The sequence below is a fragment of the Ochlerotatus camptorhynchus genome, unplaced genomic scaffold, assembly GCF_037179485.1.
Source record: "Ochlerotatus camptorhynchus isolate MF236.1 unplaced genomic scaffold, CSIRO-AGI_Acam_v1.1 ptg000554l, whole genome shotgun sequence".
NCBI lineage: Eukaryota > Metazoa > Arthropoda > Insecta > Diptera > Culicidae > Ochlerotatus > Ochlerotatus camptorhynchus.
Genome location: NW_027041037.1, coordinates 34343 through 153474, shown reverse-complemented (window position 1 = coordinate 153474; position 119132 = coordinate 34343). Strand labels below are relative to the sequence as shown.

General features: G+C 39.2%; 3 protein-coding genes and 1 long non-coding RNA gene across 11 annotated transcripts in view; 3 read left to right on the top strand and 1 right to left on the bottom strand.

Annotated features, from left to right (window-relative positions):
* Nucleotides 1-9999: 9999 nt before the first annotated feature.
* LOC135713413 (replication factor C subunit 4) lies at nt 10000-11902 on the bottom strand. Its single transcript, XM_065236525.1, has 3 exons — nt 11627-11902; nt 10696-11563; nt 10000-10130 (listed from the first exon to the last, which is right to left on the bottom strand). The coding sequence occupies exons 1-3, from the start codon at nt 11743-11745 to the stop codon at nt 10038-10040; spliced, it is 1080 nt and encodes a 359-aa protein (XP_065092597.1). The 5' UTR covers nt 11746-11902; the 3' UTR covers nt 10000-10037.
* Nucleotides 11903-16216: 4314 nt separating this feature from the next.
* Nucleotides 16217-17264, top strand: Taf9 (TBP-associated factor 9). The gene is made up of 3 exons (XM_065236528.1): nt 16217-16282; nt 16346-16514; nt 16582-17264. Exons 1-3 carry the CDS (start codon nt 16274-16276, stop codon nt 17196-17198), a joined length of 795 nt encoding a protein of 264 aa, XP_065092600.1. The 5' UTR covers nt 16217-16273; the 3' UTR covers nt 17199-17264.
* A 32333-nt stretch (nt 17265-49597) lies between these two features.
* Nucleotides 49598-109242, top strand: Esyt2 (extended synaptotagmin-like protein 2). 8 transcript variants are annotated; one of them, XM_065236514.1, is made up of 12 exons: nt 49598-50085; nt 81255-81385; nt 81605-82022; nt 92765-92806; nt 92894-93034; nt 93129-93539; nt 93644-93814; nt 99931-100028; nt 101745-101793; nt 101851-102027; nt 107203-108186; nt 108248-109242. In XM_065236514.1, exons 2-12 carry the CDS (start codon nt 81381-81383, stop codon nt 108335-108337), a joined length of 2586 nt encoding a protein of 861 aa, XP_065092586.1. In that variant the 5' UTR covers nt 49598-50085; nt 81255-81380; the 3' UTR covers nt 108338-109242. The 8 variants fall into 8 exon arrangements, with proteins under 8 accessions (XP_065092586.1, XP_065092591.1, XP_065092585.1 ...); XM_065236513.1 differs by lacking the exon at nt 49598-50085 and adding an exon at nt 68327-68451; XM_065236517.1 differs by lacking the exons at nt 49598-50085; nt 99931-100028 and adding exons at nt 81074-81161; nt 101139-101224.
* A 6317-nt stretch (nt 109243-115559) lies between these two features.
* Nucleotides 115560-119132, top strand: part of LOC135713410 (uncharacterized) — a 6403-nt gene continuing 2830 nt past the window's right edge. Inside the window, exons 1-2 of the long non-coding RNA XR_010518732.1 lie at nt 115560-117167; nt 118031-119132. The exon at nt 118031-119132 is cut by the window's right edge and continues 2830 nt beyond it. This is a non-coding gene — a long non-coding RNA (uncharacterized LOC135713410). The remainder of the gene's footprint in view (nt 117168-118030) is intronic.

Genomic DNA, 119132 nt, shown 5'->3' with positions numbered 1-119132 from the left:
CGAATCAATAATTGGGTGTGGGAATCAATAGCAACAAACTTACCCCTCACAGGAACTCGTCGAACGCATGTCTCGTCAGCCTCGGATATGGCCTGTTGGAGTCCTTCCAACGCCCGGTCGATGTCATCTACGGTGTCGAGCAGTGGATTTTCATCGATATTGCTGTCCACCATTCGACCGTACTGCACCCAGTTGACATGGTGGTAGTCTTTACGCAGGCAGCTTCTAGCAGGAACCACGTTGACACCGCCTTCAGTCACCACCGGTTGGTGGTCGGAGCTGAGATCGTTGTGCGTCTCCGGCTTGGATAGTCCGATGTTCGACAGGAAGAAGTCTAGCGTGGAGGGATTTCCCGTCGGAGAGATGAAAGTTGGTTCGTCCGGAAATTGCACAGTGTACAGTCCATGTTGTGCGTGGTCGAACAATAGACATCCGTTCCGGTTCCGCTGGTAGTTCCGCCAAGCTTCATGGCGGGCGTTCAGGTCGCCCCCAACGATGAATCGGGAGCTAGTACGAGTGATGGCGGTCAGGTCGTTCTTGAATTGGATGTCTAGGCCGTTGCTTGTGGTACACTGACTGTAGTGGGCAGTAAACTGCTATAAATCGGACGTTTCCAGTTGGTGTTTCCACCTCCACACTAATGGCTTCGATGATAGAAGCATAGAGGTAACTCTAAGACAAGTAGGTCCCGAAGAAACGTGCTCAACTTTTTGGCTCAGCTCTGGTACTATCTTCGGTCCCAAGCTAGTCGAATCACCCCTCGAAACATAGGAAAAACCAATAACCCCTCATTTTATCTGTCAAACTTTCATAGCAAATCAAAACAAACATTGAGGAGTACTAGAATTTTGACAAGAATGGGGTACGTTAATCGATTTGCTTGGGACCAATAGGCTAGTCAAGTAGTGAGCCAATTTAAAATCGTTAGTTTCGTATTGATTGTTGATAGAAGTGCGGATGTGGGGCAGAGTGCAAAACTTGATTCCCTTTCTGACGATGACCGCTACACCACCCCCCCTGGAGCTGGTGCGATCAAGCCGGATAATGTTGTGGTCAGGCAACCAGAAGCTGTCACCGGACTTTAGGTGGGTTTCCGTTAGAAGACCCACGTCGATGCTATGCTTGCGGAGGAAGTCGGCAAGCTCAATCTGTTTAGCTCTTACAGAGCAAGCGTTCCAGGTAGCGATGGTTAGCGCACAGACAAACAGACATAACACATTGAATATTTCTCACTGTAAAACATCGTCGCTAAAACATTACCGCCATCTATTGAGTACACTGTGGTGGGTAGTACGCTGAACAGATGGCGGTTGTGTGTAAACGTCAAACGCAAGGGAATTAACTATGCGCGCCACAGGTGGCGGTACTACCAACTACGATACTTTTGAATTGACCGTTAAATGCTTGTTCGATGAACAACTTGCGAGTGTTATGTCTGTTTGTCTGTGGTTAGCGGTTTAGACACCATATTGGATGATGAACTTACCGAGCACTTGGATCTGTTCGGGCTTATTGCGGCACTTACGTAGAGCACCGGTCATGTTGATAAACATCTCCATAAGTTCATCTGCTGAGAACAGATCGGGATTATTTGTTTGAGCTGTTGGTTGCCTCCAGAATCCAGGGGGGGATGGAGAGCTTTGTCCAGCAAAAGATCCAGACGTTTCTTGAGGGGGCGCGGATCGCACCCTGGGATTCGCTTGTCCATGAAGAGGCGGAAAGTCCTCCGTTCTGAAAGCCGGGGCCTTATCCTTCCTTCGTGCTGGTTGATTGTTGGTGGACGCTTGATTTCGGATGCGCTTGAAATCCTCGCGTTTAGGGCACTGCTTGTTGGATCCTTGGTGAGCACCACCACAGTTGGCGCATTTGGACGCCACAGCTTCATCCGCAGCACATTCGGAGGTGGCATGGTCTTGAGCGCAATTTTCGCAGCGTGGCTTAATGTTGCAGTTGCGGGTACCGTGTCCGAAGTTCAGACACCGCTGGCACTGAGTCACATCGCGATGGCCGCGACGGTATGGCTCCTAGCGAACGATGATGGAATTGATGTACCGGATAGCTTTCAGTGCATTGAGCGTCACCGTTCCCTTCTGGAAGTGTACCAGGAAAAGGCTATCCGGGTACGCCTTCACATTCTCGTCTCTTCTTGTCATTCGGTACACGGCACTTGGGGCCAGCTTGTACCTGTCCCTGATTTCATGTTCGATAAACTTCGGGTCGAGATTTGGTAGGCCCCTGATGACGACCTTGAACGGTTTTTCACCGGGGATGTCGTGGGTGAAGAATTCCACCTTGGAAGTCCTCAGGTGGGCGATGACCAAGTCATACTCCGCTTTGGTACGGAGCACCACCTTGGTGCCGACTCTGCCCAATTTGAATTCGGCTTTGACGGCCAGCGACGCCAGATCCGCGATGAGTTCGTTGAGATGGGCATTTTTCACCACCAGTGGAGGTAGCTTCCTTGCCGCGCTCATGTCAGCAGCATTTTCTTTATCGGCAGCGTCTCCGAAATCTCCGTTCGTCGCAGAGGCATCGTCTCGACCAATCGTGCCATCAGACTGGCCTTGGTTCTTCTTCCTTTTCTTGCTGCGTTTTTCCCGAGGTTTTTCCAACACAGCCGGCTGGATATTCCCATCCATGGGGAGAACAGCAAACCTGTTCGAGGTAGGCACACCGGAGCTTCCTTCACCGGAGTTCTGGACCTTCGCCGGGCCTCGCGACCGATGCACAGTGGCTTATTTCGAGCAAAAAAAATAAACGCAATTCAGAAACGGGTTTTCAGCTTACGAAAGATAGTGAATCTTATGTAAAAAATTCCGGGAAATCTCATGGTGCCAACCCCTTTCCGGAAAAATGCCAGGAAACGCCCGATTTCTCCCTTTTTCCCCTATAAATGAGAAATATTTGAAAATATCGATCTATAACAATCTGCAACTTCGATAAAGACATTCAAAAACCATTGTACCTTACGTAAAAAAGTCTAAGGAATCGAATGCCAGTATCCTCTTTGATGTCAAAAATCTTAAAGTGGCCCAATTCACCCGTTTTCCCCTATAAGTTGAAATTTTTGAAAATATTGATCTATAACAATCCGCAACTTCAATAAAGATATTCAAAAACCATGCTGCCTCACGTAAAAAAGTCCAAGGAATCGAATAGCGTTATCCCCTTTCATGTCAAAGATCGAAAAGTGGCCTAATTCACCCGTTTTCCCCTAAATATTGAAAATTTTCAAAATATCGATCAATAACAATCCAAAACTTCGATTAAGACATTCAAAAACCAAGCTGCCTTACGTAAAAAAGTCTAAGGAATCGAATGCTGGTATCCTCTTTAATGCCAAAAATCTAAAAGTGACCCAATTCAACCGTTTTCCCCTATAAGTTGATTTTTTTTTAAATATCGATCTATAACAATCCACAACTTTGATAAAGATATTCTAAAACCATGCTACCTTACGTAAAAAAGTCCAAGAAATTGAATACCGTTATCCCCTTTCATGTCAAAGATCGAAAAGTGGTCTAATTCACCCGTTTTCCCCTATAAGTTGAAATTTTTGAAAATATTGATCAATAACAATCCGCAACTTCGATAAAGACATTCCAAAGCCATGCTACCATATGTAACAATAAGTTGAAGGGATCAAATACTGGCATCCTTTATACTGTCAAAGATCAGAAATCAAATCAAATGTTGCCCGCTCAAGACATTTTCATTAGAAATAATAAGAAGCGTTTTGACTTTGACTTTGCACCTGTGCAAAAATGTTATCAATTTTAATTCTTTTTTATCATGTAGTATCATCCTCATCGCTTTCCTCTTCGCTCTCATTTGATTCATCATCGCCCATCTCCTCATCATCACTTTGTACATTGCTATCGTCTTCATCGGCCTTATCCCTATCATCTTGATCGGAATAGTAAAATGTCATCTGTCGCTCAAACAGCTCGGCTTTTATTCTTTTCCGTGAGCGTTCTGCTGGAACATCTTGATCAGCGTGTTTCGGGTCTGACCAGGTACTGGTTCTCGATTCCTTGGACTTTCTTACATAAGGTAGCATGGTTTTGAATGTCTTTATCGAAGTTGTGGATTGTTATAGATCGAAATTTAAAAATATTTCATCTTATAGGGGAAAACGGTTGATTTGGGTCACTTCTTGATCTTTGACGTTGAAGGGCTTACCAGCATTCAATTCCTTGGACTTTTTTACGTAAGGTATCATGGGTTTTGACTGCCTTTATCGAAGTTTTGGATTGTTATTGATCGATATTTTGAAAAATTTCAATATTTAGGGGAAAACGGGTGAATTAGGCCACTTTTCGATCTTTAACATGAAAGGGGATAACGGCATTCGATTCTTTGGACTTTTTTACGTATAGCAACTTGGTTTTTGAATGTCTTTATAGAAGTTTTGGATTGTTATTGATCGAAATTAAAAAAAAATCAACTTATAGGAGAAAACGGGCAATTTGTGCCACTTCTCGATCTTTGACGTTGAAGGGGTTACCAGCATTCAATTCCTTGGACTTTTTTACGTAAGGTAGCATGGTTTTTGATCGCCTTCATCGAAGTTTTGGATTGTTATTGATCGATATTTTGAAAAATTTCAATTTTTAGGGGAAAACGGGTGAATTAGGCCACTTTTCGATCTTTGACATGAAAGGGGATAACGCTATTCGATTCCTTGGACTTTTTTACGTGAGGCAGCATGGTTTTTGAATATCTTTATTGAAGTCGCGGATTGTTATAGATCAATATTTTCAAAAATTTCAACTTATAGGGGAAAACGGGTGAATTGGGCCACTTTAAGATTTTTGACATCAAAGAGGTTACTGGCATTCGATTCCTTAGACTTTTTTACGTAAGGTACAATGGTTTTTGAATGTCTTTATCGAGGTTGCAGATTGTTATAGATCGATATTTTCAAATATTTCTCATTTATAGGGGAAAAAGGGAGAAATCGGACGTTTCCTGCCATTTTTTCGGAAAGGGGTTGACACCATGAGATTCCTCGGAATTTTTTACATAAGATTCACTATCTTCCGTAAGCTGAAAACCCGTTTCTGAATTGCGTCTGTTTTTTTGCTCGAAATAAGCCACTGTGCGATGCTTCCCCATTACGGGGCACACACACACGCACGACAAACCGCGAAAGAGAGAGCGCGAACAATATCGCCACGAACTTTTCAAACAACTCGAGAGAGCGAGCTAACCGAGGGGGACGACTCTATCTATGATGTAGAAAAAATTGTGTTATGCTGTAGCTAGCTGCGCGCATGCTGAGTAGATAGAAAGAAAATTGATGACGATTCTGAAGATTTCCTGCAAAAAGATGATACGCGATGCAAGTAGATGTGACAAATGAAAGAAGATTTTTCGAAGATTGATTCGCTAGTGTGAGATTTGTTGAGCATCTAAACTTGAGATTTAGATGTGTCGCCCCCCTCGGAGCTAACTGAACTGCCTGACGATCAAGCAGAGAATGTTGAGTTGATGAGTTGAGGCTAGACAGCAGCGTTGTTTTATAACTTTTCAGGTTAAAGCAGAATGATGTGCAATCAAGTGGTACTCAGATATAACGACTGCGTTTGAGAACAACATTTATTTCATGAACAGAATTATCACTTTTTATAGGTACTTTGGATAATGCTTGACATAACGGCGCCGGTGGTGTAGTGATAAGCGTGATTACCTCTCACCCCAGCAGGCCTGGGTTCAATACCAGTCGGCGCCGCCGGGATGTTCTGAGGCATAACATCTCTGATCACGCCTTCCTTCGGATGGGAACTCTGAATACACCACCATAACAATTAGCCGACCAAATGCACCAAACCAGGAACATCTACTAACTACGACAGCACCTCGACAGCCAACTCTGATAAACAAATACTCTGTTACTAGCAGAGATAGAAATTCTCACTCAGCTGCACGATAAGCATTTCCTCACTCAAGCTACTTTTCGGTGAGTTGTGAACCGTTCACATTTTCATCTCTCCTTTTTCACCGATAATTTATTATCCTCTCTCATACATAATCCGAAAATATCTCTCTTCAAAAACCAACGAAAACACTTTTTCATCACCCATTTGGCTTTGAAAACTATCAAGAGCGAAAAAAATACCACCCCAAATTGTTCGGTTCCAACCCAATGTTATGTAAACAGTTGAGGCTTGGAAATTCGCCGTCTCTTTTGTTCTTCCGCTGATTAAATGGTTGACGGAGTGTGACGTCATACTGTGTTATCCATTTAAACAGCGGCAGAACGAAAGGGACAACGATTTCACATAGCCCACCCCCCGAGCATCTAGACAGAAAACCTTAGTTTCACGTACCCACTTGCAAATTGTAGATGTCTCCACCGTACGTAAACAATGGGGTCAGCCATCGCTGGTGGCACAACTTTTTTCACATCAGAAAACATGTTTTTGTTTCACTTCATGTGGACGTCGAAAGCAAACCAAGAATAAATTTTGAGTGAGACGTATGACTGGTGTTGCACATTTTAGATCACGATGCTGTCAACAACCATCGAAATATGTTGATCAAATTATGCATTGATTTCTATCTTAAATATCGACTGGAGCAGTACGCCAAAAACTTCGGTGGGATCAAGATTTCACTACGTAAAAAACTTACTAAACTGATACTGTTCCGTGGAGAATGAAGGAGAATTGATTACTGTATAGTTCAATAAGCGTCACAATAAAAAAACTTTATTAATCCACCAGTGGTGTGATCTGGCACTTCTTATTTCTGTAAATTCTGATATTCTTTTTAAAAATTACCCCGACACATAGTTCGGAACCTGCACAGGTTTTTAAGCACTTTTTATGGTTATTTCCTATGTGGGCACTGGGCAGTAACCCGATTAAAGGGTTTCGTTTATTTCGGTTATGTGGTTGCCGACAAACATCACTTCAAGAGCAAATTTTCATTATGTCGTAAGTAACATTCGCACCAATCCGAGAAAAATAAAGTTTTGTTTTGATGACCGAAAATTTATTCCTATTTCAAAGTAAACACATATAATCTCATAGTGATAGCAATGTTTAACATATTTAGCAGGGTTTTAATCATACAAATGCAAATCGCTAGCTTTCATGCTAAAAAATACTGGTTTTTGAGTCAAAAGTTATTATACGTCGTTTGGTGGCCCCTATTGTTACTTAAGTCAAAGTGTATTTACCAGGATATTCGGGAGAATTATCAATTATGTCTCCTTGCGTGCAGCCCATTCATCATTTTAGGACCACTGAAATCATCTTAGCAACAAACAGTTCGATTTATTCACTTTAATAATGAGAAAGCGAAACGACGAACGTACACTTTTCACGGGTTTCTCAGCGCTGTTACTTAAGTCAAACGGCATCTCCATAGAAATTGGGTGACTTAAGTAACATCGAAAACTATTTTGATCGGAAGGTGATTACGTCAAAAAGCAATTTGACTGGCAAATAAATTTAAAAATGTGATTTGATCCTATATTCGGACAGTATATAGTGTAATAGCAGGAGAATCGATTGACACTGATAGCTCGACTTTGTTTACCTTTGTTACATTCGACGTAATGCAAATTTGCTCTTGACTTAGTTCCCGGATTTTAGGGTCTTGTTCCGTCCATATATCCGGAACCAGTTAATCGATTGAAAGTCTATTAATTAACATTCTATAGAATCATGGTTCTTTCATTTGGTTGTTGTTGCGTTCAATTCGGTAGAGTGGTTACCGAGAAATACATATAAGAAAATTGTCTTACGCGCTCTCTCACACACATAAATAGACAGAAATTTTCCGATCCCGTCATGCTGAGTCGATTGGAAGACTATTAGAAAAAAAATATCAATGTTTTTATAGAAAGTTAAAAAAAAAACAAAAAACTTAAAAACGGGAAAAAAAAAGTTGATAAAAAAATAAGACCAATTGTAAATTTACTCCACCATTATTCGATTTGACAGAACCAGAGTACCAGAATTTTCGGGGTACATTAGCATTACACTGGAGCTGTTTAGTTGCTCCCGGGGTGACATAGCCTCACCTGTTTGCATTTCATTGGTTTCAACCAGTCCGGCAGATTTTTTTATTATTTCCTTTTATACCTTCTGTCAAATCATAAGGGTCATCCATAAATGACGATTCAATTTTCTTTACATTTTAGACCTTCTCCACCCCCTTGGTGGCGTTTTTTCTATACCTTATGCATGGTCCGTTAAAAATGTAGAACCCCCCTCTCCATTACTCCTCAGATTCTACGTAATTTATGGATGTGCCCTAACTGCTGTTTTGGTTCTTAATTTCGGATCATCGTTTGCGTGCGAAAAGTGAATTTTCAGGTTATGAAAGAAGTGAAAAATCATTATCGGCATCAAGAATTCACTGAAAAAGAAACGATTTATCTGCCGCTCATGCTCTCCGAAAAAAATAAATCGCTGTTGCTTTTCTCGCGAAAACTGCTGTGAGCGTATAATATTCTCTCGCTTCTAACATTCTCATCTATTTCTCCTAGCAGGTGAAAAATGACGTTTCTCTTCTCAAGTAGGCGAAAATTTCGAACTCTGGTTACTAGGGAGGTCTCGTCTGCTTGTCCACTCCTCTTAATTAGCGGGTCCCTTCTGGATACCCCACCTCATTAACTCTATAACTAGGGGGTCCCTTCTGGCTCCCCACCGTTATTTCAAACTCTGTCACTAGGGGGGACCTCTTCTGGATTCCCCAATATTCATCAAGAGATGAACCAGCCTCTGGCTGAAAGTAACCTAAAAATAACCTAACCTAACCTAACTTTCCTGCGTATTCAATTCTGTTGGAATTTTCCTCAGAATTCTCCTCTCAGCAATGAAATTATCTTCTTTTCCGAATTCCTTTTGGACTCATCGTCGTCCCTTGTAATTCTTTTCACAAATACCTTGATAGTCTCTTTGGATTTCACTTGTAGTTCCAAATAAATAATGTGTGCTCATTAAAGGCTGAATAAGCAATTTATTAGCGGAATAAGCCTATTTTTGCCTGAATAAACATTCAATGTTTTTTGGGTGCTCCTCACAAATTCCTTAAAATTTGCCTCATATTAGTTTGGAATTCTAATCACAACTTTTATACGGGTTTTCGCCGCATTCCTATGAAGTACCCCTGGAATTCTTCTCACAATTGTTAACTTTATTAACATACCCTTAGTATTTTATGAAAACACAAATGGAACAAATTCATTTTCTATGCTCTCCGAAATTTCTTGAAATTCTCCTGCAAATTCCATAAAAACTGTTATTTGAATTATCCTTAGTATTTTCATAAAATTTTCTTCAGAATTTTCTCGGAAATTTCCTCAGAAAACCTAAGAAATTAAACTGTTTTCATTAAAATTTCCTTTCAATCCTATTAATTCCCTTAGAATCGCTTTGGAATACACCTAAGGTTTCCTAGAATCTGGAGTTCATCAGAACTACCTTGATAGCAATGCTCTGAATAAATGCAGAGACGCAGATTAGGTATCGGGTTAATTTTTTTTTACAATAAACAGATTAGCCCCATGAACACCTAAACCCAACTATTTGGCAAATATTTGAAACCATAGAAATGAACTGTTAAAGGGAGAACAAATTTAAAATTTCAACATTTCCTCAATGGATCAATCAAAATGCTGTGGTTTTGACAGAACTATGCTGTCACTTCCACAGTATTTTACATATGATCGTCCATATACAGTAGCGCCAAAAGCATGCCGTGGATTTTTTTTTATTGGAAATTATGATTTTCTGTATACTGAATATGAATTCAACGATATTCTTTTTGTCGGAGTCATTTTATTGGAAAAAATCCTGCGCTTGCTGTAACATTTACCAAACCTGACAAAAGTGAAATAAAGCTGAGGAAATTCTTGATCCAATGCCATTCTCATTTTTTTTATTTTGCTACTTGGTTCTCTCTGACTTAACGCCGACCATATGATGTGAATGTATAGAGTTTTAGGATTATGACATAAGTAGTGCTTTTATTTACGCTACAAGTGTAATGCATGTAAATGTAGAACAAATATCTGATCTTCAATTGGCTTGCAACGCTTGTATAGTAACACAGCCCAGATCCATTATTTGAATATACTCAGAACCGCCACCTTGCAAACGGAAACAACATTCCTGCAAATAAAAAATAAAAAGAACATTAACTCAGTGCTAACATTTGAAAACGGCACAAAAGCCATTTGTAAACAAATGGTTTGTGGGCCCTTTACTCACTACATGAAGTACACCCACGCGACACAACAGCAACATCGGGTAGGGGAAATTTTCCCCTTCCTGACGATGCTGTTGGTTTGCGTGGGCGTTCTTCGGGTAGCGAGTAAAGGGCCCACAAACCATTTGTTTACAAATGGCTTTTGTGCCGTTTTCAAATGTTAGCACTGAACTTTCATACCTTAAGCACAGACAAACAGACATAACACATTGAATATTTCTCATTGTAAAACATCATCGCTAAAACATTACCGCCATCTGTTGAAAACACTGTGGTGGGTAGTACGCTGAACAGATGGCGGTAGTGTGTAAACGTCAAACGCAAGGGAATTGACTATGCGCGCCACAGGTGGCAGTACTACCAACTGAGATACTTTTAAATTGACCGTTAAATGCTTGTGCGATTAACAATTTGTGAGTGTTATGTCTGTTTGTCTGTGCCTTAAGCGTTGACCACCATGAAACTTACTCCCAATTTGTCGCAAAGAATGCTCTTCTGCTTATCGTTCAGTCCATCATGCATTACAACAAAGTCTGTTAATTGTTCGAACAGCTGACCAACGCTGTATGCATCATAGGTGAGGTTTTTGACGTAGTCTTCCAATTTCCCGTAATTTGCCGTTTCACAAACCGAGATAAAATCTTCAAGGTACTTCTTTGGGACAACACCAGACATCTCCAGGATATCAGTGTGCTCAATCCTGGCGTCTTTGCCTTTCAATCTATGGCACGACTGAAGGGTTGTGATCGCTCGTCGCAAGTCCCCTCCGGAGATATCCACGATATCGTGATAAACTTGCTCTACAACGTCAACATTTTCCTGCTCACAAATGAAACGAAGTCGCTCAATGATCTTATCTTCCCCCAACGGTTTGAAGCGAAACTTCGTGCAACGAGAAGTGATAGGTTCGATTATTCTTGAAACGTAGTTACAAACCAAACAAAACCGGGTTGTTTTTGTTTCTTTCTCCATAGTTCTACGCAATGCAGCCTGAGCAGCGTGGGTCATCGCGTCTGCTTCGTCCAGAATAACGATCTTAAACGGTGGACATGGTTTACCATCAGTTCTAGTGCCACTGGCTGCAAGTTGTGCGAAAGTTTTGACTTTGTTTCGCACGACTGCAATACCGCGATCGTCGGAAGCATTAAGTTCGAGAATTCTTTCTTTGAACATATCTCCAAATAACTGACGAGCTGCTGCCAGAATGGTACTGGTCTTACCCGTTCCTGGTGGACCATATAGTAACAAGTTAGGAAGATCGGATGTCGACAAACTTTCTCTTAGTACGGCCACGACTTCACCTTGTTCCACGACATCGTCCACACATTTTGGGCGACTGGAATGCAGAGGGTAAAAGGTTGAACATCAAGAATGGAGAATATTAACAAGATTAACTTACTATTTTTCAACCCATGGGACGGAATGTGATTTGGTGCGCTTTTCTACAGGTCCTTCGCCGCTATGGCCCGCTTTCGATGGAGAATCGGAAATTTTTCCTGTTTTAAGGAACGCGTGCATGATCTACTACTTGATTGAGTCTTATATTACTTAACCGAATATGGATATGCTGGCACAATAATAATTAATGAAAATTGCATAGAAACTCACGATTAAAACGAAACTTTTGCAAACATTAAATTTTAATCTCGTTCAATGCTGGTAAATAAAATACTTTGACGTTATTTGGCGCGCGAGCCGACCACCAGTTACTAACACGCTCGTTCAAATTTACTCTAAAGTGAGTAAAATTCCACTCACTTTCGTTAAAAGTGAACTACTCTAAAGTGAGTAACCCCATGTTTACTCACTTTTGAGTATTGTATGAATTTGTCAAAATCTGAGTAGCACTTACTCAGTTTTGGTTTTCGCAAAATTAGCACATCTGAGTAAAGGTTACTCAGTTTTGTAAATATTATATTTTGACAGGAAATTATTAGTTCGAAACTTTTTTGCAGCATAATAAAAACGATTTATTTTGTCACAACAGAATTATTTAAAAAAATGAAATTTTATAAACTCTAATCAACAAATTGATAATAATTCTGCTTATTAAGCGATTCTACCGAAGGCCACTGCAGCTAGCATATTATCATTTCCAGGTACTATTTCCATTCCGGGAAGTAAGCAGGGATGTAACACATTGAACATCTCGAAATGGACTAATAGTACGTTCAGACTACAGAGTTATAACATGTTATAGAGCTATCTTGATGGTGGATTCTGTGTTGCAATTATTTGACAACCGTTATAACATGTTATAACTCTCCAGTCTGGACAGCGTTTAATAGTACGTTCAGACTACAGAGTTATAACATGTTATAGCGCTATCTTGATGGTGGTTTCTGTGTTGCAATTATTTGACAACCGTTATAACATGTTATAACTGCTCAGTCTGGACAGCGCTTAAGCGGCTTTCTGGCACAACTTACGAATCAGTTTCTCAGCATTTTTTTTTTCTGAAAATTAAATTCTTTTTGAATATATTTCTCATAAAGCTTACTTGCAATTCTCTCTCTCATAGTGAACTTTCCTTTGGATCGAGCTTGGGATTCTTCAGAACGCTGAAACTTTCACTCTTTGAACGCTTTGTGGGAATTTCTCGGGGAATTCGCTTTCAGCCCAGGACTTCATAATTTTCGGACGATTATAACATTTGATCTTACTCAAAACAGTAAAGATCCATGTTTATTTAATTAGAGTAAATGTTACTCACTTTGTTAAATTAATGTTACTCAGTTTTTGACATTTAGCATACATATACGAAACTGAGTCAAAGTTACTCACTTTAGAGTAAAATCAGACGAGCGTGAAAGCTCTACAGTAAAAGTATGGACGACTGTCACCACAAAACCGAAAAAAGCTGTTCCAATCTGGGGGGGGGGGCGTCCTGCCAAATCAGCCTACTGATCATTCTTGTATGAAACTGGTTCCAAACGTAAACAAACGCTATAGGTTTCTTATGGCTTGTTTACGTTTGGAACCAGTTATGCGAGGTAGGCGACGATTGTTCGTATTTGACAGCCACCTCCCCCCCTTGGTTCCAATCGAGCAAAGCGGTGCATTTTGACGGTTCGATTGGAACAACTTTTGACAGACGTCCATATTTTTACTGTAGGGCTTTAGTTACATGCCATTACATTTCTGATAATGCTGAAAATCCAGGGTTGCCAAATTTAGGGGAAATGTTTCTAATGTTGGCCTATGGATCTAAGATTGGGCCCATCGCTAAAAATCTGCTATTTATCAATTTTATCTAGATGAACGCGTTATTGGGACGTTACTAATGGATTTTTGGTTGCTATTGAAAATTTAGTCGATTGCTGAATTTATGTATGGGCCAGTATGGGCCCAAATTAGGAACACTTAGGTCGACATTACCTGCATTTCCCCTATGTTAATAAATTCAAAGATGGATTAAATTGCACTAAGGCATTTTACGAGACGTTTCGAGTCAGCTGTTTATTTCTGTTTACCTATTTTGACGTTTACCAGCGGGCCGATTTGTTGACATACCACGACCAAAATCAAAACAAAAACATCAGACGTAAACAATAACAATGCCTCGAGCGCGTTCGAGTGGCCTTGAAGCTTGCATAAATTATTGGTGCGAGCTTCAAGTGCAATTTTAATCAAAGTACTCGCTTTCCCTTTTATGCACGCTAACTTGAAAGTGCCCACTAAATGAGTATCTTGTACTCATTTTTTGAATTTATTCTGAAGTGTCAAAACATGGGTATTATCATAAAAGGGAAAGTGAGTACTTTTTATTCATTTTGGAAAGTATCTACATGCAATAAAAATGGGTAAAATTAATGAGCGAATGGAATGGATGTCATGTCATGATAGTGAAAATGCAAAATGTCTGATCATTTTTAGTAAGCGAGCGAATCGAACTTCCGTGGATTTTGCGTGTGAAGTGTTTTGTAAATCGGTCAAAATTATTTCAATTCACAATATTACGCGAGTGATTGAACCAAAAGATTCCATCCGGCTGATGTTGACTGTGACGGAATACAAAATTCAAGAAGTACAACAGTACAGTTTTCCCAGGCATGGTCCTATACCAATTTTTACGAGGTAAGAATCAAAAGTGCCATTATGATGAGGATTACAGTTGGCATTACAAAAATATAACCCGTTTCAGAACAGTGAAGGGAGAAGCAAAGTTTATATTTGTAAACATCTGGACCCACTCGATAAGCGACATCCCTCAAGGATCGATTCCAGCAGTGAACTGTGCTGTATGACGAAAACATCCTTCGAGGAATGCCTCGATTGCATCATACCCGAGGAGGTGACTCTATCTAAGATGCAGGACAAATTTTGTTTTGCTGTTGTGAGATGCACGCATGCTTCATAGATAGAGAGAAGATTGATTACGATTTTGAAGATTTCCTGCAGAAAGGTGGAGATTGATGTGAGTAGATGGATTTAGATGCTGGTGATGAAATTATATTTAAATGGATAATTTTTTTCCAATAATTATGTGGCAATAACAAAAATTTGACTTGCTTCAATGATTTCGGCTCGGATTTCGGTTTATAATTGCAAAGATTTCAAGAGGTTGTTTATTTTCTGACAGGCAGCCCCATGTAGCAAAAACAAATCAATAAAATTGGTACTTTTTACGCAAGTTCAGAAAAATTATACCGGGTAAAAAAAATACCCATTAAGTGACGTATCCATTGAATACTTAATAATGAGTAATGTTGGTTTTACTCATATAATGAGTTAAGCCACTTTTCTTCAAAATTGGTATTTTATTACTCATTAATGGATACTTTAAAGTTAGCGTGTTATAATACCCATGTTTTGACACTTCAGAATAAATTCAAAAAATGAGTACAAGAAACTCATTTAGTGGGCACTTTCAAGTTAGCGTGTACAGAACAAAAAAAAACTACACGGTGTTTCGTGAAAACCCATTTATGGGTAAAAAAATACCCATTTTCAAACCATGTATGCAGCTGTCAAAAAATGGGGGAATTTTGAAATCATAAAATGGGTGAAAAAATACCCATTTAGAGAATCAGTTCACGGTTGAATAATGGGTATATTTTTTACCCATTAATGGGTGAAAAAACACTTCGAAATTTTATCGTCTCATTTCCGTCACCGGCTCATTGGGAATGCAAACCTCGATGCAAACAGTTACTGTCCGCAGCAACGATCTCCGGAAAATGCTAGAATCCAAAACGTTGGAGAGGCTTACGGATAAGTCAATACAATGGATAATTTGTATTATAATGTTTTGTGAAAAATTTGAGCGGAACTCCTGCATTTATTTTCAATGTTTTAAAAACATTTTTACATCAACGAGCGCTTGCATCCTCCATTTGTAAAAATGGGTATTTTTTCACCCATTTTACGGTAAACACAATATAAGAAAATGGGTGAAAAAACACCCATTTATTGACAGACCACCCATTTACTCATTTATGAGGAAACCATAGTTTACCCATTAAATGAGGAGGGGCACTTTTAGCGGAAATGGGTATTTTTATACCCATTAATGGGTTTTCGCGAAACACCGTGTAATGAGTCACGCCAAGAGAAAAACAGTAACTGTTGAACTCGCATCACGGTTTTCGAAAGATTCCCTTTCTTTTAACTTGGCAACAGAGGACTTCTGCATCAACTTCAAATGACTTCTAGCGAGGAAAAAAATTAACGGCTGTAGTAAATCATTATATCAGTGATTTTGTCGAATTATCTTAAAGAAAAATAGTAGATATTGTCATTACTGATCATTACAAAACGTATCGCATGACAAATGTAATGCTCACTGCTTGTATATGATCATTTCTTCGATAAAATTTTATATTTAATTGCAATACCTTTCGTGGACCTTTCACAGCATCGTAATGCTTGTTTACTTTGCACGATAGGTAGCCGGTTTGACAGTTCAATAGGTAGACTTGGCTTCACTCTTGGCGTGACTCATTATACACCGACTCTAGTCTAGTTTTGTTTACGCTCGAAAGTTTCAGTTAGCGGCAGTGTTGAGTTAGTGCTAAACTGGGATGCTAAATATTTTTGTTTTAAAATGGATAATGTAAGATCAAGATATAATTAAATATGTATTTACTGTTATTATACAGCATGTTTTTCTTATTAGCTACCTCCGCAGCAACATGGAGATCGTGAGAAATCCGAAAAAATGAAAATTGCAAGCCAGGTAAAGCACATCCCGAAAGATGCACAAGTGATAATGTCCATTCTTAAGGAACTCGGAATCAGCGATTATGAACCTAGAGTGATCAATCAGTTGCTGGAATTTACTTATAGTGAGTATTAACTTGTAAGCGCCAGCTTTTGAACTCGTGTACTTAAACCTAGTATTTTTCTTTATAGGGTATGTGACCTGCATTTTGGACGATGCAAAAGTTTTCGCAAATCATGCACGAAAGAAAGTTATCGAACTGGATGATGTGAAGTTGGCCACACAGATGATTTTAGATAAGGCTTTCACAAGTCCTCCTCCTCGTGATGTCCTCCTGGAGATTGCCCGTAATCGCAATAATACTCCACTTCCGCTGATCAAAACACACTGTGGCCTCCGCTTGCCGCCAGATCGTTACTGCCTATCGGCATGTAATTACAAGCTTCGAGCTGTACAACAGGCTAAAAAGATGAACAAATCTGCCATTGAGCACCGATCCACCATAAAGACAAACTTGGGAAAGGGATCCTCTGGTTCGACTGCGGCGACTGGCGTGAAACGTCCCGCCGTTCAATCAACCCCGAAAACTCAGGTGGTGACAATTCCGAAACCAGTTTTCAAATTCACCTCGACAGCCAAGGCCACGACTACAAAGCCTGTAAAGTCGTCGACCGCAGGCGGAGATGGTCCGAATGGTATGGAAATCAAAACGGAGGTGGAAGATCCCCTTGCTTTTGGCACGAGTGAAACCGAAACCGGAAGTATGAAGCGGAAAAGGGAAGAGGATGATTTTGAAATAGTTCAGTAGAAGATTACAACTGATCACGTCATCATGTAATTTAATAATATTTTCAATTTGCTTCACTCTTATAACTATGAATACATGAACTCTTTGTCTTAATCCAATATAATATTCAGTGAGTATTATGTAGAGAATAATATCCTGTATGTTGTTTACTATTCGTAGCATACAAACAAACGAAGGCCGTGTACACGATTTGTATCGATCAGACTTGGTAAAAACACCGCTCGGTGCGGCTCGGTGGCAACCTACTCATGTATGCACAGCACTGGGTTTCTTCGATAAAGCACCCGGTGTCGGTGCAACATGTTGGCACGCCACCGAACCAAAAGAGAAACCCAAACGCGGTGCTACGGGCTTCGGCTCGCCACCGTGCGGCACGGAGCCAACGAACCGCTCATGATTTCGTATCGTTCGTTGTTGGTGATGCGCTATACTCGGTATCATTTGCTTTTTTGTCAAAACTGAGTTTTTCAATGGAAGTGGTAGCAAGTAGCTCAAAGTTTAATAATTAAACTCGATAAACTCAAGAAATTTGTTCTGAAATAGTTTAGAAAAATGGGCAAGTAGGTTTTCCCTTTACATAAGAATCCATGGTGCGAAGCAAACTTAAAACGCGTTCTTAATTGCGTCCGTCATTTCTCTCGCCAGGAACAGGGTCCGTTCGGATACGGATGTGTTGGCCATTTTCGAAATGTTGAAAATTATGAATAACCGGGTGAAGCAAAATGTCTAGATCAACCATAGAAAAGGGCCCATCAGCATTTGTAAACAAATCGTTCTAAAGCCCTTTCCTAACACAGCAAAGGCCGCCTACGCAAACCAACACCATCATCGGATAAGGGAAAGTTTCCCCTACATGATATGGCATTGGTTTGCGTGTGTGGCCTTCACTTAGTGAAGAAAGGTCTTTAGAACGGTTTGTTTACAAATGCTGAAGGGCCCTTTTCTATTGTTAATACAGAACTTCTTTGGTGCTCTGGTGCTAATTTTACCACTCATCATTCTCGTCTACGATTATGTTTGGTACATGTTGTGCCGCGCTGCGTAAACTAAAAAAAGTTTTCTAAATAAGAGGCTGTTCATAAACTACGTAGACAGTTTAGAGGGGAGGGGGGTTGGTAATTATCCATGATCCATACAAATTTTAAAATTTTTGTATGGACAATTACCTACGCAGGGGAAGGGGGGGGTCAAGAATCCAAAAAAGAACTGTCTACGTAGTTAATGAACAGCCCCAGTTATAGTGAAGCAAATTGTATTCGCCAGTGAAAATAAGAACAAAACAATTAACTTGTAAGTGACGGAAAAAAAAGTATGGTTTTAAAGCAATTATATTTGCCGCATTAATGCTACATGGTGAAAATCGCTGTTGCATTAATTCGCATTGACGGCATTGGCTCTTCACAGTGTGATAGTTCCTTAGGTGCTGTTCATAAACTACGTAGACATGGGGGGGGGGGGGGGTTTGGCAATTGTCCTCGGTCCATACAAATTTTAAAATTTCAGGGGGGTCAAGAATCCCAAAAAACTGTATACGTAGTTAATGAACAGCCCCTTTGAGATTTTTCATTTGAGCGACAGAGTACGGAACAGCCCGCCATGCTTCACGCACAGAATGACAGTTGTTTGTGGGGTTTTCCCATAGTAGTAAAGAGGTACAGTATCGCCGGAAAGGTCAATCAGAAAAGGAACGAAAAAAACAGGTAGACTACGATAATGGAAGCACGGTATTCTGTCTGGCACCGGACCCTGGCACGGAGCCGCACGGAGCGCACCGAATAACCATAGCACGGCACCAAGCCGAATAAAACGGCTCCGCGTTCAGGTTTCTTGTTCATATCGGTGGCGAGCCGACAAGAGGTACCGAAACCGAGTGCGTGTTAGCTTTGAACGGGGAGCAATATTCTTGCACGGCTCGCAGTGCCGGTGGGTGTTTTTCCAAGTCTGGTATCGATGAATGTCTTCTCGGAGGGTGGCGGGGATTGTTAGCGGGTTACTTTTTTTTTTTAGTAATTTTGCCACTTTTTTGTAGGTGGTCGCTTTCACCGACGAAAAGTTACTTTTTTCGCCATTCCTACTGAAATCGCAATAAAAAATTTGTTGAAAAAAATAGTAGTTGTATCGGTTATAATCACCCCCCGAGCATCTAGACAGAAAACCTTAGTTTCACGTACCCACTTGCAAATTGTAGATGTCTCCACCGTACGTAAACAATGGGATCAGCCATCGTTGGTGGCACAACTTTTTTCACATCAGAAAACATGTTTTTTTTCACTTCATGTGGACGTCGAAAGCAAACCAAGAATAAATTTTGAGTGAGACGTATTACTGGTGTTGTATTGTATCTTGGTATCTTGTAATTCAAGTATATACCATATGACACATAGTTCGGAACCTGCACAGGTTTTTAAGCACTTTTTATGGTTATTTTCTATGTGGGCACTGGGCAGTAACCCGATTAAAGGGTTTCGTTTATTTCGGTTATGTGGTTGCCGACAAACATCACTTAGTTCCCGGATTTTAGGGTCTTGTTCCGTCCATATATCCGGAACCAGTTAATCGATTGAAAGTCTATTAATTAACATTCTATAGAATCATGGTAGCTTTCATTTGGTTGTTGTTGCGTTCAATTCGGTAGAGTGGTTGCCGAGAAATACATATAAGAAAATTGTCTTACGCGCTCTCTCACACACATAAATAGACAGACATTTTCCGAAAAAAATATCAATGTTTTTATAAAAAGTTAAAAAAAAACAAAAAACTTAAAAACGGGAAAAAAAAGTTGATAAAAAAATAAGACCAATTGTAAATTTACTCCACCATTATTCGATTTGACAGAACCAGAGTACCAGAATTTTCGGGGTACATTAGCATTACACTGGAGCTGTTTAGTTGCTCCCGGGGTGGTTATAATGCATGCTTTGTTCCTATTTTCGAAGTTTATAAAATTAACTAAAGCATTGAACTAAAGCTCTGAACCATTTGGTGGATTATTTTAACTTTTGGTATCCGAGCGTGGTTACTTCTGACAGACAAAAAGTTAAATTTTGACAACCGTGGGTCGAAAACCGGTCGATTGACAGCACGGGGATTTTCGAGCCTAAGTACAAACAAGATTATTTTTCTAGGGTGATTTTCTGGTAGGTATGTAATGTTGAGATGAACTAGCGGGAGTGCTGTGAGGGCAGCCAAGCAGAGTGGTCATATGTTCTCAAGCGTTATGATTTGATTAAATTACAGGTTATCGGATTTTATTAGTTCCCCATGTTGAGCCCCCCCCCCCCCACAAGCGGCGACAACTTCATCAACTAGAGATAAACCATGATACTTATGTTTGTTATAGTCTGTATTAGAATTATTAGAAATACTACGTTCAGTACACACGTGTTTCATTACTTCCCGATTCGAGCTGTTTTTTCTTTGCGAATGCAGCCACTCCAACACCCCAGTGTGCTGTAATTTAATTGAAACTAACTGATTTAGTTTTAGTAAACGTTTTGTTCAGGATTTGCTGCTGCTCTCGTATCAAGCTGAACAATGCGTTAGGTCCTAAGTAACATTGATCGATTCTCTTCATCGACTTTCTCTTTCGTTGATAACTTAGGAATTGAACCGTTCCTTGTCATGCTTATTGTATGTTTAACTTTGTTCACTTAAGGGATTTCTTTCGATGCGGAGTAAGTAAAATAAAAACACTAGTCTCTTGTTCTGAGTTCTAGGAATAACTAAACAGATGTTTATTGAAAGGCCTTTTTATATGTAAACATTCGAACAGTTTATATTTCAACTACAAAGGATAACTGCATTCATTCTGTTCATCCAATTCATTCTCTTCAAACCATCCCACAGTGGGCAAAAAATGACAAAACCGCGACTAAATTGAATATCTCGGCTGCCAAACGGTTTCAGTCAACATGTTATACCTACATATTCTCAAAGGAAAAACTCTCCTAAATCGATTGGTGGTGGTCTCATTGGCCAGAGACTTTTGCGTACCGAGATAGAGGGCCGGAATCAACCCGAGTTCCCGGTAATGTAGGAAATGCCACTATCTATCGACATAATTTTAGACTTTACTGAACGTATATTACTGGAAATTGATAGTACTAAGTATATATGGTGTAAAGACACCATATACGCCCTCAGGAAAACTTTACTGGCGTAAAGGATGATCCGGAACGACCGATAAAGTGGCCACATTATAAAAAATGTCCTAGAACCTTGCGATTTTTTCTATGTTGTTCAGAATCAAGAGATCAAAGCGTATTTAACTTGGAATACATATTTTGGAATATGGTGGCCATATCCTGGTTCACCGGATAAACTGGATTGACCGATAAAGTGGCCACATTATGAAAATTGTGCTAGAACCTTGCGATTTTTTCTATGTTGTTCAGAATCATAATCTGGATTGACCGATAAAGTGGCCACATTATAAAAATTGTGCTACTGTCCAATTCGGTGAAGAAAATGATGGAATGATAGAATTGCGATATGAAATCATATCCGCCCAAGATATCAGATGTTTCATGCCGAATTCGTGTTTCATAAATTTGATGATACCTTGAATAAATTTATATAAATAGCTCTCTTAAAATTTACTGACAATTTGAGGTGCGACAGATACTAGAAACTATTTAATTAGAAAATTTGTTAAATTAAATTGAAAAAAACAAAAACTGATTTTAATACCTTGATACTTTGATTTGCTCAATCCAAGTCTGGTTTTCAGCATCAAAGACGATTCGGGAGATGGTTCAATCTTCTGGTACACCTCTGACGTATTCAACGTATTCTTCGCCCAGGCCTCACCACCATTTCTCAACAATTTCAAAATCTTCGTGTTTGCGTGGGCTTTCGAGTTTGCGTGCAGCAGTTTCTGCTGCTCTTAGCAGCTTATCTAAGGGATGATCACGGGCTAGCCGTTGACAACTTTTAGCTTTGGATTGTTCCGTAAGATCATTGAACTGGAGTCGTTTTCGTCCTACTTTTCGATATAGTGTGCTTTCAGAAACCGAAGAGTTGTAGTCGGACGTACTTGAACGGCTATCGCTTATGCAGGATGGTGATGTTGTTCCAGAATTATTGAAAGGAGAAGCTGGTGATTCTGATTGTTTCAGCTTTAAATCAAAATCACAACAAGTTAGGCAACATACCGTAAATACAGACTTAATCCATTTCGACTCCTTTTCGAAAAATCGTTTTTTGTATCCATGCTTCGACCAATAATATTTGAAGCAGCTAATCCATGCTTTCACCACAGACAAACAGACGTAACTCTTAATTCTGCATCTCCGTTCACGCTTTAACAGTTAATTTGAATATTATCAGTTTCGCGAACTACTCGCCGCAGCACTGGCATCGGGACGTTTATATACATTATATCGAACTTGTATGCAACATTGTTTTCAACTTAGCGAGCAAGTTTGTTTTCCGCGAGAAGCCCGGATCACTGATGTCCTATGTTTTGAGATACTATGTATTCTTGTACAACTTTTTCAAAGAGTTACGTCTGTTTGTCTGTGCTTTCACTGTTGGCTTGATATTCTCTTCTCGTTCCTTCCCTTTACGACATAAAAAAACGTAATAATTCATCTTCGGATTGGTGTTGAAGATAAAATTTCGCGATGTCACCGATAAAAATCATGTTGACAGTAGTTTCCCGATTGCGATGATATCCGCTGGGCTGTTAACAATTAATTGCAAACGATCGTGCTTAAGCTTCTGTGATAAACACATATCGCACTTAAAAGTAGGCCAAGATATATTCTTATATCTTACAGTACTGGACATAAAAACGAAAACATCGTGATTTGATGTGTCGCATGTCCATGATCTGTCCGATCGAAAATTGGTCCATGGTAAACCACCGGGATGTTCTGTGGCATAACATCTCTGATCACGCCTTCCTTCGGAAGGGAAGCAAAGCCGTTGGTCCCCGGTTCATGAGTTGATGGGTCGATAGGTAGGGTCCAGGTGTGGGAACTGCCTCCCTGGCGTCGGTAGCATTGGTGCTCAGCACGGAAAACAAGATCGACGGAAACAAAAATCAAGAAAAAAAAAGATTATATAAAAAAAAATTAAGAAACTCGTTTATTTTTCCAAACATAAAACACACAACCAGCAAATTTGTTAAATCTTGCGAGCTGTGTAAATGAACAAAAATTTTCCGTCTATGAATGAAATGCCTTAAAACAACGACACCCATCAAAACATTTGATATAGTTTCCTTAGACACTATTGGTCCATTTAGTTTAACACCTAATGGCAATAGATACGCTGTGACGATACAATGCGACCTCAGCAAATACACATTTTTAAATTCCTATTCCAGACAAATCAGCACCAACAATTTCCAAAGCGACAGTCGAAAATTGTATTCCAGTTTTTGATCCGCACTGACCAAGAAACTGAGAACAAAGCCATCTTTGATAACATATGCAACCAACCATACTTGTGCAATGACATGCCACCCATAAAAAAATTGGAGCATTAGAGAGAAATCATCGAATAGGGGAAATAGATGTACACCCCTATTCTGTATTTCGTTTCAAACGAAATTCTCATACAAAAAAATATTTTTTTGTGTGAGAATTTCGTTCGAAACGAAATACAGAATAGGGGTGGTAATGTCGGTCTAAATGCCCCTAAATTGGGCCTTAACATAAATTCAGCAATCGACTAAATTTTCAATAGTGACCAAAAATATCCATTAGTATCGTCCCAATGACACGTTCATCTAGTTAAAATGAATAAATAGCAGATTTTTAGCGATGGGCCAAATCTTTAATCCCTAGGCCCTACCCAACTAACATTTTCAGCTTTGTAAGCCAACTTTTCCAGCGTTGTGCAGTAAAGTAGCTGAAAAGAAGCTGCAGATACAGCTACAAGCAAAAGCTAGCAAAATAGTTTTGGAGTGCGTTTACTCAACTTTCTCACAACCATTATTCAATTTGTCAGTCGCACTGAATAACATCAGCCAATAAACGCTAATGTCACTTCTATACACACACTAATCAACTTTCCACTTGTAGCTGCAAAACAAAGCTAACAAAGTGAATATATTACTCATTTGATGACTTCTACACAACCAACCACTCTTGCTGAATAACATAAACATCAAAAGTGCTTTTTCAACAACTAAACAACCTGTACTCAGCTTATAAACTGTGTTAGAGCAACTTCGGAAGCATTTTCACAGTCAACTAGGTTTATTTTTAGACGTGTGCAGTTTAACAGCTTTTACTCTGCTCTTTTATAACTAGTCGAGAAAAGTGATTCATGTGCACTATTATAAAGCCTCTACTCAGCGATTTTGTTTTAGAAGGGAATGTTGATTTGTTTACATAAGTTCAAAGTGTTGGCGTAGCACAGTAGGTAGTGTTAAGGTTTTGCAATGAGGTCGTCTCGAGTTCGATTTCAGGTTCCGGTGCAGGTAAATAATTTGGTGATGATTTGTAACTAATTCCGATTAATTTGATTCACAGCAAATTAAACTCAATAAATTCCTTCATAAAAAAGCGTAAACAGTATTTAACCCGGCTTCAAGAGAAAGCTGTGTAGTGATTATTGTACAACCGGGAAGAGGTTGAATAAGCGCCTTTCAAGTTCACACACAACTAAACAGCAGGATTAACAGCTGTATAGAAGCGTTAATGGATATGCAGTAAGAGCTTCTCCCGACCGTTCCAACAGCCATAAGTAGCTGACTAAGTTCGCCAGATTTGCTTGTATAGAGGTTGAGTAAAGGTTTCCTCATATCGTACAACGTTTGAATACAGCTTGAGACTATACAAATGAAATGAGTAAAGCGTTTACATTGTGAAAACTGTTAGTTGGGTATTCCTTTACCTACGAACTTTCATTAATGTCCTGAAAAATTATTGGGACGATTGACTTCAATATTATAGTTGCTGTTATAATACAACTCCAATTTCAACACATGCTTATTCACCTTTTGAAATAGTCTTCGGTAAACCTGTAAGTAAATTTAGCAACATTGATCAAAATACTGCAGAACCAATTTTCCATAACAAATTACAATTGATACACGCATATATTTTAGATAAAATCGAAGAAATTAGAGCATTTAAACACAGAAAATGAACAAACATATTTTGATCCCCCTTCTGATGAAATTTATTTGTGCAATCAATTTTGTGGTAGATATAGTTGGTGTGAAATAATAATGCTTAAAAAAATGAAAATTAAGTCAAGTAATGAAACGCTTAATTTGAGTAAACCCAAATAAGCGTGAATGTGAATAAAATCTAACTATCATTGCTTTGTGAGGGCAAATCCCGAGACAGCTATCAGCGCTGCGTAAAAGGGGGAAGATTCTTTGGGTATAAATATGGGCAACCTAAGCTTGCAGAAGTCAAGCAGTACAGTTCGGTCTTTGCTCGCTCTGTCGAGTTGTTCTAAAGTTTCTAGTTTGTTCCAAACATTCGCAGTTTAATCGCGTCGTCAGTAGTGTCGGTTGCTTCGTGTGATGGAAAGACAGCGCTCCCGGAGCAGGCTCCGTGAGAAAACGGAGAAGAAGAACAGCGGCGAGGGTAGCTTGAGTGTACCTATTTCGAATAGGTACGCTACTCTTCCTACCGATGTAGGGAATACCACCTCAGCCACGGTGAAGCGGTCAAAGAAGAGGAAGAAAAATGAAGGCCAGTCCGATGGTGCGAGTGGACGGGACGATGCCATCGCGACGAACGTCAGCCAGCCCGAGTGCAGCAAAAATGAAGCTTCCTCCACTGGTGGTGAAGCAAGTCCCACTCAACACGCTGATTGGCAATCTTTCATCGCTGGGCGTTGCAGCTGAGTTTAAGCTCGGCAGGATCGGCAGCAAGGTGATGCTCCGAACAAAAGCGGAGTACGAAGTGGCCGTGAAATATCTGAAGGATACCAAGGCGGAATTCTTCACGCACGACATCCCCAGTGAGAAGCCCTTCAAGGTAGTCATCAGGGGTCTACCAAACTTCGACCCCAAGATGGTCGAAGCCGAAATCAACCGGTACAAGCTTGCCCCAATCGCTGTCTTCCGAATCCCAACAAACAATCGTCTATTGAAGAAACGACTTCTTGGCCATTTTATTCAACTGCATGCTTAATAGTACTTGTACTATTTTTAATAATAACTTCTGTTCAGGCTTTGTTCACACAAATCTGGAGAATTTATTCAACCTCAACATTGAACTGCTAGTGTTGTATAAGGTATCTCGAGAAGCTTTTATTCGACTTATATGAGTTGTAACAGAGTTTTATACGATAAAATTTTTGATTATTCAGTGTTTATATTTGACATCACTGCTTCTTTAAAACAGTGATGCTCTGTATACACTTGATTATCATGTGAAGTAACGTTTAATTAGACATTATTATACATTTATTAAACGATTATTCAACTATGGGAAAATTAACCCGAAAATAAGAGGACAGGGGACAGGGGACAGGGTGTTGTGTGTTTCTTAAGTGTATTGTAATTCAATATTTCTGACGTGGCTCGCACCAAACAGATATTAGAAAATTTATTAAATACTTATACATGCCATTGTATGGGATTCGAACCATGTACCTTCCCGATCACCAGCCGCTTGCCTTGTCATCTGAGCTATCCTAGAATTCATCATATGGGCAACTCAATAATCTATAAAAGCTTGCATGAAAGTAAATACCTATCAGCACTCCCGATCGCAACTCTAGCTCCTTCAAGGTCCTGTGGGAATAATTAATTCATTCGTCGTTGTTTTAAATGAAACCAATGTTGCCTCTTCACATCTCCAAGTCGAAAGAAAGGATGCTCGGTTATATTTTAAACTAGATCAATGCTTTCATTATCGTGAGTCATGTGATCGATATTACTATTTAAATTAATTATGTTCTACACAAATAAAAAAAAGGTTGAGCTTGGGATTGAACTCACGACCTTCTAATTGGAAAGCGGAAACGATAACCACTACTCTACTGATTTCGCCTTGTTGTAAGACTGAATCAGTGTTGTCGAATAATGAATCTTTACGTCGTTTATAAAGCATTTACAAATCATGTGATTACAACATGGACGCATAGTTGTATAAGAGCTATTATGCTGACTGTATTCACCTTTATTAAGCAATATTGTAAAGTAATGCAATGAAGTCTAATAAAGGAGCTGGACAACATTTATTAGACATCTAATAAAGCATGTTATTAAATCAATTGAAAACAGTCGAATTAAAGTGTCAATGTATGTACAAATTACACTTATTCAGTTTGTTATTAGATCGAACTTCTGGCGTTGAATTGGGAAGACATTTAACACTTTTACAGCTTTTAATAAGTAAATTAATCAGATCAGAGTGGAACAATGAGCTTTTTCAGCACATAATTCGACAACTCTTTTTATTCAGCATTGTACACTGTTATACAGCATTTATTCAATATATATGCTTATTTGTGACTTTGAATTGTTTGTTGGGTGGTATAAGAGCTATTTTGCTGAGTGTATTCACCTTTATACAGCAATATTGTAAAACAATGCAAAGAAATCTAATAATGGAGCTAGAAAACATTTATAAGACGTTTAAAAAAGCATTTTATTCAATCAATTGAAAACAATCGAATAAAAGCGACAATGTATGTGTAAATTACACTTATTCAGTTTGTTATTAGATCAACCTTCTGGTTCTGAATAAGGAAGACAGTCAACGTTTATAAAGCTTTTAATAAGGAAATTAATCATATCAGAGCAAACGGCGGAATAAAAGCGCCTCTATCGATCTCAATGAGCTTTTTTCAGCACATAATTCGACATCTTGTTTTATTCAGCATTGTACACTGTTATACAGCATTTATTCAATGTGTATGCTTATTTGTGACTTTGAATTGTTTGTTGGGATGACAAGGAGAGACGAAAACGTGAAGACGTACCCGGATTGTCTTCTCCTGGTGCACTTCCAGAAAGGGACGGTGACGCTCAATGCGCTACAAGCCATCCGATCGATCTACTCCATCATCGTACGGTGGAAGCCATACCGTGGCGGCCATCGTGACGTAACACAGTGTCAGAGGTGCCTCAATTTTGGACACGGTACCCGCAACTGCAACATCAAGCCACGCTGCAGCAACTGCGCTCAAGAACACGCCACTTCCAACTGCCCTGCGGATGGAGCCGTGGCGATAAAATGCGCTAACTGTGGTGGTGCACATCAAGGTTCCGACAGACAGTGCTCCAAACGCGAGGACTTCAAACGCATCCGAAAGCAGGCGTCAAGCAACAATCAACTAGGACGCAAGAAGGACAAAACCCCAGCATTCAACACGGAGGATTTTCCGCCTCTTTGTGCTCCCCAGCAAAGGCAAGCGAATTCGCGGGTGCAACCCATCCCCCCTCAAGAAGCTTCCGGTGATTCTGCTGGCCAAAGCTCTCCATCCCCCTGGATTCTGGAGACAACCAACAGCGCAAAACAATAACCCCGATCTGTTCTCAGCGGATGAACTGATGGAAATTTTCGTCAACATGTCCGGTGCTCTTCGTAAGTGCCGCAATAAGCCCGAACAGATTCAGGTGCTCAGTAAGTTCATCATCCAGTATGGCGTCTAAACCGCTAACTATCGTCACCTGGAATGCTTGCTCTGTAAGAGCAAAAGAGATTGAGCTTGCCGACTTCCTCCGCAAGCACAGCATCGACGTGGGCCTTCTAACCGAGACTTATCTAAAGTCCGGCGACAGCTTCTGGTTGCCTGACCACAACATTATCCGGCTTGATCGCACCAGCTCCAGGGGGGGTGGTGTTGCGGTCGTCGTCAAGAAAGGAATAAAATACCACACTCTGTCCCATATCCGCACCTCTATCATCGAGGCCCTTGGTGTGGAGGTGGAGTCGTCGACTGGATACGTCCAGTTCATCGCCGTCTACTGCCCTCGACAGTGTGCCGCCAGCAGTGGACTAGCGGCTAAATTCAAGAAGGACCTGTCCACCATCACCCGTACCGGTTCCCGCTTCGTAGTTGAAGGAGATCTGAATGCTCGCCATGAGGCCTGGCGGAACTACCAGCAGAACCAGAACGGTCGTCTCCTGTTCGACCACTCACAGCATGGGCTGTATTCCGTTTGGTTTTCGGATGAACCAACATTCATCTCACCGGCGGGCAACCCATCGACGCTAGACCTGTTCCTGACAAATATCGGCTTGTCCAAGCCGGTAGCCTTGAACGAACTCAGCTCCGACCACCAACCGGTGGTGGCTGAACTGGGCTGCAACGTGGCTCCTGCTTCAAGCCTACGCAAGGACTACCATTGCGTTAACTGGGCCCAGTTTGGACGCGTGGTAGACAGGCACATCATCGACAACCCGCCGCTTGACACCGTGGAGGACATCGACCGAGCGTTGGAGGGACTCCACCAAGCCATAACCGTGGCTGACGAGGCGTGCGTCCGACGAGTTCCTGTGATGGGTAAGTTTATTGTCATTGATTCCCACACCCAACTTTTGATTCGCCTGAGAAATGTTCGTAGACGTCAGTTTCAGAGGACTGGAGATCTGGGCAAAAAACGTGAAATGGCTGATCTGAACAGACAGATTGCTTCCAGCATGGACTCACTCCGAAATGAAAGTTTCGGGCGTGTTGTCCAGAATCAGGACGACCGCTCCAGACCATTCTGGAAGGTAGCCAAGGTCCTGAAAACTCATCCCAAACCCATTCCACCTCTCAGAGTCGAAAATGATGACGATTGGCTTTTAATCACCCCACAGGAGAAAGCAAATGCGCTCGGCGAGCATGTCGCTTCATCGCATTTGCTTGGCTCGAAGATCAGGTTGCGCAATGCGTCCAAAACCTAGATGCCTCCCCTTGTGTCGTGCCTCCGGCGTATATGATTACAGTACAACAGATTTGCTCAGCGCTGAAATGCACCAAGAACATGAAGGCTCCCGGGTTTGACGGTGTATTCAACTTGATCTTGAAGAGACTCAGCATGAAAGTGCAGTCTCTTCTAACCGTTATCTTCAACAGATGTTTGGAACTGCACTACTTTCCAAGCATCTGGAAAGTAGCAAAAATCATACCAATCCGCAAACCCGGTAAGGATCCAACGTTGCCTTCAAGCTACAGACCAATCAGCCTCCTTTCAGCGCTGAGCAAATTGTTCGAGAAACTCATTCTCAATCGTTTGCTCAAGTTTGTCGAGGAAAATAACATTCTCCTTCCGGAACAGTTTGGATTCAGAAAGGGGCACTCCACCAATCACCAGCTAGTACGGGTGATGAATAACATCCGAAGTAACAAAGCTGTATCCAAGTCCACAGCCATGGCCTTGTTAGACGTTGAGAAAACGTTTGATAATGTCTGGCACAATGGGCTTGTATACAAGCTTTATAACTTCAACTTCCCATTACATCTGGTTAAAATCACCCGTAACTACCTTCAGCAAAGGTCGTTTAAGGTATCGTTGAATGGTTGTCTTTCAGACACGTTTTCCATCCCAGCAGGAGTGCCGCAAGGCAGTTTACTGGGCCCCTTGCTTTACAGCATTTATACTTCCGACATTCCTCCCCTCGGAGACGGTTGCGTGTTTTTCCTGTTCGCAGATGATACCGCAATAGCCGTCAAAGGAAGGATGCCTCGCGAAATAACGAACAAACTTCAACGATGCCTTAACGCCTTTGCTGATTATGCCACCACGTGGAAAATCAAAATCAATGCCTCCAAAACACAAGCGATCATGTTCCTCCATCGGCAATCGCCCAAACTGAAACCGGCTCCATCTTGTACTGTAATCATGGATGGCACAAGGGTTGAGTGGTCCGCCGAAGTAACCTATCTCGGGATGTTGTTCGATGAAAAGCTCCTCTTCCGTTCGCATGTAGAGAAAACAGTAGTCAAGTGTTCTGTCTTGGTTAGGTGTCTGTATCCGCTGATTTGCTGCAGATCCCGCCTCTCAAGGGTGAACAAACTGGCCGTCTACAAACAAATCATAGCACCTGCGATCCTCTACGCAGCTCCGGTGTGGGAATCATGTGCACAGACTCACAGGAACAAAATTCAGGTCGCTCAGAATAGAGTGCTGAGGATGGTTCTTGATCGTCCTTTCGACACTAAAATAACAAATTTACATGAAGAGGCAGGCATTGCCAAAATAGATTCCAAAATTAACGAAATTAAGACTAAATTTGCCCAAAAATGTAATTTATCAGAACATGCTTTGATAAGCAATTTGTATATAGTAGGTTAGGTGTATATAGTAGTTGTAGGTTAGTTGTAGTTGTAAATAGTAGTTATAAGTAGACTCCTTTTTCCAATTCAAATCAAACCAATCCCACCAAAATGGTCATACTTTAAAATAGGCCTGATAGGACTAGAAACTGTAAATAATAATTAAAATCTCACTCTACTAAAGTTGAAAAGACGCATCTGTGTCACTTGAAAAATTCATACATGTAAACCACACAAACACAAGAAATAAAGATCATTTAAAGTCAAAAAAAAAAAGTCTTTCTTGTGACGAACGTTGAAGACGACGGACGAGCAGCAGCAGCAGCAGTAGCAGTAGTAGCAGCAGCAGCAGGAACAGCATCAGCTGCAGTGAAGCATAGCAGCCGAGATTCGTGTAGCCGTGACCGAGGCTGGAAACCTCGGTCCGGTCACGACAAATTTGATATGCTCACAGATATTGAAAATGATCCACCATCCTGGCGAAATTCAGTTAAACGGTCCTGGCTTAATGCCAGTAAAAAGTCCCCCTATTGTTATAACCACTTCCAATTTCCATGCTCTTCGCACGGATCTTTTGAACTTCGTTAAATTTAAGTTTTCAAGCTTGAAAAGATATTTTTAATAGAATGATGCTCACATCAATACGAACTCAATTGTTGCAGATGAGCAGTTTGGATTTCGCTATGGGCAATCAACTACTCATCAATTCTTAAGAGTTAACAATTTAATTCGTTCAAACAATTCTAAAGGTTGCTTAACTCGAGTTGCTCTTCTAGGCATAAAAAAGCATTCGGCACCGTTTGGCATAAAGGTTCGATTGCTAAATTGTAAAAGTTTAATTTTCCACTCTATATTATGAAAATTATTCTACTGACAGAACTCTGCCGGTAAATTATCAACATTTGTACCGCTCGTAGTGACGCTGTAGTGTGGAAACAGACCATCAACGTAGGCGTGCACCGAAAAACATCGCATTTCAAATAATCAACATGTTTTTTTTAAAGGTCGGTCAACGTCTACTAATCTTTTGGAATTTGTAAACTTTTCTAATGAAGCAATGCAGAATATGCCCACTATACCCCAAAATATAGTTCCCATACATAATACGCTTTGATCTCTTGATTCTGAACAACATAGAAAAAATCGAAAGGTTCTAGGACAGTTTTTATAATGTGGTCACTTTATCGGTCGTTCCGGATCCTCCTTAAGGCCAGTAGAGTTTCTCTGAGGGCGTATATGGTGTCTTTACACGATATATACTTAAAACTATCAATTTCCAGTAATTTACGTTAAGTAAAGTCTAAAATTATGTCGATAGATAATGGCATTTCTTACTTTACCGGAAACTCGAGTTGATCCCGGCCCTCTATCTCGGTACGCAAAAGTCTCCGACCAATGAGAACACCACCAATAGATTCAACGGGAGTTTTTCCTTTGAGGATATGTTTAACATGTTGACTGAAACCGTTTGGCAGCCGAGATATTCAATTTAGTCGCGGTTTCGTCAATTTTTGCCCACTGTGCAATGGATAGAGGTAATACCATTGAAACCTTATACACTGACTTTAGTAAGGCCTTTGACAGAGTAGACATTCCCTTACTTCTTTTTAAATTAAAACGATTTGACAAGTACACTTTTAAAATGGATTGAATCCCCAACAAACAATTCACAGTCACAAATAAGCATACACATTTAATAAATGCTGTATAACAGTGTACAATGCTGAATAAAACAGGATGTCGAATTATGTGCTGAAAAAAGTTCATTGAGATCGATAGATGCGCCTTTATTCCGCCGTTTGCTCTGATATGATTAATTTACTTATTAAAAGCTTTATAAACGTTGACTGTCTTCTTGATTCAGAACCAGAAGTTTGATCTAATAACAAACTGAATAAGTGTAATTTGCACATACATTGTCGCTTTAATTTGACTGTTTTCAATTGCTTTAATAAAATGCTTTATTAGACGTCTTATAAATGTTTTCTAGCTCCATTATTAGATTTTATTGCGTTGCTTTACAATATTGCTGTCTAAAGGTGAATACAGTCAGCAAAATAGCTCTTATACCACTATGCGTCCATGTTTTAGTTGAATGCTTTGTAAATGCTTTATAAACGACGTATTGGATTCATTATTCCACAACACTGCCCAAAAAACAATTCAGAGTAACAAATAAGCATATAGATTGAATAAATGCTTTATAACAGTGTACAATGCTGAATAAAACAGGTTGTCAAATTATGTGCTCAGAAAACCTCATTGAGAACGATGATGCGCCTTTATTCCGCTCATTGCTCTGATTTGATTAATATACTTATTAAAATCTTTACAAACGATGACTGTCTTCCTGATTCAACACCAGAAGTTTGATCTAATACCATACTGAATAAGTGTAATTTGCACATACATTGACGCTTTAATCCGACTGTTTCAATTGATTTAATTACATGCTTTATTAAACGTCCAATAATTGTTTTCTAGCTCCATTACTAGATTCCATTGCATTGCTTAACAATATTGCTGAATAAAGGTGAAAACAGTCAGCATAATAGCTCTTATACCACTATGCGTCCATGTTTTAATTGCATGCTTTGTAAATGCTTTACAAACGGCGTATTCATTCATTATTCCACAACACTGCTCCAGGCTAACAACAAAACGAAATTGGTAGCATAGTGGTTACCGTTTCCGCTTTCCAAGTAGAAGGTCGCGAGTTCAATCCCAGCCTCAACCCTTTTTTTATTTATTTTCTACGCCTAATTAATTTAAATCGTAATCATAAATCGTATCACTCAGGACAACCAATTCATAGATCTATCTAAAATAATAGCATCCTTTGCATCGAAATTAGAGAGATGGAGAGATAACGTTGGTCTAATGTTGAACAACTATGAATGAATTAATCATTCTCACATCTCCTTGAATTAGCTAGAGTTACGGCTGGAAGTGCTGATAGGTTTTCAGATGCAAGCTTTTATTGCTTATTTAGCTGCCCATATGATGTAATCTAGGATAGCTCAGATGGCAAGACAAGCGGCTGGTGATCGGAAGGTCATGGTTCGAATCTCATATAACGACATGTGTGTGTATGTATGTATGTAATAGATTTTCTAGATCTTGTATGGTGGGTGCGCGTGCTTCGACCGAAATAAATGACACAACAATCACTGACGAGAACACAACCCTGCTCTTCTGTGTCGTTCTTATTTTCGGATTAATTATTCCGTAGTTGAATAATCGTTTAATATTAAATGTATAATAGTGTCTTATTAAACATTATTTCACATGAGAATCAAGCGTCTATATACACCTTTACACCATCGCTGTTTAAGGAATTAAATGATGTCTATAAACGCTGAATAATCAAAAATTTGATCGAATAAGCTCTGTTACAACTCTTTTTAGTCGAATAAAAGCATCTCGACATACCTTATTCAACACCAAATATTTCGATGTTGTGGTTGAATAAATTCTCCAGATTTGTGTGAACAAAGCCTGAACAGAAGTTATTATTAAAAATAGTACAATTATTATTAAGCATGAAGTGGAATAAAATCGTCAAGAAGTCGTTTCTTCAATAGGCAATTGTTTGTTGGGTCGTACTTGACAGAAAGAATACAGATCGTCCGCTTTAAAGAAAAAATGTCCTCACCAGTTAATTTAACCTCGGGAGTTCCACAGGGATCTCATTTAGGTCCTTTATTATTTATTTTATACGTGGATGACGTGAAGTTTGTGTTAAATCGCTTATATACAATATAATATATGTGCTCATATATGCTGACGACATGAAACTGTACATGGAAATCTTTAACAATACTGATTTGCTACATTTTCAAAATGAAATTGATGTTTTCTAAAATTGGTGCTGGATATTAATGTTAAAAAATGCAATATTTGCGTACAGATCTAACGATGTCTAAAGATACAGCAAGGAGAACACTAACTGCTTGGCTTTCATCTCGTTGAGCTTAAAACAATTTTTATTTCTTAGATGTTTGTATATGTAGTCTACATTTATTGGTAATTTCAAATAAAACGTATGTTTTAAAATAGCATGTAAGACAACAGCACTATTGTAAAACGGTCAACACTGATTGACGACAAATAAACAAAACCAACGGTTGGCGTCCGCTTACAGTGAGACGGATTCAACACCTAACAGGCAATCCACGCGGCCGTATTAACCCGGCGAGATCCGGAAAATCGGCGGAGCCGCATTAACCCGATTGAAACTGGAAAGTCTGTTGAGAACGGGTCATTTAACTGCAGTTCCCGAACAACAGCAGAGATAAATTAACACAGATATTGTGATGTTGTGACCAAATTGTTGACAATTATTGCCCTTTATAAGCTACGTCGTCGTACCAACCCGATAGCAGACGACAATTTGGAACACCGCATGGGCGAGTTGGTAAAAAGGTAACCAAAAAAGGCAAGATAATACCCGCATAAACAATAACCATAAGAGGCGCCTAACCACCAATTCGGGATATCATCCCAATTTTATGTGGTATGGTCGCACCATCTAAGATATCGTCAGTATATGGTACACGTTTATTAGGGTAGGCTTTGATTGACCGATAAAACCTATTTCCAAAGCGAGGACTGACACGACATACACAAGGCCCTATCGGTTGGTTCCCAACGAACGTGGAGGGAAGGAAGGAAGCCCTCAACAAGAGGTATGGTCTTCCTGCTCATGGAGATAGAAAGCGTGACACTAACCACACTTTTATGTAGGGCTTCTTTTTCCCCATCTTGATAGCTGTCACGCCGAACGAGTCGAGCGACCAGCGCACGCCATACCGACGGTAGAGCTGGGACACAATTAAAGTCGGTACACGGATAGAAATCTCCTTATACCTTTTGGCAAATTTCTATTGCTGATTATTCATAAAATGTATAAGTCAACAAATAAGCAGACGCCTTGCAAAAAGTTTATGAAGATCATGTGTCAAATGAAATGTATAAGCGGTCACACATACCTTTTATGCATTCTTATAGGACCTATATGGTTTGTCTTATGGAATGTATAAGGCTGATGTTTGGCAAAAATGTATAAGTGAAACACATGAATAAAATAATTGATTTTCGTTTCGTGTAGGTTAAACGATAGGTCAAGGACAGGGACACGTGCTGTCTGCACAGCCGTCGTATGAAGAGGTCAACGACCAGCCGATATCAAACCAGTGCGTGAAGGAGTTCGCAGGAGGCCGCAAAGGTGTCAACAGTGTTGATCCATGGCTGCGATGGTAACCAACACTGCGTTGTTGACGACTGGATCCGGTGAGCCAATTTGATGCAGTTCTCTGGCCATACATAAATACACTTCACGTTATAAACTTTTGGCTCTTTATTTATTATTTTGGCAAGGAAAACGAAATAATCCTGTAGTCTATATTGTTATCCATATCCTTGTACTGGTGAATGCTGAAAAATTATATAAAGAAAAAAAAAATATGTTCACTAACAGTATGTGCTAACAGTATTAAACAGAAATGAAACTTTGTATTGTATCACTAAATCACTGTCCATCAAATTATTTCTTTTTTCTTCCCACTCAGACTCAGTAACTGATTGAAGATATATGTCTATGCAGCTCTTTAAGTATACATTTTTGTTCCTTAAACAAATATTTTCATCAAGCGGCTCGATATTAAAGTGGAATCAGATAGTACTTGGCATACTTAAGATAGGGCGCCTGATAAAAAAAAAAACTATAAACTGCAAGGTTTAAGGAAATTAAATAGGCTTCAAATGGGATAATTTACCAAATTATACGATAAGTAAATTTTAACCTACGAATATCTTGAAAATAACTAGGCAATATAAGCATTATCAGGTTTTTTGTTGCAAATTTAATGTTTTTTTTTAAATATTTATACTGTTTCAAGGATAATTAAGAACTTTAGGTACTATTTTCGAAAATGCTACTATTTTCAATAATTCATAACTTGTTTGTTTATGAGTTGTCCATCTAAAACACATTGTCAATAGGTCACACGTTACCTATATGTACTTTAAAAAATATTATAATTAAAAATGTGCTATTTTATTAGGCTTTTTCAACCAGCAGGTCAATTTCCGGCAAGCGCTTTCAATAATTTGATATTACGTCGTTTACGAAGTCGTTTTCGTTTTTGCGGTGTAGCTACACCGGTGCTACACTGCCGTACACCGAAATATTTTAGGGTGTAGATATAGGATGCACCTTTGTTTACAAACAAATGATGTTGAGCTGTCAAAGACTCGCGCATATTCCTGCTTACACTACACCAGTGCTACACCGCAAAAATGAAAACGACATTAATGTCAATGCCAGAGCTGCCAGGTGGTTTTATAAAAAAATCTGTATCCACTCTATTAAAAAATCTGTATTTTCTGTATTGACGATTTTTTTTCTTAATTAATCATGTTTTGTTGTTTTACAAATACAGTGCATACAAAATAACCATAAAAAGTGCTTAACCACCTATTCGGGCTACCGTACTAACCATACGGGATATAATTGCGCCATTTGTGATATCGTCCGTACTTATTTATAAGAGTGATATGAAGCCGTTTGAAAATGTATGGAGATTTAAATTTCTATTCATTATCTTCCTGATAAGCAGTTTTAAATGCAAAAAAGTGCACGAGTTCATTACTATTTGATATTTTTAATATAGATGAATACAATTAATTACTTCATTTGTGTGGTAGTTACACCGAAAAGTAGAGAGATGTCGCCCCGCCAGTGCTGGTAAAATCATTTTTGCAGTATGGAGAATATCAGAAAATCCGCAATTTCTTACGAAATACATTTTCAATGCAAGTAAAATGTTTACGAGTACTTGTATTTGTACCATTTTAATGTGCTCGGGCACTTTTCTTGTATTTAACATACATGCTTATATTGGAAATATTCAATTAATACTGTAAATCCCCATACAATCTCAAATCGTTTACTACCAGCTCCATATGCATCCGAAAGCGGTTGGTCCTCTGGTTTTGAATGCTGTCAAAAACACCATAACATGATTAATTGTCGATGGAAATTTGATAGGTTCCCGAGCAGAGGGTGAGACCAAAATGAAAACAAAAATTATGTTGTTTTCATTATTCCTGATAACTCAAATTGATTTCATTTTGATGGAGTTGATGGCTAACAGAACAAAAATGAGAGCTAAAAGATATGCGAAGAATATCAAAATTATAACATACATTGATATTAGTGAGAACTGCTTGATAACTTATTTTGATATAGATTTTTTTTTTCTCAAGCATTTTATAAAAATCTGTATAAATCTGTATTGTAATTTAAAAATCTGTGATAAATCTGTATTCTGTATCGGGTCTGTATTAAGATTAAAAAATCTGTATAATACAGATAAATCTGTATAAATGGCAGCGCTGGTCAATGCTCCGGTTAGACGGGTTAGACAGACACGCCAGAATAATCTTCCTCATTCATCATTCCTCAACATCGAACACTCTACGGGCAAAATAATCCGCTTGATGTTTGTTGTCAGCGATTTAACGAGTCTCGTGACAACTACGATTATTATTATTATTATTATTATTATTATTATAGTCCATCTGACTTGATGCACTCACATCTAAATGTAGTCACTCATTAAGAATTAAAAATTGGCCGACAGCAAACGATGACGAAATCTGGAGGCATTAGGTCGTATGAATAAAAGCGTTTACTTTACTTTTCCCGTAAGAAAAGCACGGGAAAGTAAAGTAAACTCAAATCGGTCAGATACTTCGTTGAATTGATGAATCATGTAAAGTCAAATAGGTCAGATACTTCGTTGAATTGATGAATCATGGCAACAAAGGAACATACATAGTTGGTTGCATGTGCTTCTTCATGTAGCAAGGCTCTCGGACGGAGTGTTCGGGCAGAAGCATATAGATTAATTTTGACCAGTAACTCAGGAGCATCAAATTTTGCGAGCAAGACTTTAGCAACGAAGACGACCTGCGATATGTTTCGTTGCTTAGCAAGAGTATCCAAACCCATAAAACGACAGCGGTCAGTATACGGTGGTAAATTTTAGCGGGTCACTCTATGGAAGATAGCGTAGTGCGTATCTGACGAATTTGCGTTGAACAGCTTCGAATCATCCACTCCATACTGCTTGGTAGGGATTCCAGACAACACACGCGAATTCCAGAAGTGAGCCTACCAATGAACAGTAAAGGGACACAGAGGATCACGAAATTCCTTACATATCTTGAACATGAATCCAAGCTGATGGTTAGCTTTGTCGATCGTGGTTGAGAAGTGGCGAGTGTATTTGAGATTTTCATCCAACATGACACCAAGGTCTTTAACGTGATCGACACGTTGAACTGCAGTCCCAGCAACGTTATAATCAAACGGGAATCCTAGTTCAACCGAAACTAATTACGCAGCTTTTTGATACGCACAGGACCATAAAATTACGTTCACACCAATCATTAAAGATTTCAAGAAGGTTTTCTAGTTCGACACAGTCGGCATAGCCTCGAACGACTAGGTAAATCTTCAAGTCATCGACAAAAAACAATTTACATCCACGTAGTAGAATAAACGTTACATCGTTCACAAATAAAGAGAAGAGCAGTGGTCCCTAAGTGCTACCCTGTGGAACTCCTGATCTGTTCGAGAAACAGTACGATGAGTAGTTTCCAATGCATACAGTAACTTCACGTTGCACGTGGTACGATCTAAGCCAGCTGCAGAAGGAAACAGAACATCCAATTTTTTCAAGCTTTGATAGCAGAACGTCGTGAACAACTCTATCAAATACAGCTTTAAGATCAGTGTAGATGGCATCCACTTGAAGTTTCTTGCATAAATTTTCCATACAGAACGACGTAAAGCTGACGACATTATTTTCCACAGAGCGGCCAGGAAAGAAACCATGTTGAGGTAATCCCACGGTAGTTTTCCACATTGCGTTTGTCTCCTTTCTTGAAAACAGGGAACATAGTTAAGCGTTTCCATAGTGCGGAAAATTTCTGTTGACGAAGTGACAGGTTGAAGAGCAAGGACAACGGAGCAGCTAAGATATCGGAGCATTTTTTAGGACAGCAGATGGAATAACACTTGGACCTGGTGAAAATGAGGATTTGGTTTTACTCATCACAGAGAGAACCATTTGTACATCTACGGCAAAAACATCCATGTTTACGACGTCGGTTGGCACATCACAGACGGCTCGCTCAATTTCTGCTTGCAATGTGTAGTCATTCGAGAAGACGCTTAAGAAGTGCCTAGCAAATAGGCTGCATTTGTCCTCAGTTATCAATGCTACGTCATTGCCGAAAAACATTTTTGACGGCAGCTCGGTTTCCTTTCTCTTCGTATTTAAAAACGACCAGAATCCTGTAGCCGACACTGGCCGATCTAGGTTAAGCCTGCGGCTTAAGCGCCACTCCGGTAAAGGAGACCGCAGACCACGTTGAGTTTGCCCGGATGAGACTGCCTCAGGGCGAGTCCAATTGAAAATCTTCATAGAAAGAAGAGATCGAGCCAGCTTGACTACTACCGAATTTGATCGAGTAGAAACCCCTATTGCGATACAGCATAATCTCTCACAACATCGAAATACTTCTAAAAAGCTCCCGGTAAGAGAATACACAAACCCTAAACGACGTTCCACGTCAAGTTCTCCTCATCGGTAGCTTCACTTAAATTCCGCCAGAGGCGCAGCCGCAGCAAAAGAGGTACGCAACATAACAGTCAAATTCCGACCACGCGGAAGACAACAACATAATTATACGGACCCGAAACAACGTAAAAATACTTTCTTCCTCTCATTCTAATATTTGATAGGACTGATCAACAACATAACATCGATTTCAAATCAAAACATTTATTTACAACGGAAAACGGTAAGTTGATTTTTATTGTATTTAAACTAAAGCATGCTTTTGCGGATTTGTTGTGATTGTTTGTATTTCTACTCCTCTTTATTCTACTTCTCTATACTTCTAGCCCTATACTTGTGTGCGTTCGGTACAACTACCTCCTATCTGTGCTGTGCTCTTTTCTGTCTTCTCAGTTAATCCCACGGCGATGCAGCAAGCGGGAAACGACGAAGCTTGGCACCCGGGTGTCTATTATTAATGGGTTGGGTGGGCGTCCATATCTGACGATACGTGCGCACGATTTATTTGCCTACACCCAACCATTAAATCATTGGACTTGTCCACATATTAGCAAAATATGCTCTTCGACCTTATGGTCGGCAAAAAAGGTCCTCCGTGGCGCCCTCGTCGGACGCCACACTCAACAAAGAAATTGGAACGGACTCACCAGTTGGTTTTCGCTGCTGTTGTTTGCTGCGCTGCTGTTATCGGCAGCGACGATGATGTTCGACCGTTGGACGGCCAACGTTTTCCACGTGGGTGGACGGTGATCTCAACAACAATGGCAGTTGGTATCCACCAAGCCCCGATACGCGATGAGAAATTTGATCGCTTTCCACCGGACAAGGTGACGGTTGCCGGGATCTTTCGCCCCGGGAAAGCAGGTGATGTCGTCGGAAGTTGGATGTAGTCGTCGGCTGTTGAAATTAATATTAAGCACAAAGCACAAATGTTGTTCGACGAGCACATTACCTGGCCTAGTTTGTTTTTCAATGCACACAAAGTCTAACCTATGCCGCACACTACATTTAGTTTGATTTGCTATAACTAAACAATCAACGATAAATTAGAATTTTAAGTACAAGTAAAACCACGTTGTTTTCACTCACTATACAAAACTATACATTAACGCGAACAAACGACACACTTCCACTGTAAACTGCGGTTCGGACGAAAGTGAAGCGAAACCGTGACCCTCAGATTAGGGAAGGTGACCTCGGCCGAACTTAACGGAAGTTCGATTTTCCCGCGAACTTCTTCGAATGAGATCGGTAGTGCGAGAGATTATTCTGATCGTTGGCCACTCGTTCAAAGTCGGGTGTAGCCACACTCTCTCTTTCCCCAACTTTCCCGAAGGTTTCCCTGGACTCGGCCTTGGGAGAAACTACACAAGGTCGAGTGGCGTTACTCGCGAGGCATTCCAATTTTAACGTAAATCATCTAGTGTCGTTTCGCTACTGGCATAGATTTTGGCGTATGGATTTGATATATTTCGTGCTAATTTTATTCATGTCTAATTAAATATTTACAGCATGGAGCAAAGGCTACAATCCCTTGGGGGTTGCATTGCAGATTATGGTGAGTACGAATTCTTGTAAAGAAGCTTGTTTTACATACATACATACCTCTTGTAAAGAAGTTTGAATTACACACCTCTTGTAAAGAAGCTGTGTGTTGTAGAAAATGATTGCTGGCTGTTGAAAAACATCGTCCAATTTAGTCATGAGCCCCCTGGTGTTCTGAAAGTAAACTCGTAAACCGCTAGCGGGTTCGGTGCGAGCCGTGTCAATGGTAACTTGACCAGGATCCGAACGAGAGAACGGTGAACTATCAGGCAGCGAAAGATCACCTGGCGTAGAAAGGCTCGAAGTGGTGGCCATAAGCGAAGATGAATTGAAACCCAGCGGCGGATCAACAGTTGAATTCACATCGACGAGCTCATACTTCCCGTAAACGAGTGGTTGGAACGAGGGCGCGACTCTATCTTTGATGCAGGAAAAATTGTGTTTTGCTGTGTTTAGCTGCGCGCACGCTGTGTAGATAGAAAGAAGGTTGATGTCGATTATGAAGATTTCCTGCAAAAAGATGATGCAAGTAGATGTGAGAAATGAAAGAATATTTTTCGAAGTTTGATTCGCTAGTGTGAGATTTGTTGAGCATCTAGAATTGAGATTTAGATGTGTCGCCCCCCTCGGGTTGGAAGATCCCTTCACCAGGCCCGCACACAGGGCCGGGACGGCTGCAGGTCGTTGGCGGGAATGGCTCGACTGTGGCGGAGCACTCGGGGACTTCCATGATGCCAACGGCAGTGCGTGCCAGTAAACAAACAGAAGTTGATTCATCATGATGGTGTACGTCGTCAATCTTCGGCAGGACTAGATCAGAGGATCTGGATGCTTCTTCCGGTGAATTTTCTGTGGAGCGTCTCGGCTTCTGGTATGGTAGGGCTGGTATACTGTTAATGTCATCTTTAGACCACAATTGTCGAGGAGCAGACATATACAATGGCACTCTGGAAACCAAGAATTTTTCAGACAGAGCAGTTGTTGCTTGCTGATTGTACTTGCCTACAGTTGGAGTTTGGAAGACCCCCTCTCCTAACTCAAACCCAGGGCTGGGACGAATGTTGAACGCTGGCAGCATAGGCTCGACTGCCCAGCTTGAATAATGCTATTTCTTTTGTCGAGTGGCACGATCTACTGGTGTTTCTCTGAATAGGGCAGTTGCTATGTTCTATGATAAACTTCATACCATACTGAGTGAGTTGGTTCTTCGTAGAAGAAGTCGACCGTTTGTCTCCGACAGGCAAACCTGGTGGACTGCAGAGCTGCGAAACCAGCGCAATATTTTACGTAAAGCTCGAAAGGGGTTTCTTTGATGCCGGTCAGAGGAGAAAAGGATTCATCTTCAATACGTTGAAAATATCTTCAATAAGAATCAAGTACTTTGTTGTCGTGAATATGCAAACCGTATTCAAACCGATCTCAAGCAGAATCTGGTCCTTCATCAAACGTTGAAAAAGCAGGGGAGGAATTCCGAGTGAGTGAGAATGTTCAGTCACAGAAATTACATTATAACTGCCTTCAAAAATCTCGACGTCGGCACTGATAATCTTCCACAAACTTTCCTCAGAGAATGCGCTGACTCTTTAATGAGACCAATCCTTGTCAGATAAAACATTTCCTGATGTGTGGCAGGCTGCTTCGGGGGCCACCGGCAGAGGTGTTATCAACGAACACATATTTAAATTGACCGGTAAATGCGTGTTCGATGTACAATATGCGAGTGTTATGTCTGTTTGTCTATGGTTCGATGAAGATTTGCAGGTTTTCAAAAGATATTGTTTTCGTTCTTAGTGACCTTCATGGCCTATAAAATGCTCAATTTATTTTTCAGAGTGCTAATTTTATACGTTTCTTGCTCATTTCTTATTTTTTGTTGAGCGTTTTTGAAATTTTCCCTGAGACATTCATTGTGCTTTTTGTGTCTTTTTTTACCTTTATATTGCTCAAATGGCATTTTCTAGTGCTCTTTTGTGACGTATATTTTGCTCAAACAGCTGTTTTTAGTGCTCTTTTGATTTTGTTTAATGGTACCTTTTTCAATGAGACCCACATTCGTTAATCTTCTTTATCGACATCGACTTTGTTAGCCAAGACACAGTATCACTACTTATCGCTGTCTTGAAAATACCATATGGAAATTGATCGGGGTTATTGGCTAATAAACTTTCAATTTAAAGGAATATTTCCTTGATATCATTGGAATTTTGTTTTATTTTATATTGCGCAGTGTTCGTTTTTAATTGCTCATTTTTACTTTCCTGCATGAATTATTTTCTTTTCTTTAAGAACGATTCATATTTTACGATGGCTCATCCTCATGTTCAAGCATACATTTATCTCCTGGTTCCTGGAACTTTTTCAGTTTTTAAAAGATATTTTAATTTTTTTCTTGGGGAAATAATCACGATTTTACAGCATAATTGGATTAAAACAGTGATAACGTGTGGGACATTTTAGATTTATTTATTGCGGTTATTCAATATGGCATTGCTCATTTTGCCACTTTTATGGGAAAATATGTTCAACTGCAGGTGATGAAAGTGAGTTATTTAGTGCTCAAATTTCCTAATTTAGTGGAGATTCATCCTTATTTAATTGAGCGTATTGTATTTACTATTGCCCTTTTTGCCATTTTTACCGCTCACATTCAAATTATTAAAAGAAGCTTTTTATTTGTTTATTGCCTTTTTCTTCATTTCTATTGCAACTTGTTTTTTGTTTATTGGTGCACCCCTGTAGTATTTAGTGGCCAATTTGAGATTTTTTATTGCTCATTTCGCTTTTTTTATTGATGATTAATTGTGCTGCCGATTGCTTCCAGAATGGACTCAATCCGAAGTGAAAGTTTCGGGCGTGTTGTCCAGAATATGGACGACTGCTCCAGACCATTCTGGAAGGTAGTCAAGGTCCTGAAAACTCATCCCAAACCCGTTCCACCTCTCAGAGTCAAAAATGATGACGATCGGCTTTTAATCACCCCACAGGAGAAAGCAAATGCGATCGGCAAGCATGTCGCTTCATCGCATTTGCTTGGCTCAACTATCCAAAGTCCGCTCGAAGATCAGGTTGCGCAATGCGTTCAAAACCTAGATGCCTCCCCTTGTGTCGTGCCTCCGGCGGATATGATTACAGTACAACAGATTTGCTCAGCGCTGAAAAGCTCCCGGGTTTGACGGTATATTCAACTTGATCTTGAAGAGACTCAGCATGAAAGTGCAGACTCTTCTAACCACACGCAAACCAAAAATCTATTACAATGAATGTTAGTTCCATTTCCTATCATCCTCTGTTCATGAACATCGCAGCGAATGTTAGAAGTTGACCTTGCAGGCGATGTAATGGTTTTTTGCCTTTTTTATTTCGTGTTATGTCTGTGCTTTCACCTACACAAGCAAGCATTTGCCTTGATTTTTATGTATGACATGGTAGAACAACGCACACCCTTGCCTCGAATCTCTCCAGCAGAAAAAGCATACGAAGTCGAGTGTGAGAGGAAATGAGCGCTTCTTGTTTGCTTTTAGGCTATCCTTATTCAGAAGCATGGAGAGAGCAGTGGAGAAAGCACAGGTCTGATAATCTCAACGTTCGTTGTTCGAGTCCAGTCGGCAACCTTTTTCCTATTTTTTTTTTCGACATAATTAATTTACCTCACCAATACACTCTACATTTTTTGGTCTCCAATTCTCTTGCATTGGACCGCAGCTAGGTATATCGCATCTTCGGTTCATGCGGTCTCCACTTACATCCTCTGATGATGAATCCCACATAATTGTAAGCGAATCTTACATCCACAGGTTGGGTGCACTATCTTCAACAGATGCTTGGAACTGCATTACTTTCCAAGCATCTGGAAAGTAGCAAAAATCATACCAATCCGCAAGCCCGGTAAGGATCCAACATTGCCTTCAAGCTACAGACCAATCAGCCTCCTGTCAGCGCTGAGCAAATTGTTCGAGAAACTCATTCTCAATCGTTTGCTCAAATTTGTCGAGGAAAATAACATTCTCCTTCCGGAACAGTTTGGGTTCAGAAAGGGGCACTCCAACAATCACCAGCTAGTGCTGGTGATGAATAACATCCGAAGTAACAAAGCTGTATCCAAGTCCACAGCCATGGCCTTGTTAGACGTTGAGAAAGCGTTTGATAATGTCTGGCACAATGGGCTTGTATACAAGCTTTGTAACTTCAACTTTCCATTACATCTGGTTAAAATCACCCGTAACTACCTCCAGCAAAGGTCGTTAAAGGTATCGTTGAATGGTTGTCTTTCCGACACGTTTTCCATCCCAGCAGGAGTCCCGCAAGGCAGTCTGGTGGGCCCCTTGCTTTACAGCATTTACACTTCCGACATTCCTCCCCTCGGAGACGGTTGCGTGTTTTTCCTGTTCGCAGATGATACCGCAATAGCCGTCAAAGGAAGGATGCCTCGCGAAATAACGAACAAACTTCAACGATGCCTTAACGCCTTTGCTGATTATGCCACCAAGTGGAAAAACAAAATCAATGGCTCCAAAACACAAGCGATCATGTTCCTCCATCGGCAAACGCCGAAACTGAAACCGGCTCCATCTTGTACTGTAATCATGGATGGCACAATGGTAGAGTGGTCTGCCGAAGTAACCTATCTCGGGATGTTGTTCGATGAAAAGCTCCTCTTCCGTTCGCATGTAGAGAAAACAGTAGTCAAGTGTTCTGTCTTGGTTAGGTGTCTGTATCCGCTGATTTGCCGCAGATCCCGCCTCTCAAGGGTGAACAAACTGGCTGTCTACAAACAAATCATAGCACCTGCGATCCTCTACGCAGCTCCGGTGTGGGAATCATGTGCACAGACTCACAGGAACATAATTCAGGTCGCTCAGAATAGAGTGCTGAGGATGGTTCTTGGACTTGGATTGGTTCTACAAAAAACAAATTTACACGAAGAGGCAGGCATTGCCAAAATAGATTCCAAAATTAACGAAATTAAGACTAAATTTACACAAAAATGTATTTTATCAGAACATGCTTTGATAAGCAATTTGTATATAGTAGATTAGGTGTATAGAGTAGTTGTAGGTTAGTTGTAGTTACAAATAGTAGTTATAAGTAGTCTCCTTTTTCAAATTTAAAACAAACCAATCCCACCAAGGTGGTCATTCTTAAAACAGGCCTGATAGGATTAGGAACTGTAACTAATAATAATTGAAATATCAAAAGAATTAAAGTTGAAAAGACGCATCTGTGTCACTTGATAAGTAATACACATGTACCACACAAATACAAGAAATAAAGATCATTTAAAGTATAAAGTCTAGCATCAACTCATTTTCGCTTCAGACGACGTGGTGGTCAGCAATAGCAGCAGTAGGAAGGTGTCAAGCTTATCTCCGGTCTGATCTACGAGAAAACACGAGGTGTGCTGAAGGTGTTCCTGGAAAATGTGATCCGTGATGCTATCACCTACTCTGAACACGCCAAGTGTAAGCGGCCATGGATGTCGTATACAATAAAACGGCCCTCTTCAGGGCCAACAAGCTTATAACAGTAATGAGTTGGAATAGAATTTATCTGATCTATCGGATCATAACGTCATCATTGGACTGCTGTGCACTTCAAGCCGTAATCAATGAGCTACAAAGATGGCGCATTGTAAATGCTATGTAAATGTAATGGGTAATATTAACAAGCCTAGACGCAACACGGTACGATTCAACGATATATACACACTAAAAGCACTACACTGCGCACTTCTTCGGAGTATTCTGGAATATACCTGTCCCATTTGGGCGCCGTACCATACCTGTACAGACTTGCGTATCGAAATGGTGCAGCGAAGCTTACGCTTTGCAACATCTGCCGTGGCGTTATCCACTTACCTTACCAGAGTACCCAGCGCGATGTAAACTAATTAGTTTGGAAACGGTCTCCAACAGAAGGGTCAGTATAAGGAGCTTGTTCATTAACGATCTGTTGATCTATTCCACATCGGACAAATGATGACAGACTTTTAAATCTAGGATAAGAAATAATCCCTGTTAATGTAAGTGTTAGTGTAATGTGATTTAAAATAAGTTTCTACGTAGTCTGTTTAAGAGGCAACTTAACCATCACTCGATTTGCTTTTGCTTCTTCTTCTTGTATTCCTAAGTCTGAACACTTTCTAAAAGTAATCGTAAAATTCGTTGGTAGCCTGCATGTCATGCTAAAACAGCCAATGCATCATGCATATCAAATGGTATGGTGAGCAAGATCTACCATCTCTTATTCTTTTACTTTTCAATACAACATCAAATGTGACATCACACATGCACGTGTATAAGAATGTCGTAGACAAAACATTCTCACTGCCAGACCATGCTGTATGACATATTGTTTACACTCCTGAGCGGGAAAGCCAATGTTCACCAAGAGAATTCATATTCATCCAGTTCATATTAATTTTGTGTATTCGATTACGCGAAATTGTGCAATGCTACGAAGAACACAAGTAAGTAAATTCAGTGGTGGTGTTTTATCCAGAAAATATACGTAGTAAAATCATGAAATACTTGCATTAAATTTTCGGATGGATGATGATTGAAGATAATTTTAAAAACAAGAAGAATCCAATTGAGTGACGGTGTCTTGAGTCATAAAGGTGAAGCAAATGAAATAAAAGTTACTAATTTTTTTTATTTTTTTTTCTTATTCCTCATGCAACCACCCCATATTGTTAATCATCATCATAAGAACAACCACGAGAATCTTATATCTTTTGTAGGTACTCCAGATATAGGTCACGGTCAGCCTGAGTATAGCCATGGAAGTAGGTAAGGTACTCATTCACGAAGTCTCATGCTCTCACCGTGAAGTCTCATTTTCTCTTCTGTGCGTGTGGTCGGTCACTGTTGCGCTACTATCTTTCCGAAAGCTCAGGGCTGTTGGGTGTTGGGGTGAGAGCAACTTTATGCTGTCTCGCAGGCCGTTTGTTTGGCGTAAGTCTACCATGTAGAATGTGTTTTGGGTTCATTCGTGAGTTTGATGTTGTTCGAGAAGGACGTTGCTTTATTCTACTGCTTCGTCGTCTAGGTTTTCTGGTCCTGGCAGATAGATTTTTCTTCTGCCTAGCCCACACTGATGTTGTGTGTGGCACATTTTTCACCTGCTGGAAATTTTGCTGTGAATATGAACTGTTGTGATCTTTTTCCTCGGGGGATTAGTGTTAGCTGAACGAGAAAGTGGAAATACATTTTCAAGCATAGCAGAATAGTGCTGTGATGGAATTTATAATGAGTGAAATTCATAATTAACAGTCTCTATATGAACCCATCAATTTGCTTCCGAACGAGTGTTTGCCGCAGGGGTAATTTTGTTAGTGAAATTAAAAATTTAAAGATAATGAAAAGTTCAGTTTGTTAGTTAAGAAAATCAACGCGTTGTGAGTGGAGTTCTACGTGCTCAAAATAAAAGAAAACATTTAATCGACTTTCAAGATCATTCATCGCTTCATACCTGCAGGGTGTAATCAATTACACTTATACCAGGTAATACGATTGGATAACCCGCTATATCAATAATTTTGCTTTGACAAGTGTTTACTATCAATTATTTTTATCAACTTGATAAGTCGGCTTCTTTCACCGAAACAAATGATAAGGGGCATTACGTACACATGTGATTGCGCTTACAATGTTTGAACACACGCAGCACGACACGCGAATGACAGGTTAAAAAATACTATTTTCTGCATTTTAAGTTTTCACAGTGGAATGGATACTGTACTATATAATATATACTAGCTATTCTTGTGGTTGGCTGCCAGGCAGTGACTGTAGCGGTGCGCGGTGTGGACGTACAAATTCCATTCAAGGCTTTCAACTTTTGGCTGATTCATCAGGCAGCGTGAGGTGTGTGAGAGGTACTATCGGCTAGATCCAATGATGCGGGCACGGACTTATGAAAACATTTGATGTGCTTATTTCCGGTGTGGGACATTTGGGCACTGTAATCAGACAATCTACTGTACGGAAGGAGCTTCCAGTAGCATAAATGGCATGGGAGAAACACATCTCTTGTGGCAAATTAGTAAGTTGTCAAGGATTATGTTTATTTGTGTGGACACCAGTGACACTAGTTGTTGACCGATGTTTATGTTCTCTCTTTCGAGCCCAAAGGCGGAGGTAGCGAATGTGAAATGACATGCTTTTAAAGCCTGAGCTGGCGCTAGTAGTTCTGCATCGCTTTAAGATTAAATTAGGAGAAATGGCTCTAATGATGGTCTATGGGATTTATTTTTTTTATCAAAACAATGCATCAGCCAAGCTCATCAATTTAGGACATCAATTTAAAAGTTGAACAAAAACTGATCAGATTTTTTCTCTCTCGAATATCTTTTAGATGTTACGTCCGCTCAGAGATAGTCACCAATGAAATTGCCTTCTATTTTTATTTTTATATCTTTCCACAGAGACAGAGTTTGTTAATGATATAAGCCGTATTGATAAGGAGGAGCTTCGACAAGCTAATGCAAACAGAAAATCATAGACGAAAACGCATGTTGCATAGTTGCAACGTGTTATACACATAAACAAGAAATTTTTCATCAAAATAGCCTTATAACATGTTGTAATTGCTTAGGGAGCACGCTAAATTAAGAGATAATCAACCTCTCTCCCTCTATTTCTTACATTTTTTTTCCATCATACCAATCACAACCTGAAATTTACTTCTCCTTTTACAAGGGGTTTGAACAAGAAATGCAATGTTTTGACGTTGGATAACGTCTTTCGGCAACATACGGGGGTACAAAATTGAAAACAGTCATTTTGGATGAGTTACGAAAAATTAAAAGATTTTGAACGATAATAACTCAACCGTCTCATGATAGATTTACGAGATAATGGCATCAATCGATTGGAAATATTTCTAGCAATTAGCTGAATGTTTCAAAACTATTGATTTCATTTTGTAAACTATTGAAAAACGGTTAAAAGTAAACCATTGTCTAAAGATGGTGAAAATCGATTGATTTTTTTATATTCTTATACTTTCTCCAACCGAGACATCAGATGCGAGTATCTGACACCTCTGATATTTTCTGTTCTACTATACAAGCGTCCAACAAGGTCGCCCGTTCCATCATTGTCTATCCGATCGTCGACCCAGCAGCAGAGCAGCAGAGCAGCAGTACCAGAGCAGCGGCAGCAGAGCCTGGGGGCGAAAGGGCAACTACGCCGAGTGCGTTGGTGCCAGTGCTCCGGTATACTGGGCCGCCGTCATGGAATGCCCAGCTGCTGCAGATCTCAGTCGGTCGTATTCACCGTATGCTCCGCAAGGGCAACTACGCCGAGCGCGTTGGAAAAATTGCCCTTTTCAGGGCCACAACATTATCAAGAAAGAGTTTAACGATTAATTTTCTAATGCCTTTCCGACACTTTTTTCATGACTTTCATCGTCCTCCTGATATTCATGTGATTTTGTGGTGGGATTTTTAGCTATGTGAAAGCTATGTGAAATTCACATGGTTTTCATCCATTAGATACCTATGTGGTAAATTTGTTGAGTGTATGCTTCGGCAATCAAAATAAAGTTTGCACGATGGAAGCGCACATCGTAAATTTCGTTCATTTTAGTAATAATTAAATTGCCCCTCTCCCCCTACCCTCTGGCAGTACATGAAAAGCCTTGTTGTGAGGGGAATTTTTCAAAAGGATGCCGATTAAAATAATGGGTACCATTTTCTGAGGATGAGATGAGGACGATTCGTCATCCATATGAAGCGTGTCACGATCATTCCCAAGGATTCGTGGTTAACGCGTCTTATTTCTCTGTTAATACCGGTTAAACTCAATAAGAGGATTGTGATCGACTGGTTCCTCTCAAAATATCTGTTTGGATTTCATCCGAAGTTTCGGTCGCATATATTGTGCCTTTTTGAAGGAATCTCTTGGACTCTATATGTTGGTAGAATGTTGTACTTTAGTATTTTGTGTTCACCTACTAATCAGGCTCGGTTTTATTGTTCTATGAGCCCACAGTATAGGCGTAATAATAATCTAGAAGTATCGCTTCAATACGATTAACCGGTTGGCTAAGCAAAGAAGACCGGAAGTCCCAACGGTAACGGTAAATGTTGAGCAATGAAGGAACAATACAGTTCAGAATCAGCGGTCCGAGGAAAACCTCTTTTGAAGTTACTAGTCAAATCACTCAATTTATTGAAGGCAAGCAGTTCACGTCCAAAGCGGAGAGTAAGGTACATTTACCGGGATCCAGTAAACCGATGTCACGTAGGCAGTTAATTCACTTCCAGAGGTACTAATACCTTATCAGAAATCACACCAAACTTCAAATTGGACGCACACCACGATCATTTCTGAAATCTCAACCGTAATTTGCTAATGAATTTCATTCCGCTGCATCAATGTAGGCCATAAGTCCAGGGCCACCGCAGCTCTGCAAGGTAGGGGAAATGGATCTAAGATTGGGCCCATCGCTAAAAATCTGCTATTTACCAATCTTATTTATATGAACGCGTCGTTGGGACGGTACTGATGGATATTTTAGGGCGCTATTGAAAATTTAGTCGATTGATTGGATTGAATGATAACACTGCACTGGTTAATTTCTTGGAATTCAAGACACGCCTACACTAATCAACCATCATCGAACCTACTCGATGAGGATATCAATTAACTAGGGAGAGCATGACAGAAAGATTCAACCATGTTTTTAATGGATTCATTTTATCACTCCTTGCGCACCACGAAATAAACTGTTTTGAAAACGAAACTCTTTACCATCAAATGGTCGTCCTGAAAAGGACGGATTTTGTTAAAGGGTGGGAACTTGGATCGAATTTAGGCCTTCTTTTCGGTCTTCTTGGGCAACAGGACGGCCTGGATGTTTAGCAGGACACCACCCTGAGCGATGGTCACTCCGGAAAGAAGTTTGTTCAGCTCTTCGTCGTTGCGGATGGCCAACTGCAGGTGACGTGGGATAATTCGGGTTTTATTGTTGTCACGAGCGGCATTTCCTGCCAACTCGAGAACTTCAGCGGCCAGATACTCCATCACGGCACCGAGCACGAGCACCGGCTCCAACACGCTCGGCATAGTTGCCCTTTCGGAGTAGACGGTGAATACAACCGACTGGAAACTGCAATCCAGCGCGGCTCGAACGGGACTTTGCCTTTCCCTTGACTTTGCCTCCTTTTCCACGTCCAGACACGAACAGTTCGATGCTGAAACTGTAATGATGACATTTCGACAGTTTTGACAGTTAAATGATCTTTATTTCTTGTGTTTGTGTGGTTTACATGTATGAATTTTTCAAGTGACACAGATGCGTCTTTTCAACTTTAGTATAGTGAGATTTTAATTATTATTTACAGTTTCTAGTCCTATCAGGCCTATTTTAAAGTATGACCACCTTGGTGGGATTGGTATGATTTGAATCGGAAAAAGGAGTCTACTTATAACTACTATTTACAACTACAACTAACCTACAACTACTATATACACCTAACCTACTATATACAAATTGCTTATCAAAGCATGTTCTGATAAATTACATTTTTGTGCAAATTTAGTCTTAATTTCGTTAATTTTGGAATCTATTTTGGCAATGCCTGCCTCTTCATGTAAATTTGTTATTCTAGTGTCGAAAGGACGATCAAGAACCATCCTCAGCACTCTATTCTGAGCGACCTGAATTTTGTTCCTGTGAGTCTGTGCACATGATTCCCACACCGGAGCTGCGTAGAGGATCGCAGGTGCTATGATTTGTTTGTAGACGGCCAGTTTGTTCACCCTTGAGAGGCGGGATCTGCGGCAAATCAGCAGATACAGACACCTAACCAAGACAGAACACTTGACTACTGTTTTCTCTACATGCGAACGGAAGAGGAGCTTTTCATCGAACAACATCCCGAGATAGGTTACTTCGGCGGACCACTCAACCCTTGTGCCATCCATGATTACAGTACAAGATGGAGCCGGTTTCAGTTTGGGCGATTGCCGATGTAAGAACATGATCGCTTGTGTTTTGGAGGGATTGATTTTAATTTTCCACGTGGTGGCATAATCAGCAAAGGCGTTAAGGCATCGTTGAAGTTTGTTCGTTATTTCGCGAGGCATCCTTCCTTTGACGGCTATTGCGGTATCATCTGCGAACAGGAAGAACACGCAACCGTCTCCAAGGGGAGGAATGTCGGAAGTATAAATGCTGTAAAGCAAGGGGCCCAGCAGACTGCCTTGCGGCACTCCTGCTGGGATGGAAAACGTGTCGGAAAGACAACCATTCAACGATACCTTAAACGACCTTTGCTGAAGGTAGTTACGGGTGATTTTAACCAGATGTAATGGGAAGTTAAAGTTACAAAGCTTGTACACAAGTCCGTCATGCCAAACATTGTCAAACGCCTTTTCAACGTCTAACAAGGCCATGGCTGTGGACTTGGATACAGCTTTGTTACTTCGGATGTTATTCATCACCCGTACTAGCTGATGATTGGTGGAGTGCCCCTTTCTGAATCCAAACTGTTCCGGAAGGAGAATGTTATTTTCCTCGACAAACTTGAGCAAACGATTGAGAATGAGTTTCTCGAACAATTTGCTCAGCGCTGAAAGGAGGCTGATTGGTCTGTAGCTTGAAGGCAATGTTGGATCCTTACCGGGTTTGCGGATTGGTATGATTTTTGCTACTTTCCAGATACTTGGAAAGTAGTGCAGTTCCAAACATCTGTTGAAGATAGCGGTTAGAAGAGACTGCACTTTCATGCTGAGTCTCTTCAAGATCAAGTTGAATATACCGTCAAACCCGGGAGCCTTCATGTTCTTGGTGCATTTCAGCGCTGAGCAAATTTGTTGTACTGTAATCATATCCACCGGAGGCACGACACAAGGGGAGGCATCTAGGTTTTGAACGCATTGCGCAACCTGATCTTCGAGCGGACTTTGGATATTCGAGCCAAGCAAATGCGATGAAGCGACATGCTCGCTGATCGCATTTGCTTTCTCCTGTGGGGTGATTAAAAGCCGATCGTCATCATTTTCGACTCTGAGAGGTGGAATGGGTTTGGGATGAGTTTTCAGGACCTTGGCTACCTTCCAGAATGGTCTGGAGCGGTCGTCCAGATTCTGGACAACACGCCCGAAACTTTCATTTCGGAGTGAGTCCATTCTGGAAGCAATCTGTCTGTTCAGATCAGCCATTTCACGTTTTTTGCCCAGATCTCCAGTCCTCTGAAACTGGCGTCTACGAACATTTCTCAGGCGAATCAAAAGTTGGGTGTGGGAATCAATGGCAATAAACTTACCCCTCACAGGAACTCGTTGGACGCACGCCTCGTCAGCCACGGTTATGGCTTGGTGGAGTCCCTCCAACGCTCGGTCGATGTCCTCCACGGTGTCAAGCGGCGGGTTGTCGATGATGTGCCTGTCTACCACGCGTCCAAACTGGGCCCAGTTAACGCAATGGTAGTCCTTGCGTAGGCTTGAAGCAGGAGCCACGTTGCAGCCCAGTTCAGCCACCAGCGGTTGGTGGTCGGAGCTGAGTTCGTTCAAGGCTACCGGCTTGGACAAGCCGACATTTGTCAGGAACAGGTCTATCGTCGATGGGTTGCCCGCCGGTGAGATGAATGTTGGTTCATCCGAAAACCAAACGGAATACAGCCCATGCTGTGAGTGGTCGAACAGGAGACGACCGTTCTGGTTCTGCTGGTAGTTCCGCCAGGCCTCATGGCGAGCATTCAGATCTCCTCCAACTACGAAGCGGGAACCGGTACGGGTGATGGTGGACAGGTCCTTCTTGAATTTAGCCGCTAGTCCACTGCTGGCGGCACACTGTCGAGGGCAGTAGACGGCGATGAACTGGACGTATCCAGTCGACGACTCCACCTCCACACCAAGGGCCTCGATGATAGAGGTGCGGATATGGGACAGAGTGTGGTATTTTATTCCTTTCTTGACGATGACCGCAACACCACCCCCCCTGGAGCTGGTGCGATCAAGCCGGATAGTGTTGTGGTCAGGCAACCAGAAGCTGTCGCCGGACTTTAGATGGGTCTCGGTTAGAAGGCCCACGTCGATGCTGTGCTTGCGGAGGAAGTCGGCAAGCTCAATCTTTTTTGCTCTTACAGAGCAAGCATTCCAGGTGACGATAGTTAGCGGTTTAGACGCCATACTGGATGATGAACTTACCGAGCACTTGGATCTGTTCGGGCTTATTGCGGCACTTACGAAGAGCACCGGACATGTTGACGAAAATTTCCATCAGTTCATCCGCTGAGAACAGATCGGGGTTGTTGTTTTGCGCTGTTGGTTGTCTCCAGAATCCAGGGGGGGATGGAGAGCTTTGACCAGCAGAATCACCGGAAGCTTCTTGAGAGGGGGGCGGGTTGCACCCGCGAATTCGCTTGCCTTTGCTGGGGAGCACGAAGAGGCGGAAAATCCTCCGTGTTGAATGATGGGGTTTTGTCCTTCTTGCGTCCTGGTTGATTGTTGCTTGACGCCAGCTTTCGGATGCGTTTGAAGTCCTCGCGTTTGGAGCACTGTCTGTCAGAGCCTTGATGTGCACCACCACAGTTAGCGCATTTTATCGCCACGGCTCCATCCGCAGGACAGTTGGAAGTGGCGTGTTCTTGAGCGCAGTTGCTGCAGCGTGGCTTGATGTTGCAGTTGCGGGTACCATGTCCAAAATTGAGGCACCTCTGACACTGCGTTACGTCACGATGACCGCCACGGTATGGCTCCCACCGTACGATGATGGAGTAGATCGATCGGATGGCTTGTAGCGCATTGAGCGTCACCGTCCCTTTCTGGAAGTGCACCAGGAAAAGACGGGTACGTCTTCACGTTTTCATCTCTCCTTGTCATTCGGAAGACAGCGATTGGGGCTAGCTTGTACCGGTTGATTTCGGCTTCGACCATCTTGGGGTCGAAGTTTAGTAGACCCCTGATGACTACCTTGAAGGGCTTCTCACTGGGGATGTCGTGCGTGAAGAATTCCGCCTTGGTATCCTTCAGATATTTCACGGCCACTTCGTACTCCGCTTTGGTTCGGAGCATCACTTTGGTGCCGATCCTGCCGAGCTTAAACTCAGCTGCAACGCCCAGCGATGAAAGATCGCCAATCAGCGTGTTGAGTGGGACTTGCTTCACCACCAGTGGAGGAAGCTTCATTTTTGCTGCACTCGGGCTGGCAGCAGTTTCGTTGTCGACGGCGTCGCCGAAATCACCAATGACGCTGACGTTCGTCGCGGTGGCATCGTCCCGTCCACTCGCACCATCGGACTGGCCTTGATTTTTCTTCCTCTTCTTAGACCGCTTCACCGTGGCTGAGGTGGGATTCCTTTCATCGGTGGGAAGAGTAGCGTACCTATTCGAAATATTACTCACAAAATTGAGCGTACACGTCTGTTTCCGAGTTTATTTTCAGATTTTTTTTCTTGTTTAAAGTTAAAAAAATATATTTTTTTATTCTTCCATATTGTTATTATTCGATCTTTATGATGAGTGAAAGAAAAGTACAAATGGTGATACTTATGTCTTTAATAAAATCAAATGATAAAATGACAAGGTTTTTCGCGACACAAAATTGAGCGTACATCAATTCAATTCTTATGAAAACTTATAAAAATGTTCATGAATGATCGATTTCGTACTGGATTTAGTACTTGGTGTGTCCTCCTTTGGCATCAATAACATCTTTCAGTCGGCGGGGCATCGATTCCACCAACTTTTTCGTGACTGTTGATGGAATCGAATTCCATGCTTCCATTATCTTCAACTTCAAGTCGTTTTTGTTCGTAGGATGGCTTTTCTTGACCCGTACCTTAAGTTCATACCACAGATGTTCGATCGGGTTGAGGTCCGGCGACTGAGGTGGAGAGTTCAACTGCTTTGGCACATTATACAGCAACCATTCTTTGACGATGTGAGCTGTATGCTTTGGGTCGTTATCTTGCTGGAAGTAATAATCCGATGGGAGCTTGAGTTTTTCGACAGTTGGCTTGACATGTTTCTTCAGGATGTTCATATACAACATCTTATCCATGGTTGTGTCGATAAACTCAATGTTTCCTGTTCCACTGGCCGCCATCGAACCCCAAAGCATAACGTTCCCTCCCCCATGCTTTACCGTTGGTTTCAAGTTCCGTGATTTGAACGCTGTATTTGGTCTTCTCCAGACGATTTGCTTTCCATCGGAACCAAACAGGTTTATTTTGGTCTCGTCCGTAAACAAAACCCTTTCCCAGAATTCAACAGGCTTTGAAACATACTTTTCCGCAAACGCAAGACGCTTTTTCTTGTTCACTGCCGAAATGAACGGTTTGTTACGAGCAACTCGGCCGTGTAACTTATTCTTCCGAAGGGTCCTGCGGACGGTTTCTGTGGAAATCGGTCGATTGATCATCTGTGTCACCTCTGACGTCAGTTCCGGAACGGAGATCTTTGGATTTTGATTAACTTTCCGCGTAATCAAACGTTCATCGCCTGCTGAGAGTATGCGTTTACGACCTCTTCCGGGATTATTCAGCAACTTTCCTTCATATCTCCACTTGTTTATGATCCTCTGCACCGTGGAATGAGTACGTCCAACCATTGCACCAACTTCCCGCATGGTTTTTCCTTTGCAGTACAAGCTGATGACTAATTTCCGAGTGGCAAGATCGGTTTGCTTCCTTTTGCCTTCCATTCTGCTTAAACTTATTGAAAACAAGCACTTTGGTCGTAATTTGAAAACAACCGGAACCACAGCAGAGCAAAAAACACTGTATGCTACCGAACTGTCAAAATTTACAGTAAATTCATCAAAAACCGGAAGGGTATCGGAAATGTACGCTCAATTTTGTGTCGCAGAAATGCTTGTTATTTTATGATTTCAATTTTAATAAAAACTCAAGGATAACAATTTGTACTTTTGTTTAACTTTTCGTAGAGCTTGGACAATTACTATATCGTAGGATATTTAAAAAAATAAATCAATCGAAAGTTCAACCGAAAAAATGAATTAAAAACTTTTAAACAGACTTGTACGCTCAATTTTGAGAGCAACTGTAGGTACACTCAAGCTACCCTCACTGCTGTTTTTCTTCTCCGTTTTCTCTCGGAGCCTGCTCCGGGAGCGCTGTCTTCCCATCACACGAAGCGACCGACACTACTGACGACGCGATTAAACTGCGAATGTTTGGAACAAACTAGAAACTTTTGAACAACTCGACAGAGCGAGCAAAGACCGAACTGTACTGCTTGACGTTCAAGCAGAGGGACCTGATGACATTTCGACCGTCGAGGGTGGTTTTATACCTGCGTCGAGTAGCATATTATGAATACAGGGACGGTACAATAAATACTGTGGGTAGCAAAATACTGAAAATGGGTCGGTTGTCTCTACGGGCATGAAACGAGACAGCGTTGCCAGTATTCCTGATTTATTTGATTTTCCAGATTTTCAATCGTCTTGCCAGATACTTACCCAGATATAATTCACTTATATGTTATTACGTTTATTTCAAGAATTTTTAATTATGTGCCGGATTTTCCCAGATTTTTTAAATATGTTGCTTTAGAGAATTTCCAGCCCAAAACGAAAACCGGTTGGACATGAGCGTTTCCGAATTCAGTCCAATAGAGGCGATGGGGGCAAGAAGACCATACGGGGCGAGATGGGCCACCGTTCTTTTGGGCATAATACCTATTAACTCAATCTATTTTTTTTTTACAAACTTGTTGAAAATGCTTCTAATATGCATCTCCATGAAAACCGTATAAAAATTCAATTACATGTCTAAGATAATAATGGAAATGTAACATTAGCTCAAAATCTCTAGAATATTATAAGATATGCAGTCAAGAAAACAAGCATCGCATTCACTATATTACATTTTACTGATCCGCTGGTTCTACAGCGAGCAATACACGTAACTGTTGCTAAAAGAACTTATGTTTCTATTTCACTTGATTCCTGCATGTTATTTTCTAGTGAAAACCTGTCAAAACCTTAACTTTTACTAGGGTGCTCTAGAGTCGGTGTATAATGAGTCACGCCAAGAGAAAAACAGTTGAACTCGCATCACGGTTTTCGAAAGATTCCCTTTCTTTTCACTTTGCAACAGAGGACTTCTACATCAACTTCAAATGACTTCCAGCGAGAAAAAAATATAGCGGCTTTAGTAAATCATTATATCAGTGATTTAGTCAAATTATCTTAACCAAAAATAGAAGAAATTCTCATAAGTGATCATTACCAAACGTATCCCATGACAATTTATTGCTCACTGCGTGTTTATGATCATTTCTTCGATTATATTTTATATTTTATTGCAATACAATTTCGTGGATCTTTCATAGTATCGTAATGTTTGTGTACTTTGTGCGATAGGTAGCCGGTTTGACAGTTCAATAGGTAGACTTGGCTTCACTCTTGGCGTGACTCATTATACACCGACTCTAGGGTGCTCATATTGCCCCGTATGGTTGTTGATCGGAGCAAAAACTGAAATTTTTCAAACATAATCATTTATTCAGTCTATCATTCCAAAACCACAACCAAAACGGCCCTTTTCAGGGCCACCAATAATTCGACAAAGAGTTAGTTTTGAAGACAATTTCTATCCAGAATATCACAGTTACACCTAAATTTGGGGACTATACTGGGGTGTGGGAACGCTGGAAGGAGAGATGCTGTCTGTCATCGAACTACCAACATCATTCCAAAGCTCCTCCAGGGCGACAGAGTAGAGCAAACCCAACAACATCAGCCCAACAAAACGGCCCTTTTCAGGGCCACCAAACTTTCGCAAAAGAGTTATTAAGGAATATTCCTAAAATATAATATACACAATTAAATACAACACATAACAGACGTTATCCAACGCCAACCCTGCGGTCGTATCTAGTATACAACCCTTCCAACTTTTTATTAGTGATGACTTCTAAATTTATTAGCATTTTAGATTTGATAAAGAGTCAAAAATTGTTCAGATATTGTTAATGTCTATATTAGTAACAAAATTTAATGTACGTAATTATGAAATGATGGTGGCCTGAATAAATCATAATTCTTATATTTATGCAGTGCATCAACATTATATCCAAACATAAAAATAAATTAAATAGTAATTTCCTGGATTTGAGCCCGTGTATTCGGCAAGCGATCTACGATCTATACCATGCGGGCAAATACCAATTTAAAATTCATCAAGGTGTTGTGTTTCGTCTTCAAGTCAGTCAGCTGGCACTGAAAACTCCAACAGTAGGCAGGACATCAGCTCACTTTAATATATCTCAGATGACGTGCTGGGGCTCCACGCAGAAGGTCTGGGTTTAATTCTTCAAACAGTTCCAATTGTACTACTAATGCTGATAAATCAATACACATTAATACCTGCCTTTAGAAACAACATTCATAAAAGTGCGAACTAAATATAGAATTGGTGTAGAGGAAACAAATTTTCAACTACACAATGAATCATCAGGTATGGTCCCTCACAGTTCAGGATGGTATGGTATGGTTACCTCAGGATGCCTTCGTCATCTTACCTTTCTATATCACTTTCTTTTTATCCACGAAGCACAAATTGGCTCAAAATGGATAAAATGCATCAAGGTTGTTACATTTATCACATGCTTCTTGTTTTTACTTACTCATATCCAATACTACAGAAATAAATTATGGCTCAGGATAATCGAACCAATTTTTTCCGGACTATAGAGCCACGGATAATCGATTTCGACTTATACTTGGAGAATTCTCGTGAAAACCGTGTTATTTCGAGAAATCCGTGTAAAACGGCTTTAAAAACCACGTATAAAAAAACAGAGACCCCGTAAAAAATAGTAAGAAGTTGTATCCAAGACACGACCGTAGATTTGACGTAGGATTACGAAAGGTAGTTTTGATGTCACAGAAAAAGTATAGTAAATATTAAATTGATTTCTTAACTCGTTATCAGTGAAAAATCCGATAGGTTGTAATTCGGAAGCAATTTTAGAGTTCACGCGTCACTTTTCAAATAGACCAATGTAACATATCCACCATTTTGAGTAAGTCGAAATCGAAGTTAAAGTTCGACTAATTATTATTTTAACTGTTTAGAAAAAATACATTTTGCAATACTATTTTTACTGTAGTTGTGGGATATGCGTAGACAATCCGTAGCGAATTAACCATAGCTCTTGGTTCTCCGTTTAACATGCGATGATACACACACTAGCACACCAGCACGTTCAGAGACAAACGAGGCCTTACGCCTCCTTGCATCGGGGCTTTTCGATCACAGGCAGTCCTACAGGTAAGACGTAAAGAGGCTGAATTTATAAAGAGACGACATGTCAAAATTGGAACAATCGATTGTCTGTCAAAGTCATAGGAAAAGTCATTCCAATCGAGCAGAAGACCTGTCAAATGGATAAGATGTCACCTCTTTATAAATTCAGGCTCTTTAGTAAGACGTAATTCCATTAACTCTGGTGTGTCGGGTGATTCCCGACTGCTCTCGGGCGGTTTCCGCATTGGCGATCCTGCCAGCTAAAACATTAAATGTGTAATAATTTAAGAACCAATGGATTTCATTTTGTTTTTTTTCTCACTGGAATCATGCTGGTAGGGAATCACTCAAACACCAGAACGAAAAAAATTGACAAAATGGCGTGTGTTTTAACCTTGCTGTTCAGTGTCGTAAAAGTAAAAAAGTGCCGTACTTTAAGCAGCAAGACCGAAGAGAAAATCGTTGCCTCGTAGTTTGAATATTGAACACAAAGATTGGAATGTGCAGTGAAATTATCATGAATAAGTAAACTAGTTGCGCGTTGGGATAACCGCACTAGAAATACAGCAAACTTAGCAGTGTGTGCGATCGGGATGACCACAATTTGACTGTAAATATGACGGAATACTGCGCGTTGGGATAACCGCTCTAAATAAGCTTTTGATGGCCTGGTGTGAATTCCAGATGATTACAGCATGGAAAAATTTGCAAAGCTATAAAATCGGAGCGCTCGTTGGGATAACCGCTCAAGAGGTGAAGTTATTTGAGTTGTATGTGCGATCGGGATGACCACAGCTCAATTTCAAATGTATTGGTATGAAGTTTTCCATAGGAAAGCGCGCGATGGGATAGCCGCTTCGCTAGCTTTGTGCTTGTGCGTTCCTAATGTTATGCTTGCTATGTATGTGTTACCGACCACAGCTCAACAGAACGAATTCAATACAAACACAGCAAAATGTGCGTTGGGATAATACTGATGCTTTATTTGCCATGTATGCTGTCTGTGCTTGCATGCATTCTGTATTGCATCGCTTCAATATTTAACTTTGTGCTGTTTCAACGCTGCGCTAATGCGAATATTATAGGGGAGAACAGTCTATGTTGTACCCTTGGGGTAAGGTGGCCCCGTGTGTGTCTGTTTTTTTTCTCATTGCTCTACCATTTCTGGTTTTTTTGGGATTTCATATGCCAAAATGCTGGCTCAAATACTGAACTAACAGTTTGGTACGTTACATTTGCGGATTGTTTATGAAAAGACAATGAAAAACTGACACATGTTGAATGAAAATGCAAACGTTTATAGTATCGTAAATGTGCAGATACAGATTTGACCATTTTGACTAAGGTTGTTTTTTCATATAGGGGAAATGGCTCTAATGTTGGCCTATGGATCTAAGACTGGGCCCATCGCTTAAAATCTGCTATTAATCCTGCTATTAATCAATTTTATCTAGATTAACGCGTCATTGGGACGGTACTAATGGATATTTTTGGTCACCATTGAAAATTTAGTCGATTGCTGAGTTTATGTATGGGCCCAAATTAGGGGCATTTAGGCCGACATTACATACACTTCCCCTATATTAAATTTCACTGTACTAACATACCAAGGATAAATGTCTAACGCGGGAAAGTACGTGCCAGCGCCCGAATATGAAGTGGATTCGGAAGAAAGCGATTTTGATGAACGAAGTGTTCTGTCCTGCGTATTGAAAGATCCCGGAGCGTCCGATTTTGAACAAGAGGGGGATGAATTAAGTGGTTCAGCAAGCGATTCAGATTTATCGCCCAAATATGATCAAGACGCCAACGTGGACAATGACGACGATTCTACGAGCACAACCGAAGAAAATATCAACCGGACACGACTGGACCAACAAAATGGAGATCGAGTTAGCCATGATGAACAACCAGTTGCGGAAGTCGTAACGAGCTGTACGGAAAAAATGGAGAATTTTGAGAAGTCTCGCTGCCGCTTTAGACAGCAACCAGAGGCACTAGAATGTACCCGACTCAAGCAACGCAGAACTAAGCTGGAACACCGGCTTATCTGGACAAGTATGTACGTGTATGTGAACTTGAAGCATTGGATCGAATGTGATCAAAATAATTTGGGTATTGATATATTGTATGACGTTTTTTTTTCTTTATCAAAATGTGAAGAAACTTCCAAATCGTTTTTTTTTTGTTATAGAAGAGGGAAGATGTGGGATATGCCCGTAACCCGTAGCGAATTAACCATAGCTCTTGGTACTCCGTTTAACATGCGATGATACACACACTAGCACACCAGCACGTTCAGAGACAAACTGCTCTCGGGCGGTTTCCGCAGTAGTCAATGAATAATAACGTTGAAAATTCAGTATAAACGGTAAAATCACAATTTTACTTTGAATTTAATGCTACGTTTAATGGACGTTTTGACTAGTCAGGTTGTTCATCGGACAAGTTACATTGGACGATTTTTCTCAATGACATAATTAATGAGTGTTACATTGGACGTTTTGTTTGTTAGAAGCTTGGAAGCCAGTTTAGAACAATGCTGTGGAAATTTTTCCTCGATTTTCTTGGAGATGATAGTGGTGCGTAAATGAAATAGGGGAAATGACGGCTTCGGCATGCCAGACCATTTTCGGCAACCCAAATTGAAACACTATTTTCACTGGATTTCCTTACGAAAACACTTCGCTGAATGCATGCAAACGATTCTTTATGCTTTCAGCTTCAATTTGACTATATTTTTACCACTGAGAAAAAGCAATCTAGCAAGGTTTTCTTGAAATGAAACACACGCACTACAAATTGTAGCTGATTTCGAGTTGCCGATAATAGAACAGCAGATTTACATGCAGTTCAAATGGAACGGTTGCCGAAGAAAAACTGGTTGCCGACAATACTCGCTCTCACTAGGAGAAGATTGGAGCTTTGTAAAAGCGTTTCAAAACAGTTTTTGAAAATTCTTTCAACTGAAATTGTTAGAGCAGCTGGCAGCAAAAGATTGTAAACAAACCAATACTGCATATGTGTGCGTTCCTTAGAGAAAAAGGCTAAAGAAAGAAGGTCGCTGCTTAGGTTGCCGAGAATACGTAAATTCCCCTATGTATTAGAAAAAACACATCAATCACATAATCTGAGCCTACCGGACGGTACCTTTGGCAGCTTTTAGGAGGGGCTTAAAATTTTCACCAAAAGAATAGGTACCGTCTGGCATGCTCAGTGATTGGTATCAATATTCGGTGACTGTATTAGGGAAACCACTTTTCCCATCACGGAAACGCCTCATTTTTTTATGTCAAAATTACGCATTTTCGTGAACAAAACGCACGAAATTTTCGGTTTATTCAATGGATAATAATTGATTGGAGGAATTTCTTGCTAAAAGTTTTTCAATCGCGAGATATTCGCGATCAGTCATATGTATTAATCATATCGTCCTGCCATTTTCCACAGGGAAAGCGCTGTTCTGTTGGTAGGAAGTTATAAAAATCCCCAGAAAAGTGCACAGATAAAAATTCGGAATTTTAATTTTGATGTAAACATTCATTCACGTACACTTGTATTTCATTTCACGCAACCGAGCAAACAATGTTGTTTACAAAGATGGGCTATTGTATACAATATTTGCTGCATTACATGAAATGAGTCAGAACTTTACATGATATATAATGTAAACGTATATGATATGTGACGCTCTATTTATGTGCATCATATTGAACATACATTTACACTACTTTTTTAACTGTGTGGGAATAATTCGCTTTAGGTGGATATTCAGGTCAAAAATAAGTGAACGACAACCTAAATAAATTAGTCTGGGACTTTTTCGTTCAGATTTTTCCCGAAAGTTATTTTCAAACAAACTACAATTAAATAAAAATGATTTTTCCCCATACATTTTTATCTGCTTTACTACCAGTTCCTAGAGAGACTAGAAATTCAAATTTGAGAGAGAAAATTTTCTCTCACTAGTTCAATTTCTCAACATGCCATATATTTTGATGGCACTCTATTTGTGATTTTCCTCTCACAGTCTACAAAATAGAGTACCTGACACTACAAAACATGTATGGTACCTCTTTATATGCATTTTGATTAACATCCAAAGTCCCTAATTTTTGACATATTCTGCAGAAAAGATACTTTCTGCCCCGCCCCATGCATAGAAATCGGCGGGAAATCCTGTGAGGGGAAAGCTATTTTGTGTGCACAATGTGTAAAAAAGAAGGACGACCGACCGGATCCCACCACACACGGTGATTGAATAAGCACAATTGAGGAATCGATTTTGATATCTGTGTTAGGGAAAGCGCTCTTTGCAGGCAATCGGTTATAATTTTGATCATTATTGCAACAGATGGACATTTGTGTAATTTTCAGTACCGTTGAAAATTCATAAAGTGTTCATATTCTAAATCGATTGGCTTGTTTAGAATTAAAATCCATCCGCTATTGACAGAGTAATATGTGGTCAAAACCTGACCACTTTTCGTAATGCGGTCAATTTTGTTTTTTTTTAATTGCACCCGTGAAAGACGTAATCTTACGTCAAAAATCGAATTGGAATCAAGAAGCATTTTGAGATGTCTCAACAATTTGTGGCTCTTTATAGGTACTTACGGGATCGTATATAAATAAAGAATTCCTCTTTGATAGAAACAATTCAATTATTTTGTTAGTATGATGGAATTATAGAAAAATCCACTATGTCATGCTGCAAGAAATAGTGTTGCCCTGAAAGCCGTTGATCAATCATATCAGAAAGCTATCGACTTCGAAATTCATTCAAAAAGTGGTTTTCAGCAAAGTTGTGGCTGCGCAAATATCGTGTAAATTTACTTTAATTTAGAACCGTTTTGATTTCCGAATCAAACCTGATGTCCGGATTCCTTCAAGGTTGCCCGAAAATGGTCATTTTAAATGCTTCAGCTGTCAGTGTAAAAAAACGCTTCAAACTATATAATGGTTTATTCATAAGTTGCAATGCAGTAAATGCTAGTTTTAGCTGAAGTGACTTGGAAAACATCTTTGCCGTTTACTTTCTGTTTCCGCTTCACCGGCCAAACGACGGTGAACAACTCTAAAGAATATTTTTAGGGACTGGGTGTGTAGTTCGATGCTTCCAAAGAAGAGGGTCCCCAAAGTGTCATGAGGGGTAATTTGTCTCATTTGGCTGAGTACAAACACTCTTTTTGCTGTAGAATCAAATTAGATTCCGCATCGTGTGCCAATGATGCAGGTTTAAAGCAATCGAATTGAGATGGTCCGTTTAGTATAGCCTCAAATGGAATCGCACATTAAATTGTTACAAGTGGACAACGGGACCGACCCTTCGATATCGAAGTTCATCCGAGCGCCACCGAAGGTCTCGAGCCATGTAGTGGTATGGATAAAGTATTCCACCTCATACAGCAGCGGAGATGTTCACGTTTCAGTTGTCTTGGTCTCGCGAGAGCCCAACCATCTGAGAGTCAAACAACCACGGGGTATAGAATTTATATTCAGAATCACTTTTAGTGCCGGTTTGAGACAGTGCGAGTGACGACGAACTATTAGTAGTGACTCTTGAATTCGCTGAAAAAATTGATCTTATTGATGTGTCAAATTCGTGCTTACATCAGCAAATTGAATCGATCGAACGGTACATACAGTTACAATTACCAAGCATTGACATTTTAAATTCTTTATTCGAAATACGATACGCTAATCGCAGTGAATTTGCAACACCCATGCTTTCAGTGATTGTTTTGATAGCTGAATTTGCACCGACAAGTGTTTAAGCTCCATGTGAAATTGTTTTACAGTTCCAGGGTACTTAGAGTGTTTTATTACTCTGATGTGGCACAAAATCGATTTGGCAGCTGGAACAGACGCCTTGCATTGTATTTTTAGGTGTTTTAGGCAGCAATTTGTGTTCTAGAAGTCGTGTGCATATCAGGTGTAGTAATACGATGTGACTTTTGTGTTGATACGTTGGATGACGATGATGTCATAAGCTTACCTCATTCTGCATAGCTGTTTCCTGCGTCGTGACGGTGTCTGGGCAGCCGTGGATAAAGGAAACTCAACAGCCGGTATATCAATGGCACGAATGACTAATGCTGATGAACCATCGTGTTATTGCGAAGCCTTCGGGAAGGTCGTTCAAAAATTCTTCTCCAATGATATGATGCGTTGTATGGGGAGCTTTAACGAGAAGCTAAATATTATGACTTTCCAAGGTGCAATGAGAATCGTTCATAGATTTTATGAATCGAAATAGTAATCAAAATGTATTAAATAATATTTTGCTTTTGATTATTCTGCTATTCTACGATTATTTTCAATTAAATAGGGTGCGGTACCATTTCGGCACATCCCCCTTTAATCAGTCTTCTTACAGCCGCGTTAAATTTTTTTTATAGCGTTGTTTTTTATAGCATTATTTTGATGCTGCCAAATAAGTGCTCCACCCAATAGATTTAAAAAAATCTTCACAAAGATTTCAGTGATTAAAACCAATATTAAAAACGATTTCTGTTTTAGATTGAATGATATCAGGTTGGCCTTCTAATGTCATTTATTTACATTAATTTTATTTCCTACTTTTGCAACTTCCCAGTCTACAACATATAATAGGTACGAACTGAACTACGCTCTAATATTGCGACACTGAACATAAGCTCAGCAAGGCTTAAATATGTCTCTGGACAGACATGTACATGTTGTACGTGACAATGAAACCTGTGAATTCCCAACCGGAAGAATATAAGCACATGCCATAGTTCAATTTACACCTTTTGCGGAATGCCATTATAAAAGGATTTTTTTTTCTGTGACTTGGTGAGATAAACAGAGTTTTTTATGAGAAATTTTTCGTGATGCGTATTATGGATTCATTGGTAACGTGGAATTGTTAAAAGTTCATTCAGTTGGTTTCGAAATTTAAACCATTTCAGAGTTAGGAGGAAATGGTATTCTAACATCAACATGAAGTGCAATAATTTATTAGCTAGAGAAAGCTCTGAAGAGGATAGATTGATAGTTCCGTAAGACTACGGCAGTGTGATATGAACAGAAGTTGAAATTGAGCAAGGGCCATTAATGCGCGTAGAGCAGATACTACGGACCAAAGCTTCATGTTGATATTAGTATATTGCATTATAGTATGAAGTAACAAATTACTTTGATTTCCTCGATTTTTGCAAGTTACTTATCGTTTACATTCACATTACATCCTTACAATTGAATAAAAAACATGAATTATTATTCAAATAACAATCCCGATTATAAAATGCTGAAAGAATAGCATGGATGAGAAACTAGAATAAAGCGTTAAAGTAGGGATAACTATTATTTCTCGCAGTGATCCACTCTTCCCTTTTTTCGCATGGCGCCAGTCTGTCCCGACCTCAAGCATCGATTTTTCCTCCAGACATAGGACCTCATGGACATGTAATATCGTCAAAACTAAATAGCACACACATGCAATTGTAACCGCTCTTATTTTTCTATTAGTAAAGTGTGGTCCAGTTAGAATCCAGAAACACAGTTTATTTTATAGCTATAGATTTCGATAAATTTACTAAAATATTGAAACTCTGCCCAAAATTATCAAGGAGCTCTCTTGTTTTTTTCCGTACTGAATACACGGCCAATGAGATCAACCCAAATTATAGTTCAGTTTACTCATAATCACAAAAAGTGCAGGAGTAAATTTGCCTCATATTTTTCAGGCTTTTCCAGGTTTGTCCAGGAAAAAAATACCGAATATGAGAAAATCAAAGATTGGATTCACTACTTCTAAACTGAGTAAATTTTTTGTCAATTTTACTTATTTTCCGGCAGATTTTTGAGGTTTCTACAGGAACACACGAGGCAAATTTACTCATCGCTGAGTTCCTGCACATTTTGCGATTATGAATAAACTGAACTCAAATTTGGGTTGATTTCATGGGCCGTGTACCAATGCTACCAACGTCAGGGAGGCAGCTCCCATACCTGGACCCTACCTATCGACCCATCAAGTGATGGAACGGGGACCAACGGCAGAGATTTTATGCGTCAGAAAATCCCGACGTGGGATTGAATCCAGACCCTTTGGAGTGAGAGGCAGTTACGCTTACCACTACACTTCCGGCGCCGTAACGAATTATTTTAAAAATCATTTAATTCCCCTCAGAATTTTCCGCACTGCAAATATTTCTTCGTTAATTTTCTTACGCTTGTTTCGTAAAAATGGGTTTCGTAAATAAAACATATTTTTCATAAGTTGTGTGAAACATTCGTTCCTATTGCCTGTCACTTGCCAAAATGCTAATATTACGCCTTTTCATAAAATACACGAACTGAATTCCGTACGGACTAGCAAACGCTGGTCTTCATGTCTTCTAAGGTTCCGGTTCATATGTTTGTTGCTCATGTTGGTGATGGCGGTAATGTGTTGAGTTTTGTGTGTCGGAAGTAGCAGCTATTGAAGACAGGACATGCTCATATGTTTTATTGCTGCAAGTGATGCTGATGTGAATGCTGGTGGGTATGAGAGGCTTGGGTTTGACAGCCAACCATGAAGGTGGAATCGTCAAGTTGATGTTGAAGATGGGATTATAATAAGGGATGGACTTTATATCTGATGCGGGGAAATCATTTTTTGCCGAAGAGATTAGATAGAGGCTGGCTACCTACTAAGTGAATTGGTATTAATATGTTTTTTTCTTCATTAATAATGCGGTGGGCTAACATTATTAGTTTTAATCATTTTTTGAATTTTAAAATAAAACTGGTATCCTACGAAATGCCTTTGTACATGCGATGATAACCAGAAAGAGAATATATTTAATTTAACGAAATTTACGTTGCCCTGTGTATTATACGAATGCATGCATAGGATAAAGAGCTACATCCCATTTCGGGTCTCCTGAGCAGAAAACATCAAATAAATCCATTGTTTCAGAGTTAACAAGTCAATTATGCATTTCTTAAGATACTTTAGTTCAAAAACTACCGAACGAAGTCAATGAGAACGCGTGATATGAATGTTTGCACCCATTTTTATCAAAAGCAAATGAAGCGCTCCGACCGAATCAATTTTCAACGTTTTTGTCGGTAGGTTCCTGGTAAACTCGACACAATTGTCTCCCTTTCGCTCAGCAAGTAAAGCCGCGACTACAAAGGAAGACCACGCTGGAGGTGGCTGGGTTCGATTCCCGGTCCGAGCTAGGAATTTTTCTGGTTGGGAAATTTCTCGACATGCAAAAATGGTAACGCATCGAAAGCTTTCAATTAATAACTGTGTAAGTGCGTCTAGAACACTAGATAAGTTACTAATAAAATAAGTTACTAGATAAAAACAATAAGCTAATACAATGCGATAAGCAATAACGAAGAAGAAGAAAAAACAATTTTCTAAATAGTTGGCCAGATCTACGCATTACTGGATTAAATTGCGCATTAGTATGAACAAAAAAAAATTAATTGTTTAATTTTTTTGCCCCTGGGACAAAAAATTAAGAATAAATTTGTAATGGACTAAATGTCCCTAATTTGGGCCCATACATAAATTCAGTAATCGACTAAATTTTCGATAGCGACCAAAAATATCCATTGGTACTGTCCCAATTAAGCGTTCATCTACATACAATTGATAAATAGCAGATTTTTAGTGATGGGCCCAATCTTAGATCCATAGGCCAACATTAGAGCCATTTCCTCTATATATATATAAAAAAAAACAATAAAATCAAATAGATTTGTATGAGTTTAAAAGTGAACATGTTCATTTATTTCGTATAATGTATTTCACGTTGAGTCCTTTTAAATGGTAACTTGAAAAATCATGTGTATTTGCCCCGTATTGCGTGATTAACATTTGAAAGGGGCGTATTTTTTTGCATAGAAAAGCGATCATATCGCATGATCTTTAAGAGATATCAATTCGTTTTATTCTAATATCGTATCAAGTAGTGTTCTTTCAAATCCTAGCTTTAAAATGTATGTTTATTTTTACTGAGTAATTAGCAATTGAAAACGGCGTATTTCATAAAGAAAATCATTAATATAGTGTGATCTTTAAGAGACATTAATTAACTTCGTTCGTAAAAAAATGTGTATTTGAACATGTCTTAAAAGTTTCTTCAAAACGCCTTTCATGATTAATTTGAAACAAATGATTCAGAGCTAAATATCAACATTTTTCAGGTAAAACGTAATTAAATTTAATGTCAATCTTCTAAAATAAGAAGGTTCAGAGATTAAAAAAAAACTCTTGCGGAAAGTTGCTTGAAATTAACTCAACTACAACTTTGCTAAAGATCATATGTATTTTTAAATATATATACCTCTTCTTTTTATTCTAAATGACATTAAATCGGCGGCATAGATAAGCAATTTTAGTTTTATGAGAATGAAAGAAATTTTCTTTCATTCTCAAAAATCAAAAATTGCTAATCGATGCCGACGACATAAAGCTATTTGGAAATCAAATTTGAATTGAATGTAAAAAAATACAACTTAATATCATCTTCGAAAAAGGCGAACCAGTTAAACTTCGGATATTTCTTGATGGGCACTCAATTGCAAAGGGAAAACCAGGTTATAGATTTAGGAGTGATTCTTGACGAAAAACTTACGTTCAAGCTGCATTTGTCGTATGTAATCACGAAAGCCTCACGAAACCATGGCTTCATTTATCGGGTAGCAAAAGAGTTCCAAGATATATACTGCCTGAAATCACTATATTGCTCCCTGGTACGAATGACATTGGAATATGCTTCTCCAGTTTGGAACCCTCATTTCCAAAATGGTGTTAAACGAATCGAGTGGGCACAGTGGCGTTTTATCAGATACGCCTTGGAGGAATCCCTTTAATCTACCGTGCTACGAGAGCCGTTGCCTCATGATCGAGTTGGACACCCTCCAAACATGACGTGAGGTGGCTAAGGCACTTGTCATCGCTGATATTCTAACCGACCGCATGGATTGTCCTGCCCTTGTCTGCAACAAAGCTAGGTCCCGTGTGCTTCGAGGCACCTCTCTCTCTCATGATCCTACTCAGGACAGTCAGGAGAACTAACTATGCGGCGAATTTCGGGCTAATCGCCCTCTAACGGACTTTAAACTGAGTCTCCTTAGTTTTTGATTTTAACATGCCACGTGACTCTCTTATTTGGAATGCAGGTCCCAGTCCAGCAGTACATTTTATTCGAAATATAATACCTGACTGGGAACATGCTTTTGGTCAGCCACAGCTCCAATCGGATTTATACTAATTTCAACTGAAATTAGATAGCAATTTCTTTCAAATGGTGGCTGAATCATTATGATTGATCTTCGCATTGTCGAGAACCAGCCATGTCAACATGCATCAAAACGCAGTCTTGGGGTTTGTCAGATAAATTGGGGTTTTAGGGGTGTTACGGTAAAGCATATTCGTAATCTGCTTTAAATATGGAACCGAAATCCAAAATTTTATCAATTTTGGTACACCCCCTCGGTGGAACTTTGTATGGGATGCGATCTTTCAATGTGTTGGTTTAGTGTCTTACAGTGAAGTTTTTATTTGATTTGTCAATGGGTTTGAAAAACATATGGTTGTGCTCAGAAAACGAGCCCTGTCAGGTGATGTTTAAAAACGGTATTTTTTTTCAATATTAAAGAACCAAATTTGGCTGTCCCTATATTTAAGAAGCCAGTTTATTTTCAATTGCCGCGAAAAAAAAAAAAAAGATATCATATCATAAGCTTTAATTATGCAATAAAGGCAACTTAAATTTAAGATTTGCCATAAAAGTCTTGTTAAAAACTAAATTGTTTTCCACCGGCCGTTCAACTAAATATAGGTTGTCCCAGAATGTATAAGCAGGATTTAAAAAAAAAAAAACGATAACGTAACCCTGTTTACAACAAATTCGATTTTTATTTCGTAATAATGTTCTCTATAGTATTCTTTTACAGTTTAACGTAGAAAATACGTGATCCTATCAGTCGTAAGTCAAGGAGCGGATTTTTGATCTCACGCTACTCATTAGCTTCAGCACAGATGCCTTTTCAACAATTTTAGATACTTTTTCGCAGTATTTCGAAAACTTTGTAACGGAATCTGCCGCCTTTACATGTTTCCGCAAATATGCTTTGGCTTCTTCTGCTTCTTATACGTCTTTAGACCCATTCTTGCATTGGCTCGCTGGACGTTACTCTTCGAGGATCCCATTTTTTATGGGTTGTTTACAATTATGCTATTTCATTGCTAGCGAAAAAGCTCACCAGCATAATGTAATCATCAGGCATCAGAGTCTACCAGTATGAGATTTCTTTTCTTTTTCTTTTTTTAACGTCGGTCTCTGTTCCGCAATCTAGTGCCAATCACCGACGGACATCGATTGCCATCCATTGACGGCAATCGAATGTGCAGGAAGGCAGCTTCCACACCTGCGTAGGATATCGCACCCATTCATCAACACACACATGGGCCGGGACCAACGGCTTTACTTCCCTTCCGAAGGAAGACGTGACCAGAGATTTTTATGTCTCTGAAAAATCCTACCGACTTCGGCTGGGATTGAACCCAGACCCATCGGGGTGTTAGAAAGCCGTCACGCTTACCACTACCCCACCGGCGCCGGCTGTATGAGATTTCAGGAGCAACTGAAATTCGTGCTAGTTGGCTAGTACACGCTAGCGCTAGCAAATCCGCACAGATGTAAACACCCTATTAGCCACGTCTCGAACCGAAGCACTTTTCTTGCGAGTGAAAGCTTGCACGATTTTTCGGTCCAGTATGATAATGGTTATTCAAGAATTTTTTTAATGTAAACCCATTACCTGGATCACCAGAAACCTATTGTAAGGTGTCAATAAGCTCTATTCATGTTTCCACTACCACCATAAACAAAAATATCCGAACTTTACGATTTTGTTATGGATAATGTTTTGAGTGTCTTTGGTCATATTTCATGAAGATGTGATTTGATATTTCACTTCTCATAACCATGACATTTTGGTCATATGGAATAACAATCCGGAATAATCAGAGCCGCTTGTAAATTAGTCACTTTAGAAGCCAGAGATGGTTTGACAATGTGGAACCATGATCCGGAATATCCAGAAGCAGTTCTACGGAGGCCATATGACTCTATGGATGTCGTTTTGTGTGCCATTGATCATATTTCATCGAGTAGATGTAATTTGATATGTCGCTTGATATGGTTATGAGAGATTTCAAATGTGGAACCATAAACCGGAACATCAGGAACCACTTCTACGATGGCCATATGGCGTTTTGCATGCCATTTATCATATTTCGTCGAGTAGATATGATTTTCCCGTGACCATATGGTTCCATGGTTGTTGTTCTGAGTGTTGATGTGTCGCATGATATGGTTATCAGAGATAATAAATTTGAACATATTGAACCATAATCCGGAACATCCCGAACCGATTCCATGGTAGGCATGTAGTCTTATCATTGTTCTCTATCATTTCCTGGAGTTCCACGATAAAAAATAATATGTTCTCGCAATGGTAAGTAAGATATTTGATAAAGATTGAAAAAACGCCCCAGTACCAACATATTTTTGAATATATAACAAAGAAGGAGGGGCTGGGGCCAAAACCGCCCTACTAATGTAAGAACCACTCACCGGAATGTTGTTAAAAAAATCAATTCAATCGGCCATGGCACCTCCGGGTACAAATTTTTGAGCATGAGCATGAGCATGATTGACCGCCCACGGTTGCTACTCTGTTATTGCCAGACCAGCTGTAATTACACAGAGAACCAATAGACGATGCTTGGGACTAGCAATCATCCTCAATGTGTAAAAGCTGGTGATCTCGAATTAGGCAATACCAGCGCCAGCCGCGCCTGAACGCAGGTCAAGAAAGGAATGGGTAGGAATGTGTTGACGTGACACTCGCTTTGATAGAAGGTGAGGAGTCCTCTGCACTTCCACGAGGAATCACAGGGATGTTGGGTAAGAGGGTTGGGTTAGCAGCAGGGTTCGTTTTGGTAAACGATAAGCTGAATTGATGTCCTAACGATCGTATAACGCGAAGAAGCTTGGGATTGAACCCACGGTCCTCTGCTCAGTAAGCAAAAACTGACTAGAGCTAGAGCTCCTTTTTAATCATTGACGAATCTTGAATGTGGATGGGCCTGAGACTAGACTCATGATGTTCTGTTCAGTAAGCAAAAACGGTTGCTCTAAGGCCACCGAGCCTCTCATATCACATTATAGCGTTACTCAAGTTTTTATAACTATTCAAACCCGGCACCGACGACAACGAAAAGTTTTACAAAATACACGATAAACAAGCGATATTTTAATATTTTTAATATGAAAGGATCTGGGACCGCGTCTTTCTCCTCAGTAAGCAAGCCACTGCAACCGACGATCTTTGAAATCCTAAAACTAAAAGCTACGAAAGAGTACTTATGCCTTTATTAAGATCCACTTTCACGCGACGTTCAATGTTTCGATTTTCTCTTTACGCATGGTTCAGACAATCATAACAAGCTATGACCGACGTGACGATTGTTTAAGACCTGGTTAAACAAGCTATTCAAATAAAATTACGTTCTCGAATTTCACTTGGAATGTAATGAACAACAGAAATACGCGATAATTCATATTTTCAGCGGTTGATGTTTAATTTTAAATATACCAACGATACTGCCTACCAGCCATGGTAAAAACACTGAACCCTTTTGCACGGGTGGCAGTTTTGCCTACAAACACACCACCAAGAGCATTGAGTTTTACGCTCCGTACTAGTGCTCGATAGAAAACACCAAATGCAGCGAACAAGGCACCGGTACCGGTGCCCGTGCATAATTTTTTGCACCGGTGTATGGATCTTCGGCAAGCACCAAAGCCGAGTGTTTCTGACTTCGGGAAACACCGCAGCCGAGTGTTTTCGATTTCGGAAAAAAACACTTGCTGCTCGTAGAAATTCTCTTTGGGCTACTTCAGAAAAGTGGACCGTATCGTAGCTCCTATGCGCCTTTAGCATCTTCTGTCTCGACTAAAGCTGATATACGAGTGGTCAAAGCAACATTTTCATAATATCTTTAACAGGTCGATTGCAGTCTGTACCTTCCAGTCTTTTTTGTCAATATTATTGTCATGAGATAAATCTATGAAATTCATTTCGATTTCTTTTGGCTAAAAAGCATTACGCAATATTATAAAGCTTATGAGCTCAAGGGATCAACTACCAGGATTATTAAAAATACACAAATCACCCACTTCGGAAGAGCGTGTTGCTGTTGCCGTCCACCCACTGGTATTTCTTGGCTTTACATCAAATAATTTAGCTGATTGATTTAATTTGATCAGAGTCAATATAATAATCATAACTTATCTTCAACCAAACCAAACAGCTCAACTGATTGAATAATAGTAGAGATATATGGGGTGTTTACATAATATGTAATATATTACATGCTGGTTCACTATTAGATAATAAATAATATATTATATGCTGGTTCACTAGCTCAACCAACTCAACTAACTAGCACGAATTTCAGAGGCTCCTGACATCTCATGCTGGTAGATGCTGACGTCCTGTTTACATTATGCTGACTATTTATAAGTACAGCTTTAGTTCACTAGCATCAGCATACCAGCACAGATGTAAACACCCAAATAGCGGTGGGTGAACAGAACTACTCACCATTCATGTAGGGTAGAACAGCCCGTAATGAACCCCGGGCCAAACGCCCGTTTTGATTTTTCCTAGCTATTCCACTGGTAATTTTGCCGAAATCCTAAGTAAAGTACTAACCTAGCACTGTAACTTGTCCAATTTATGAATTAAAAACGGGAATGCTAGGAAAAATCGCAGCGAGCGATTTGCGCGAGGTACATTTTGGGCTGTTTCCCCCTAAATTAAAATGCGCGCAAGAAGGATCGCATTCTACCTTCTACTAGCTCCATATCAGCCATGGTAGCTGTTTTGTTGTTATTGGATATAAGTTATCGTTATTAGATTGACTCAAATCGTGTGAAAACAATCAGCTCAATAAGTTAACATAAAGCCAAGAAATACCAGTGGGTGGACGGCAACAAAAACACGCTCTTTCGAAGTGGGTGATTTGCGTATTTTTAAAAATCCTTGTAGATGATCTTTTGAGCTCATAAGATTCATAAGATTGCATTACGCCAAAAAAGAAATCGAAATGAATTTTATAGATTACATTTTGAAAATAATGTTGACAGAAAAAACTGGAGAGTGACAGATCGGAATCGATCCATGGACATTGGATTTATGAGACCAGTGTTTCGACCACTTGTCTATCAGCTCTAGACGCATTTAATTGCTACCTTGTGTAACACCATAATCTTTCATAAGTCCCCCAAAGAAAATTCCTGCGAGCAGCAAGCGTGTTTTCCGAAATCGAAAACACTCGGCTGCGGTGTTTCCCGAAGTCAGAAACACTCGGCTTTGGTGCTTGCCGAAGATCCATACACCGGTGCAAACAATTATGCACGGGCACTGGTACCAGTGCCTTGTTTGCTGCTTTTGGTGTTTTCTATCGAGCACTGGTACGGAGCGTACAACTCAATGCTCTTGGTGGTGTGTAAAAAAGGCAGTACGCAGTGTAGTGTTGCGTTTAGACATGCCTGCTGCCTACGACTACGACGGCGCCTACGACAACGACAACAGAGAATTTGTAACTTACCATTTGTCTAGGATAAACACCTTTGCCCGGCACCTCCACTGGTTCTTCATGTCCGCTATCTGTCACTGTTTGCAAAATATCTAATAGCAATTACCTTTGTTGTGATACTTCCTGTATTGCCATGGTGATCTGGGAGGAGGTTCGCATCTAGTGCTTTCCCCAGGAACCATTCACGGCCACCAGCTACCGCCGGTCCAGTCTTGGGCGTATCCAGCGAGACATCCTTCAGCTTACTTACCTCCGGGTACAAATTTTTGAAAATAAAAAGTTTGTCCCGGGTTTTTACGGGTTAAGAGTCATTCGGGAACTTTTGTCAGAATTTAATTTTGTAAGAATTATCTGTTCTCATTATAAGTGGATTAATTCGGGTATTTTGATTTTAGAATTTTGTTTATTTTTGATCAATTAAGCGTAGATACACAAAAAGCTGATAACGAAAGTGCAGCACGATACGAATCTTTTATGGGATAGAAAAAAAGAAAGTCTTCGTGAGGATCAGGGGACGGAGGAAGGTTTCGAACTAATGTGGACCACGTAGGTCCACGGAGTGAGAGTGGGCAAAAATCATTTTCTGTTCACGTGGCAGGGAAATGGCTCTAATTTTGGCCTATGGATCTAAGATTGGGCCCATCGCTAAAAAATCTGCTATTTATAAATTTTATCTAAATGAACGCGTAATTGGGACGGTACTAATTGATATTTTTGGTGGCTATTGAAAATTTTGTCGATTGCTGAAATAAGTATGGGCCCAAATTAGGGGCATTTAGGCCGACATTACATCCATTTCCCCTATATGTACAATATTGCAATAGGAGAAGCATTATAACAAGCAAATGAATATTATATTCTTTTCATTTCCAAGCTGCAAATCCAGATCGATACCAAAATCGTCCAAATTTGGCACAGTCATTGGAAACCTCAATGCAAACCGAAAGAGCAGTGGGGGCAGGGGGTTGAAGTACAGAGAACGCAATGAATCCAATCATAATTCAAAATAATCCTTTTGCTTAACACTGAGCAATAATATCGTTCTATCAAAATTGAGCTGAAGCAACTTAACATACCATTGACCATTTGAAGATGAGAAAGTAAACGTTTTTGCTCAAATCATCCTTGCTCTGTAAGCTTATCATCTCTGAATAATGTCTATTGGTCTACGTGGCATATGTCCGGGACTTAATAGGTTTTTCATTTTAATATTGTGAATCACCTCAACCGCCTCCACTTAGCAAGTCCTCTCCTGTTTAACATACGGTAGCAAACTACCACCAGAAATTTTTGGTTCACATTTCGATCCCTTTTTGTCTGTTCCATTTCACTCTGCGGTTCCAATCAGCGTTTTCGACAGCCGCATTATTCGTTGTTGAAGTTTTTTCGTGTTTTATTTTGATTTGAATTTTTCGTATTCTCTCATTTTCTATTTTTAGCACGTTTTAAGTATTGCACACATATTTACGCTAGACGCTTACATCAAGTCGTGGGGATAAACATCACACATCACAACCCTTGAACCATCGTCCGGCATTTGCTGGCCACCTCATCACACTATACACACACACACACACACACACACACACACACACACACACATTCGTGCGCCGTGAATTCACTGTTATTCATAAATAATTTCTTGAAATTGCTACGATTTTCAATACTAGTCATACGTTTAGTGCTATTCATTGCGACAACAGGTGATTTTTGCTTTCGAATTCAGGATTATTTTGTTAGGCGGTTTGTGATTTAAGTTTACGCCTTATCGCTTTGATTATGTTTTATATTTTCAGTTCAGATGCTATCAATGTTTAGTAAGTAAACATATTGGAAATATTGGCGATCGTTTTTGAAATCGGAATTCGACTTCCGAGAGAAAAATCCCAATCCACTGGGAGAGCATCCAGCAGTGAGAGAAAATGAGGTTTGTTTTCATGCGAAACAGATTCCGATTCTATGATTTGTGTGCGTCGTGCTGTGCTGTGACTTCATTTTTGCTCCATCTCTCGTTGCATAAAGATTAGATCACCCATCAGTATAGTGTAGAAATAGTCGTGCATGTTCTAGTTTGCTCTACCGAGCTTTATTAAATTATCACCTTGAGTCATAAAAAAATTCCGACTTGTATATTTGATTCGAATAGTGATACTACAAGTGGGATAAGTGACGCTGGAGAGTATTCCAACTCTTCCATCCCGGCCAGTGAGGTTGATAGCCTGTTGGGTGAAACTGGGTCAACAAACAACGTCGAAATGACTGGCGCCAGCAAGGAGCAAAATCCGGAAAAGGTTGAAGCGGAAAATACACCCATACACAGCACTGGCGACGATATAAGCTCTCTGGTGTACTCCTTCGCGAAGAAAGTGGTGACAGTAGGTATAATCTACTTTGTCGGTTATATGGGATGGTCGGTGGCATGGCTTATAACGCCGGTCATCCTGTCGGTGGCCCGCGAGCAGTGGCGAACGAAGAACGAAACGCGTCGCAATGTTGCAAAAGCGTCGGCGTTGGCCAACGATAAAGAGGTCATCCTAGCGCGACTCGGCGATTTGCCTGCATGGGTGAGTATTGCACGTTCATGTCAAGGGAATGTTAATCAATCTCATCATTTGTCCATCGTCACAGAGCCAGGTATTTTCGTTTGAAACTTGTTTATTTATTCATGATTGATTTTCAACAGATGCTTTGTACCGGTTCCCATATGTTTGAATAAAGTCATATGGCTAGCGTTGAGGCAAAATAAAGTGAGTGTCAAACTATAAAATCACTGAGCAAAGCTTGTATTTAAAACTATTGAGATCGAATTTTGAACTTGATTGTTTTGACAAAGGAAATTTTTTTTGCTCTTAGTTCACCCTGATGATGGTTGTATGGAAAAGTTCTAACTGGAATGTCCTGTGATATTGGCCATCAACGTATGCAATCAGTTTTCACGTGATGCGTCATTTAAATTCAAATTTTCTAGATAAACATTTCAAAATGTTTTTTTGATTGGCTTTCATTGATACAGAACCATCTGTTTTTTAGAGTTTGGTTTAACGTGCGTTACCAAAGCCGATAATACCTACATACGTTTGCATTTTATGTCGTCAGTAATCAATTTAATAATCAATTCAAATGTGTAATTTTCGGGAAACGTCAAACGAAATTAAAAAAAACACAAAAAACACCATTTGCCTTCCTCACTTCCGGCTTTCATGTGAGAGTATACGATATGAAGCTGCACAGAAGCATACCGACAAAACTCGATGAACATTTCAAATGGTCCTATCTGCATTGATCGAATCTCTTCGTCGACTTTCTCTAACTCAGTTGCAAAACCTTTCCCTGTTGTATTTGACGTTTTGGACGCTAGATAAGAACCTCCTTTATCAAACTATGTGGTAAAATTAGTGTGAAATCTGTTTGCATAACAGTGGCCATCACAAGAGAAAGTCGATGAAGATAATCGATCAAAGCAGATAGGACCATTTGAAATGTTCATCGAGTTTTGTCGGTATGCTTCTGTGCAGCTTCATATCGTATACTCTCACATGAAAGCCGGAAGTGAGGAGGCAAATGGTGTTTTTTGTGTTTTTTTTAATTTCGTTTGACGTTTCCCGAAAATTACACATTTGAATTGATTATTAAATTGATTACTGACGACATAAAATGCAAACGTATGTAGGTATTATCGGCTTTGGTAACGCACGTTAAACCAAACTCTAAAAAACAGATGGTTCTGTATCAATGAAAGCCAATCAAAGCTTTCTGACTAGTTCAGTATATAACAGAAGGCATGAGAATGGACATCTAGGATCACCTAGAGGCGGTAAAACTAGGCAAAATGCAAAACAAATGGCAAGAACATCAAATGTAAGTACGTGCTGTTTTTAACAAATGTGCCATTACTTACACTACTGTTGTACACTACTAGTTGTACAGTAGCGTAGAGAACTACTTCGGCATATGCGCCCATTTCCGTCTTATCGAGCAGAAACATAAAATATAGTCACCCCAGTATTATGGGCCAGTTAGTCACTATTATGAGTCACTCAGTTCTACGTGTTTAAAAAATGGAATTGACTCATAATTGTGGGTGGCTCATATTATTTGGGCGACTTTATGCCAATAGGTCTGTTCTCGTACTTGCTTTTCTGTACAGAAATAAGCAAAAGCATGTTCGCGTACTTGCTGCACCATATGTATTATCTTCTTACAGCAACTTACAGAAAGCTGCAGCAACCTACATCAAAAGTATAAAAGCATGTACGGGAACAGTCCTAATCATACAATTGGTACTATAGTTTAGTTCAAAAGCTACAAAAAAAGTATATAAGAATATTTACATCCATGCTCCTCAAAATCAAAAGAAGTGCTGCTAGCCAATACATTTTTGTAAAGTTTAGTAAATTTGGAAGTCATCTTTGATAGAAACATTCCATTTTTTGTAAAAACCCGTTCGAGAGTTAAATCCGGCTTGGATGAACATTTCTAGAATTAATATTTTCGTATAAAACCTCCACGAGATGATTTACTAGCGACGTCAGTGGTGTAGTGGTAAGCGTGATTGCCTCTCACCCCAAAAGGGCTGGGTTCAATCCCAGTAGGTGTCGCCGGGATTATCTGAAACATAAAATCTCTGATCACGCCTTCCTTCGGAAGGGAAGTAAAGCCGTTGGTTCCCGGTCCATGAATTGATGGGTCGATAGGTTAGGGTCCAGGTGTGAGAGTTGCCTCCCTGGAATCGGTTGTATTGGTACTCAGTACGGGCCTTTCTCGTGTAACATAAAATAGTTGGAATCGGTGGTATTGGTACTCAGTACGGGCCTTTCTTGTGTAACATAAAATAGTTGCATTTCATATTCTGCTCACTATCACCTGAATGTTGAATAAAAACAACCCTGAAAATTCGTGCATTTGAGTAAGCAAATTCATTCACTCTCGCGAGCACCACAGAAACAAAATAGCCTTCCTCAGATGGTTGAACGAGTGAAAATTCTTCCAACTAAGGCTGTGTTCTATTTGGTGAGTTATCACTAAATGTTGACAGATGGAAAGTTGTCAAATAAACCTGCTATTCTAGCAGACTTATTTCTGACAGACAAGGAACCAATTTTGACAGAAACTTTCTCAAAAATCGGCTGATCAACAAACAGAGAGATTTTCGAACATATTAATTTATTTTCGAAGTGCCATATAAGAAAAAAAAAATACCAAATGGATCAAAGCCACCCACAGAATTTACACGTAGACTCGGAGCTGACAGCATGTAGAACGAACGAGGGAGAAATTGGAAGTCAGCCGAACGAATTTCTCCACCAAGGGAGAACCCGATGTCATAACATATGTGAAACTTCATGCAAAAAAAAAAAACTAACTAAAAGATGTTTCCTTTTTTGTATTACCTTAGTAAATTAAAGTTAACTAGATTAAAAGTGTTGCCTGGTAAAGTTGGAATCGATTTGTCAAACAAAATATTCGTGATATTATCGATACAGAGCGTTCATAAGGGCCAATGTCGCATTTGGATTCTTTCGTAAATTTCTCGTAATTCAAATTCAATCCTACAAATCATCGTAGATGTTTACTTGAGCGAGTTTTCATTCTTGAAACATTCGTGGAAAATTAATTGTTTTCGTTTGAAAAATTGGCCTTTATGAAAGAAGAGCTGATATATTGTTTCATGCTCAGTAAGCATTGACCTTGTCGGCAACTCTACAACCGGTGGACACTAACGATTTTAAATTGGCTAACTACTTGACTAGCCTATTAGTCCCAAGCAAATCGATTAACGTACCCCATTCTAGTCAACATTCTAGTACTACACTATGTTTGTTTTGATTCGCTATGAAAGTTTGACAGATAAAATGAGGGGTTCGTCTATTAGCTTGGGACCGAAGAGAGTACCAGAGCTGAGCCAAAAAGTTGAGCACGTTTCTTCGGACCCTTCTGGTCTTAGAGTTACTTCTATGCTACAACTTTTTACTCCTATGGTAAAATCCCATAAACATCTGTGCTTAAAATCGAGTGGACTTTGTCTTATATCTTCACTCCACCATGATATCAGCGAGCCGCCGTCTCTTCACGCAAAGATTGACAGTATCTTATGGGATTTTCATAGGAGTGAAAATATGAGGAAATGTCCATCAGATTTCGCGTACAGACTAACGGTTGCTGAAGGGATTTTACAATAGGAGTAAAGAGTTACAGAGTGGCCGACAAGGCAAATTGTCAATTGTCAAGGTAATGGGGTTATTCTTTTTTTCGACCAGCTCTACAGGGGGCTTTTCAAATGATTTTTAACTAGTATTTTTATGTCGGTCAGAAGCCAATCAGTTAACCAGTAATTTGCCTATTTACATATGCAATTTTTCTTCGTTTCATCGAGCTTGTTGAAGTGCATTGGATTAATTACGGATATTACGCTACGAAAACATGAAAACATTTTTTCCAGAATTTTGCGTGATGTACTTAATGGATGCTCTTTCAAGAAACATTTAATCTTAGTTTTGAAGGACAAAATATTTGTTGTTTCTTGATGATCTCTTGGTAGGTTATTAAATTTGGTAGTACCTATAAAAGATATCTTGAAACATGGTAAATTTGTCTGGTATTGTAAAACCGGAGTAACGTATCCATAGCAAGGTTATCTATCCTTTGTGGGCTATGTACAATATTCTTAACCATTAGCAAAGTTTGCTCTTCTCATAACCCAATATTTTGTGGGAGAAATTGGTGTATAATTGAATTGATAGGTGTAAGAATGGTAATTTATAAATGATTTTAAGACACCGGTTTTGTAAAGTTTTGAGTTTTTTTTTTCCAATTCTGACTTACTAGCACTGCCCCATGAATAAGGATGAATATGCGCAAAATATAAGAGAAGTATAGCTTTTCGAGGAAGAAAGTTACTAACACGTCTCAAAATTCCATACATAGACGAAACATTACTTGCAACCTTGTTTATGTGGTAAATCCAAAATAAAATAGAATCTAAATAGATTCCCAGATATTTGAAGTAGTCAACTTTCTCGATAATGTCAGCGTTCATAGCTAATATTGATGCTTGTGGAAGAATTTTCCTTGGTGATCGAAAGATCATATTCTTGGTTTTTTTTTTGCAAGTTTAATGAGAGGAGATTGACTGAGAAATAATCTTGCAGCAACCGTAAATCCTTTGTAAATTGAATTTGAACCAATTATATTTAAATTTATCTGTGCGTAAACTAAAGTCGTGTCGTCAGCAAATAACCTAAGAGTTCCAGAAAGATTAATTTTAATTATATCGTTGATGTAGACAAGGAAAAGTTAAGGGCCAATCTTACTCCCCTGTGGAACTCCAGTACTAATTTCTCTTCTAGAACAAATTTCTCAATCATACGCAACATATTGACTTCTGTTGCTCAAATAGCAACGGATAATGCTATTTACAGTGCCCTTGATACCATATTGATCTAGTTTCCTTAATAAAATATCATGGTTTAGAGTGCCAAATGTCTTTTTCTGATCAAGAAACAAGGCACCCACTATTTTCTTTGCATCGGTTTCATACAATATTTGGTCCACAAGTTCAGCTACAGCTACAGTTGCAATACTTCCATTACGAGACCCATATTGCTAGTTATATAGGTATTACTAGCTGAGTGTGCCCGGCCTTGCTCGTGATTCAATATTAGCTTGAGTTTATGCGCCAATAAAAAAAAGCATGCATTACTGTACGTACCCCCCTCTTATCTAAGGGGCTACCTCCTATGACTTCCACATGCCAAATTTCGTTCCATTTGCTTGATTAGTTCTCGAGTTAATCAGAAATGTCTGTTTCATTTGTATGGCAGCCCCCTCTTACAGAGAGGGGAGGGGTCTCGAACCATCATAGGAACCTTTCCCGGCCCCAAAAACCTCTGCATACAAATTTTCACGCCGATCGGTTCAGTAGTTTCCGAGTCTATAAGGGTTAGACAGACACACATAAATTCATTATATACATTGAAATAGATATTATGCCTGTTTAGAAAACAAATTAGGCGTTTGATTTATAACTTTTCAATTTTTTTTGAGGACTGACAGGGTTGATATTAGTTGATAATTGGGTTGTTTAGGGGTATTGAGGTAAATACCGACATCCAAAATTTCATCAATTTTGGTACACTGGAACTATTTTAAATAAGTACGATTACATTAGCAAAAATCACCAGCCCATGTGGGACTTTGTATGGCAGCGAGCTGTCAACGAATCAAAAATTTATATCTTGATTTAATAATCGAAATGAATGTCTACGGGATCGATAAAAATATCGTTGTGTTCATGAATTTTCAGACTAAAAACTGAACGCTAATGATTTAAATAAGTGAATTTTACAGTACTTTAGGTTTATGTGTTACAATACGCGTGATTTGCTGTCAAATTGGGCTACTGAACATCCATCAATTAGATGTACATTCATATGTAAGACCCAGTGAATTTTTCATGTTTTTTTCGTTCTCCCGCTGTTTAAGGTGATTCCCTGTAGCGTCCTTTTTCGTGTTACACTTCGCAATTTCACATGTGAAAATAATAAAATTTCTATGAATGCACGTAGCGGAAACTACTACTTATTGTTTGCTGCAGAGAAGCAAGCAATGTCTGAAATTTGCAGATGTATAATCCTCGTAGATTTTAAGTAGTGTGCTCTTGAAATAGCGAGGTGCGATGGAAAAATGGACTTGTAAATGGACGAGTAAAGCGAAGTTGATTCAGATTAGCGGGAGTCTACGGTGTAATACTTTTCTCCATCTAAATACCAATTTTAATGTGTCAAGTTATGTTTCAAGCTAGCAAATAAAAAAGTAATTATTTCTACGAAATTCTCACTCAGCTGTTGTTAACGAATGCAATCGTAAACGACTCAGCATGCAAAAAATAATCACTGGGGATTCATCCACACTACTACATTCAGAATCAGTCATGGTCATGTCATGTTAGTTTTGCTCAATTTCGCGTTCAACGAAGAAAATCGAAGCAAAGTGAAAACGAACAAAATCAGTGCGGATCGAACAAGCCGCTACTCGTCTCTGATGTTGTATGCGGATGAGTGAGTATTATATGCAAAATGATTTTCCTCATGTTTGCATTTGAGAACTGACATTGTGTTTCTAACATTGGAGCAATTCACACTGAACCTGACCTCTTTTTGCATGGAGATTCTTAAAATCTATTTTTTTTGTACTCATTCAGAATGTATAGTTATGAAACTGCAATTGATTGGCCAAGGGTACATTGATGAACCCCTTGGTAACTAGGGTCTCTAACAGTTTCAAAACTTTTAATTTTTTGCGTATTCTTGATTCATTATATCTTTGAAAATTCTCAGTAAAACTCATAGGGTTCAAGTATTTTCTCTCAAATTCCCGGTTTTTTTTTCTTCCTTCATAAGCTTCTTCTTAAGAATTTTCAGACTAGCCCGGAAGATTTTTTTTGGACTTCCCTTCATAGTGCCTTCTGACTACTTTTCCAATGATACTCTTCAAAACTTTCCCGGAACTTTCTTCCATCTTTCCGCGGTTCCAGTTTTATTGGGATATTTCTATAGACTATCAACTTCTCCTGGAGGTTTCTTTTGACTTCCTCCAAGGTGCTTCTGGTTTCCTCCGGTAGCACCTTTCGAAATTTCTCTTGATTTATTGATAGATAAAATTTTCCGGGAACGGTTTCCTGTATCCGTATTCGTTTACTCTATTTTCAGCGCAACTGTATATTATGTAGTTTTTTAGCTCTTCTTTTCTTTATTTAACGTCGGTCTCTGTTCCGCAATCTAGTGCCAATCACCGACGGACATCGATTGCCATCCATTAACGGCAATCGAATGTGCAGGAAGGCAGCTTCCACACCTGCGTAGGATATCGCACCCATTCAACACACATGGGCCGGGACCAACGGCTTTACTTCCCTTCCGAAGGAAGACGTGACCAGAGATTTTTATGCCTCAGAAAAATCCCACCGACCTCGGCTGGGATTGAACCCAGACCCATCGGGGTGTTAGAAAGCAGTCACGCTTACCACTACACCACCGGCGCCGGCAATAGTTTTTTAGCTGTTAGATATTTTTATATCATCCCTCAATTTTATCAATGTGGTTGATTTGGATCAATTCTGAGAAGCTGTTCGCAAGCCATGTAGACTAATTAGTTGCTTCTTATGACTCCCAATCATAATATAATTGAATTTTCATATGAATCCAGCATTCCACGCTAGGTAATGCATACTCGATGCCTTCTAAAAAGTGGTGATTTCCAAATTTAAGGATTCTTTGATGATGCAATTATTGTTCGAAACATGTCTTAACATATTCAAAGTGTCTACCGTATGCGTGATAATGTTTGCACCATCGTACAAATAAGGTTCCCGTTTCACCTGTGCATTCAATGCCTTGGTTTTCTTTGCATGCACGTAACCTATAGCTCATACCGTAGTAGGCTGTGTATAAAAGAAAATGATTTACAAAGTTTGACAGTTGCACCATGACTGGCAGCGTATTCGTGATTTGTCCCACGCGCAAATGTCGCAAAAAGACATTTCAATCGCCGTTAGAGGGTCCCGGTGGACCGTCAAAAGGGTTTTAAACCGAGAAAAGAAAGGACAACTATCCGCGAAGGTGGCCACAGGTCGTCCGAGGTCAGCTCGGGTTCCGAGGGTTATCGCTGCTATCAAAACGAAGATTCTGGTGAATCCAGTGCGTTCAATAAGAAAAATGGCAAAAGGAACACGGGATCCGTGAATTTACGGCACGGAAGATCGTAAAGAAAGATTGTGGGGCGCAGTCGAGGGCATGAAAAAAAAAACTCACATGATTACCAACCACATCCGGGAGCTACGAGTCGAACGATGCAAGAAAATCTTGAACTTCCTTAAGAGAATCCTGTTCATCGACGAGAGCATGTTTACCGTCGATCCCGTATCAAATTCCTGAATCAACCGGTATATTAGTTCTCTTCCTTCCGGTAAAAGACGAGCACAAAAACGTGTATCTGAACAAGCATCCTGCTAGCGTTATGGTGTTTAGATTGGGGGCTTCCGATGGCAAAAAATGGACCCGATGTTCATTCCAGAAGGCGACAAGGTCAACACGGAGGTCTACATCGGGATTTTAAGTAAGTATGTTCTTCCGTGGATCAAAGAACAGTACGGTCCGAAGCCAAATGTTGTATTTCAACAAGATGAGGTTCCGTGCCACACCTCGAACCGCACTCAGAAGTGGTTGCAGGAACATCTTCCGTTCTGGGCGAAGGATATGTGGCCGCCATCCAGCCCCGATCTTAATCCGCTGGATTACTCAATATGGCGCGTCATGAAGGCCAAGGCCTGTTCTAAACGCCACTCGAGTACAGCAAGCTTCAGATAAAAATTGACCCGTATCTGGCGAGAAATGGATCCAGACTACATTATTAGAACCTGCCGTGCATTCCGGAAGCATGTGGAGGCCGTAATTGCAGCAAGTGGAAACTCGATCGATGATTAACATAGGTTAAGACTCAGAGAAACAAGTGGGATGAATAAATAAAATAAAAATAAAATAAAATAATATAAATAAAAAAACTCGAAAACGAAATTTTTGAGAATTTTTTTAATTTTGTCATTGCTCAATGGTGCAAATATTATCACGCATACGGTATGTGGATCATACACGACATATTGCCATGTATACCAGATGTTCTAGGATCTTCACATTATCTTGAAGTTCAGATGATGTGTTCTAGTAGATCAACCAAGACTGGGACAATTTCTGATGCATCGAAATATATCCAAATAGTTTCATAGTGTCTGTGTGAATCATGCACAACCTATTGTCAAGTATATCAGATTTTCTAGGTTTTACAAATCGTCCTGGAATGCAGAATGGAATGTCTAGTATCGAAATATGTCCAAATAGATTCAAAGTGTCTATGTAGATCATGTACGATCTAAGTTCTAGGCTCTCCAAACCATCGTAGGGTTCAAATGATTTGTTCAACTACACCTATCCTAGATTGGGACAAAGTCTTTAGTATAGAAATTTGTCCAAACAAATTCATAGTATCTGTGTGGATCATACACAATCTATTGCCATTTACATAACAAGTTCTAGGTTCTCCAAGGTGTCCTGGAATTCAGATGATTTGTTCAACTAGATCATCAAATACTGGTACAATGTCTGTAGTGTTCCAAGTTGTCCTGGAGATCAGATGATGTGTTCTACTAGATCAACCATGACTTTGACAATGTCTGTAGGATCGAAATATGCCCAAACAGATTCAAAGTGTCTATGTGGATTGCCATACATATCAGATACTCTAGGTTCTTCAAATTGATCTGGAGTTCGGATGATGTGTCCTACTAGATTGGGTGAATGTCTGTAGTATGCAATATTTAAAAAAAAAAAACAGAATCAATGTGTCTATGTGCATGTTGCACGAACTATTGTCTTGTATATCAGATGTTCTAGGTTTTCAAAATCATCCAGTAATTCAGATGATGTTATCTACTATATCGATCAAGACTGGAACTATGTCTGTAGATCTAATTGAACAAACCATCTGAACTCCAGGACAATTTGGAGAACCTAGAATATCTGGTATTCATGACAGTAGATCGTGCATAATCCACATAGACACATTGAATCTTTTTGGACAAATTTAGATGCTACAGAAATTATCCCAGTCTTGGATGAAGTAGTTTAACAAATAATCTGAACTCCAAGACGGTTTGAAGATCCTAGATCGGATATACATGACAATTCGTTATGAATGATCAACACATACACTTTGAATCTATTTGGACATATTTCGAACAAGAAATGCATAATCCTGAAAAAGCGTCATCAAAGATTCCATAAATTACGGAAATGACCCCTTTTTTAACGGCACCGGGTATGTTCTTCAGGTGGCCTATCTGGTCAGACATGCCTCAGAGCATCACTACTGTTTATGATTAATTTGGCACACCAGTTGTTGATTAGAAGCTTCATGTTACCAGCAGGTAAAACAACGATAATAGGAAGGTAGCATGATATTTAACCCTCATGACCCAAAAACCTACCGGAATAAATCCGGCCACAAAGTCTCAAATATATTTTTGTAAGTTTAATATAAAGTGAACAAGTTAAGTGACCGTAAAAATGTTTCAAACAAATCGGATAAGTAATACTCCGTTAGCAGCATTTTAGATTTTTAATTAATAGCCCGGTAGCCAGCGGGTTAAATAATCTATTTGAATACATCTGTGCAGTTCATTTTTTCAACAATAATCATCTCATATTGCAGCGAACCACATATAAGCATAGTACTAATTATGCACCCATTTTCGTAGGTATTCTTCCCAGACGTTGAACGGTGTGAGTGGCTCAATAAGGTACGTTTGGATTGCAAACATTCCCTCCGGTGGTTTGTGTAGAACATTGTCTCTTTAATTTCCCCTACCCTCTTCCATCTCCCATAGATCCTGAAACAAGTATGGCCCAATGCAAACTTCTTCGCAAAGAACCTCATCAAGGAGTCCATCGAGCCAAATATTCAACAGGCATTGGCCGGATACAAGCTGAACGGCTTCAAATTCGACCGTATGATTCTGGGAACAATCGTAAGAGTTGTTTTTCTGCGAATGAAAATGTAAAGACTTGTCTGGCTCATCAAACGGTTAATGGTACGTTTGTTTCCCTCGCGTATATTTTCAGCCTCCCCGAATCGGCGGAGTGAAGGTGTATGAAAAGAACGTCGCACGCAATGAAATCATCATGGATTTGGACCTGTTCTACGCCGGCGACTGTGATATCAACTTTTCGTTGAGTGGATTACGGGGTGGAATTAAGGATTTCCAAATCCACGGCACTGTGCGAGTCATAATGAAGCCACTCATTTCGCAGATGCCTCTTGTTGGAGGCCTACAGATCTTCTTCCTCAACAATCCGAATATCGATTTCAACCTGGTCGGAGTGGTTGATTTGCTTGATATGCCCGGGTTGAGCGATATATTGAGAAAGATTATTGTGGAGCAGGTTGCTGCTATCATGGTGCTACCGAACAAGTTGCCAATCATTCTGAATGATGGTGTTCCGGCGCTTTCGCTTAAAATGCCAGAGCCCGAGGTAAGCTATCTATGCTGTTAATTAATTTGTCTTTTATCAGCCTATTTAAGCACCAAGGTTACGTTGAAATGACATTATTTTTCTCACTTGAATTTTTCTTCTAGGGTGTTCTTCGAATCCACGTCGTCGAAGCAAAGGATCTGATGAAGAAGGACATTAGTGTATTGGGAAAGGGCAAGTCCGATCCGTATGCTATCGTGTCCGTTGGAGCTCAGCAGTTCCGCACACAGACAATCGACAATACGGTCAACCCCAAGTGGGACTACTGGTGCGAGGTAAATAGCTTAAAACACACAAGTTTTGTTTATTTTTGCTATACCAAATATAGCATTTTAACCTCCCGTTTGGCTCACACACATCTGCACACCTACACACACTAGTACATGTAGGGCGTATTACATACGTTGCTTGTGATTTTTATTTATCAAATGAACAACGGCCGTTTGAGACTAATTAACACCATGCCCTGGACTAACGAATCTGAACCATAGATTTTATCTCACCCTCTCGTGGGGAAAGCCATTGTAAAAGTTGAGAGATTTGTGGCTAGTTTGCATGCAATGATTAGATGTGCCGTTTGTTGGTTTGCCAGTTAATTTTATATGTTGTTGTTGAAGGTGTGTTTATTTAGGAAAAAGTCGTCGGTTTAGCTCATTGGAGAAAAGATTGTTTTAGGTTGAAAGTCACTTTGTATTCTAAGCAGAGCTATTAATCTGCAGTCATATTTGATTCTACATTTCAGTGGATTCTTTGAAAAAAAAATAATCTATAAACCGTAATGAATCGAAATCCGGACATTTTGTCAACAATTCCGGACACTTTAAAAGTTAACTAGGGGCTGTCCACATTCCACGTGGACAGTTTTAAAAGATTCAAATGATGCTGGATGGCTTCAGAGATTTTTTACCGTTGCGTTAAACCAAACACCGGTGGAAATTAATATAGGGACACTTAAAAAAGCATGTCATAGAATCTTACACCCTCTTTACAGCGTGACATACTATATGCATCACCCCCTTTTGACGTTCATATTTTTCGAGTCTGCTTCTCCCTCCCAGGAACCAACAAAATGCACTATACTTATGACAGATATACCGAGTAGTACCGTTATCATCATTGAACATGAATTTTGCAAAGTTATACGGAGATCTAACCGGTAGAAGTAATTAAACATTCGAAATTAATCATCATACACATATACTATCTCGAGAAACGCATTAATGATCATCGATGATTAACCAATGATTTGTTTTTGTATTTTGAAAACTTCTACCGATTGGATCTCCTGGATGAAGTCTCTCTCCTACACACTTAGAAAAAAATCATGTAAATTTAGGTGCTCTGAGAGTGACATATACGAGCGTCAATTTTGACATAAATTTGAGTCATAACAGACGCGAAATATAGCTCAATCAAACGTACTTTTCGTCGAGCAACGAACTTTTCAGTCTCGGAGCGCTTAATATTACATGACACGTTTGTTTACGTCTCATAGTTTATGTCAAAGATGGATTCCGTCACGTGTAAAATTAGTTATTTCTAAGTGTGTAGTTTTGTCCAAACTAGCGCATGCTGTTTATACCCAAAGAGCCCAAGCTTGCTATCATCACTCCAGAGAACCTTTTTCCAAAACTCCAATGGCTTGTCGACATATTTCCGGGAAAAGTTAAGACGCTTGATCCTACAAAAATCATAATCATTCTTAAATGAATATTGAAAAGGAGGTAAACAAACCTGTTCACTTTTCGAATCAATGGTAATCGTGCGGCCAAACCACGTTGAAAACCATTATTCTGCAGCCTTATGCGGACAGTTAGTTCGGAGATGTTTAAAATTGTGTTTTCTCGAATAACACGGCTGGTGACAAACGAGTTTTTGGTCACTTCTCGACAAATTCGGCGACCATCGCTGACTGCAGTCTTCCGCTTTGTTCCTGTACCAGTCCTGTCTGCAACGCTGACAAATGCTTCATTTTTTGTTTTGAGGGACCTTTTTGATGGTCTGTAACGGTAAGTTTTCGGATTTGGGAGGAAATTTGTTTATCTTACATTTTATCGGATTGAATCGCGCACAGGTTATGATAAATCAATAACAGATTACATGTTTTGACGTTTCCATACAATTGAAGGGATGAGATTCAATTCAAACGCAATACACTGAGCTAAATATTTGTGTTGGTACGTACTTGATTCTGTCCAGGTAAAAAAGACAATTTCATCAATTATGCAATAGTACTAAATAAATATGCATTCAAAGGATGTGACGGTATAAGATCTGTTAAATATACTAAAATTACAACAATTTTCCCACAAATTTCAAACGTAAATATTTAGTGTCGAAACAGATATTGCACGTTGTACATTATGACGTGGGGCATACTTTATTCTGTCCAGTACTGTAAGTTTCAAACCTGGGCCAACATGTTTCCACAAGCGGCTTGAAGTATATAGGGTAAATGTTGGCTTCGGCACCCATTGACTGTTTTCGGCAACCAAAATTTAAACGTTAATTTCACTATGTTTTCCCATCAACGCACTTCCCTGAATGTGTCCAAACGATTGTTTAGCCTTTTAGCTTCAATCTGATTATATTTGAACGATCGAGCAATCCAGTAATGCTACATTTTTCTTCAAATAAAGCATACGCACTACAAAATCGGGTTGATTTCGAGTTGCCGATAATAGAACAGCTGGTTAACACGCAGTTCTAATGGGAAGGTTGCCGAAGAAAAAGAGGCTGCCGACAATAGTCACACTCACCTGAGAAGTTTGGAGCGTTGTAAAAACGCTTTCAAAACGTTTTGAAAAATTCTGTCGATTGGAATGGATAGAGAAGCAAGCAGCAGATGAATGTAAACAAACAGACACATCATATATGTGCGTGGCGCTGAGAAAATGCTAGTAGAAGTGCAGACGCTGCATAGATAGACGAGAATACGTAAATTCCCCTATATGAGATGTCCTGCTTATTTGTTTTGGAAAAAAAAAACATGTAGCTCGGACCTAATGAATTAATAATTTTTTTTTTTGGTTTCAAGCTGGAACTGCGTGACAGTTTAATTTTCAAGACTTGACCCAATTGAATACATTTTGCTTCTATCTTTGACAATACAGCAGAAGGACTAGCCTATGTTGGCCGCTTGAACACTGGATTCCGTATGTATTGTTTCAAGATAGTTATAGAAAAAATGATGTGACGTGTGCGCGTAGATACATCCGCGTAGTAAACCGAGTGAATAAGTAAATCCGTTTCGAACGAAATATCTAAATTATGTAAGTTACGAAAACCGATGAATTAACTTTTCGAGAAATAGTATAATGACTTCCTGAAGCGGTAAAAAATACTTCCGTCCACCTATAAAATTTTAGTTTTTAGCAGTTCCAGTTCCGATTTGTATGAAATTTTGTTATATTTTTTGTTATGAGCAATATTCAAATTTTTATTAAAATTCAACAATTTGTATCTCGAAATTTTTTCGAAATGGCATCCTTAATATTTTTCAAAAAATTGTAGCACAGAAACGGCATTTCTGATTGCAATGACGTCTGGGACAACATTGTAAGTATAAATCTTGTCTTTTTGGAAAAAGTATATATGAAATTACTTAGTTTTTTCTATCAGTGTATTTTTTTCTCAAAGATTACCTACAACTTCTTCAAAGATGTTATTTTGATCAGAACAATAGTTTTACTGTTATGATTAAAAAAAAAATACAATCAATTTTTTTAATACCCCCTCTTTCAAAAGTTACTGTGAAGAAAAAATCTTTAAATGAAAATTGCAACCATTGGTAGCAGCGAACACATGAGTCATATTCCATTCAAATCGGAAACACTCATGTCCAACCGGTTGACGTTATAGGCTGGAAATGCTCCATAACAAACAATTATGCATAGTTTTATGCAAATCGGAAAAGGTCAAGTTTTTTCGATTCTTCATTTTGCGTAGAACTGCTTTTTTCCATCAAATAATGAAATTATACATACATAAACAATGAGAGTACTGAAAAATTATAAAATATACAGCCGATTATTATTTGAACTTGAAATGCCATTGGTGAATTTTGCAGGAGTTGAAATTCGCAAGGCTTGTGTTTTTGAGATCTTCCGATCACTGTATGGTTTTAATGCCGTTCTCCACTCTAACTGCTTTGGAAAATAATTGAAAAGATTTTTTTCAATAATTTAATGCATTATGTAATTTTAGATCATCGGAAAATTTTGATTTAATCAAAATTGTATTTTTTAGAATCTAAATTTAATAAACAAATTCTTTGAAGATATCATAGTTGTGAAAGAGTCTCATTGATCGGTGTTAGTTTCCTATCCGGTTTGTCTTCCAACTAGCCCCGATAACTAGGTTAGACATCTAGTTCGTCGTAATCGCCTATTTCCGTTCTATCGAGTAGAACACATAAATATTATCAATGATTTCAACGCGCTTAAATCAATAATACGTTTGATTTGCTACTACAGCTTAAAAGCGACAGTACAAAGCATATACAGTTCGAAAAAGTACTGTAAATTTCTGTTCAATATGATGCACATAAAAAGAGCATAAAGCATAAAGTCTACCTTATAAATTGTGTAATGTTCTGAGACATTTCATGACATGTTTCAGATATTTCATGCAATAGTCCATCTTTGTATGAAACATTTCTTGTACGATGCTGGTTCATTGGGAAATGAAATGCAGTTACACGCAGGATTTTTAACTTCATAATTAAAATTCAGATGTTTTATCTGTGTATTAAAGCGCAAAGTATCAATATTTCTATTATTTCTCTAATCTATTATTTTTAAATTGTTGAACCAACTGTACGTGGCTACAGTTCTGTTGCTGCAAACTTGTAGAGCTGCAACATTTGTCATATAAAGCGAAAAACATAAATCGAGAGGCATGAAATTTACCGAATAGTTAGTCTGTTGAAAGTTCGGCAAACAAACACAGAATTCACAACCCATTCATAGCTAGCACGAGGCAGGGGCTCGTCGTCACAAGGGAATTAATCTCCATTTGGAGTTGAGGCGTAGAGGTTGACATTTCATTAACTTTGTTGAACAACTTAATCAGTAGCATAATCTCAAAGCTCATGCACATTACATCCGTTTTGGAAAAACTAACAGGTAAACAATAGATTTTTTTTTCGAAACGTATCGCTAACAGATGTAATGTGTGCAGGCCTTTATTTATGCATTGCAACAAGCAGCACTCTGCAATAAAACATTAGCTAAAACACAAGTGCATAAGTTAAGTTTTCTAGCCAACTTCCTGAAAAGACTTTTTTATGATTTTCACGAGCATTTTTATTTTGTTTTATATATTTTTTAGTTTTATGAACCCTTTATTACCTTCAGTCATGGCAACGGAACTAGAAAACGCGTAAGTTTTGGTTGTGTGGCAATGATTTTTTAAAAGCTTTGTTCTGTTGTTTGCTGTTTATATTATTGATTGATTATCAATTTTTGTACAAAAGACGTTTGCTCATCAGTTTGTATTATCTTGTCAGTTATCAAGCCACTTCCAAAGCTGATGCGTTTGTGAGCCATTTCAAATTTACATTTTTATTTCGGTGGGGAATTTCATTTATCAGGTAAACTATGCCCTTGCTGAAGGGAGCTACCAGTTGTTTCTTTTATTTATTCTTGTCTTATTTGCAATATGATGCCCCTTCCTTACGACCACTACTGCTACCGAATCGCAACCATCACCTACAACCATCCAACAATCCAACACATTTCTTCTTCCGATTCAACAACAACACAAACAACATCGATGATCACCACATCAAAACTGTATGATCATAAAATCAAAAGGCGTTTATCCATGCGGAAAGCGGCCAACAATTGCAATTCGTTGTCAACGACAAAGACACCGGTGGTGACGATGAATTACTGGGAAGGTGAGATTGGTTTTGCATTCTATAAGCTTTTATTTTTTATAGTTAAGTTATCTTGTACCTATGATTAAGTAAACGTTATCAGGAGCTGTCGTCAGCCATGTTTTGGTCTTGGTTCTAACGTTTTTGGGAATTGGCTAGTTTGCTTTTGGTTTTGTTCTAACTGTAAATATGTTGGCTGGTCATTTATTATGTTTTATCTGTAGATAACCAGTAATACGTTGTAACGTTATTGTGCAGGTAGGATTATGCTTGTTGTGGGTAATTAAAAGTATTTTAAAAGAGACATTCCATACCACTTATAAAATACTTCTTGTCCATATCAAGAGTGCATGTGTTGGTGCTGAATAGTAATTTATACTAATGCTTTACCGCTAATCATATAACAGTTGTTCATCAGACCGTCCGTCCTCCCATCGAATGTACAGAATATCTGAATCAAATCATCAATTGTTCACAATAGATTTGGTTAATCTTTTGATTTTCCGGTAGGCTGAGGTAAACGCAACGTTAGGGCAGGAAATCGAACTCAACCTTTGGGACTGGGATCCGGGCTTCCCAGGTGTCCAGAATGACGACTATCTTGGCAGGTGGTGATGGGTTTTTAGCTTTTCATTCTTTACTGATAATCCTTTAGCTTTGACGTTATCCGCTATCCAACCAACCATTTACGAGTTCCATGTGGCAGTTTTCTTTCTCATACTAAACCATAACGAAACATTGAAAAGAATTTTGTTTGAAATCTTAGAATAGATAAGAGTGCGTTATTACAGGAATGTTATTCATTGCCGGGAAATTAGTGTCCTGAAATCTTCACTTCCATTTAATTAATATTTCGTCACATCGAATCCTCAGCAGTCAGCATACACACGACCGACGTATGGCAGCTTAGAACATATGCAAGCATTAAAATTCTTCATTATCTTAATGAGTGATAAAATCCAACCTATAACCAAATTCATTTTTTTTTTTAGTTTTCTAGTATGAACACGAAATATCAGCTTTACTTCATACATTTTTGCCGTAGCTTGAGCAATGAAATGATCTATGGAAATCTTTTGGGGAATTTGTCTAAATCATCTTCCTAACGCCCCTCAATACAAGGTACATCAGTATGGCTTCAAATAGCTGTAAATTTGTATGCTTTGGATCAAAAGGCGAAATAATCCTACTACGAGTTTAAAATCAAGATAAACGACTGACACTGAGTAAAAAAAGTCTTTTCATTTCTTTCGACATCATTGAAAACAAGTGCTAAAATTTTTTTGATGATTATGTTTTTTTAGAATTAGGTATAATATGTTAATTGTTCTATGTGACACATAACAGTCTGTCAAGCAATTTGTAAATATGTACTTTTTAAGTAACTGATCGTAACAATTGTTCAACACATTTCTGATAGTATAAACCTAACGTTTGCTTCAAGCACTGCCACTATTGAACATAAACAACATGTACTTACCTCACTGGCATATTTTTCTGCAATTTACACCCATCTCTAATCAAATTCTATTTCTCGTTCTTTGTCTTTTCTCTCCAACGCGTCTGTGTACTAACAAACCCCGCCAATCCCAATTAATTCTACCAAAATATTGAAAATACATCCCACCTGAATCTGGACGATGATCAACTCAAAATTGACCATAACCCAAACGAACCAAACAACAAATCTTGCAAATCACTCTGTGATCTACCTGCAGGCTTGTGTTGACGTTTCTCATCAAACCTTGATTGGCTTAAAGTTATTCGACTGGGATCGAACCGGCGACCACGACCCCCTTGGCAGGTTCGAAGACAAGTGTTATGTTCATTTATTCCCGCTTCTATAAATAACAATAACAACAATGATTCGTTCTTGTACTGAAACTGTTTTCAATCGATCGATTTTACTTCACGCCTATCTTTAAGATTCTATACTTCTTTCGGTTTGCTCTCAAAGTGTTCATATCAATTCAATCGATCTTTGTTTTATTTTTTCGTGCAAACAGTACTTTTATAATTTGAAGGTAGACGGTAGACCCACCTTATATTCACCCCCTAGGATTGATTCTGTAGATATCCTTTAGTCAAGCCCTTTTCTTCGTATAACGATTGTACCCTTCCCGATGACAAGACCAATTGAAACATCAGCTTGAATTGCTTGAAGCTTTTAAATTCAATACAGTTTTATTTAGCTTAATTTGAACAATGTATGTTTCCATGCTTCCGGTGTAGTTTCAATAGGCATGCAGATAAGCTTTGTTTTAGTAGGAACTCACACGCCGTTACTAATGTCGATTTCCTTTCTCGTACCTGTCATCTTGCAGAGCTACCGTCGAGATAAGCAGTGTTACCAAAAATGGAGAAATTGATACCGTAAGTATTGTTTGACATTCAGCGGTTTGGATGGATTCAATAATCTTCATTTTACAGTGGCTGACACTCGAGCAAGCCAAGCATGGATTGGTGCACCTGAGGTTGACTTGGTTCACTCTGAGCGCTGACAAGAATGATCTGAAGGCTGCCCTGGAGGAAACGCAACTGTTGCGTGTTACCTCGATGAGCACTGCTCTGCTGACGGTGTTCATTGATTCGGCCAAAAATCTGCCCGTAAGTATATGGTTTCACTGATAATTTGATTTAAATTATGTTTACCTTGCACATACTAGTCTTAGGCCGTAAATATTGATGTTGTGATAAAATCGATCGTTAACTACAATGTCTTCCATGGATTATTGCACAGTTGTTTGATGCTACTCCTTTGGGTCAAACCTCAGTCCATGGTGCTCCTATGACCGTTACTATCGAAACAACCTCTCCATGAAACCTGAGTATGCCAGTTAGACCATTACACTGAGGCAAAAGTACGTAACAATTCCATAAGAACCACTTATGAATTTTAGCCACCAGAAATCGGTGTGAATTTCAAAGATTTGCCTTATGAAAAATAATGTCAACAAAAAAAAATAATAAAACTGAGCATACACCGAGGCAAAAGAACGTTAGAATTCCATAAGAACCAATTGTGAATTTCAGCCACAAAAAATCGATATGAATTTCATAGATTTGCCTTATGAAAAATAATGTCGACAAAAAAATAGTTTACCGGAACAGCAGACTGGTACCGAACCATGGACGTTGAGATTACGGGTACTGTGTCTAGTCCACTTGTCTGTCAACACCTGGGAAAATGGAACGGCTAAAGGCATCGAATGTGTCGTTCATAAGTCGAGCCTTATGAAATTCTTAAGTCTATTTTTGCCTCAGTGTACTGGAACCGAACCATGGACGTTGAGATTACGGGTCTTGTTACTGGACCACTCGTCTGTCGACGCTTGGGAAAATGGAATGAATAATGGCGTAGAAGAGCTACCTCATGTTAGACGAAAATCTTTCATAAGTCGTGCTTATGAAATACATATGTGTCGTTCATAAGTCGAGCCTTATGAAATTCTTAAGTCTATTTGCCTCAGTGTACGTATTTCTAGACAAATCAAGGATGAAGTTTGAAAAAGACGTATCTGCTATTGTCAAGAATGTTTCAAACGTTAAAATTTCGAAATTCTTAGCACACCCACACATATTAACACCACCATCAGGTATAATAAAGTTTCCTCAACATGATGGTATGCGTTGGTGAGCCTAAAATCTCGACAAACTGACGTTTGAATCTTTGTTTACAAAAGCAGATAGGGTTTTTGATCTAATTTCCGTCCTACTAAGCACATCTCGCACTTTACCTCTCTTTTTGAAAGGGTTTGAACAAAACATGGAATGTTTTTATCAAAGATAACTTCTAAATTTATTCACCTTTCCATACGTGCCGTTGGATTTGATAAAGAGTCAAACAATGTTGAGATATTATTAAAAATCTAACTCTGCTTCTTGATTCTAAATTCATCCTACGAGTTTCAATTCCGTCCTAACGCATTGAAACGCCATTAGATTTTCTTCGTCTTACTCATAAACGTAGAAAGGGGGGATTCGCTAGGAACGCTTCTTTTGTTTTAAGAACAATGAGTGTAAATATTCATACAATGCGCTGTAATACGCTTCATGTTGTGGCTTATAAACTAACGGATCGGAATAAACGTATTATTGTTTTGTGCATGGTGAAATCATTGACATTATTGATGATTTCTGCTCGATAGAACGTAAATGGGCGATTACGACGAGGTAACGCTCTTTCCTACTTCTTTTCGAAAATTCATCTTTGAAATTAACCTTTAAAAACATGATGCGTGTTTTCGAATTGCGGTCATTTAAAGCCTTAAACGCAAACATTGAAACACATTCAATTATGCTTATGTGTGTCTTACATCCACCAGTCCATAAAATTGCTTTTGCAAAGAGTTCAACACATCACAAATAATAAATAACTTGGGTTTTAAATCTGATAGTTGATTAGGAAACTTATCCCGTTTATTTCCAATTTTTTTCAGGTTTATTTTAAGAAACTTTTTGTTAGAATTAAGCTGTTAAAGTACAAAAAGCTAAACATTTGTGGATATATTATTTTTTGGGATGATCTCGGAAGTCCGAATTATTTTCGAGTACTTAGCAGGATCAACATAGACTTACAGGATTGCAGTTCGCTTTCAGCTGTGGACACAGCAGCAGTTGCATTTCTCGGTGCCGATAAACCCCACTCAGCAAAAAAATAATTTTGATATCACATCAAAGTGGATGCACTACAATCATGTCGAAAATTTCATGTAATTTTTATGACCACACAAATAAACAAATGCAGTAAAAGCAGCGTAATGTCAGTTCATGCATTGTATTAATGATAATTTTGTCCTTTTTAGCAAGTAATATTACACCATATTTTCGACATGATTGTAGTGCATCCACTTTGACATGATATCAAAATTATTTTTTTGCTGTGCATGCCCATGAACATCAAGCGTGCAACTACACTTACAGAATTCAAGAGACGCTGCATTTCACATGTAAAAGCTGTTTATTGAGCAGTTAAATTTTTATGAATGGATAAATTATGTATCTTGACAAAGTTATCACTAACGGATTATTTTGTATGGAGACTGTCATAAAGACATTTTAGTAATTTGTGTAGCATATACAAAAAACTACATGGTTTGCCTCGATGGTGATGATGGATTTTTAGTTTTTTGATTTTGTAGTAGTAATAGTAAAAATAGCTTTGAGTAGTCTACAATGGTTTGAGCCTCGCGCGCGGAATACAGGTATAAATGACTAATACGTGGAAATTGTGGCAAAAGCCTTGAATTAGTAAAGGATTGGCTGGAAGTCGTTTCCTTGGATATAGTCCTGGCACTGCGGAAGCTTAAACGTGTAAATCCCAGGTCACGTGTAAATGGAAGTATTGTCGAGGACTATACTTGGACTTTTGATAACTAGTTACACCTTTGAATGTTTTTGGTTGATGCCTATAGCATATTTAACAGGACATTTATATCTGTAATTGTAACCAGCTGGATTTTGTTTGCAAACCTGGTTAAAATGTTTATATTTAATTATTTTAAAGATAACTCGTCCAGCTCAAACCTTTGTAGGGGTAAGAGGTGGGACCATCATCATCATCATCATAGTGATATCGACAGTTTGTTTACTTGACCAGGTTTTACGGTCGCTGTTTGAAGCACAAATTTGATGATTAGAGGCGGAGTTGAAATTAAGAAAACCGTAAAACGGGGTATCTTTGATAATGCGGGTAGCTTTGATAGGATAATATAATGATTAAAACTACTCTCTGCGCTTTTCCCGAATTCGAAACATTTTTCTTCTTCTTCTTCGCATTTCAAGCTTATCGCATATCACATATTAGCTTATTGTGTGCTCTCAACTTAGTGTTCTGATGCACTTCCACAGTTATTAATTGAGAGTTTTCGATGCCTGTACCATTTTTGCATTGGTATAATTGTGTGGCAAGCAAGTCCAATCATACTTCTATGCCCAGGGAAGTCGAGAAATTTTCCAACCCGAAAAATTCCTAGACCGGACCGGGAATCGAACCCAGCCAACTCCAGCATGGTTTTGCTTTGTAGCTGCGCCTTTACCGACTGAGCTAAGGGAGGCCCATTTAAACTAACTAGCCGTATATGGGACCAAACAGAAAAATACACTTTTCCCATACCGTCTCTTACTCATAATTAATTATATCTTAGCTCATGCGTATGATTAAAAAACTGAGAACAGCAAAGTTTAAGGAAACTAATTGGGCTTTTTGTTAAAAATATTTTCAAGATTGAACACTCACGAATAACATCTCAATAAAGCGAAAATTGCTCAAATTATGCGATAATTGAATTTTAACCTACGAGTATCGCAAAAATAACAACTTTGGGCATTTAAGCATTATGAGCTTTTTTGTTGTAAATTTAATGTTTTTTAATATTAACACTATTTCAAAGATATTCGATAACTGTAGGTGGTATTTTGCAAAATAATAATTCCTTCAATAATTCATAACTTTTTTGTTTATGATTTGCCCAGCAAATGCACAATGTCAGTAGGTATTACTTTATCTAAAATACAAAATTAATGTAAAAAAATAATTTAAAAAAAAATGCAATTTGAGTAATTTTAATTTTCTTTTGATAATTTTGATTTTTTTGAAAAAATATATATAATTTTTTACAGTGTATATTTTTTCTTGGAAGGCACAATACTTGTCCGCAGCTTCTTCAAAGACAGCATCTCGATCAAACAAATCGTTCACGAGATATATATTATTCTATTGATGTGTGGAACTGCTCTGCTGTACAATTTGTGGTAACTAAATAACTCGGTTTGTGGCTACTTTTCGCCAATTTTGAGAGCATCCCTCATTTCCTAGATCTTGGTCCACTTGGTCTAAACACCTAGCTCACTCCCGGATACGCCATTTCTGCGGGATTGTTGTTTGGCAGTCTTATATCGTGTCCCGCCCATTGTACCCTTCCTGCTTTAACGATTCTCTGGATACTGGATTCACCATAGAGTTGCGCAAGCTCGTGGTTCATTATTTCCGTCCATACACCGTTTTCATATGCCCACCAAAGATGATCCTAAGCACACGTCGTTCTAAAACCCTCAGTAATTGCAGGTCCTCCTCGAGCATTGTCCATGTCTCGTACCCATAGAGAACTGACGGTCTTATGAGCAAAGTGCACATGGTACACTTAATACAGAGCAAGTTTACTAGACCTTAGGGTCTTGTGGAGTCCATAATATAAGCACGACTTCTGGCAATAATGCGTCCGAATGTCTCTGCTGCAGTTGTTATCAGACGTCATCAACCGAGTTACACAAATTAATCCCCCACCTCGAACTCATCTCCGTCGTTTATCACACTTCTGCCTATGTGAGCTTTATCACGTTCGGTTCCAGATACTTTCTCTTCGACATATTCACCTTTAATCCAACCTTTTATGCTTCACGTCTCAGCCTGCTAAGCTTCTCCGCCACCGCCTGCAACAACGCTATCCACGTCGTCAGCGAAGCAGATCAACTGTCTGGAATTATTGAAGATTGTGCCTAACATGTTTAATAACACTTTCTCTAGTGCAATGTTGAACAGGAGTGAGGAAAGACCATCGCCTTGTAGAAGTCTTTTGCGTGTTTCAAACGAGTCCGTTTATCAAAGTTACAAGGATCCATATTTTTTCACATACCACTAGATCTGGATTCCTCGGAGCGGCTTTTAAAGACGCATGCATAGCGTTTGAGAACGATCAATTATTTTAATGAAATGATGTCAGAATTGCATTTGGGGAATCTATAATAATCGAAATTTCTTCTCTTTTCATTTTAATAAAACAGCAAGCACGTCAGCAAAGCCAGCCAGATCCATACATGATCCTGAGCGTTGGCAAGAAAACCGAGCAAACTAGCATCCAAATGAGGACTGACGCTCCGGTGTGGGAGCAAGGGTTCACCTTCTTGGTGGGAAACCCTGACAACGATACGCTGCAGTTGAAAGTGGTTGATCAGAAGACTGGCAACACATTGGGCACATTGATGTTCATTCTCAGCACACTGATGGAAAAGAAGAATCTGGAGCTAATGTCCCAGCCTTTCCAGTTGCAAAAATCGGGTCCAGAAACTAAAATTATTATGTCCTTGTCGCTACGTATTTTGAAGCGGGCTAGTGACGTAGTCGATGATGCTGTTTCTGACAAAACTTCAACTTCGGAAGGTTATGGGGGAGAAAGTACTCTTTCAAGGTCTAGTTCCATCAGAACGGCCCCTGCCACAGTGGCTGAGTCAACAACTTCAGAACCGGTTGTAGCTAGTTCCATCAAGAAACAGGAATCACGCAAATCAACTTCTTCCGGAATTGTCGACCAAATGTCTATTCAGGAAGAACCATTCGTCATGTCCACACTGAATACGGTCATGATGGCTACTCCTCCGAGAAGCCCTAATCTGAGTGAAAATGGAACAGAACTGCTGCGCCGTAGTCCGAGCACTACTTCTTCGGTTGGTTCCTCTGGGCTAGGCCGTATTCAACTTACTGTTGCATTCAGTGTTCAGCGCCAACGATTGCTTGTGATCATCCATAAAATCAGCAACATCCCGCAGAAGGATCCAACGAATATCCCGGATCCATACGTCAAACTATACTTACTTCCTGGTCGCTCCAAGGAATCCAAACGGAAAACCAACGTAGTTAAAGACAACTGCGATCCTGTTTTTGATGCCACTTTTGAGTACGTCATTTCCAATGCCGAGTTGATTAGCTCGGAGCTGGAGATTACCGTTTGCACCCAGAAGGGATTCTTCGGAAGTCCTGTGATTGGCATGGTATGAAACTTGCCGAATAATTTACCCGAATGTTGACTAATTCTTTCTTTTTGTATTGCAGCAAAAACTTACTTTGAATGATCCAGATATTGTATCGCCACAAGGTGTTAAGGCTTGGTACGATCTTTTGCCGGAATCAAAGTTTGAATAAATCACGATTCTCGTACGTGAAATTTTGCCTAATGTAGCATTCAAACACTAATTTACCTTCGCAATTAAAGGCTAAGATAACTCAGCATACTTCAATTATGTAAGATGAAATCTTCATAGGTCTTTTTTGCGCATTTTAACAAAAAAAAAAAACTCTTGTTCCATAACGTGCACTTTTTGCAAACAAATTCGTCCACAAAAATTTTAATCTCTGATATTCGATTAAAAAAAAAATAGTTTGATAGAAACGAGCACATGCCAAGATTTAAGTAAGGCATTATGATTAAATCCCACTGAAGGTGAACAATGATGCCTAGCATCTCTTGTATTTTTATTATATTGTAATCAATATTATCGAACTCGTGTATGCAGAGAACATGAACAGAATATTTCAAATTGTCTCCAAATCGTGTCAATTAGTAGAAGAGAAAACCTACAACAAAAACAAATATGACAACTGTACCATAACAATCAACAGATGGCCTGCAAGGGAAACTTTTAACTTCATACAAGTCGTGGACAACAATTTCGCTGCCGGCGGCCTTTAGAATGTAAACATGCCGATAATTACATGCGTACACAAAATATGGCAGAACGAAACTTTAACAAGTTGTGACATAAGGTTAGTATGATTCTAGTGCACAGAGCTTACTGAAACGATTATATAATGCACGAAAGTAGTGAAACAGTTAGCTTTATGCCCATGATGCAATTTAGCTCGAACATAAGAACCTATTACGCTGCGCTAAGATGAATATGTCTCGTTTTTAGATATCGTGAAATAAAAATCATTGCAAAGTTTTCTTTATAATCTGCTTTTAATATAATATTGTACATGGATAACATACAATCAACTCTTGATATTCATAATAAAAAGTACTTTAAGATTTGTTTTGATTACTGTAATATGTGTGTTTTCAAATCGAAGATGAACAATAGTCCTGAATCAGTATGCTCTTTAGTCGGCGTTGCAAGATCATTGATCCTCTCTCCACTTTCGCTGAAGCTCTGATAATATGTGTGTTACTGTTCTGTTAACAGCATTCTACGTGCCCTCGTCTCTACACGAGCTTAGCTAGATCAGAATTCCACTACGATGTTCCTCTAGTGGTTTTGACCGAGAGGCAGCTTCTTTGTTTGCCAAATATTTAATCGATTTTTGAATCTGAAGGAAAGTTCTGTGAAAACGAATTCTTGGGAAAATAATTAACAATCCGAAAATAACCTTAGAGTGAATGTCGTGAGTTTTCGGAATGTTATAAGATAATTTCTGGACTGTTATATATATTTCTGAGAAATACCATTGAAAATCACATGTTTATTTTAGAGGAATACTGCAAAGAGCTCTGAGAGGAGAATGATTCTAAGGAAATCCTGAAAAACTTACTGAGCGCGATTAAGATCATTAAAAAATAGACAAATATTATGGACTTAGGATGCAGAAATAAAGATAAGTTCCTCGAAAAATGATGATGTCGTAGTATAACTACCCATTTAATCTAGCGGCAACTTTGATTCATTTTATGCTTAATTTAAAACAACCAGGAAAACTGACAAAACGCTGGAGAAGAAACAAAAGATTATGATATGATGATAGCATATGGAACTACCACAAACTGCAAGACATGTGTCGGTAGACTGTGGATTATCCTCGCTGTTCGACTTGATCAATTGATAACCACTAATTGTACTCAACCTGCCATTGTATGAAGGGCCAAAACCGGTTTGGGTGAATATATAGGCAACATAACCCACGTGCATCACCAGGATTAATGAGAATCTCCTTCCAACAACAGGATCATACAACCGGTCACAAAACAGGCCATCCAACTAGAGGATGTCCAAATGAGTGTGGAGAAGAGCCAGCCCTCTTTCACGAAATATTAAAAACATGAAGCCTGGTGGACCCTCCCGTACCCAGCATGTAATGTTTCATATAATAATGGAATGAGTTAATTTCGTTTTCAGTATATGCATAACGCAACGAACACCCCCCTTTTATCACTCAGCAGTCTGACAGACTGCAGTCGAACTTTATTCGTTTCCCTTACTTAAGCATTTAGATTAGCATTCTATGCCCCTTCTTTTTTGTATTTTGCTGCTGTTGGTGAATGAATAGAAAAAAAGCAGACAAAAATGATATTGAGTATTGAGTGGTACCAGCTTGTCTCTCTCAATAATCATAGCGAGCGAGCACGTGATTGGTTGATTGCGGCTAAACACTTTGATCTATTTTTAACAAGTAACGATTAATAACCAACTAGCATATTTATATATCTTACATTCAACCTGAATAAAATGATGTAATTAAAATTGAATTTCATTAATAAATGACCATATTATAAACGTTGTAACGTATTTTTTGATTTGCACCCCATTATAATCCAAAAAGACGACATAAAACGCCAGATAAAACAGTTCCCAAAAAATACCCCAGATAACCCCAAAAAAAAAATTACCCCCCTACTACACAAATTTTATTTAAAATAAACTAGAGCTCTTATGTACAGATTTATTGCTGGTCTTGAAAAAGGCCGTTTGTTTCATTAAATTTTTATGGGTGACTGATAAATTGAACAATTCCTACTGATTGCAAAGTTCAAATTCTACTGATATCCACGGATCACAGTTACTCCGATGAGCTGGATGTTCGACGGAATTTTAGGTACGTGTTAGGCAAAGATAACCTACGGACCACGGCGGCGGATCTCACGACGGTAAGTGCAGCTTTTCTATTTCCCTGGACCGATTTGCGTCTGCGTCTGGATATTTCTCATTGTTGTGACGTGTTTGCATTGAGCTGCTAGGAATACTACGATATCCACGCTGCAAAAAAACAATTCCGAGGTCGAACCGTCCAACGTGTAACGTTGAATGATTGTGCGGCTTCGGCTTGTGTCGTTAGGGATCAACTTTCTGATGGCTGTGTTAGGGGTGGGCACCTTGCGGTCGAAGAAAAAATAGGAAATTTGAATATTCCTATATTTCTTCATTGTTAACTGTTTAAATATTTAACAATTATAATGTGTGACATACCACACAAATCTTATAACACTGGTGAAACGATCGAAATAAAAATAATAAAAATCCATTGATTATTGGCCAAGTTATTAGCATTTATAGTCTGACCAATTTTCGTTGCATTTCCCTGAATTGGCACCCTTCCCGAAAGATGTAGTCCTAAGTCAAAACAGCACTCTCGCCTTTCGTTCCTCACACAGCAGCGTAAACCCCCATCAACCAAGAAACACACTCTAGCTGCTCCAACTAGAGGGATTTCAGCAGAGAAAAAAGGGCTGCGTCCACATTCCACCACCAATCACTCGCGACACAACGGCTTCAGTCACCAGTAGACACAGTATTTAAGACGCAGCGCCAGCTTTTCACCGGCCGAATCAACTCCCGACCAACGCCGAAATCAGAACCGACAACTCCAGCTACCGAAAATTAACCCGTCTAATAAGGTTTTGCACCGCTGGTGGGGTTAACCTCAATCGGATGACAGTTCAGTGGTACTGTTTACGTGGACTTAGTCGATTTTTTCTTGGGTAGATTTCCTCAATAATTTTTCAGACTGCAGTGAGATGTAAACCAAACTTCTGCAATGTCCGTGAGCAACATCCTTTCATCGATTTTATTTTACTCTCTCAGAATCCCATACAACTTCGTATAATTGTTCGCTAGGACAATTAACCAAGTTTGTGCTGAAATTTGGCCATTTTGACTCGTGACTAGTTTTTCAAAATAACGTATTCGATATTGTTCAATACATCATAGCATGAAAATAACTCATCTTAACGAAATGACATCTGAAACAAAATTGTAGGAAAGTAAATTTCCTTTACGCATGGAAAAAACTACAAATTTTCGTCCGAAAATGAGAAAAGAAAAACTGTACATTTTTAAGATTTTTAAACTTATGCTCATAAGCTTTCAATTTCAAAATGCTATCTTTTCTAATATTGGATACAATGGACAATGGAAACTTTTTTTTTTTAATTTTTTTTTATTTTTTTATGCAGAAGAAATTTTTTTAGCGATCTACGATTTTAGTCAAATGTTTAGTGTACATTGAGTCAAAATCAGAAAAAATAGCATTTTTGATGATTCAAAGCTTAAATTAAAAATTAAAAATGATTGTTTTGTTATTGCAGTTTTTAACAGTTTTATTTTTATTTTTTTGAACTGAAATTTGGAATTTTTTTCAGTGTGTATTTTTATTTCTAAAAAAGGCAATCCAGTTTCATATAACTTTTTCGCTGTCGTCATTTCAATTAGATGAGCTGTTTTCGTGCTATGATTTATTGAAAAATATCAAATACGCCTATTTTGCAAAATTAGGTGCGATTCAAAACGACCGAATTTCAGCACAATCTGGCTTCTTTGCCCCTAGCAAACCACGCTATTTGACGTGGATTTTCTCTAATCGGCATTTACTGATCACCATGTTGTATTGACAAATGAGGCATTAGCCTAGCACTGCTTTACGCGCTATGTCAATGAACAAGTGCTGTCACATCTCTTAAACGATTTCATATTTTTGTATTACAAAATTTATAAAGGATCCCTTACCAAGGCTTTGGAATAAGATGGTGGAACAAATATCAAATGGTAGCTTTTAAGTAACGCATACGCATTTAAATGCATGTTCGAAGGATAGATATTCGGTGTGTCGGCGTAGCAGCCATGAAATAAAATTCCATGTTGATTTCACACTATCATTGCCTTTATATGGATATATAAACAACAAAAATATAATTTTAATATCACATATGCATGCACTTCAATCGTGTCGAAAATATGGTGTAATATTATTTGCCAAAAAGGACAGAATTATCATTAATACAGTGCATGAACTGACATAACGCTGCTTTTATTTGTTTATTTTTGTGGCCATAAAAATTACATGAGATTTCGACATGATTGAAGTGCATCCTCTTGGATGTAATAATAAAATTTATTTTTCGCTGTGTACGGAATGGGCGATGAGCTCAACAATCAGAAACCGAAAACTGTTGTGCTTTAACATATTAAACTTCATGATGATGTCGTGGATTTTTCTAGGTTTCGAGGGGTGCATCGATTAACTTTCATCGTCGTGCAGTGGCGACATCTGCGTAGAACTTTTATTGCAATCTTCTGATTGATAAATACCTTTTCTCATAACCACTGCAATTTTTCGGGCTCACATCTGGCGATCTTATTTATATATGAAAATAAAAATGCAGTTCAATGTTGCTGCAGAAAAGCATGCAGAGTTATATTTCAACAAATTCCCTGAAATTTTTTATTTAAAAAAAATAGTTCTTGGCAGTTAGTTCTGCATATAATAGAAATATAAATGTTACCTAAATATAGCTAAATATAATAATAACTCCGTGAATACAATAACCCAGCTCACCTGTGTTATGCTGAATCGATCGTTTTTATTCTGCCAACCAATGTAAAACTGCTTGACAAGATTAAAATTGTTTTGCTCTTTCGCAGTTGATTCCCGTCAAAAGCTCTGAGCCAGAAGTGCTCGAGCCCCCATGACTTTAACAAAGTTGGTTACACACATGTTGTGCATGCAACCATGCATGTTTTATTGTAATTGAAAACTCAGCTGAGTCATAAAAACTATGTTGTTTTTATACTTTCATCATTGAGCCTGATGTTGCTTGCCTTTGTACTTAAAATTCAGGATGTGTCATGAAAAAGTATGAATCATTTAGATGAGATTGCAATGCTTGACGATAGATAAAAACAGCAACTTCATTTGTTGCTTCTGAATGTTTGGCTTCCATTTGGCAGTACACATTTACTCCCAAGTGACAAGCACATTGAGTTCGCAGTACCCAGATCTCCACAACAAATTAAGTTCGTATTTCATGCTTTAAAATGAAATTAATTGCAAATGCAGTCACTTGCTTAGTTATAACGTTTTGAAAAAGGGCTACTTCTTGCCTTAAAATCGATACATCTCTCATAATTAGATTTAGAAACTGAAAATTTGTGTGTTTTATTATTATCTAAAACTGTTCTGTCTGTTCTGCAAAACATGACGAAGAGATATAACGAGACTAAAATGTAGAAAAGTTTAACTAACTGTTTTACTACTACTTCCGATAAACTGTTGCCGTCGCAACTTGATGTCTTGAGCAAAGTTATTTGGAATTTATATATTCTTCAACTTTGCCAAGAAAACATACTCTCTATCTGTTGAATTAAAAATGTTAGTATTATGCAATATAGTTGCACATTAAGAAAAACTTTATGTGCATATTCCAAAAGATGCGAAAGATAAAATTATGAATAAATTCTGAACACACTTAAACGCCAAAATGTACGCATTCACCAGAAAACAATCAATTTTCACTTCTAATCCACCGTGCATTCAACTGAATAAAATTATTTCAAATTAAAATTACAGCGTGTCACCAATTCGCACGGTACGGTGAAGCATTTTTCAGCGAGCTTTCCAAAGCTTTCACAACCATCACATGTACCTAAGCTATGGCACATGCAACAAAACATTCGATGCCTCGTGATCTTGACTATTAGCGAATTCGTTTATTATCGGGGTTGGAACCAGTTCCAACCCAGTGCGAAACCGAACTTTTTGTCAGTGCGAACCTCAACCTGAGCTAGGTTTTAAAAACAAACGAGCAAACTGACGTTTGTCAGAAAACAAGCAGACCCAATCCTGATACCCGATCCAGGTTGGAACTGAATAATAAACGAATTCGCTATATGTGTTAGTGAGTCGCATAGCAGGCTAGAACAAAGAAGAAAATGAAGCACTCTTTGCAGTATGCCATGCGGACCGGGTACCGGATCAGAAAATCAAAACAACCCCCAATTTGATGCTGAAGCGAATGGCAACGAAGCCATTCTGTGCTTTATCGATATTTCACTTTGGTTACAAGCATTCAGGCTTATCGTTCTAAATGATTTTGTTATGTCATGCTTTTCCTCGAGAATTGCTGATTGAATTATATTACATAAAATTTAAACGATTTATACTTAATCAGTATTGTATAGTTTTGCTTTCCATATGAAGCAATCATTTTCGTGCGAATAGCGTTTATTTTTGTTGTTATTTTCCATATTAACGAGCTTCACGCTAAGCTGTGCGCATGCGTATGAAATGTTTGTATGAATTATTTGCACAAATTGAGTGTTGTTGATATGAATCATTTGGAAGTTGAAGAAACGCACACCAAAGAGCACCGGATCTTTGGCAGTGTTAGAGTTCATTCACACGTTAAGATGAAAATAATAACACGTTTTACGTTCCTAACTTTGCTGGTAGATGTGTGGTTGCTCGGTCGGCCAGCTTCGGAATAAAAGAATATTTTTATTCATCAGAATCGTAAACATCGAGTCATTCATTTTCATACCATAGTCAGTGCGATTCAAAGATGGCCGTATAATGTTTGTGCTCTGCAAGTGATAGCGTGGAAAAGTGCAAGTTAAAAAGTGAAATTCTGGCTTCAAACGTGTGCTGAAGATCTTGATAGGTTGATGTGACTCCAATCTGAACGGTATAAAACTATTTGCAAGACATATTGTTGCTATTGAACTTGAATTTTATGGCAGTGTGCTTGACGAGAATCACATTGTTGTGAAATAGTTGAACTTGATAACGTGAATAATAGTGCTTAGAATTATTCTTGTTGGATTAATTGAAAAATTGTGTGTAATAAGATTTGTTTAAGCGAGAATAGACTGTATACTCGCTAGCTGAAGTGTTTTACTGCGGGGCATCCCCTTGGGATCTGGGGAGCCATATTTGAAAATAATAACAAAGAAAATCATCTGTTTTCCACCCCGGACAAGTTTGAACGTGAAACGTAGAGTAGATGATATAATCGCTTTACTTTTTTCATCATCATCTAAGTGGGTGTTCTACACAGGGTAAGTATGTATAACTAGTTGGTAGTACACTACATATTACTAATATTCGAATACAAATTCCCGTCCTGGGAAAAATATATTGTTCCATCTGGTTCAGCAGGAAAACATGCGATATTTGTATATCTGGTTCGTAAACATACCAATACTGATGACCGCACTTCAGTGTTTTTGAGTAGGGTAGGAAATGGCTTGTGACTTGTGTGGCGATCAAAACATGCGGTTGATATCCCCGAGGTTTCCTCTGTGCTCTGGTGTCGGGGGTAAGATGGGCGGAATGTTTTGGTTCTTTATTGATTGCATTACTGATGCTAGAACCTGGGGGAGACGCTATTGATCTTTGTGCAGCAACGACTGTGGTAGTGCAGATGGAATATACATCATTTCGTCGATTGGTCTGCGTAGGACAGTGATAAGTATTGTGCGCTACGATTAGTAGGAATGTTTTGAAGTTTTTTCGCCAACCTACACACTTAGTTTTGTTTTCGCCAACTCGGCAATTTTTGACGGGATTTGCACAGAACATTGCAATATATTTTACTGAGATCTCAGCAAACACGACGTTTGCTTGCTGAAATTCAGCAAAATTTATTCCGAGATTCAGTAATCAAACTTCACTTTCGCTGAGATCCCGGTGTAAATCGTGGGGAGAATTGTCGAGATTCGGTTAACACAATTAAGCGTGTTTTAGATGAGCGAAGCTACACTCTAAAAGAAAAAAAAAAAGTAAATTTAGACTTATTTTTATACAAAATCCAGCCTCGCTGGTTTCACTCATTCGATGCATAAAATTGGAATATACTTTTTTCAGTTATTTTGACAGGTAACCGTATATTTTGTGCATAATAACCAAAAAAAAAAAATGCGTTTTAAGAGTATTCATAAGCTCATGGGGAGTTTTTGTCAAACTTTTGATTTATTTTAAAGATTTTAAAGTTAGTCACTTTTATTTAGTTGAAGATGCTAATTTCAAATAACAGACTGTAGTGGTAATTTTTATACGATAGATGGAGTAGATGAAAGCATAGAGTTGATAGTTCCGTTAGAGTACGGCAGTGTGAAGATTGTATATAGATATTAGACAAGCGAGCTAGGACAACTTTTAAGGAAGGTACAAATCGGTTTTTTCATCTCTCTTTACCAAACTCCCCCTTTGGAGAGGGATGGTGAGGGGTGTCCCCCCCCCGCCACCACTGGCAAAAAGAGATGAAAACCGACCCGCTCAAGTACCAACTGTGTGTTTGAAACAGTTCTACCGATTTTTTACCGCACTTCAGTTGTTATTTGGTCGTAGGTTTGGAAATTGCAACTATTGTTTACCCCTACCACGATATGTGCTCCTGTCATCGTCGACTTGACGTTCTCGAGGGGACACGGGTGGGGTAGGTGCTGCTACCTACGACTGGATGCCTTCCTTCAAATAACAACTGAAGTGCGGTAAAAAATCGGTAGAACTGTTTCAAACACACAGTTGGTACTTGAGCGGGTCGGTTTTCATCTCTTTTTGCCAGTGGTGGCGGGTGGGGGGACACCCCTCACCATCCCTCTCCAAAGGGGGAGTTTGGTAAAGAGAGATGAAAAACCGATTTGTACCTTCCTTAAAAGTTGTCCTAGCTCGCTTGTCTAATATCTATATACAATCTTCACACTGCCGTACTCTAACGGAACTATAAACTCTATGCTTTCATCTACTCCATCTATCGTATAAAAATTACCACTACAGTCTGTTATTTGAAATTAGCATCTTCAACTATGTAAATCGTTGACTTCACGTAGAAGTAATACTAAAAACATATAGTCAAAGCACTTTTATTTGGTTACTATCGAGCATATCGAAATTCAGTGATTCATCTGGTATATTCATATAATTTAGTAAATGAATAAAATTAGCCATTTTTAAAATATGTAACATTTGACAAAATGCATACAATGAACTTAAACATACTCACATTTTTTTGCACCTTGGAACAAATCAATTTAATTTCACGGAATCTTTCCATACCTCAAAGACATTCAAGATATTTGGTGGGCATTTTTTATTACAAAATAAGACAATCCGTTCCAAGTGATAGTTCAGCTCTAAGTGATGTAGTAGACACTTAAAAAACTAAAGTTAATTTAGACAGGCTGATCATAAAAAGTATTTAAAAATGCATATGCATAGCGATGTTTAAATAAAGTTTAGTCAAAGCTGGCATAGAAAATACCCTATTTACAACTTTCATTATTTCTGAGTGTAGTATGAATACTTTTTGCCCACATTAGTATGATGAGGTGTCTTCTGATTATAGAGATTGCTGACGTTTATCGTACGCACACTACGTCACGTATACTTATACGCAAAAATATTTTTATCAGGAAAAAAAAAACTTCATAGCGGAACATTTTTCTGATGAAAACAGATTACTGACACAATCACACCTAAGCAATCTCTATGATAAACTGAAAATTTCCGATAACCTATATTTGGTAGTGAACACCGATTGAGACTGAGAAAATTTGATTATTGGCTCGATACAGGGATGGATCGCTCTTTTGCGACTTTTTCATTACTTTTTAATAAAAAATGCTTGCGTTAAATCCAATTGAATTTTCAGTTTTCCCATCTTAAAATATATAGATTAGTGCTATTAATCTCCCTATCGAAATTCAAAATTTCCGCACCGCAGAACCACACTCTGCGTTTTCACTAAAGGAGCACTTGAGAGCGCTCTCGAAGGTGCTGTGAATACACAGAGCGTGGCTCTACGGTGCGAAAATTTTGTATTTTGATAGGGAGATTAATAGCATTAAACTATCTATTTTACGATGGGTTAACTGAAAAATTTACTTGATTTCACGTTAGCATTCTATAGTAAAAATAGAAATGATTTATACCGATTATATTAAAATCTTGAGAA

What these genes read in the sequence shown, in the direction of transcription:
- LOC135713413 (XM_065236525.1), bottom strand. Translation starts at nt 11,745, where the DNA reads ATGCACGCGTTCCTTAAAACAGGAAAAATTTCCGATTCTCCATCGAAA. An exon ending in GTCCCATGGGTTGAAAAATA is followed by an intron (nt 11,564 to 11,626) that starts GTAAGTTAATCT and finishes TCTGCATTCCAG; the next exon opens with TCGCCCAAAATGTGTGGACG. An exon ending in TTCTTTGCGACAAATTGGGA is followed by an intron (nt 10,131 to 10,695) that starts GTAAGTTTCATG and finishes TTTTATTTGCAG; the next exon opens with GAATGTTGTTTCCGTTTGCA.
- Esyt2 (XM_065236514.1), top strand. An exon ending in GGTGTGAGTGGCTCAATAAG is followed by an intron (nt 92,807 to 92,893) that starts GTACGTTTGGAT and finishes CATCTCCCATAG; the next exon opens with ATCCTGAAACAAGTATGGCC. An exon ending in AATGACGACTATCTTGGCAG is followed by an intron (nt 100,029 to 101,744) that starts GTGGTGATGGGT and finishes GTCATCTTGCAG; the next exon opens with AGCTACCGTCGAGATAAGCA.
- Taf9 (XM_065236528.1), top strand. An exon ending in GTTGCTGGAATTTACTTATA is followed by an intron (nt 16,515 to 16,581) that starts GTGAGTATTAAC and finishes TTTTCTTTATAG; the next exon opens with GGTATGTGACCTGCATTTTG.